General features: G+C 37.1%; 2 protein-coding genes across 4 annotated transcripts; one reads left to right on the top strand and one right to left on the bottom strand.

The window, feature by feature from the left end:
- Positions 1-3,350: 3,350 nt before the first annotated feature.
- sigmar1 (sigma non-opioid intracellular receptor 1) lies at positions 3,351-6,214 on the bottom strand. Its single transcript, XM_066712119.1, has 4 exons — positions 5,783-6,214; positions 4,354-4,554; positions 4,084-4,176; positions 3,351-3,665 (listed from the first exon to the last, which is right to left on the bottom strand). The coding sequence occupies exons 1-4, from the start codon at positions 5,925-5,927 to the stop codon at positions 3,436-3,438; spliced, it is 669 nt and encodes a 222-aa protein (XP_066568216.1). The 5' UTR covers positions 5,928-6,214; the 3' UTR covers positions 3,351-3,435.
- A 269-nt stretch (positions 6,215-6,483) lies between these two features.
- galt (galactose-1-phosphate uridylyltransferase) lies at positions 6,484-93,087 on the top strand. Of its 3 annotated transcripts, XM_066712117.1 has the most exons (12): positions 6,484-6,859; positions 7,693-7,894; positions 8,392-8,561; positions 10,567-10,642; positions 12,674-12,722; positions 14,709-14,838; positions 15,789-15,845; positions 29,477-29,599; positions 52,189-52,321; positions 56,166-56,249; positions 88,317-88,471; positions 92,752-93,087. In XM_066712117.1, the coding sequence occupies exons 3-12, from the start codon at positions 8,454-8,456 to the stop codon at positions 92,842-92,844; spliced, it is 1,008 nt and encodes a 335-aa protein (XP_066568214.1). In that variant the 5' UTR covers positions 6,484-6,859; positions 7,693-7,894; positions 8,392-8,453; the 3' UTR covers positions 92,845-93,087. The 3 variants fall into 3 exon arrangements, with proteins under 3 accessions (XP_066568214.1, XP_066568213.1, XP_066568215.1); XM_066712116.1 differs by lacking the exon at positions 7,693-7,894; XM_066712118.1 differs by lacking the exon at positions 7,693-7,894 and having other exon boundaries at positions 8,453-8,561.
- Positions 93,088-144,179: the final 51,092 nt, after the last annotated feature.

Genomic DNA, 144,179 nt, shown 5'->3' on the forward strand with positions numbered 1-144,179 from the left:
GAAAACAAAAAAACAGAAAACAGACCTTAATCCCATAGAAAATCTGTGGAGGGAGCTGAAGGTTCAAGTTGCCAAACGTCAGCCTCAAAACCTTAATGACTTGGAGAGGATCTGCAAAGAGGAGTGGGACAAAATCCCTCCTGAGATGTGTGCAAACCTGGTGGCCAACTACAAGAAACGTCTGACCTCTGTGATTGCCAACAAGGGTTTTGCCACCAAGTACTAAGTCGAAGGGGTCAAATACCTATTTCCCTCATTAACATGCAAATCAATTTATAACTTTTTTGAAATGCGTTTTTCTGGATTGTTTTGTTGTTATTCTGTCTCTCACTGTTAAAATACACCTACCATTAAAACTATAGACTGATCATTTCTTTGTCAGTGGGCAAACGTACAAAATCAGCAGGAGATCAAATACTTTTCCCCCCTCACTGTATAGATATGTAGGAATGGATGCATTTTATTTTTGATGGGCACCTTGGCCCCCACTTTATACTGCAATATTTTGGACAGAACGGTAAACTAGCACCAGAGATGGAACCTTATTGTGAGTCCTGAAACATCTAACAGAATAGCAGTCTAACAGAGAGGTACAAGGATAATTTTGATCATATTTCACTGCCTGCTCACCTCAATCTCACAATCTCAATCTTTGAACCCTTATCATTACAATGCAGTTTTTGTCTCTTACAATTAAGAGTTTCTCTCTAGATAAACCACATGCACCGATCAACCATAACATTATGACCAGCTGCCTAATATTGTGTAGGTCCCTCTTTTGCTGCCAAAACAGCCCTGACCCGTGGAGGCATGGACTCCACTAGACCTCTGAAGGTGTGCTGTGGTATCTGGCACCAAGACGTTAGCAGCAGATCGTTTAAGTCCTGTAAGTTGCGAGGTGGGGCCTCCATGGATCGGACTTGTATGTCCAGCACATCCCACAGATGCTCGATTGGATTGAGATCTGGGGAATTTGGAGGCCAAGTCAACACCTTGAACTCGTGATTCATCAGACCAGGCCACCTTCTTCCATTGCTCCGTGGTCCAGTTCTGATGCTCACGTGCCCATTGTAGGCGCTTTTGGAGATGCTCTGACCCAGTCGTCTAGCCATCACAATTTGGCCCTTGTCAAAGTCGCTCAGATCCTTACGCTTGCCCATTTTTCCAGCTTCTAACTCATCAACTTTGAGGACAAAATGCTCACTTGCTGCCTAATATATCCCACCCACTGACAGGTGCCATGATAACGAGATTATCAGTGTTATTCACTTCACCTGTCAGTGGTCATAATGTTATGGCTGATCGGTATATACAGCTGAGCTTTCCTTAAAGTGTGTATGTCCAAAGATATTTACAAAAGCAATCTTTACATGTATCCTATTTAAAGTACAATACAGTGTTAGACAGTGCTAGTCAATTAGTGAATGCAAAACATTTTATTAGTGTTATTTCAATAGTAAAGCAAAACAGTATTAATTTACATCATAGGACAAATCTGTTATGTAAAAAATAACATTGAATCATATAAAGCACAGTGCAGGTGAATTTAAAAGTTAGATTGCCTGAAGAAGTCAAAATAACCTCATATACATTCTAGTTAGTTCAGATGTATAACAAAGGTGTGCCATAGTTATGGTGGGTAGTGAACAGATTTGTACAAATATTACCAAGTATCACACAAAATTAGACACTGGAGTAATTTAGTGTGACCGACGAGCTAAACCTTTGGAGAATATGTAAATCCCCTTGACAAAAAAATAGTTAAATGTGAGGCTTTACCTCAAGACAAAGGGCACAGAAATTCTGGAAATATTACGATTAGAGAATACAAAAAGGCCCTTGGATACATCTGAACAAAGAATCAAATAATCTTGTACATTAAATCACAGTATAATTTCCTAGTAATTGGGCACAAAAAAACAAGATCATTAGAGATGGCAATCAACGACTCCCCTTTAGCCCATTATGTGCAAAACAAGTTTAAAATTACAGACATGGATCTACAGTTATCAAGTAGAAGTAGTAGTTTATAAAAACAGTACCCTGGATCAGAAATAGTAAGAATTTTAATTAAATTAAAACAAAGTTAAAGACTGTATATTGTTTATGACTATGGCAAAAACATTTGCAGAATTTGCACATTAAAAAGAATATCAGGTTGAAGCCGAGATGTTGGCTTTTGTGACTGTCAGCTTCTGAAAAAAAAATACACTGGCCAAGTGTTCAAGAGTGGGGAGTCTGACCTTATGTGTGAGGAACTGTACTTCTTTTTGGACAGATTTCAGGAAAAGCAGCAAAAAAGGAGGACTACACTGCGCAAACAAGCAATAACTAGTTCTGGTCCGCAGTTAAGTGTTATCTTCAGTTGAATACCGACTCCGAAAACGAAAGCACAAAGTCCTCACGTTTGTTTGAAGATGACAAAATACTGTTGACATATCACTGTGGAGTTTAGGCAAATATATTCTTACCACCCCTGTTCTTCTTGTCTGCAAAGCTTCTACCGAACTCCAATTCACCCTTATGAGCGACGATTTCATATTCGGAGGGTTGCATCCAGTATTTCAGAGCTCTTAAGAATTAGTTTGAAGTTTCTACATTCAGTTCTTTACCCTTGACTTGAAGACAGGCACGGCTGGCCACTGTGTGTTATTTTGTTGTCTACATGCCAGCCTAACTAAACAGTCTACTATAAAACTGTTCCCTAGTGCAATATATAAGGATTATGTTGGTTATTTGTGATTTTGTAAGAGGAAAGCAGTGCTCTCAACAAGGAAAATAATTCCCAACAACTGCTTCAAAAACACATAGGAATGGCACAATAAAACACCCACCTTTGCTGGTTTAACACAGTGGTACTTAATCACAGGGTCCTCAGAAAAAAAACATATTTTCAGAAAAAATAAATTTGCATAATAATATTACTACATCTGCAACCACACCCCACACATAATTTAAGTTCATAAGTTATTTTTGTTATCTACAGAGTTTACTTAAAATTCTAGAACTTGGTTTCGGACATAGCGTTACCACAAAGATAATTGTATGCTTACATCAAGCAACAGCGATGTCAATTTTCATCTTTCCGTCTCCTTTTGACGGCAAGTGTGGAAATCTGAGAAATATTAAACTGAGTTACAGAGTCAGGAAGCAGTCAACACAATCAACTGCTACTCTCTTTGCATGCTAAAGGACCTCACATTTCAACAGAAGCAATCTGCAGACCAACTCCACAGCTTACTTAGTAAATTAATGAAATGGACCGATTGCCTACACAAAACAAATTTGTGCCCAAATCATTCCCACCCACATTCCCCAGGTACTTCAAATCTGATAGGTCGTGATCACTGTACATTTGAAACTATTTTATTGTCTTCAGTATAACCAACAGTAATCATAAAAACATGGCACCACATTGTTTGCTACACAGGAGATTTAAAAGATCCCGGCCTCTGTGAGGTACGTATTGGCTTCTAAGAGCATGCCTTTCACATACACTCGGACAGTGTAGAAGAGTGTGAGGAAGTCCTGAGTGCTGAACACGGTGTCCGCCAAAGCAAATCCTAGTGTGGAAGGAATGAAACCCCGGCCGTATTCCACCATCCATGTCCCAGCACTCCACTGCACTGAGGTGGCTTCACCTACAGAGTGCACTAACGTGTCACCTAGAAATGGGAAGAAAAGATGTATACGCATTGATATAGATACGAACAGTGTGTAATGGAATGATTCTAGGTTCAAATCAAACATGGTTAAAAGGCTTTAAACAATATCATTTTTATAGAATTAAAAGTAATCAACATTCATGATAAACCAATATATATGGGTATATAACAGGGGCAAAAAACACTAACACATAATATGAATAATTGCATTTGATCACAGTTGTGCAGATGCAACATTTAGTACTTTCATTCATGTTTAACTATGCCTTCCCCTTCAAATACAGACATGTGTTGATCAACCACTCTCTCTCAAACTCAATCAGATCTATATTTAAATGTATTTATTATGGTTTGCCCACAGACAATTCTATAACTATAGTCCGACTATCAACGGGAGAATCACATATAATAGTCTCACCTGGATAAAATACTTCACTCTTGGTCGTCCCCTCTTTCCACTGCCTAAATGTTCCCGATATAATTGTGTCTGATATTTCAGCCCAGTACCGCCCTATGAAAATATTTAAATGTGAAAAAACATGAACAGTGAACAAACAGCAAAATGTTGCTAATGAGAGAAAGAAAACCTAGTGCATTATATATTTGTAAATTAAAAAAAACAAGATGTATTGCAGATAATGAAGAGTTTTCTAAAGAGACATGGAACAATGAGCATCAGAAAGCTCACCTGAATGGCCGCTGGTGTCCACTGCCGTTCCAAAGAGGAGGACGTATTCTGTGAGCGAGGCGTGAAGCAGGCACATGGAGCCCATCCAGCCCCCCGCATTCACAAACACCCACTGCAGGTCTTCATCCTGCAGGATATGACCAGGGTACTTTTTCCTCAGCTCAATTACCACTTTGGAGAAGGCCTGCTCGTGATCCAGTCCTGCTTAAAAAAATAAAAATAAAGAACCCTTCCACTTTAAAACGAGTAACTTCAAACATAATGGCACTGACAAGTCCAGCCTGTGCGCATGGTGTGCCTCCCAAATCCATGTTCTGTATCAGTATGCATCTGGTCACGTTGCATGCAAGATGCACAGAAGCAATACACCAGATTAAGCTGTGTTGATATATGCTCAGTTTCGTTTAACTGAAGCTTCATTTTTACTTCAAAGGTGCCCCCTTTCATTCGTATAAGCAGTCCAAAGACTTGTATGAATGGCAAATACTTCCAAAAGCAAAGAATGCAGAGAAGGATGGAGAATCGGTCACAAATGTGGATGAAGAGTCAGAGTTCAGTTTTTAATTAATCAGAAAGGGCCTGCCTCATTCCCACGCCCTACCCTGAAGCTCTAACTTGACTCTTATTGATTCTTACTGGCTACATGACTCAGATATTAGATAATGGACTCTGCATCTGATGAACTACAATGTCAAGAGAAGCTGTACCATTTAAAAACAACTCAAAATGGCAATCTTGTCCCAAGGCAGGGGACTCCCACCTACATTAGGGCAAGACACAACATGTATTGGTGTCCCTGTCTGATTGTAATCACAACTTTCAATGTAACATATGTTCCTGTCATCCATATAGCCTACTCTTTCCCACTGTTATTGACTTTCAGTTCTACTACACTTATGCAAAAGTGAGGTAACAATCATATTTAATGCAAATGGTCTTTACAATAATATATATTAACAAATATAGATTTATATGTACGGGTGATTAATGTATAACAGTGGTTTTAGGATACAAGAATACAAAGTTGATCACTATTTATCAATATATCACTGTATAAGGTTTATCCCATGTATTTCACCCTAGAGGCTAGATAGAACCAACAAACTAAAACCAGCTGACTCTCTTAAAATAGTCTCGGTCGTGAATCGTCTTCAGCAGGAGCGCTGTACTTGGCCTGCTCGTCTGGTGTAAAATGAGACTGGGTGCGTTCAGTTATCTCCGCAGGTAGCGTTGCAAATGCAAGTCCCAGCCCTGAAGTATGAAAGTGGTTCAAACTGGGGAAAACCACTTTGCGCCATAGCTGTATTGATCCTGCTGTGACGCTCACTCCACGATGACTCCGTCCCGTCCAGCTGACATGTTAACCTAGAGCATCGAAGTCATAATTAAACACATATATCATATACACATTGGAAACAGCAGTACTCGCCTGCGTATTGTTTGGCCAGCTTTGCAACGTCCTCCTTGTTGAACACGTACTGCTTGCTGCCCATCCAGTACTGCAAGTACTGCACCACTAGCGCCACAATGCCCAGCGCCACCACGAGTTTTAATATTTTAGAAGTACAAGACATTTCCGGACACTTAATGCCAACCACATATACAATTACTGAGGCTGAACTGTAAAACACAGAAAGTAAAGAGACGCCACTGTTAAGAAACGAGACACGACGCTTCACTCAAACATTAAACAACATTTTCTAAAGCTTGTTTTTTTGTATCACGCCGGTTAAAACCGATTCATTTGGAACGAAGATGATTGACACCTCATTCCACCAATAGAATGCTCAGAAGGCCGAATTCGCGTCCAATAAGAAAGCGCAAAACCTCTGACGACAAAGAGACTTTTGTCTGGTCTGTTGGACGAACAACCCGTTTTCCGAAGTTTTTAATGTCCAGTGCACTGATTCGCATACATTGCTTGAAGTGTGCACATTGGGTCAACGTGGATGAACCTGTCTTATCTATAAAAAGCTCATACAATTCTGTTATATTATGATGTTATTGTACAACTGAATTATTATTTAAACTTGCATTTGTTACAATGAGAGTTCTTATGTCTTATTGACAATTAACCTGCCAGAACGTACATTAGACAAGTTACATATTTTTCACTGGCAACAAAAGTTCATTCAAATTCCAACCATACGCTCATATGCACAACAAGCGCACATTCTAACTATTAAGTAAGTGTTTCAAATTGTGGTTGTAAGAACATATTTAACTTACAAAGAAGGGACCGTAACGTTAACCTGTTGTTCGGCATGAAATAATCAGACACCAGAACCTAAAGCAAACATCATCCAGCGTTGGCCAATCAGACACATTCCCGGCGGTAGTTTCCTGTATTTCCATTACTGTCAGAGTGTCAGTTCTTGAGAAGAAGCTGCTGCTTTAGCTGGCGCTGATCAATCGTGTGAGTCTCTAGTTCAGTTTCAAACAAGACTGTATGCACATCCGACCAGCATGGAAACGAAGAAAAAGCGCACCGATTTTGATACTGCAGGTATGCTTGTCACTTCTCTGTGTACTTGTGTTGCAAGTCAGTTGTGCATGTGATTCTGTTTGTCTTGAACCGATAGCAGTGCTGAAACCAGACGAGGGACAGATTTATTTTCCAATTGTAATTTTCTACAACTGTTTAAGCTCGTGTATATGAATATCAGGGTGTGTATTCATTGCTGGGGTTTTTCGTCTTAATCTCGTGATAAAACTGTCATTTTATTTTCTATTGAATCTTGGGAAATGAAGTCAGGAAGTAGAACCGGAAGAAACCGATGACGATTCATATTATTAAACTGTTTAAAGCTCACGAACATGGTATCTTTAACTTGCGGATGCAGCCCTAGTTAAAAAAAGAAATACAGTTAAATTCAATGAAAAAAATAAGACTTGAAAGATATCTTCCCTCTTGTAGTGTTTATATGGCAGGACATCAGTGTGTACATGTAAGGAGCAATGCAGAGCAGACAATCACAGTTGTAGAGTTCAGAGAAAGGTATGGCTACTGTCAAACGTGTTTAACAATGTTAACAGAAACTTCATAATCAGTAGAATAGTGCATTGCCATACAGATATCCACTGATGTGGATTGCAAGCTGTGTAATGCCATAAAATCAATACATTAACTAATTAATTAATGTAAAAGAAAAGAGAGACAGAAAGGCCATTGTATTTTTCACATCCCCAACATAGGTGAGCTGAGGATCGGAAATGGATACTTACATTTTCTTTTGGTTGCTGTCAGCTATGCTCCTCTATTATTATTTTGCAACCACGCCTGCAGTACCCTTCAGTCTGGCAGCTTAAAAGCCACTGATCCATCTTCTCTCTATATAGATCAATGTTAATGGAGTGCTTTACCATTGAACAGTTCCTGCTCAGAATCTGCACAGAAGGATCCCTTTGAACACATCCACACTTCTGCATTTGTGATGTGATGACGTTAATGTCATCAGAGTGGGGAAGAACATACCTAGGAAATCAGAACCTGCATGCTGTTCCATTCATTTAAACATAAATGCATTGAAGTAAATTATGTGTACGTACACAATTAGCTTAATTTAGTTTCATTGTAGCTTTTGTTTTATCAGTCTTATAAAAGAAAACAAATGCATGAATGTGTTAATTTAAATATATGAATTATGCTTAATTTCAGTTTATATTTGGCAAGTCTGGAGCTAAAAGAAAAACAAATATTACAGAATTGCGACCTACCCGCTATGAGCAAATCAACAAATCTGAACTTGAGAGTGGTTATCAGTGAGTAGAAGAAAGAAGCATGTGACACAAAATCAAGCTGCCAATGAGTATAGTGGTTGAGTTTTCTATTAGGTCAAAGGTCAAAGGTCAAAGTTGAGTTTTATTGTGGCCTTTAAACGTCTAAATCTAAACTGAAAAGGTTGATCTGCTCCGTCTCACCCCAGATAATAAGTTGGACACAATATATCATCTAGGACTGTCCCAGCATGATGATCATGATGGTCAAACTAAGACTAGCAATGTCAGTGTCTGATTGTATGTTCCCTGTCTGTGTAGAGCACCAGCACCTGCGCTATAACCCTCTGAGAGACTCTTGGGTCCTGGTCTCTGCTCACAGGATGAAGAGACCTTGGAAGGGTCAGGTGGAGAAGCCCCCAGCGGACGAGATCCCACGACAGGACCCCTCCAACCCCCTCTGCCCTGGCAATACAAGGGCAAATGGGGAGGTGAGAGATGTTTGAAAACGCTTCAGTGTGCCTTAGGTCACATGTGATGCAGTGCTCTTTTTTTCTAAGGGCCACTTTATATTAGGCAGTAGGTAATAGTAGTAATTGGGGCCATCTAACGTCCTTCAACTCTCTCTCCCACACTTGAAAAATCTTTCTCAGCTCAGCGTTTTACACTTCTGCCATTTGGCTCCTGGCAATTATTTCTGCCAAGTACTGAAATCAGGCTAGCAAATATAATAGAATTCCCTGTTGATAAATGCTGTCTCCTGGGTCTTTTTTTTTCTAATCTTTAGGCTGCTATGATACACCAAGGTTTGCTGCACTTGAATGAGTTTCCATATCTCATTCAAAAATTGCTTTGCTGCTGGCTGTCTTGTGGTGCTGAAGCATTCCTGTGAAAAATGCAGTTCTGTTAAAAACGTACTTACTTCCATGCTGTTTAGGGCATTCTTTGGCCTGTTTAAAATCTACCTCCTATATTTGCTTTAATTTTGAGTGTGCAGCTTTTTAACCTATGTTTGAGGTGTGCAGACAAAATAAGAGCTGTAAAAATCACACCGCAAATTTACCAATTTAAGAAGGCTGCATTTTCCCTCTTCATGTCTGCTGTTGTTTAATAAACTAAGAACTAACATGGCAGCAGTTTACCTTTTATTTATTTATTATAATAATTTTTATTTTCAATTTTACTATCATAATTTGCACATTAGCATTATTATATAAGCCATATGAGAAGGAAGAATAATCTAATCTAGTATAATCAAGGACAGTGGACATTTCAATTAGTAGGATTAATGGTCAGGCTTCAATTAAAATGACACCGGTGACCGTTTTTATTACAAATATTATCCTGAGAAATCTGCATCTTTTTTTCAAAGCAAAATTAAGTTCTGTTATTCTGTGATCGTGCCCTCTTCAGGTAAGGCATTCAGATACTGTTTGAAATGGCTGCAATATATCTTGATTTTTTTTGTACGTATTTTTAGACAGTTTTGTGTAGAAAGAATGTCCCTTTTAATTCCTCTTGAATTATACTGATTTAAAATGAGGGCTATAATGTCATGTGAAAAAAAAACTAGTTTCAGCTGCCTCCATCAGACTTTTTTTGGGTGCCTTTCCAGGAGAGTATGACATGACTTCATTTGGTGCCCCCTGGTGGTTACAATAGCAAAGCCTGGGGATGGATTAGGCTTGACCTGTTGGCACTCATTTTTACTCATCCATGAATGATGCATTGCCTGTTCACAGGAGTTTCATTTTAAGCACTCACGAGCAAGCAAGTGCATTATGAGTATACTTTTTGATATAGCTGAGTGCATCACAGAAGCACTAAGAATGGCCATTATGCCATTGCATCTGTAAAGCAGATTCTCAGATTTCCTAATGGTATTTTTTCTTTTATTTCTGTACTTCATCTTGCCTTCTCAGTTCATTGTAAAAAAAAAAAGAAAGAAAGTTTGATAATGATATCCCTAAGACCGTACAGAAATTCCTTACCTTGAGAAAATAGTAATAATAAGAGTATAACGAGTAACACAGCATATGGAGTCATTTTTAAGGTACCTTAAGAATTTCCCACAAATATATGAATTTAAAAGAAAAACTCCATAGCTTAGCGCATATTGAAGCAAAAGAAAGTTAAGTCTATAATGCTGAAACTGGTAAAGTTACAGGATGGTAAAAGTGGAATTGCTCTCAGTTATATCTTTATACAGAATATGAGATATAAAAATATATATATAATTTTCCTTCTAAGCCTACATTCTTCAGAAGAAGTGTAGAATATTTCCAACCACTACTTTCCAAAATACAGTAATTTCTCAGATTTTCAGTGATACATTGTCACAGCAATAGTATTGATCATTGGGGCATTCCATACATTACCAATGCATATGTTGTGGTGAAAATACTGATGCTGTTTCTTTTGATGCATATCACTGTTTTGCCCGGTCCCATCCCACCTGTTGACTTGTGTGACCATGTCTTGTTGTGTTTACTCCAGGTTAACCCTGACTATGACAGCACTTTCCTGTTTGATAATGACTTCCCAGCCCTACAGCCTAATGCTCCAGAGCCAGGTCTGTTTAATTTCATCTACAGAAGATGTTTGTGCCATCTCAGTTGATCTATCATTGCTTTTATTACTGGAGATAATTGTATTACACTTTATTTTCTGTTCAATATTGAATTGTTTGGTAGAATGTGTTTAAATCAAATTGTTACTTACCTAAATAACTAGGTTAAATATTCCTGCAGAAATTGTGATCTTAAATCTTATAGTTTGCTTCATCAAGTTCAATATGACAAGCATTCTACCGGCATGTAGTACTTTGCAATTTGTCAAGTAAGACAAGACATGAAACAACTGGAATAAGAAAGTATTGTGGTTGATCTAGACGACCAAAAAAAAAAAAAAAAGAAGGATTAACTAGGTTTGCCACACTATCATTACTGAATGCCTTTGAATTCAGAGAAACAGTATCGTAGGGGATAGAGTGTGAAAAACAGTGATGTGCATAGCCTTACCCCCCACCTGCCTTTGCATGTCCCTGGTGAAAAGCAATGATACACATACACATATAAAAAGCTATTGACTTTTGCAGACCTTAACCTGGTGCGTCTTTTCATTGTTGTGCTGGGAATCCGATTTCAATTAGTGTTTAAGCTAAAGGGAAGCTGTGAAGGGAATATTTTTTATCTCATCTACTTTGCTGTCTTTTTAATATCTCCTGCTCTTGATTTGTTGATTAATTCATCCTCTCTGCAGTTGGAAAACTAAATAGGATAATGACCTTCTCTAAACAAAGTAAGCCCCCTTCGCTACATTACCGTGAGAAGAGGCTCTGCTATAATGCAAAAGAGAGAATACACGGCCAGTTGATTACATTCTATATCAATGTAAAATGCAAGTAATAGATTGTTCTGTTCTTTGTTTCTTAATGAATATGAATTTCAAGAAGAGGGCCATAATGAGTAGCCGATGACTGTCCTTCTATAAAAAAAGTAATCACTGTTTATAATTTCTCACTCGGGAGCAATACATTTCTGTGGGAGAGGCAGAAAAACCCATCTCTTTTTTTGCTTGCCACTTTTATTGCTTTTATATTCCCCCAGCTCATTATGAAAATGAATATTACTGTAATATTCTGCACAGACAGCCTATAGACTATATTACCAAAAGTAATGGGACAAATCTCCCTCTGCTGGTTATGGATCAAAGTAGAGGCCATGTGTTTTTCACCCTTGTTACTCACTCCTGTTTTTTATAACTGCAGGGTCTTGGGGTTTACTTCCCCCTTGTGCTCATAATCAACTTATTTAAGTCCTCAATTAATTTTTCTAAATGTCCACTCTGCATGTATTCAGGCGCTGAAGATGTTAGGATCCATATAAAATCTGCAACACTGTTTCTCCTGAGGACTGGGAGAGAGTTTGGATGCTCTACACTGATTATTCAAGGGATTTCTGTAAATTGTTCTCATTATTATTATTATTATTATTATTATTATTATTATTATTATTATTAGAAAGACTTGAAAGATATACATGTTTAAATAGACATCAACACTCAGATCAAATCCTAGCTTGTTAAATCGCAATAGTGTCTCCTTCAAGCAGGAATCTGGGCTATTTGTGGATGGATTTTAGAAGTAACGCCTGTTGATTTATCTTCTAGTTTTGAAACAGCACTAGTGTGATTCACTGTTTGTTGTTCAGCTTTGAAGTCTTTAAAAGATAGTTTTTGCTAGAATGTTCATTACCATAACAGGTATAAATCTAAGTTGAAAAGACAAACCGCTAGAATATCGCTTACTTTATGAGAACGAGAAGTAAGCATTTGCTTCTTTACATTCATACTCAGGTGAGTTTCGTATTCCCCTAAAAAAAAAAATCAATTTGTTTATGTGACATTCGTAATGAAAACGCTAGTGCCATTCTGACTGTCGTTTACCCTGCAGGAGGTAACATGCTCTCCTTAAGCAAAGCTAATAAATCTGAAAGGATGAAACCGCCTTCTTAATCACCGAACTGTGCACAGGCATCTAATTGTGCTATTAAGTTCCCATTAACTAAAATATGTTTAATCCAAATCAATTTTCCCCTTTCAGGAACCAGTGACCATCCATTGTTTCAGACAAAAGGTGCCAGAGGTGTTTGGTAAGAAGAATTCATTATTTTTACTGAATAAGTTTGCCATTTTTTTGCATGCGTGTGTGATCAATGTTAAAAAGGCTTTCAAGCCAACATTTACTGGGGGAAATTCAGAAAATTAAAAAATAATACTGACACAAATGTTCTTCATCTACCAATTCTTGACCTTGCTTTCTGTTATAAGTGGTACCTGCTAAGCTTAAAGCCTTTTTAAAGAGGAATTTTGGATTGACAAAATTGTCTTCGCACACACCTAAAAGGACACCCACAGCAGTGAGACCTGGTCTAATTTAAAAGCTGGATTCTGTCACTAACAAAGTCATTCTAGATGACTGTAGGATAATGCAATTGTGGATGTGTTAAAGCATTACATAAGGGGGTGATTAAATCAGTCTGTATTGGATTTTAAATCCCTTGGGGAAATTGCACTGGGTTGCGACAAGCGTCCCTGTCAATGCTGTGGGATTAAACCTTTAAAAGATGTTTCAATCAATCCAGGATGATTCTTTGAGGTTGTCTAAAGCACTAGCTGATGCAGTGTAAGTGGTCTGCATTGTACTTTGGCTGTATGTAATGACTGTTGTTATTAATCTCTCATTAATTTGAGATTTTTTTTTATTGAATAGGAAGCATGGCAGTTGCATTTACCTTTGTATATTTCTCTCTCATTTTCTTTTTACAGTAAGATCATATTTAGGTCTAACTGTTATCAACACGAGAGTGTTTTGTGACCTGTGGATTATTAGATAGGTTAACACATTTGACTAAATGTACCCATACTGATCCCTTCAAGGTCTAAGACTGTAGTTGTTTTGAAATAAAAGTCCTATTCTGTAGCAGCAATGATTAAAACCTGTTCAAGGTTTTTATTTTCATTTTAGTATGAGATTTAAAGCGTATTAGTGTCAAAAGCATCTCCTCATATATTTTATAACCATCAGATGGCAGTATAGTGTAAATAATTGCTTAGTGGGGTAATATTCCCTAGTATTTCCCAGTCCTTTGGATCCCAGTTTGTATTCTGGTGTTTGTCCCACCTCCTGATCTCTTTAATTGAACTATTTGCTTGGTTAGAAATGTTTTTTAAACTTTAATTCCAGCTCTTAATAAGACTATTCTGCATTAGAAAGTAGCATCAATCCTGAATTAAGTGCTGGGTTTCAGAACTCCCCTTCCTTTAGGTGAGGTGTTTCAATAACTTTGTGTTGGGAATAGAACTCATAATGCTAGTACAGAATTTAACAATTCTTGGTATGAGAGATTTTGATCGAGTATAATTATCCCAGGTCTGTGCATCATAAACTGATTATTTTTCCAACAGAGCAGCAGTTTATTAAACAAGTTGGCGACAGACTGAATAGACAGACTGATGATAGGTATTTCTGAACTCAAGGACTGAGGGCAGAAAAAAGCTAAGAACTAATAGAGAAAGTAGTTCAATTAAGGGCTCAGTACACAATTAAGAATTTGAATCCAGGTGATCAAGATTGGGTAACACTGATGTACATCAATGGCTCTAAAAGCTTTTCCAATAGAAAACCATAATATAGCCCTCAGAGAAAATGCCCAAAGCAGTTTCCCTAAGGCTCTAAGCCACGTAATGAGTTTATAAGTGGTTTATAAAGCAGAATTAAAATAAAATTACCCCTAAAGACCTGGAATATTTTTGCTCCTCACCAATCAAGCAAGATCAGTTCACATAGTTAACAGATTGTTGTTCTAATTAAAAAAAAATCAAATACATCGGTTTCTGTTCAGATGAGTTAATCTGGTAGAAATAAACCCTAATTGCAAAGGGAAATGTAATGAGTGTCAAACAAACTATAAATGCATAGGATAAGACTGTTGTGTCATGCAGTACCTAATTTAAAGTACTTCAAATGAAAGGAAAACAGAATGGTTTAATTGAGAACACATCTTCATCTTTGCAGTGCAGTTTCTCAAGAGTCTGGCTTTCATTCTCTCCTTGTTTTATTTTTTCATTTCATGTAGTAAAGTGATGTGTTTCCACCCCTGGTCTGATATCACCCTGCCACTGATGAAGATGTGTGAGATCAAGACAGTGATTGATAAATGGGCTGAGTTAATAGAGGACCTGGGGGCCACATACCCCTGGGTGCAGGTAATTACAGTCAAATAAGATCCCTGGACACAAATGGGCGTCTCACTGGCTGAGTGCACTCGCAAATAGGATTATTTATCCTGTAACATGGAGAATTTGGCATGTGTGTTGCCTGCATACATAATGAATGTTGTTTTCTGGCTGATTATATATATATATATATATATATATATATATATATATATATATATATATATATATATATATATAGCCATTGATGATATATATCACCCATAAAAATATTGCTGTTTTTGACACTCAAACAGGGGAAAAGCACTTCAGTAGTTAAACTGGGAAGCTGGTTACAGGCAATTTGGCAGAAAACTGAGAATCCTTTTTTGCTGCCTTTCTACAATATGGGGGGGGGGGATTCATAAAGAAAAAGCAACCTGAATGGTAAATTTTATATCCTAAGACGACTACTTTCAATTAATAGACTGAGACTTTTATTTGTATTTTCTGTTGTCCGAGGCTTGCTGGTTCTTAATTCATTACATTTAATAATCTTCAAGATGGCCTTGCATGAGTTGAAAATGAAGGATAACATTGTGCAGCTGCTAAACTCAGATCATTGGGACAGGAGGATTTTAAACGCACAGTCCCCTCTGAAAGATTTCTTCCTTAAATTGTTAGTTAGTTAATAGTTATGGCCCTTTCAGTTTTCATTATACAAATGGAGTTGTATTCATATGGGTTTAGGGGGGAGGGACACCAAGTAAATTATTTCTTGTGTCTTACTTTTTTTTAGTTTAAAGCACTTGGAATACATTAGGATGTTTTATAAGCTGTGAAAAGCAGTGGTAATGTTAAAACACATGATTAGGTGCTGGCTGGGTCCAACACAGTGGTGCATGTAGCCTGGAGTTCAGAGTCGCTGTAATAGAACACATTGATTTCAGATGAACAATTTCTGACTTCAAAAATCTAAAGATGTACACTATGTCTTCCAGATCTTTGAGAATAAGGGGGATATGATGGGCTGCTCCAATCCACACCCACACTGCCAAGTAAGTGACAGCAACTTGTAATGAGTTCCTGTTTTTTTTTCTATGAATTGCAGGATGCTGTTAGTAAAGTTCTATTTTTCTCCCGATAAACAAAATGCATAAATGCACAGGGTATTCAAAATTAATCAATCAAATCTTATGTAATTTTAGTTGCTTTGATTGTCTGCCTCAACTAATATTTTGAAGGCAGGCAGGGCAGGCAAAATAGGCTGTATCACCCCCTCAAAAATCAATGATCTTCATATATGTACAGTACTGTGCAAAAGTACTGGGTGGGAAAAAATGCTGTAAAGTAAGAATGCTTTCAAAAATAGACATGTTAATAGATTATATTTATCAATTAACTAAATGCAAAGTGAGTGAACAGAAGAAAAATCTACATCAAATCCATATTTGGTGTGACCACCCTTTGTCTTCAAAACACCATCAGTTCTTCTAGGTACACTTACACACAGTCAGGGATTTTGTAGGCATATAGTCAGGTGTATGATTTAACAATTCATCAATTCAATATGGTGGTTGAAACACAATCATTAACAAACAGAAACAGCTGTGTAGGAGCAATAAAACAGGGTGAGGAACAGCCAAACTCAGCTAACAAGGTGTGGTTGCTGAAGACAGTTTACTGTCAAAAGTCAAACACCATGGCAAGACTGAGCACAGCAACAAGACACAAGATAGTTATACTGCATCAGCAAGGTCTCTCCCAGGCAGACATTTCAAGGCATCTGGGTTTCCAGATGTGCTGTCCGCTCTTTTGAAGAAGCACAAAGAAACAAGCAACATTGAGGACCGTAGACTAAGTGGTCAGCCAAGGAAACTTACTGCAGCAGATGAGACACATCATGCTTACTTCCCTTCACAATCGGAAGATGTCCAGCAGTGCCATCAGCTCAGAATTGGCAGAAAACAGTGGGACCCTGGTACACCCATCTACTGTGCGGAGAAGTCTGGTCAGAAGTGGCCTTTATGGAAGACTTGCGGCCAAAAAGCCATACCTCCGACATGGAAACAAAGCCAAGCGACTCAACTATGCACAGAAACACAGGAACTGGGGTGCAGAAAACAGCAACCGGTGCCCTGGACTGATGAGTCAAAATTTGAAATAGTTGGCAGTTTGTTCACCGAAGGGCTGGAGAGTGGTACACGAATGAGTGTCTGCAGGCAACAGTGAAGCATGGTGGAGGTTCCTTGCAAGTTTGGGGCTGCATTTCTGCAAATGGAGTTGGGGATTTGGTCAGAATTAATGGTCTCCTCAATGCTGAGAAGTACAGGAAGATACTTATCCATCATGCAATACCATCAGGGAGGCATCTGATTGGCCCCAAATTTATTCTGCAGCATGACAACGACCCCAAACATACAGCGACAGTCATTAAGAACTATCTTCAGCGTAAAGAAGAACAAGGAGTCCTGGAAGTGATGGTGTGGCCCCCACAGAGCCCTGATCTCAACATCATCGAGTCTGTCTGGGATTACATGAAGAGAGAGAAGCAACTGAGGCGCCTAAATCCACAGAAGAACTGTGGTTAGTTCTCCAAGATGTTTGGGCCAACCTACCTGCCGAGTTCCTTCAAAAACTGTGTGCAAGTGTACCTAGAAGAACTGATGCTGTTTTGAAGGCAAAGGGTGGTCACACCAAATATGGATTTGATGTAGATTTTTCTTCTATTCAATCACTTTGCATTTAGTCAATTGATAAATATAATCTATTAACATGTCTATTTTTGAAAGCATTCTTACTTTACAGCATTTTTTTCACACCTGCCTAAAACTTTTGCACAGTACTGTATGTACTCCATTACTTGGTAGGCACCCATTAGTTTGGGCAATTAGGGCTGTGTCAGTTCTCCACCTGACATGAAACCCCTGCTGTTTGTATCCAGTGATTGCTGTGTGTAATGAAACAGGTGGCTGATCAATGCAAATGTTCCAGAAGGTGCATGAGTATTGTTTTTATCTGTCCCAGGCCGTGCAAGATAATTGCATGAATTAAAAAAAGGAGAACACAAAATGTGTCTGTACAGCAGCTTGCAAACATTTGGAGCATGTTCTGCAGGGTGAAACTACAGGTCTTATTTGGGATCCATTCTATAGCTACTTTATTCCATCCATCCATCTTTGGTTGGTCATTCTTCTTGTAATGTATCCAGCCTTTTGCTTTTCAGCATTTTCACTCTGTCAATGATGTCACATATTTTCATTTACCTTGGACAGTCAGTCAGTCAGTCAGTCATCAGTGCAGATGGAAATATTATGGAATACAATAACAAAAAGGTGAAAATGGGATGGACCACATAAAAGTTGGGAAGATGAAATTAAAAATATTGTAAAGATGTGCAGCATTTTTGTAGTGTGTAAAAAAATTGTTTAGTTTCCCAAAACTGAATTTCTGTAGCACTAGTTCAGCATTCTCCTGCTCTTCTCTCATACAGCGATTGAGCAGCTACACTTATTCATTCTCATGGTTTTGTTCAAGGTTATGCAATATCCCTTAAAAGCCACACAAGGCTGTACATGCACTACAATAAAGATGCAGTGAATCTGCCAGTCTAGAGCAGCCCAAGATAGTTGCACTTGTACTTTATGGTTGTATATTTACATATAGAAGCCATTAGCAGAGACAAGGAAAATCTGGCACCAATGCCAGTTGCACTTAGGTAAACATAACTTTCATGTACTGACTGGACATTTGCCCATGCTCAAAGAATTATTTCACTTCGACAGTTGCACTTCAATGCCTGGGCAAGGATGCCTGTTGAGAGGCAGACACGTTGCACTTGTGCAAAATCTACTCAGAATGTCCCTGCTTCCAGTGGCACGTTTCTATGTCTAGACAGTGAACTTATAGGCCATCTTATGGTTATTGTTTTTTTATTTTATTTCTAATATTTCATAACTCTGAGCCCTTGGGTTAGAGAAAACAAATGACTGTGCATGTAGAAAAAACAAACAACAATAACAATGCCAAAAGAGGAAATGGTGATTTATGTAAAGGCCTGTATGTGATTTTTGTGTGTGTAAAGTCCAATAAAACCTGTTAATGTCCACTGTATTGATGCACTGAATAAACAGATATATAATAATAATAAGTCAATGTTCTGATGATGAAGTTAATGTATGCAGCAGCAGGATACACAGCAGATGCCAATTAGTAGGCTGTGTGTTGTGAGATCCTGGACACAGGTGACATGTTTCGGAAATGCCTCTTATTTGCTGTTTTCTGACACTTGGGGGCAAAACACTTGACCTGTGTCTGTCAGATCTCCACCCAGCTGTACATCTCAAACCACTGACTGGAGCCACTTGGGGATGAGCTGCCTGTGTAAATAATCTCTTAATTTCTTCTAGCAAACAGAGTGATATGTTTGTGTGTATGTGTGTGTGTATTTTTCACAGCTCAGTATTGGCTACCAGCCATTTATTATTACTGCTGGAATGAGCACATCTCCACAGTTGTGAAAAGTCACCCCCCCGCCATAGGACATTAATACCCCTCCACCTCACATTTTTTCTTGGCTGCTGTACTGTCGTAGCCCACCAGGTGGCAGGATGGTCATTCTACACTGAGAGGTTTGAAACTCTAGCTCTGCTTTCCTCACAGACAACAACACCACCTGTACTGATATTCCCATGATTATCTGCCTCTCAAGGAAACAGTGCCAGGATATCTAAAAGGGATGTCTTTGTTTGTCATAGTTGATGCCTAATGTGGAGATCATCCATTGCAATATTTCATTATAACATAATTATCTATTTTCTGATGGTAACTGTTTGGATTACAGTTCATTTCCTGGAGTTTAGACTACACTAAATCCCAGCGCTTTCTATTTCAGACTTGGGGCGATGCCCATTCTTTGCTGATGATGTGAAAACTGTACTTGGTCACACTATGTGGTGACTGACCACAGCAAAGACACTGTTGCACCACAAAGAGAAACCCAGGATTTACAGGGTTTAATACAAAGCAATGTAGGAGAGAGAAGGAAAATAAATCTGCAGCCATCGTGCTTGAAATTGTGTAGTTTTAAGGCACACACATGGTACTTAAATAACCACACTTTTAACACTCAGTTATTTATTTACAGAGGGTTTATTTGTGAGATCACTTGATAGTAAAAAGCAATGCATCATTTATAGACAGTCCATTCCATATTGTATAGATATGCATAAGCTAATTTTAAGTGTTTGGTTAGTTCTTGACTTGGAATGCAAAGGGACACACACCTTTGCTATTCTTTGTGATCTCCTCTGCCATGAGGTGTAAACTGTAGAAAGGGAAACACCATCTTTCTAGACAAAAAAAGGCTCCTAAAACACTTGTAGCTTCATATCTCTCAAAAAAATCACTGCACATGAATGGCAGTACCTTCACCATGTAATGATCTGATAATAACAGCCTTTACTTTTCCTGTTTGGAGAATTAAACGGTGGAGGGTAGTAAGGGCACCTTAATGATCTGACTCCAATTGAGGGTGGCTATAAGTGCCAGTGGCTATAGCAATGTGGGCTCAGCCTCCATACTCAATAAGACCATTTTAGCAGAAAAGTTGAATTTACTTTTGTAGGGGTGTCGAGATAAACATGTAAATGCTTCAGATTAGAGTAGGACTCATTTAGCAAACCAGCAAATACTTATTAGATTGGGAATAAATATCACAGATCTGTTTAATAAACTGCTGTAGCAACATGTAGGGAGTTATAACACTATATTTTTCTGAAGCGATGCAGGTTGCTGTTTTTGTTATCATCTAATTATTTCAGACCATTTGTTTTTCCTTACTCGTCAGCCTGTGGTATTTTAGTATTCTACAAAAGTGGCTGCTTCAGTTTTTATCACACAATTTCCCCAGGGTCTGCTTTTATGTACCACAGTGCTTTACCACAAAAGGTGCAATTTTGTTGATTGCATTTGTTGTTCACATTTGCTGATGTTCACATTAATCTCTGTAATATGAATACAAAGTTCAGAAGGATGATAGCTGCAAAATGTCTAAGACTGCATGGCATTTTACAAGGTTAACGCAATTATTCACATATGAATACTCCTAGCAGCTCACTTTACAGGAATAAACTGCCTCAAAGTAAACATTTAAACAATTTAGATTCTTTAAATACTAACCATAGCCAATCAACCAGTATACCTCTCCCTTTGAGATAATACATCGGAAAACCTTAGGCATTAGCTACGTTGATAATTTATAAATTGATTTTTTTTAAGTATAAACTAGTCGTGGGATGGGTATTTTTCAGAGGCATTTAAATTGTTGCTTCCAGAATGTTAAATCGGGTCACTCTTGAAAATAAGTTAAGATGCAAGTTATGTATTTTATATATTATTTTTACTTTGACTCATTGAAGCAGCAGTCAGAGAGAAGCCAGTGGGGAATCTAGGAGAAGAATTATCCTTAAGAGAGTGAAATTCCTCATCTCTGTCACAGCTATTAATAGGAAACAAGGATTTCTTGTCTTAAAAAATATGAACACTGTTGCACTGAAGATTGTTCCCTTCTCTGGTACCTTATGAAGCAGTATGAAAAGATGAAGGCCTAAGCACTAGCTTCATTAAATGTTGTCACAGTTTCTCGTTACCACTGTTCCTTATGATATGTTAGGTTTATACTTATTTATCTTGCTAAGTATCAGAAACAAATTACATATTGGTATGCATACATAAAAATACAAAAAGAATAACTACTTGCTGGTAATTTTCCATTTGATATAGACTGCACGGAAATTCTCTGGGGAAACAAAGCCATCAATACAGTGTGTGGCCCAAGAGTTCAGATTTTCCAGGAAAGGAGTTGAGTTCAGTTCTGTTTTGGTAGAACATCAAATTCTACATAAGAAACAAAACAAGTAATAGATCAAAATAGCATATTTATATTCTCCTGCAGCTAAGACGTCTCTGGATCCACGATAGAATAAAAACAGTCTTATTCTCTGGTGACTGGGTCTGAGTTTTGTCTGTAGTTTTGGAGTTATGCCTCTGATACACTTTGCTTATAATGCATATCTGCCAGCATTCTGAATAAAAAAGGATGACGAGCAAATTCACCAGATACTGTTGAAGTAGTACAGGCATTTTACCTCCCTGTTTGATTGACGTAGTTGTCATTCAGACGGTTTGGTGTAATACCCTTTCTCTCTCAGCATGGAAATTTCATCCTTATTTATTTATTTATTTATTTATTTATTTATTTATTTATTTATTTATTTATTTCTTCTCCGTGCTGACAACTAAAAGATGGTGCCCCAGGTTTCCTAATGGGTTCTGTCACCAGTGTGTCTGATCATTTGCTATTCTGATAGGGTTGTTACTGTACTGTACTGTTACTGTTGTTACCCATTGAGTGTGTGACATTCGACAGGGCTTTTGGAATATTACGATGTGAGTTATGGGAGTTTGATACAGTGCCTTCAGGCAGCAATTGGTTTCTTAACAGGAGTCAATAAGCAGCACACAGAGCATTGCACGGATCCTGCTGAGGTATAATAACACAGAAAAATCAACTAGGACGGTGCAAGAATGTTATCATCATGATGCATAAAAGTGGAAACATTTGAGTTGGAAACACTTTAGCATTCATTTTCCCTTTATTTTTTAGTAATATTGTAGTTTAAAAAGGGCACCCTGTTGATTTACACCTGAGTTCATATAATCTCCTTTTGCTGTTTCTGCTATTTTGCGTTTACTTCTGTGGTTGCATCGCAGCTCCCTGGACACCGGATTCGCACCATTTCGAGGGGCGGTTATAGTCTCTCAGACTATGCAGACATCAATAACTTTGATTGTTAATTAAATCAACGGGTGTACTATTAAGGAAGTCACTCCATCAGGGTTTGTGCTACTCAGGACTGTGAATTGCAAATGGCCACCTGCCACCAGGGGTGTGATGGAATAATAATCTTGTGCATCTTGGCTGTCTGAGCACCATACTTTGCCAATGCGTTTCAGGTGGTTGTCGGAGCCCAGCACAGTGAGTATTCCTGTATTAAAACCATCATCTCATGTATTCTTGATACCTAGTTATTGTGAATTACTATTTCCCCCCCTCTCTTTAGGGAAATTAGACATATGCTGCTTTCATTTTATACCCTACTGATGGTTTTTAATCAGCCCACACTGCAAATGTTGTGTGCCTACCACTGTATAAACACCTTATTGTGAATGGCAGGGCAGCCTTGTGGTTCCAGATGACCATGCATTTGGTATTATAAACAGTTGTGAACTATATTCATTCTAAACAAATCTAGTTCACATCCTCACTCTCACAACTAATGATTAGTTAAGTTAAGGGTTAGACTAGAAGCTCAATGGGAACAGAAGGCAAGGTGGTTACCGAACATTGAGTTTTGGAGACTTACTTAAAATGACAGGCGTTAAACATTCACATCCTCGTTTTACATGAATATCAGAATACTGACAGTCACCTGACAAATACAAATTATGAACTATGAATCCACGTCCAATGTGTCTCATGCCCACAGAAATTAAACAGCAGCTCATCTTGTTTTCTTACAGCAAGTTGAGGCCAGCTGAAGAAATCCACATTTTAAGCAATCTAACAGATATGATACAAGGCTCCTTTTCTATCAAAGCTGTACAACTCTAGAGGAATTGCAGTTTCTTTCAAAGCATTAATACGTTTTTGTTGTTGTTGTAAATCTGTCAAATATGATAAACTACCCATCAAGGCAGAATCAAAATTGTACCTTTATTTTGCCTTCAAAAGCAATGGCATGACGGCAAACCCTGTCACGAGCAACAATATGTTCACTGTACTACCAAGAGCAGCTTTTGGCAAGAAACTTTGTTTGTGATTAAAAGGGAAATCAAATAGCAAGACCATTTTTGGCACCACTTGAATTTTAGGAAGATTTGTCTTGAAAGAAATGGAAAATGGGAAGCATAACTTTTTCTAAAAAACATTTTATGACAAAGTCAGTTTATTGCGAGTTTGAAACTATGTTAAATTGGAAAACTTACTCTATTGTATTTGGCTTATTACTGTATAGATGTGACAGATGATTATAAGTAGAACAAATGTATAATATTTACAGCTATTTTTATACCAGTGAAAAAGATTTTAATGTGTTCGGGGAACCCAAGTAATGAAAAAAGTCTGGTGTGTGAGCAATATAATCCTCTCTCTTCTAACCAGCTTGAAACTACACAAATGCAAATGGAAAACCTCCCCAAAAGGGCACAAGTTTAAGCATTTATAAGTGTCTTGAACTATTTTATTTAAAATCTAACTGGACAGATTTTTTATGCCAGAACAGAATTTGCTGCTTTTATTTCCACTCCCGCTATAAAAAAGAAAGAAGGAAAAAAATAAACACATTTATTTAATTTATCCCCTTCCTGATTTGCTTCATATGTTTAAAGTTTTTTACCTTTAAAGTTTAATAATTGCGTATTGAGAATTAGGAGCAAATTTACCCCAGGAGAAAAAGCTTTTAAAAATCACCCTGAAAATATGTATTGGACAGATTCAACAACAATAAAAAGAATAATCATAATAATAAGTTATATATTCAGAATTGATGATGACAAATATTCTAAACCTACATGTGTAGCAATAAGGGTGTAATCTGTTAACGTCTATTAATACACTCATGATTGTGGCCCTACCAATCTATTTCTCTAAAGCAGTTTCCTTTCTTATGCACAGTCAGGTATAGTTTGTTACTTTGATGTACTGGGCCGTTTCTTTTAGTGAGATGAATTAATATAATTTCTATACTGTTGTATTTAATTTTTAATTAGAATATTGTCTCTCTGAAGACCCCTGTGGAAAGCACCTTTGGTGAGGGGAAGGGAGGGTGTTTTAAGACTTTCATCTTTATCAATTAAGAGAGATAGTGAAGGAAGATTTCATTTTTAAATTATTTTCATTTTTTTCTTCCCCCCTAAAGATGGATAGTGCACCTCTGGAATTGTATTATTTCTACCAGCTTGGCGTTTGAATGTTACAGATGATTAACTATTTATGATGTTCCGCAATGCGATTATGGTGCTTGATATTGAAATTCATCTTACAAATAGCCATGACCTTCTAGATATGCATTTCAAATAGCCGTCAGCATAGAGCCCTTTTTCTTTATTCCCATTTTTTCCAAGCAAGTAGGTTTTTTCTGAGTGTACTACTGAAGAATAAGGTGATGGGGTCAGCCTTGTCAGAAGATGTAATTGCCTTGTCAGTTGATTGGGGAAATGCCTCCCACTTAGGACCCTCACAAAGGTATACAATAATAATAAAAATACAAATTAAGTCTTTTCTTAATGAGACTAAATTGGCAGCAGCCTTGAACATTTGACTTATTGTGTTAATGCTTCAGATGGTGTTTCAGCAAAGGTGATGCAACACAAAGTATCACATGAGAGCACCACTGTATTGTAACTTTTTATTGCTTGTTACATTTCTGTTTTCTATGTTGTTTAAAACAAGGATAAGAAAGTACTAGTGCCTCAATCAATCAATCAATCAATCAATCAAAACCTTTATTTATATATGTAAGCCCAACTGAGACCAAAACCTCATTAGAAGTGGGGCCCTGCTACAACATCAGGATATAAATTAAACGTAGGTTAGTAAAAGGATATACAACACATAATAGACACATGTACATTAAACAAAAAAACATAAAGTCAAGCATAACAAGAACAACGTTTGTGAGCTGGAAACCTAAAATAGACCTAAAATCACTCAAAGGAACCAGAGCTGTGGATTTTTGAAAATCATTCCAAACCTGAAGAGCATTAAAAATTAAGGCTTTCTTGCTAAAATCAGTAAAAGAAAATGCTATTTCTAAAATAAGGCAATCTTGTGCACAAGTGCTATACTGAGTGGGTCTGGCTGTTAAGAGTGACAAGATGTAATTTCTGCAAAATGGCATTGTAAATGAACAGTAAACTATGGTGCTATAATTGCTAGTGATGACCAGCCAACCTTCGAATACAATTCACAGTGATAAGTGGGGAAGGGGTCACCAGTGATGACCCTCAGAGCACTGTGGTAGATGGTATGAAGAGGTTTCAAAGTTAAGGCTACAGTAACTCATCAACATGTGTTTTAAGTGACAGTCTGTCATCAATCCAGATACCTAGATATTTGTACACAGACACATGTTCCATATAGGGTGCAAATATTAAAATCAGTGCATTTAGGAGATTTAGAAAATACCATATATTTAGTCTTCTCAACATTATCTCTAAAGAAATGTACCTAGAGTTGTCATGAAACAAACATCGAAGTATCTGGCTAACTTGTCTGGAGCAGAACAGATGGAAAGTTTACAATTCATAGTGGCATGTGCAGGTGCATTTCATAAACTTTATACACTTGGCTTTCTTTCCATGTGGCTGATCTTATTGCAGAAATATATTCTAGCATTCTGCCTTTTTTTCTGCTTTCCCAACTCAAAATTTGTTAGTAATCAGATAAAACACCAGTTCCCATCTTTGCTCATTCTGCTTAACCCAGTTTGTTATACATTATGGCTGTGAAAGAAATATATGAGGAGTCCTACAAAAAGTTGACGCTGGGGGATTCCAAACGGGTCTCAAAAAATAAAATGGCTTCCAGCAGGTTAAGTGATTGTCTTTGCAAAACACTGTTGAACATGCCTGGCTATTAGTCACTTGAGTGTGGACCACACATAAAAAACAACAACTGTGCAAGTCCAATAGCTTAGTAGTTCTGGAATGTTGCCTTATATTGGAGAACAAACAGGAAAAAACAAACCCGTGGTTAATTCCAGATGCTCTGAAAGGAAATTGGGCACACTGCTTGAGCCAATAAAAAAGGCCTTGATTTTTAACTTATGATTTTCATTTTTATTTCATATAAACCAGACTGGTAATACACACCAAATGCAGATGGTTAAAAATATGGACAGTCATGTTGGAACCACTTTAAAATTGTATAATGATGTGGCCTGTTTTTATGATCTCTGCAGTATAAAATAAGGCGGTCTTCTGGTTTTAAGACATCCTTCATCCCTGGAATTGATTCTCTTTCAACTCGTTCCTCTTTAAACAAGCTATGATTGTGTATTGAATGGAATTTCTTCTTAAATGTTGGCTCTGAAAATTTGGTAGACATCAGTGTTAAGCTTATATACCGAGCACAGATAAGAATTTGATTTAATTTGGCTGTTCTGTTCAGGGAAAATGTAATTATTTAGTCACACATCACAGCAGCCAAAACAGCAACAGGATTTTTGTTTCTGCTCTGTTATGGTCAGATACAATTAACCTGTTCTGAGTTGAAAGGCTGAGGGGGGAAAGAAGAAAGCAGTTAAATCACATTGAGTTTTCTAGGGAAAGCTTTTCTGTAATTCATTATTTAAACGAAGAGCTTTAAACTATTCATCGGCACAGGGAAGGGAGGCGCTCCTTAAAATGACTGCTTTGTATGACTGATGAGATGTATTGCTCCAACTGTAATTTTTTGCTTGAATGGCCCTGCTGTGGGCCATAAATCATCCCTCGAGAGAAGGGCAGGAAAGCTGTCATCCATTATGAAATGTCAGGGCCATTCGGTGGTTAAACTCTGCTCTCCACCTCAGGATAGACTTGCCAGTTAGGAACCTGCATTATTTACTGAGGAACTAAAGCTAGTGTTGCGTGGCTGTCAGATATCTATTTTGACATTTCTGTATAGTCTGATTTATTTTTTGATAGCTCTACCAAGGCCCATCTCTTAGGTAGATTCTGATACTTAAAATGAAACTCGCAAACCCCAGAGACGTTTATTTTATTATTTTATTTTCTTAATTATGATGAGCTTTTCACGGATGATGAGACACCGAATGAAGATCGGCATCTGATGCTGGTTCGTGCCTAATTCTCAGCCTGAAAACCTGTCACTTCGCAGGAGCCCATTTCCACCAGCCCTCCCTCTCCACACCTCCACCAGCACTGCTCCAATATTTGTACATTTATTTTTGTTGAGTAATAATTTGAGTCTGTAATAAGGCCCACCTGTACATACAGACTCACTACAAGGAAGAAGAAAAAAAAATCTGAATTGTGAAGTTATATGTAGAGCCCTGCCCGCTCCAGCTCATCCAGAACTCTGCGGCTCGTCTGGTGTCTCTCTGCCCCGATTCGCACACGCTGCTCCACTGCTCCGCTCCCTCCACTGACTCCCGATAGCGGCACACATTCAGTTCAAGACATTGAGCTTCACCTACCGCTGTCTCGACCACTCTGCACCAAGCTACCTTCAGTCACTCGTCTCCCCATACATCCCCTCCAGACCACTGCGCTCCAGTGCCAGAAGGCTAACTCTGCCTCCTCGCCACTCTCCTTCCTCCAGAGCCGCTCCTTCTCATCCCTGGACTCTTAGTGGTGGAACGACCTTCCCACTGAAGTCAAAACAGCAGAGTCCTTGACCTCCTTTCAGCGCTTACTCAAAACACATTATTTCAGACAGTACTTGTAATTTAGCCATTTACTCTCCTGTAAGATAGCACTTTACAGCATTTTATCATACTTCTTGCCTTACGTTACTAGTACTCATATTATTTTGATTTCCCCTATGCTCCCTTTCCCTTGGCCCTTGACTGTGACCTAACATCTTGTCTGCGCTTAGCTAATAAAATCCAGGATGTAAGACCACATTTATTGTATTCACTTGTTGTAAATTGGAATGTGTAAAATGTATTATGCTTTGTATTGCACTGTATTATGTAAATTGTGCAGAATTTAAAAATATCAGCCTTCTCCATGAGACTATTTGGTGGACTTTCCCCATGTGTTTTGGTTCAAAATTATACATTTTACTTGATCCAAATGAACAATGTTCCTATACAAAAAGTCTTGAAAAAATGTCTATGTGCAGAGTACAAGTGCACTAAAGAATCTCATCAGGAACTTCATGGTGGTTAGGTGAGATTTTATTTGAGTATGTGAGCATTTCTATTTGAATCACAGTGATTTATTTTACTGCTTGTCGAAATAGTTTTTCAATTGCAGTTAAAGGGGAGGCATGTTGATAGTAGTGAGGTAAGCAATATAAAATACCAGTGGTATGTGCCTTTCCCAGTCTTTTGAGCATCTCCGCAAGACTGAGTTGATATCCATCTCAGATTAAATTGGTGAAGTGTTCAAAACCTTCCCTCGAGTGTTGCGATTCCAGATCACAAAATCGCCACACAGCATTCCACACAATTTGGCGCTTTTGGAGCATGGGGAGAGCCGTCCTCCAGGGGTGAGAACACTCCCGGTCACACATGTTGTAGCTGCAATTGATTAAATAAAATAACTTATGCGGGGTGTTTTGACAAGATGCATGGTGACATAATTGAGGCTTTTGCTCTAAATAATGTCTCCTGGCAGTTTGCATGTGTGAGCAGTCAGCCTACGGCCAGCTCAGTGGCTGAAGATATTTAAACACAAGCACCCTTTCAGGGAGGCGTGCTGGGAAGTGTATAATTATTCATTTGGAAGGAGATTTACATGAATGAAAAATGGCATTAAACTTGTAAGTCTTTATATATATTCTTCCCCCCGCAATGACGTGGGCTCCTGTGCCTGCCAAACCCAAGGCTCGGTATGCACACAATCCTTAATTGAATGAATGAACAAGGCATTACTTAAGTTGCTTTTGGTTTTCTAGGTGTGGGCCAGCAACTTCCTCCCCAATGAGCCAAGTCTATCAGACCGCTGCCAGCGAGAGTACTACAAGAAGCATGGAGTGCCTTTGCTACTGGACTATGCCACACAGGAGGCCCAAAGACAGGTACGAGAATGCATCCTCTTGTACGGTTGTTTGGAACCAGCTGCACTGTAATGTCACCCAACGACTGCAGGCACAACAGCAGTGCTTATGGTATGTGCTGTAAGACTGGACTCACAAAAAGCATTAAGTGCAGGAATGTCATTCAGAACAGATGTACCTAAAGTACAATTCAGTAGAACAAGGCTGTGTAAATGTATTTATTAAAATTGCATAGGCTCTGTTCACTCGGAAAGCGTAATGCCAAGTTTGGCAACTTAATTGATTGCCAGCAGCCAGAATATTTGAAAAGAGCTCAAATGCCTTTTTAACATGTTGATATGCGGGGGGGTAGGGTCATTTTTCTCATTCCTGCTCTGTCTTCTTTTTACTGTGGGAATACAAGTAACATTAAAGAAAGAGTGGTGATGCAAATGAGAAGAGCTTACCGAAGGCGTACACTATCGCTAACATTTGTTTTGCATTTATAGAAGAATTTTTAATGGATTTGGCATCTTGGCTCCTGTCTTTGCTCATTGCCGAACCCATGGGTTGGTGGAGTTCTTCCCTATTATTTATTTACTTCTACCCGCTTCTTTGTGTCCCAACAGACTCATGATTGTCTTGCTTGGCTTTCATTACTATACTTTTTATGTATTTTGATTTCATTACTACACTTAAAAAAAAATCAATGCTTTCCAAAATTCATACCCAAAAGCAATTCTGGATTATATTTACATTATACAAATTACAGGTTGGACAACACAGCTAAGAGCTTTAGAGGCTGCTGGGGTTAAATTGGGTCAAAATTGCCTATGGTTACCTTGGCATTCTGTAAAAAAGTGATCTTTTTAGCATGCGTGCAAGTTCCCTGTGAGAAAGCATACTCTGACATAAACACACACACGCACACATGCACACATGCGCACACACACACACACACACACACACACACACACACACACACACACACACACACAGTATATTTACCAAGTATATATATGGGGAAAGTTTCCAATGTGATCAGTCAGAAAATCTGGTAATGAACTTAAAGGTGGGGGGTTAGCATTATACGGTAATAATATTGTTTTCCCCCTTGTTCTGTAATACAAAATGACCACCTTCATTTCATCCTGTGGAAACACAGACCTATGATTGTACAGTACTTGGCATTTGAAATGACACATACTGCAGGTGCTGAGATACAGACACTGCACTGTGATTATGTATGTATACTGTTTCAGTAGCTGATAAAGGAGTGACTTACATTGGTTGATCTTTGGGTATAATATTACAATGGACACTTATATGTTCTTAGCAACAGGATAGAAACATTTCAAACATATATTTGATTATTTTTGTCTTCGAAGAAAACAAATATAAGCTTACAGTCAAATTGGTAGTGTAGATGTCTTCCATAATGAATAAGTAATTACTGGGAATAATAATATCACATGCATATTCAATTACAATGTGTAATATGTATGAACATGATGAAGAAGCAAATTCATATCAAATTCTAGTTCACTGACAGACAAAATCCCAACTTTGGGCTTGTAGTGACAAAGAAGCAGAAGGCTTGATGTTGCCTGGTGTGTTCTTCATTTCCATAGGGTGTAGTTAGGGAGCTGCAACAACACATTGTGTAAATAACAATTGGTTATTCCACATTGGGCGGTATGAAACCAGGGAAGCAATTGGGGTTTCTTAAAGAGAGTTTTTATCATAAATCAACATGAAATTACCAATCTGCAGTGGGTTCTGTTCCAAGCATCTGGGATTACTGAAAGATGAATGTGCTGGAAAAATGACGCTACTGTACAAGGGAGTAACATTTTTGGTGCCGGGAACAGAAAGGACACATTTATACATTGAAATGCCCATTGTACCTCTGTGTTTGACATTTAATTTCCTGAATCAATAAAAGCTCAGAGGAAATAAAAATGTACTTTTGAAAGCACATTAGGAGTTACATAGAGGGGGGAATTGATTATGTTAGTCGGCACATTTGATGTATAGCCCCAGGATTTACTGTACAATATACTGGAAAGACAGATGAGTTCTCATGTGTGCACATTCAAAGTGCCTTACTATGTCTTCCCATTCAAATAGAGTGTTTAAACCTTAATTAACATTGTAATCCCCAGTACGTATGTAAAAATGTCTCAAGGTAGGCCTTAATGAGATTCTCCTATGTTGTGAACAGGGATCGTGTAATATCGCATTGGCTGCATCAATTTATTGGTTTGACAGAGCTAAAAAGCATCTTTAATAACATGTTTGTCAGCAGGGGCCAAAAAATAAAAAATAAAATAAAATGTATATATAAGGTCTTCGGCCATTTATTTGTAATTCACACTCTTAAATTCAAGCCTGGCAGCATTATTTTGGCTCTGAAGGCAAGTCTGCACTACCTCATCTTGCACCTTTAGATTTTTCAGAAGGTCATCTGTCATTGTGAGCACAGGAAATCACATCTCACTTTTAATCCCACATCTCACTTTTAGTATCAGATTATTCGGTTTTGATTTATTTTTTTCTGGAGGAGAGAAAGTAAATCGGCTTTGACTTTTTTTTCTCACTCTCTCTCAGATTCATAGTTCAATGGTAGATGTGGTTATGTTGTCTAGCCGAGTTGGTATCTGGTAGCCTATAGTGGCTTTACAAATTTAATTTTGAAGTTTCTTAGTGAGGGATCCTGGAGGTGACATTTTCATACCCTAAACCTGATTTATATGAGCACAGCTATCAGTGCTTCAGCCTGATAACACTGTGGCTTAGGGCTTTCGGTGTTTTAGACACTGTTATCCTTCCTGATTACCCCGTGTCCTATTGGGGAAAGCTTCAGAGATTTAAATCCCTAAATCTGCTGCTTCTGGGAGAATTTGAAACCTTTTTTGTTTCCCTCTAAATATACCTACATTTAGTGTGTGCTGTTAATCTTAATTTTCGGAGTTTATTTTTTAAATTGCATTGAATCTGACTTTTTGGTGTATGTGTGTTCAGCCAAGGGGAAGGAGTGAGTAGAACTTCCTTCTCAGACTGCACTGCCAACAATCAAGGAGAAAAAGTCTTTTGAGCACGATTTTGTTTCAGCCCTAACTTTGCGATTTACTCTTGTGCCCCTCAGGCATGATTGATGAATTGTGCTATTCTGTCAGGAATTGTGTGATATGTTTAGATATGACGAAATGTTGTCTATTAATGTTTAAACTGAAATGCTATAAACTGTGGCCAGAGTTGCGTCTGAACACCAGGTATGAGAGCCTTAAATGTAAATTAAATCCTTGATCAACCACATTTTGTATTTTTAATCATCAAACAATTATGTTAGTTTTACAAAGCATGTAGTAAGTATATATATAATATATATGTATGTATATATATATATATATATATATACATTCACCTAAAGGATTATTAGGAACACCTGTTCAATTTCTCATTAATGCAATTATCTAACCAACCAATCACATGGCAGTTGCTTCAATGCATTTAGGGGTGTGGTCCTGGTCAAGACAATCTCCTGAACTCCAAACTGAATGTCTGAATGGGAAAGAAAGGTGATTTAAGCAATTTTGAACGTGGCATGGTTGTTGGTGCCAGACGGGCCGGTCTGAGTATTTCACAATCTGCTCAGTTACTGGGATTTTCACGCACAACCATTTCTAGGGTTTACAAAGAATGGTGTGAAAAGGGAAAAACATCCAGTATGCGGCAGTCCTGTGGGCGAAAATGCCTTGTTGATGCTAGAGGTCAGAGGAGAATGGGCCGACTGATTCAAGCTGATAGAAGAGCAACTTTGACTGAAATAACCACTCGTTACAACCGAGGTATGCAGCAAAGCATTTGTGAAGCCACAACACGTACAACCTTTAGGCGGATGGGCTACAACAGCAGAAGACCCCACCGGGTACCACTCATCTCCACTACAAATAGGAAAAAGAGGCTACAATTTGCACAAGCTCACCAAAATTGGACAGTTGAAGACTGGAAAAATGTTGTCTGGTCTGATGAGTCTCGATTTCTGTTGAGACATTCAGATGGTAGAGTCAGACTTTGGCGTAAACAGAATGAGAACATGGATCCATCATGCCTTGTTACCACTGTGCAGGCTGGTGGTGGTGGTGTAATGGTGTGGGGGATGTTTTCTTGGCACACTTTAGGCCCCTTAGTGCCAATTGGGCATCGTTTAAATGCCACGGCCTACCTGAGCATTGTTTCTGACCATGTCCATCCCTTTATGACCACCATGTACCCATCCTCTGATGGCTACATCCAGCAGGATAATGCACCATGTCACAAAGGTCGAATCATTTCAAATTTGTTTCTTGAACATGACAATGAGTTCACTGTACTAAACTGGCCCCCACAGTCACCAGATCTCAACCCAATAGAGCATCTTTGGGATGTGGTGGAACGGGAGCTTCGTGCCCTGGATGTGCATCCCACAAATCTCCATCAACTGCAAGATGCTATCCTATCAATATGGGCCAACATTTCTAAAGAATGCTTTCAGCACCTTGTTGAATCAATGCCACGTAGAATTAAGGCAGTTCTGAAGGCGAAAGGGGGTCAAACACAGTATTAGTATGGTGTTCCTAATAATCCTTTAGGTGAGTGTGTATATATATATATATATATATATATATATATATATATAATGTCAATTAACATCAAGTTAAAATAATAAATTAATATGCAGAGATATAATGCACTCTAGGGAGAAAGGTTCAAGGTTTGTGAGCAAATCAACAAAACAAGTGGACAACAAAAGTAACCATTAAAAGTTTCTGTGCAATACAAGTGCTTGACTTGTAACATTATGCTGTAAAAATAAAAAAGACAGCTAAAAAGGTGCCAGAGCGTGCAGAATCTTATAAGTAAGGGGAAAGGCTTGAAAGATTGGGGTTTTGTGATATCAACTCTTCAGTTCATGTCAAATGTCTGGATATAGTTGTGACTATAGCAGTCTTTCAAAGTCCAGCTAAAAGACCAACTGGATTCACATGTAAGCATGGATTCGATTTTTAAAGAGTCAATCCAAAGAGCTTCTGAAGAATTCACTTTTGTAATATGTTGCTTCTATTTTTGAGAGAATCTTTGACATTTTATCGCTTGGCTCCATCAGGTCTCAAACCTGTACTCTGTACCAATAATGTACTTTTTTTGCCTACACAGTTTTCTATACATCACATGTTTTAAGCAGTTTACCTCTTGATACATAGTTGAAGACTGTGCCATAGACTTCACATCACTTGGAGCAGTTTGGCAAGTCTTTAATTTAAATGACGCTGATTAGAATAACAGAATTATCAGCATCATTTAATTATGACCTGTTGTTTGACAGGGGCTTACAACAGCCTAATAGCTAATAATCAATTCATAAGTGTGCTCGGTCAGGTGAGACAAATTGCCAGTGGCGCCATATATTAATGAAGTCTGCTTTTCTACATGGCTAATTTTTATTAAGTCAATGCATCAGGAATAAACATTAATTTCCAGAAGTCACTCAACCTACACAGACCATAAAAACATGGACTTCTGTCACAGAACCTTTGCCCGACTGCTGTTACTGGTAGTGCATGGTGTCTGATGTTTGCTGGTGCTGATTCTTTCAGTCATGTCCCTGTAGATCTCAAGTATGTTGTAGTTTTGTTTTTCCTTTATTTTTCAGATATAGGGAGCATTGGGTGGAAGTGACAGGTGATAACCAAGGTTTTCTGCACTTTTTGAGTGAGAGAACCTAATTCCATACGGGTACATTGTTCCAATTTCCGATCTTCAGAATTTTTTATAAATATTTCATGTGGGTTTCTGAAAATAGTGCACCTCTTTTTATTTTTTCTAAATAAAGAAAATATTTAATTTACCATTTTTGTTTTATACATATGACATTATGGCGAGAAAATGTGCACAAACAGATTATCTTATGTTTTCCAGTTATTGCGAAATCCTGCCTTTTCAGATGGGAACATTTCCATTTTATTGGATCTAAGTTTGAATATTTAATTAAGTTCTTTCAATTGATTTTTCCAGACGGCCTTATGAAAATTGAACATTTAATGAATTAAAGCCTTAATGTTGAAAGCAGTATTACAAGGATCCTTTGATCATAATTAGGAGAACTGTCCTGTTTTTTTTTGTTTTTTTTGTTTTGTAATTATTTTTGCAGGGAAGTGTTGTAACATGGCTCAAAAGATATTTGAAAACATCCAAGTCTCATAATGAATCTGAAATCAAGGTGTTCCGTACAGTTGTATGTGCCCATTAATATCCACAGACAACACTGGCACACAAATCAAAGGGTTTTGCCCAATCTGCCAGCTTGGTATTTGTCACAAATGAAACAGCCATATATTGGCAGGACGTTTAAACAGCAAGGTGTTTGTTATCAGCAACTGTTACCAAGGATGAATTTCCTGTTCTTGGCACAGGAGGGAAATAGACTGATAATAAGATTTTATTTTGTTCCTTTTGGACTGTTTTACATATGGTTCAAGAATGTTCTTTGAAGTTAGAGTTTATTTATTAAAAATAAAATCAGCTTTTTCATGGTGCAGTAACAAAAACATCATAAAGTACAGGACATTTGTACCAGAGTTTATGCAAATTACATTTTATACAGCGTTCATACACAGAGACATCCTGCATATATTTTATATATAGGCTATATACATGTTAATTATGAAGACAAAACTAGAAACCGATGCATTTGTTAATTGCTACCCTATGCAGACTTATCACTTATTGAACCCCAAACATTTGGATGGATGATTGTTCATGCTCCTATTGCACAAACAATGTGTAAGCCACCTATTCATATCAGTGCCAGACTGTTTCCGCAGATGAAAACTTTGTGACATGTCTCATGACGATACATGACCACACTGCTAAAAATATATTGGAATGCAGACTTTCTTCGCATTGCTGAGTTTTAATATCCTGTAATTATCCTTCTTCTCCAACTCAGTGATGGAAAATATGCCTTAGTGACAATATCTCTCCCAAGTGTGAGGGACAGTCCCCTGCATTTATACAAGATTTTCTGTAAGACTGTTCTTTATTATTGTCTCAAAATAACATAAGAGAAAATGAAAAAGCACTTCTTCTTAACCAACAAGTACTGTCACTTATTTCTTTTCAGATGTTATGCCTTCACCAGAGGAGGGGGGGTATTAAATTAAGCTGTTTACTGTCATTTAATCTGCTTGTCCTAAAGTAGAAAGGGAACATGCATTGAAGTAAACAATATTTAATTTATTTGCTGTTAGGTATTTGGTTTAATTCTACTTTTGAGGCATTAAATGATAATTGGGAGGAAAATCTGATTCTCTCTTAACTTCAAACAGGGAATCCATAAGTATGTAGAAGAAAAATAATCCATAAAAATAAGTATTGGCTTTAGTTTCCTACAGACAGTAAGAAAAAGGAAAGCTTTACTGTGCTTAAAATACTCCCTCCACTCATGAAGAAACACAGTAGCTGTAAAAGGCACAAAACCGTCTGTCCCTCCGTTATCTGCGTTTCATCTCATTGTACTCCTGCTAGCAAGGATTCATGACCCCTGAGCAGACCTCAATTAACCACACTTGCTGTGGCAAAAGGAAATGAAAAATTTCCATTTAAGAGGCCGCAGCAGTCCTCTGTATTTTTGGTGGCCATCTGCAATCAATATCAGTATCCCACCTTTTTTTTTAATTCAGCCCCTGCGTTTGCTCGTTTATGAAAATCAGCAGAAACCTCCCAAGCAAACAAATCATATCAATAAAAAGAGGATAGGTGCATGTGCATATTTTAAAACAGAATCGTGTAAACAACAATCAAAAAACAAACTTACACTTAATCTGGAAAAGCTGCCATGGCTGCACAAAGACCTCATTGAAAGCTACCAGCTGTTGCCATAGTTCCTTCACTAGTAATTGTTCGCAGGACTGTGAGGACTCATTGCCTCTCTACAGTGCAAAGTGGGCAGGTGTTAACATTCTTGTTTATCACAGTGATGCATTTGCACACCAGATATTGTAAGATCTGTAGCCCCCTGCATTTGCGCTTAATTGCTCTTTAGCTCAATCTCTTTATATATCATTGAGATCCATGAGGTACAAATGCCGAGTATTTAAAAAAAGGTAGGAAGCGTATATCCCTCATTTTCGTTTATAATGTCCCTAGCTATTGAGTTAACACATAATCTGTTCCTGTATAATATAATTGATTCTGTTCGTACAACGGAATGGGTTTGAATGGCTTGTTGAAATACTCTGGAGTGATTCCTAAATAGCTTGTGTGCTAAGACATTGTACTAAAGAACTTATTTTACAAAGGCTTTCCAGGGAAAGGAATCGCTATATCCAGAGGGCAGTTTGAAAGCATTTTGTCCCCCTTTTTAAGTTCCATAAATCTAAACCATACCGTGTTATCGCCTGGGAGAGGGATGAACCAAAATGTGAACCTAATTAAAAATTGGTAGGTGTTCACATCAAGGTGTACAATGTCATAATCCTTTACACTGCAGTTCTTCATCATTACAAAGTAGAATTCCATCTATAGTGGTTGTTTGATGTGCTACAGAAGGGGCTATGAATATATATGAATATCCAGTAGTTTTTTTGTACAGTATGGAATTAATAATCATTAGTTTCAACCATAAATGTATCCATACAGATATTATACTGGAAGGAAAATGATCTGCCAGTATTTAAAGTGACTACTTTTTATTTTACCTATACCTATTTCTGATGACTGTTTATGCAATATTGGCAGCTAAATCTCAATAGGCTATGCTCACTACATTTTGCTGCAACCATTGCTTTGTTAGCAATCTAGCACTGCTCAGCTGTGAAACTGAAGAACAGAAAAGTAATTCTGCACTCAGGGGAATGGTCTTAGCAAAGAAGTGTGTTCATTTATAGAACACGGGATATTCTTGCTACAGCTGACTTGACTGTGCGCCTCTGATCTTCAAACTCTTCAAAAAGTCAAAGAATGTGTTATCCTGCATCATAATTGCTGTACTGACAATACAAGAACTTTGGGATCATACTGTTGTTGATAGTATTTAATGAAAACATATTTTTCTTGTAGAGCACTTACTGACAGTAACAACACAAGACCTAAAACAGAATTAAATTATAATCCATTCTTAACTTTGCATATGAGCCCTTACAAGATAATTCCACCTGTCTCTTCGGGCTTATGAACCATTTTAACTCCAAGTCTCTCATTTCCTGGTATCCTCCAAAGCCAAAGGAGCTGGAATTGTATCTCTACCATCTTCTGCCCACAAAGCCCACCAAAAATCTGTTTTAACCATTTAATCAGGTGTGTTAGCTACACCTATGTGCAATTGAAGTTATCCATGACTATCTAGGCTGTAATTCCTTCATCTATATATGTACATCCATGCAATATAAATGACCCTGAGTTTCCCCCTTATCAATATTACACAGAAAGATATTAATGAGCAGAAGACATGTCTGGAACTTTCTTTGGTGGAAATGTGTGGCCTAACTGTTGTTTGCGAGAGTACAAGCACCCATACCCACAGACCTGTGCAATTGTATGTTCAGTAATCACATTCAAATGAATATGAGGGGGAAAAATGTGAAAATGTAACTTTGTAATACAATTATCTTGCTGCAGCGACATCCACATCCACAAATGAGAATACGTTCAGATTAAAGGAATATAGTTTGTGCCCCAATAGGGATGATCAAATCCATGGGTTTCTCATTGCATTTCATTTGCTTTTGCACTTAATTTCTCATCTCTGTATCTAGATCAAAAGCAGAGGTAGTAGTCTTTTGCTAGAGAGATCAGCATTTGACTTATAGTCAATTACCACAAGACTGTGATGTCTTTGTTGTGAGTGCGCTGTGATGCCTCACACTGTGTTTAACAAGCAACATGCTGAAAGCTGCCCACGGAATCAACAAACAATTGTGTCCCATGTATGGTCTGATTTTGAGGTTATTTGTATGCCTTTTTTTTTCTCTCTCATCTGTGGCTGAACTCAGTCTCTATCTCTATGAGGGTTCTGATCTTGATTGGCTAAGAACAAGCCCGATAGGATTTCAAAGGCCATATACACTCACCTAAAGGATTATTAGGAACACCTGTTCAATTTCTCATTAATGCAATTATCTAATCAACCAATCACATGGCAGTTGCTTCAATGCATTTAGGGGTGTGGTCCTGGTCAAGACAATCTCCTGAACTCCAAACTGAATGTCTGAATGGGAAAGAAAGGTGATTTAAGCAATTTTGAGCGTGGCATGGTTGTTGGTGCCAGACGGGCCGGTCTGAGTATTTCACAATCTGCTCAGTTACTGGGATTTTCACGCACAACCATTTCTAGGGTTTACAAAGAATGGTGTGAAAAGGGAAAAACATCCAGTATGCGGCAGTCCTGTGGGCGAAAATGCCTTGTTGATGCTAGAGGTCAGAGGAGAATGGGCCGACTGATTCAAGCTGATAGAAGAGCAACTTTGACTGAAATAACCACTCGTTACAACCGAGGTATGCAGCAAAGCATTTGTGAAGCCACAACACGTACAACCTTGAGGCGGATGGGCTACAACAGCAGAAGACCCCACCGGGTACCACTCCTCTCCATTACAAATAGGAAAAAGAGGCTACAATTTGCACAAGCTCACCAAAATTGGACAGTTGAAGACTGGAAAAATGTTGCCTGTTCTGATGAGTCTCGATTTCTGTTGAGACATTCAGATGGTAGAGTCAGAATTTGGCGTAAACAGAATGAGAACATGGATCCATCATGCCTTGTTACCACTGTGCAGGCTGGTGGTGGTGGTGTAATGGTGTGGGGGATGTTTTCTTGGCACACTTTAGGCCCCTTAGTGCCAATTGGGCATCGTTTAAATGCCACGGCCTACCTGAGCATTGTTTCTGACCATGTCCATCCCTTTATGACCACCATGTACCCATCCTCTGATGGCTACTTCCAGCAGGATAATGCACCATGTCACAAAGGTCGAATCATTTCAAATTGGTTTGTTGAACATGACAATGAGTTCACTGTACTAAACTGGCCCCCACAGTCACCAGATCTCAACCCAATAGAGCATCTTTGGGATGTGGTGGAACGGGAGCTTCGTGCCCCGGATGTGCATCCCACAAATCTCCATCAACTGCAAGATGCTATCCTATCAATATGGGCCAACATTTCTAAAGAATGCTTTCAGCACCTTGTTGAATCAATGCCACGTAGAATTAAGGCAGTTCTGAAGGCGAAAGGGGGTCAAACACAGTATTAGTATGGTGTTCCTAATAATCCTTTAGGTGAGTGTATGCTTTTGAAATCTAATTTCTTCACCTCCATGAGCTTACAGACATGCATCATGGAGAAAAGACTATACATTTCCTCCACTTAAAAAAAAAAGCAAAAACGTCATTTCTATCATTCAATAAGATCAACAACAACAGCAAAGCTAGGATGAGCAAGACCTATTAGTGGACAAAACCTTGTTTCAGACACTAAACATTTAGGTATTTATACAGTGGGGGAAAAAAGTATTTGATCCCCTGCTGATTTTGTACGTTTGCCCACTGACAAAGAAATGATCAGTCTATAATTTTAATGGTAGGTGTATTTTAACAGTGAGAGACAGAATAACAACAAAAAAATGCAGAAAAACGCATTTCAAAAAAGTTATAAATTGATTTGCATGTTAATGAGGGAAATAAGTATTTGATCCCCTATCAATCAGCAAGATTTCTGGCTCCCAGGCGTCTTTTATACAGGTAACGAGCTGAAATTAGGAGAACTCTCTTAAAGGGAGTGCTCCTAATCTCAGCTCGTTACCTGTGTAAAAGACACCTGTCCACAGAAGCAATCAATCAATCAGATTCCAAACTCTCCACCATGGCCAAGACCAAAGAGCTGTCCAAGGATGTCAGGGACAAGATTGTAGACCTACACAAGGCTGGAATGGGCTACAAGACCATCGCCAAGCAGCTGGGTGAGAAGGTGACAACAGTTGGTGCGATTATTCACAAATGGAAGAAACACAAAATAACTGTCAGTCTCCCTCGGTCTGGGGCTCCATGCAAGATCTCACCTCGTGGAGTTTCAATGATCATGAGAACGGTGTGGAATCAGCCCAGAACTACACGGGAGGATCTTGTTAATGATCTCAAGGCAGCTGGGACCATAGTCACCAAGAAAACAAATGGTAACACACTACGCCGTGAAGGACTGAAATCCTGCAGCGCCCGCAAGGTCCCCCTGCTCAAGAAAGCACATGTACAGGCCCGTCTGAAGTTTGCCTCTGAACATCTGAATGATTCAGAGGAGAACTGGGTGAAAGTGTTGTGGTCAGATGAGACCAAAATCAAGCTCTTTGGCATCAACTCAACTCGCCATGTTTGGAGGAGGAGGAATGACCCCAAGAACACCATCTCCACCATCAAACATGGAGGTGGAAACATTATGCTTTGGGGGTTTTTTCTGCTAAGGGGACAGGACAACTGCACTGCATCAAAGGGACGATGGACGGGGCCATGTATCGTCAAATCTTGGGTGAGAACTTCCTTCCCTCAGCCAGGGCATTGAAAATGGGTCGTGGATGGGTATTCCAGCATGACAATGACCCAAAACACACAGCCAAGGCAACAAAGGAGTGGCTCAAGAAGAAGCACATTAAGGTCCTGGAGTGGCCTAGCCAGTCTCCAGACCTTAATCCCATAGAAAATCTGTGGAGGGAGCTGAAGGTTCGAGTTGCCAAACGTCAGCCTCGAAACCTTAATGACTTGGAGAGGATCTGCAAAGAGGAGTGGGACAAAATCCCTCCTGAGATGTGTGCAAACCTGGTGGCCAACTACAAGAAACGTCTGACCTCTGTGATTGCCAACAAGGGTTTTGCCACCAAGTACTAAGTCGAAGGGGTCAAATACTTATTTCCCTCATTAACATGCAAATCAATTTATAACTTTTTTGAAATGCGTTTTTCTGGATTTTTTTGTTGTTATTCTGTCTCTCACTGTTAAAATACACCTACCATTAAAATTATAGACTGATCATTTCTTTGTCAGTGGGCAAACGTACAAAATCAGCAGGGGATCAAATACTTTTTTCCCCCACTGTACATGAAACGTTAACTTATCACACTGAATTTACTTATTTCCCCCCTCTAGTTTGCACACAGCACAATTGGTGGGTGTTAAATACATCTTTTAGGATGCCGATTTAAGAGTCACTTAAATGCAGTTTAAATGTTAAGTATTTACCGATGTCTGCTGTCAACATTCAATCAACTGATATAACAAATAGTATGATTAAACAGATTTAAAAATAACACAAGAAAGGTTATAAATGACAGTTGCCTCCATTCCGCTAATTTGGTTGCTAGAAACAAATCGATTCCAGAGTCTCACTCGGTTCTTGAAGGATCCCAGCGAGTCGGCTGCATGGGAATGCCAAGGTGTTTTGTTCCGGTCCCCCCGGACTCTTTGTGTTTAGAATTGCCTCTCATTTTCAGTTCTTAATGCACCTGGTATTATTTTCCTTTTTGTGACCCTGGATTCTCATTTCATTGTTGGCCTGACTTTGACAATATCTTTGAGGAATTTTAACACTTGAATCAAATCCCCTTGCAATCTCTTCAGTTCAAGACTCAAGGATGACATTCCTTTGAGACCAGGAATTATTCTGGTCACTTGTCTTTGAAATCCTTCTAGGGAAGCAATATCCTTTTTCTAACGCAGTAACCAGAACTGAGCACAGTATTCTAAACTCGATTTTGCCAGTGCGGATTATAGATGTAACAAAACTTTCCTTGATTAGCAATCTACTCTTTTCACTATCCACATTGTCTAGATTGGGAAAATGACACAACATTCACCAAAATATTGTGTATGGGTTGGTTCTCCATGTTGGGAATCAGAAAAATAAATGTGTTTGCTTGCCAACTGTAACACCTCTCTGTGGTACTCCACTCCACCTAAAGGCAGTTTGAGGTATCTCTGATTATCATTCCTCTGTTTCTTGTGCATAAACCCGTCCTCAATCCACATATAGTATCTTGCATTCCTACAGTTTTTATTTTAGAAATTAATCTCTTAGGTGAAACTTCCAGATGTCTCAATATATCTTGGGTGATAACCAGTAATGACCCTTCCGTACTGCCCCTTTTCTTAAAAGTATTATAGCTGGTTAACAGCAACACTGTCCAGAGAATGCTGCCTGATTTATTGAATACCTGGAGTGCTGTGACAGGTGACCAGTCTTGTAGTTGCAGAACTGACACAACACAGCAGCCTGTGAATGATAATAAGATTCTGCTTACGTAGAGGGTTCATACTTTTCAGGTTTTCTACAGGATGTAGGCTCTTGTGCAAAATGTACAAGGCAAAAGAGCAAATGTATTAAATCCACTTGTCTGTCTATGCACAAGTTGTCACAGTAAGATCTAAAGAAATATCCAGGGCCACATGTCATTGCATTGAAGCTTGTTCAACCTGGAATGGCTCAGACCACCTTGTGATGGAAGTCTGATCTCCATCTCCTTGTAGTGACTAGCTGTCATAATGTTGGAAGGTATCGAGAACTTGACATCTTTGAAGTGACACCACAATCAATTTGAAACCTCTTGAGCACTAAGCCTGTTCATTAACACGTCCGCTGCACATATGAAAAGGTGTTTGGAGAAAGTAAGATATATTTCACCCTGTCCTGTGTCTGGTGGTAGCCCCAGCTTGTTTATGCAACGGTCAATCTGTAATGTTGCCTGTTAAGCCCAGCTATATTTGGTGAAACATTATGCTTAAAATAAATAAATAAATAAAGCTCTGGATACATTATCAGGAAACACTGTCCGGAAATGTTTTCACACTGTACGTGATGATTTATGCCTCGCACTTAATAATGATTGATAGCCTTAGTGCTGGAGGTAGATCCTAAATCATAATGAGAGAGGAGAATGCCCTTTAAATGAACTACTTAAATGATTGCTTAATTTTCTGTAGATTTGTCCATTTGAATGCAGACATGCATAAAGTGTTGATTTTGATACTCCTTTCTTTGCTGTAAAACTATTTGTAACATCTGGATTTTACACTGCCCTATCTTATGTTGACATTGTGGCCATCTTGCAAAACCTAAAGACTAATCACTCCTAATTAGTAAAAGGCAAAATGCTTCCCAAAGTAGGAGCTACTCCAAAACCCATGTTTCATTGCTTCTGGAAATACAGAAACAGCCAACATTCATGAGGAAACATTGCGGTATAGACTGGCAATATCTGATAAGGCTCCTATAATGTTGTTTATGAAAACCATGTGGTGGCAGTACAATCTTATTACAGCTTGATGGGCTGCTGTCCTGTCATTCCCTTTTTAAAATTGAGCGGTTTCTCTGTATTAAAAGCAAGATTTTGTCAAGTCTTATTCCCAAAACTCTGAATTAATTAAAATTAGATGGCAGATAAAATGAATGGAGACAACAGACACTGTGATTTATACAACTAGGGATCAGTCCTTTTTTGTTGTGTGTGTACATGTCTCGTTTATGGTGGTATGCACTTTATCAGAAACTGCATCAACAGCATCAACTGCATCACCTGTTTTCTGTACTTTTCTACTTTTACTTTTTAACACATGGAAAACATGGTGGTGGGATTGCAAGTACTTTAAGTTATATATTAATTATATATTATTTTAAATTATATATTTAATATATTATGTGTATTTACTTTGCCAAAACAATAATTTCATGCTACAAAGTTACATTGTTCCTGAGACCTTTGTTATGTGTTAATTTGTTAATGAAAATTAAGAGATTATGGACTCAAAAAAATACGGTGTATCAGTCTGGAGTATATAATTGCATTTAAAAGGGCACCTATGATACCTTATAATAATGAATAATTATGTCCTGAGTTAATTGGATCCAATCTGCATAAGGTAGAGGACCATTGATTAGGAAATACAAAGAACGTAATTGTGAAGTTCTATAGTTGTAGTTATACAGTAACGTTCCTCAGTTTTGAGAGGGATGGTGTCCACGGTGACCAGAATGTTTCCTTTCAGAAACTTGTTAACTAATTCGCTTGCAAATTGGCTTAATTGTAAATGTAATAACCTGCTATACAGCCATTGTCTTCATAGATGTTGTCACTTTTAAAGCTAGCAAAAAGCTACAGAAGCCTTTGTTCCTCTTTGTTTTGCCCTGACTAGTTTTCAGGCTCCCTGTGTAAGTCTTTTATACTAAGCAAGCCTGCATAGCAACTGTTTGCAGCTCATGTTGGAAATGGTGTGCGAAACGCAGTTGTCTGAAGACTTGCCTAGAAAGGGTCCCACCAAACCAGAAGAAACACTTCTTCATCGGCTATAGAAAAGTTATAATTTTGTAGCCAAGAAATGCAAATTAGTAGCTGCTGTTTTTAAAATAAACGTAGGTGAGCTGTGACCAACAAACTGAGATAGGGTAGGCCTCAGGTGGGATGTGTAACTGAAAGAAATTCTGATAAACATCGGTTAAGAGCTTAATTGAATCTTTCAACAAACTTATTCTAACTCTAGCTCTCCTAATCACTGAGGCAGCTCGTGGGTGTTTATTTTCTCTAATTTAAATAAGAAAAGTACAGGCTGTGATATTGATGTGTTGTTCCTCCCATCCCCATGACTTTCACTCTGTTGATAAAGCAGCGCATCCCATATGAATATGCTCTGGGAGATGATTAAGACACTTAATAGACACTTGTTCTGTAAACGGCTAAGTCTGTGTGACAGAATGCTCAGGGCTGTTTTTACTGTCAAGAAGGTATATTTCTTGAAAGATTTACAGAAAAATTACAGCAATCATGTCACACTGTTGCATTTTCTCTTGAGAAGGATAATAATGGTTCTTCCTTTCTTCAATTTTATTTCATTAGCTTTGCCCACGACCTTGTAATTTGAACTGTAGGTATATATGCAAACAAGAACAACTGTCAATGCCTTAACTTAGTACCAGTTTCACAACGGTTTACTTTTCTGTTTTGTTTGTTGGCTTTATGGGGGGGTTGCCGTCTTCAGAGTGTGGTTTGAAAAATGTTCAGCTTTTAATGTTTCAGTTTTAATTTGGGAAGAAAGAGGATCAAATATCTTTTAATGTATTATTCACATTGAAAACAGTCCTCTCCATTTCAATTTTTCAATGTACTTAATGAAAAATTCAGATCATTCTATACTCTCCATCTCATGTTAGCTCGACAGCATCCCAGAATCACCTTGTCATTATGGTATTCTCTCTTACATTATGCTTAGTCTGTGTATTTCCATCCTCAACCCCAAAGCCAACTTGTGTCTTTGTGTCACAGCAGCCTTGACTCAGTCATAGTCTGGAAAATCTGGTTCAAAATGAAGTTTACTGTTTATTTATCAGGTAAACTCCTACCAAGGTAGTATTCTACACAGTGTGACACTTTAAGCTTGGCCAAACACTTTCTAAATTAACTGCAATAACAAAGCTTTAACATCTAGGACAAGCTTTACCATAGTCCCATTCACTCTCACTTCCACTCAGCTCCTGTTCTGGCAACATTTCTCCCATATAGAGAAGCATTTTAAAACTCTTGCTCTCTGCCTCTTTTGGTTGAACTACCTCAAACTCTTCTCTTAACAGTATAAGGACTATAAACTGCACACTCCTCACTCACTACTACCATCTTAAATAAATAATATTTTAATGTTACAATAAAGTATTTCTCCAATTAAGTAATTACAAAACGTCTGCACACTTTCTTGTGATTTATGTCTCTTTTCTCTGATCATTGCACACACCTATATTATTTAAGTTATACAATATGTATAGGCAGCCTTTAAGTACATTTATTACAATAATAAACATCTGTAATGCCAGAAGGCATGTCATTTTTTAAAGAACAGTAATGGAAATCTATGCGTCTTCACACTGGCTGTTCCAAGGCTTCATAATAAATGTTCATATATATAACTAAGCTGTTTAATTCTGTCACTATCCAAAAGAGTGTCAATGAGGCTATCAATTAGAATGCACAGATAAGTGTGTGTGTTTGTTTGCTGTTTAAGTGCCTATTTGTAACTTTGCTGCTTGACTGCCTTGCTTTAAAAGTAACATACACCCAATTAATTACAGTATTTTGCATTCAAAACATTCTCTTCAGAAGTTTATAATTAGTTTATTTAGTTTTATTTATTTAGCCAGAATGCTTAATTTTTTTTTTTTTGTAGTTATGAAATATTAATGAAAGTCATTCTATCTCATGTAACATAGAGACAGCTTCCTGGGAAAGCAACTGGAGTGCTTGTTTTACAATATCAAACAAAGCAAAAATAATTCTACCTTGGCCTCCTTTCTGCTTCTCACAAACAACCCCATTTGGTCAGACTTCAGTTTATATTGAGTGTTGACAGTAAGTCACTTGACTAGTGATGACGTAAAAAGTGCCAGTGCTTACCATCTGTGTAGCATGCTAGAGAATGTAATGTGTTTGATTTAAATGAATGAGTTAATCTGCTCCTTATTGCATGAGTTTATCTCACACAAAATAATTGCTGCTTAAGCAAACCATCACAGTGATGGGTATTGCATCTCTAATACAGCATCAGGTGCCTGATTGTCAGGTCCTGAAAAGAATAATGAAACCATTGCAATTAACGAGATCTGCTGCAACAAGCTTTTTTTTTTAGCAGTCATTTATCTGTTGTATACTAGGGTAAGTGCTCTGCAAAAACAGAGAGGAGATGAAAAAAAAGATAATTAACAGGGAATCATTTTGTGACAGTCTTGGATCGATGTTTGCATATCATTTGCGAAGCAGGAGGCATAATGATGAAACTTTTTGCTCTTTTTAGAAAACAAACTTGTGTACTGTGCCTTTGAAAGTTTAAATCGCAACTAGTAGAGCTGGGAAAAATACACTGCCACAGGTGTTGCTATGGCTGTTTAGCATTCAGACAACTTTTTGACAGTATCAAAGACTGGAATCGAATGGATTGTGTTTCCACTGCATTGATGCTTTGTGTGTATCGGGATGACAATATGCGCCGGGTATTGCATTTTCTCATTATTTGAAACAGGTGTCCAATTTTCTTCCCGTAACTGGGTTATTCTCTGTAATCATTTTAGTATTTTATCTTTTACTTTGTACACCCCTTCCATGCAGTTTACTCCTACGCTACAAAATCTAAGTTTGTTTGATGTAATATATAATGCTTGATTTTGGAGCCCTAATCAACTTTTTTTTCATTTTTTGTCATTTGATAGTACACAAGAGTGGAATACCACACTGTGCTGCTTAATCTCTTTTGCACACTCGGTGGTTGGCATCTGTCAGCTTCACAAATTTTGTAATTTATCAAGGCCTGTCATGTATCGGGTTGTCCTTCCGAACCTTCTGACTTCATCCTTGGATTGTTCTCCAGCTTTCTAGTGCTATTGCAGGGTCATTTTAATCAGGATTGCCTTGACTTTCAAATATGTTATGGGGTTAAACTTCAAAAATTAACTTCCACTTTATTTTACCTGTACCAAATCAATGTTTTCCAACTGGAAACCTACACAGTAACCTTGAGATGCTATAAGCCATCACAAGTGTATGTTCTGAGAGTCAGCCTGTCTAAATAATTGAAGTGAAGACAAATGCAAACAATACAGTGTAGCTTCAGATGTGCTAGTTGGGGTAGCTACAAACATTACATTTAAACCCTCCACAAACTCTCAGTATAATCTATTATTACATGCGTTTGATTAAATATTGATGATCTTCAGATATAATATTCTCTTGAAAAGCGTTTCTGAAATAATGTCATTTTTTGTCTGTTTTTCTGAAGTTTCTTTTGCCTTGTGATAAGAATACCACATTATGCTAAACCTTGGAGTCCTTGGACAAAATAACCTTGTCCTTCAAATATTTAAAGGGCTTTTCATTAAAATCAACAAGGTGGTTAAATCAGAGACAAGACTGAAATGTGATTTAGTTGAAAAGATCATATTCAGACCTTCCAGTCACCTAATGTATTTACTCTGCAGAAGAACAACACAAACAAACAATCTGCAGTGTTGTTTACTCTGTAGTGCATGGATGGAATCTATAGCAGTGCACATTTAAATTATTTTCTCAAAATGTCTACAAGCCAGTTTTTGACATTAGTCCCCTCAGTGATCTTTACATCATAATTAACCACTAAAACAATTGTCTGTCTCAGGATAATCATTGAAAACAAAACAAAACATTGATGAAACTTTTTTTTTTGTAGTTGCAATATAGGAAAGACATGTTTGGGTTTAAAATCGATGTAAAATGTTCAGATTACTTGTTATGTGGTGGTGGTAAATTCCCTACATCAGCATAAAAGCCATACATTAATGTATTCAACTGTACCAACATAACAATTTTCAAATGTATGTCAAACTCCCAGGGGGTTGTGTTGTCACTTTTCTTGAACATATCTGAATTGAATAATCACATAGTTTCCACTTTAATAAAAAAGAAAGCAGGCAATCATGTCATACATTATAATCCCCAACATAAGTCTGGTACTCAGGACAAGAACTAAAGTGCAAAGTCCTTTCCCAACTAGACTGATGATGGGTTTTTAGCAGATGAGGTGCGGTTAAACAAAAGCCTTCTTCAAGGTTACTGTGCTTTCCATTCTTGTCATCACAGTTTAAAATATCTATCTCTGTGTATATTATTATTATTTATTCAATTTGTTGTCATTTTGACCTCATCTCTTCTTGTGAAAGACATATTTGGAAAAACACCCATATAGTTTATAATTGGTTTCTATGTGTTTCTTTTGTCTTGGTAACTACTTCAACTTAATGGCAAGCATAGCATATTGAAGGCATCTGCAAACTGAAACAATCATTTGGACAATGTTGTGCTGGCAGTGTTGTTGGATTTTCAGCTACAGTGCTTTGATTTCCAGAGCAGAACAAATCCAGAATTACAGATGCCGTGGGCTGTACTAATGTATTTGCACACTATTGCATGAAGCAAAAGCATGCTGAGAGAGACATACATTGTTCCAGTAATTTATATCAAGAAAGGAAGTGTTACTTTTTTGGAAATTTGGAGCAGAGGATATTCAGACTTCTGTTGTTTATTTATTTGTTTATTTGTTCATTTTTTTTACATTGTATGGAGATTTCCACTGGTGGGTAGAGAAAAGAACAGACATTAGCTCATAATCCAACATTAGAAATGCACAGAGTTTATTTGTGGGGAACAAGTCCCAGTTGTTTCTGAGGACATGCTTGGTCTATGCATCAGAGATTTAAAATCCCCAAACCTTGAGGTCCTCACACCCGCAGTTGTACATCTACACTCAGGGAGAAACATATTTTGAAGGTCCTTGTGATGTCCTACAGCTTTCAGTATATTTTATATATAGCAGTGCTCCCTGCTTAATCATAATTATTATAGCCTTTACAGAATATATACATTTTGCGTGTTTTTCATGTAAGCAAGAGGGCATGTTTGTGTAACATGCATATTTTATAAATACACGTAAGCTTGAACAAAACAAGCTCACTTACAACAACAATGCATGCATTATTAAAATCAAAGCACAAACAAGTGTAGTACCTGATATGAAGTCTAGTGATTTTCTTAATGTCACCATTTTACAGTCACAGCTGGAAGCATAAAACTACAAAGACACGCTCTCTGTGCATGTGTATCAAGGTGTCACGCCACAGCTGTAAGGATTATCATGAATGATAACCACTCCTAAATCTATAATATTTATATAATTTTAGATCCTTGCAAAATTTGCATCAGATTTTGCCTCAGGAAATCAATGTGCAACACTTACAACTTAAAATAATTTGCCATAGAAATATAAAGAACCTCGTCTTCTTTGTGGTACCCTTGGCCTTGGAGGGTGAAGGTTCGAAACCACTTCAGTTTCAATGTAACTGGTTTAGATTTTCCTTTATTCACATTTAGAGGTATGAAGTAGGTATTAAGAGCAGGTTGTAATAAAGAGTTGTATTACGCAAGCTGTAATTAAGTTATGTAGATTTTCTCCAGTCACAATAGAACTTTGATTGATACAGTTGCTCATCCCTTCAAACAGTGACTGTGGAAGAATAACATAATAACACATGCATTTATTAATAAAAAACAAAAAAGCTTGGAGGATTGCAAGACTACAGATAATCCTTGTATTTAAAGGTTTTTATTATTCCCACACTTTCACTTCTTAAATATGTCTAGTTGTTGGCAGAATTGTCTGCAAATGCTTCTCAAGTACATTTAAGATTGTACTCAATCCTATTCATCAAGACAAGACCTTCTAATCAACCCAATTAAATTCAATCACCTCCTTCGGATCTTTCTCCACCTTTGAAGGTGACAGTTGGGAAGTGGCTGAAAAGATCATGGGCAGGTGAGCCTGAACAGAGTTGAAGGGAGGGTAATTGGTAGAGCAGTGATTAGAAGGCCTCACCTTGATGAATAGGGGTGACTACCATCCTAATGCATTTGAAGGCAGAGTCCGGCTGTTGCATATTTGAACTGTGACAGATATTTCTTTACAGAGTGTTTTGGCTTCTCTCGAATGGTTAAGGAAAGGACGGGGTTCTTTGTATTCATTCATCTCATGTTTTCATCTCATGTGGGCAGGATCGACTAGTTGTGGAGAATGAAGACTGGCTGGTGGTGGTTCCCTACTGGGCTACATGGCCCTTCCAGACACTGCTTCTGCCCAGGCGGCACGTGTTGCGTTTGAATGACCTCAGCATCAAGGAACGAGAAAGTAAGTGGCAGTCAATTGAAGATAAAGTCCTTCAGGGTGGCTTGAGAAGTCAGCATCTTTGCCTGCTGTTGTGTTTTTCTCTCCTTTTTACCTTCCATATATTTTTGAGCTTGGGTTCGGTCTTCTTAATTACCTTTTACCCAGTGCCTCTACTTTTGCTTTAAACTTTAGAAAGCTGCAGGGACTTTAGTGTCCTTGCATCATAGTGACCGCTTGGCAGGAAGCTTATGAATTTGAAAGCTTTTTCATTCATGGCCTGTATTAATTCAGTGAGAATTTCATGAGGGCACCGTATATGGGGAAAATAACGCAGCAAGAGACAGTAGAGGGGCTTGGTGCTGCTCTAGATGCTTCATAAGCTGGGGAAATGTCAGCATTTAATTATTTTGCATGTTATAAGGCATTTCGTTCTGTCATTAGGTTTGTCTGTTTTGCTTTTAAAATTAGGTTTTATTAATCCACAGCTGAAAATGAACAGGCAAGGAATGCACAAACCATCGATATCTACCAATTATGTTAAATCATTGATTATGTAGTTTACTCACAGTTGAGGTTTATGTCCTCAATGTTAACTATTAGATATATTACTAACTCCCAGGCATCCACATTACTGAAATATGATTGACAAACAGTGCATTTATCATAACGTAATTGGATCCCTTTTACATACTATGCATTATGCTTTGTACATTGAAAAGCATGATAGTTACTGGCAACCATACTGTATGTGCTGTTGTTTAAAGTCCAGCATCTCTGGGGTGAATTCTTGTGGAATGAGCCAATGAGAAATTGCTGTCAATGCTTTTAGATGAAACCCTGGCTGTCTGGTGGAGTATTGTGGCGCAGCTTAGCAGTTTTATCCGGTAAGTGGGAGACAGCATATGTTCTCCAATCCTGGTCCAGAAGGGGAAGAAACAGGGGGGCTCTGTCAGTGGACTCTGACAACGGCATATTCCCCCAGTGGAGAGTATTGGGCCAAATGAGAATCAGCTTGCGGCTAATGAATCTGACTCTGAGCCAACAGTGACTAATACCTGCTGCTAATAGGCCTTTGGAAGGACAAGTAGTGAACGCATTGCATGACTGTGTAGAAATTTTCCAGGTGTAAGTTTGAACTGCAGTAATTGAGATGTCAGTTATATTGATTTTGATTATTTAAATGTTTATTACATTGAAAGTGTCTTTACTCCCATACTTTATAAACTGGCACTTTTATAATGTTTATTATTGAGTGATGCAGTGAAATTATAATATATTATACAGTAAATATATGATATATAGTGTGACCTTTAGTCACATTATCTTTATTTTGTCAAATAAATGGATTAACTCCTTGGTTCAATAAGTTATTACCATGCAATAGAAAGATATATATGGACCAAAATGCAGTCTCTCATTTTTCAGGTTTCTTACAATTCCTTCAAATGTATACGTTCCCCTGCTGAATTCAAACTGTTAATCAACCAAGAGCCTTAGTTTGATTTACACCTGAGCCTATAACAATATTAATTTTCTCCTCGATTTTTTTTAGAACCTTTTTGTATTTTTTTATTGTACTTTCTACTGATCTGGTCCCCTCCAAATCCTCTATGTATTCTAGCTTTGCTGGTAAATTCAAGGTTGAAAGCTCATTGGAAATGCCTGAAAACAAAAATAAATATTCATCTCATGAATTTAGCCCCTTCATCTCGGCAGTCATCAGTGTCTTTCCTGTGACATTTCTAATCCAGAATGTAAATAAATGTCGGAGAAATTACAGACACGGTCATTGTGAAATAGATCCTGTCAATAGAATTTTCAGCAGGCACTGTCTTTAAAGAAAGCAATTATACAGTGTTGTTTTGCCAGTTTGCTGCAAGACTGCAGACTGCATTTGCCAAACGACCTCGTTTCCCTTTTATCGACATATTTAGTTTGTCAGTGCCTTCTGTGGGATGCCAGTACAATAGTGGTCAAATGTCTGTCTTTTTAAAAACATAATTCAAGGTCTTTGTTGCTGTTGTTGTTGTTGTTGCCGAGAATTCTTAAATACCAAGGTCCTTGTCCCACAAGATTTTGACTGATACTTGTGTCTTGTATAAAGAATCCTTTATTTATTTATGTCTTGCACAATGGATGTTTTGTTCTTAAATTGCCCAGTTGATCAGCATAATTCATATTAAACTAAAATTACTCAATTAAACCAAAGTGTTGTTGAATTAGGGTATTCATTAGCAATTGTAAATTGTTCCTCATGTGTTAAATTATTGGACAGTCAAGCTATCTATACAATTTTATAACTAATTAACATTCTGGAGTTGGAAACCAGTGCTTAAGGAGATTATTACTTCAATTAAATGACTGACAGCTCAGTTTGAAAGAAAAGCAGTGGAGGCTGGGACAGTCAAGGACAGAAAGGGGATATGGAATTGAAACCAAAGGTACAATGGATTGAGAAAGACTGGTAAAAATAGCTGTAGATCAGTTATATCAGTTGTTTGGATGTAGACTAGGGAATGCCTGTAGAGAGAGCAATGCTTCTGGTGATGTCACAAAAGGCAGGATAAGAAAGCATTTCTCTCCTATCTTTGGCCTCTGGATATTGTCTCACAGGTTCCTTGAAAGTTTGTTTTCATGGGTTTCCCCTTCATGTGTAAAGCTGCAAATGGCCTCCAATCTGAAGACACTGCATCCCTCTCTTAATCTATTTTCTCAATTACTCAAATTAATCAAAAACTCAATTACATGATTTTGAGCCCTTGCGATGTGGACGTCAGAAGGGAGACTGGATTCAAAGAGACAGACAAAAAATAACTTAATTTCAGTGTTGACATACTTTAAAACAATGGAAAAGGCAATTATATCTCATTACTTAGCATACTTGGTTTCACTTTTACAAGGTTAAGTCGCCTAATAGTGGAATCTGAGAGAGGCAGAATGTGTTAAAATTGTGGCCTGTTCAGGATGCTTTTGCGGGGGTCATTCGAAGGACAGCCTATACGTACTCAGTGGGGTCCATGTCCGTCGTCTTGCCAGGCTGCTAAAGTTGTGATGCCCTGACAGTCTTTACTCTGGCGAGTGAATCGAAGCATAAAATCAGTGGTGTGCAAATGAACTGTAGCGTCTGTCTGATTCATTGGATTGTCCCAGAGGAGAAGTTTCTTGTATTCTTGTAGAGAAGTTTTAGTCCCAACTACACTCAATGAATGCAATGATGGATGGAGTCCGAGCACCACGACTGAATCAGCGCTATCAGGAGACATGAACTCTGCTATTTATGATTCTGTAATAAACTTGTTTTTCAAACTTTGCTGTTTGTTTGCTTCTATAACTGTGTGATGCAATGCCTACAATTGTGAAATTTGTGCTGCATATAAATTTGATTTTAAGGCACTAGTGACAGTCCTTGGGCTTTGGTACTGAATTTTAGATACTGCAGTCCTAATTGTCTTGTCTATAGATTACTAGGCAGCTTGCTGAAACTGGTGTTGCAGAGAATAAAAAGAAAAGAATAACTGCATCTACATCTGTTCTGCTTTTAAATATGTGCTGTCTGTGAAAGTCTTTTTAATATATTGGACATCAGTAGTACATGTATAATTCTAACTTTTGTAGCACACATTTGGCGATGCTTTAACTCTGGGGAATAGATGAGTTTGTATTCAATTTGTGTATCATTTTTTTCATATTATGATTTTTGTAAGATTAGATGGAAAATTATTTGTATATCACCGTGGAAGACCAAAGGCAGAGAAGTGCCTTGCAAAGATAATAAATACCGTCTGGAAACATCAAACCCGATAATGTTAGTCTAAAATTGATGCAATCCTAAAGTAATTTCTTCCTTTTTTTATTTCCATTCTAGGTCTGGCATCTATAATGAAAAGGCTCCTTACTAAATATGACAATCTGTTTGAGATATCCTTTCCATACTCAATGGGATGGCACGGTAAGAGACATATGCAGCATCAAGATTACAAGAAAAGTGGTTGCATGGAACATTAAAGTGGCAGTGATTAAGAGGCCCGTAGTCGGCCTTGGTAAATGCAACACCAGGGAGGATTGCATGCAAAAAGCTCTTTTAATGCTTTTATGAAGAATCCTAAGTTAGCCTATTTGTATAGGATTAGAAGAAACTCTGAAGTCTGGTTCTTTACATGAAATCAAATTGAATACCCATATTTTCTGTGTTATTTAAATGAATAAATGCCCTCAGACCTTGGTAAGTAATCTGATTCTGGTTTGATTTGGTTTCAGCACTGAAGAGCTTGGTAAATGTATTTTGCTACACTTTTTTTTCTTTCTATTATTATTATTCTGTGGCTGAGATTTGGTATGTGACACTGCCTCTGAGATGTGTTTATTTTCCTCTTATTTTCCATTACTGACTTTCTGTAATTAAAGAGCAGTGCTGTCAGTAGTACATCAGAATTACTCACGTCCAGCCTTCCGTGAGTCGGATCCGGCATTGTCATTAGATGATTGTATTCTGTCCAGGACCTCTTTTAACCATCTGAGAAATGAGACTCAATTGAGACTTCTGACATGGTAATTCGGTCTTTTTTGTAACACTTCAGATTGACTGCATCAGCCCAGTTAGTCCATCTGACAGTTGTTTGCATTAAATTGATTGGAGTTCATTTAAATCAGAGTCTGCAGAATATTGGCTCACAGTTAATCAGCTCTCCACATGTCCCCAGGTCTTGTGGATCTTTACAGTGGTTAATCGTGTGGTTTTCTATACATTTTTGAAAATGGAAATAAATAGTGGACTGATTTCCATTGTTTTTCTTTCACATCCCATAATTATTATTATGTATTTATTGGCAGACACGATTATCCAGGGTGACTTACAGGTTACAGGTTTATTTGCTTGCTGCTGTCCTGCAGTTTTTATTGTAATGGTGTTGAGGACATGACATAATTTGTCTGATTGATACAGCTAGCTAAGACTCATCTGCAGCAGTAAACAAGTAAACTGTGTCATAACATATTGAGGAAAGGTAGGGATTTAAAACCCCCTTTATACAACAGGTAATCCCTAACAATCTCTCTGATGTGATTTTAGTCATGATGGGCATGAACCTTGGAAATCAATCTTGTTTGGAACGAGTGTTACTAAATCATAATTTTATGGGCAAAGTGTTTTATGTAAGTAAACATAAAATATATTGGGCTCACTATTTAAATTCACAATTTTACCAAAATGAAAAGCATTCATGTGTAATCCAGTGAGAGAAATTAGATGTAATAGTCCGTGGTGACAGTTAAGTACCTTGAGCTAAAGGTGAATTGTGTCAAGATCAGTTATTAGGCGACAGTCATCTGAGAAGGAATAATGCTTTTATATGAGAAAATGTTTTTTTTTTTTTTTTTTGGTATATTGGTTTTATAGAAATGAAATGACACATTTTCTGCTACAGAATGGATGCCCCTTGATACTGAGTATTCATTGTAGAGATAAAAGAAGGGATAAGAGAAGAATTTTGTGGAATAGTTTCAGAGCTCTTTCACAAGACAGTGTTGATATAATGATTAACCAACCAACCTCTGATTTGTGAAGTGAAGTTTTAAACAAAAGTCTAAGGTACATTTTTGTTTTAAAAAAACTCAGGAATTTCTTGCATATTTGCTTCACTTACAACAAGCAGATGTGTATAAATAGACAGCTCACCTGTTCACAGTGGCGTAGTAATGGTGACAATCCAGGGGGCCCTGTCATGCGGGTGGGGCCCATGCAGCATAGACATGCCTATTTGTTGCGATCAGCCCTCCACCTAACCATGCCGCAATCTGCAACTTGATACTTGGACCACAATCCCCCCCCCCTCCCCAACACACACACACACACACACACGCACACACACACACACACACACAAACACATACACACACTTTTTTCCTTTCAGGTAAACCTGGCTATGCCCCTGCCTGTTCAACTTGACCTCAGTGTGTTCAGTCACTGTCTAGAATAGGGTAGTCAACTTTCTTGCCAGCGTGCCCAAGTCATTGCAGTAAAATGCTCCATTGCACTTATCTCACATCAAGTGGATCTATACTGTATAATGTGCTTAAAATTTCACTGTCTCATTACAGTCTTAAGACAATTAGAGGCGGGAGCATTAAAGAACTTTGTTTTTGTCTACTTGCAGTCTGTCCCAACTATGCCATAGAGTACACTTAATAGAAATTGACATTCCTGATTAAGAGTCATAATGAAACTTTGAGAAAATGTTGGATCACTGAAGGAGGAAATTGGAAAGAGACTCTTGAAGGCTGTTCTACTGGCAGAACAACTTGCTGTTGATATCTTGATATTGAAAATATTGCATATTCTTTATATGCCGTTTCTGTGACTATTTCAAGGTCATATTGCTCTTTAAATTATACCTATGCATTGTATGCTGCATTGAAAATTATTTCAATATCTACCATGATTCTCAGTCTTATGCATTTTTCAGGAGTGTATTTTATAAATAAAATGCTTCGTGACTCTCAACGTTATTCCCCTTTAAATCAAGCTTTAAGCACAATAATTGAAGCATACAACTGCATGATAGAAAATACTCCCACATCCCGTTAAGAGAATCTGACCTGATGTCTGATAAATTGTTTTTTGTATTTGTACTGTGGTGAAGAGACAGATATTGGCATATTTTTTCCTCCATGTATCCACTGAGCTGCATTCAAATGTCATGATTCTTCCAGACATTTTCTCTGTTTGCTTTGCATTGCATAGTATCTGGAAATCTGTCAGAACTGAAAGGGTATTTTAGGTTTACATTTAGTCATTGTTGAGACCTGTTGAATGTTTTCTCATTCTTTTGATTTGAACTAAAAACAAAATGCATCTTGGCAGTATGATTGTGGTCCTATAGCTAAAATAACTTTGTGTTTTTCATTTTTTACAAAGAAACTGTAAATCTGATTGTCTAACTTATATATTGCAAATAACCAATCAGCTGTAGGGAAAAAGGGCTTCATGGTGCATAGAACCATACAGTTGTGTAGTTTTGTGTTGAATTTAAATCAAATTAAACGCCAAAAAATATAAAATGGAGGTTTTAATAAGAAAGCTAGAACTAAAAGTTGAATTTTAAACTTGTAAACCCTATTTGCTCAGGGTGATTTATCTGCATTTGTTATGAAACAGGGAAACATGGCTGACTTTGCTCCTTATAATTTTGCTTCATGTGCACAAACAGCAGTTTCAAGTACTATTAGATCTTTGCCATTCCCACTCTTCGCTTTAATACTGCAAGGGAAATTAAAGCCAAGCATAAAAAGAAGATATAAAGGCAGACTACATAACAGCAGGCATCAAATAAATAACGATAATTGAAAATATGCATTTTATTTAATCTAATTATTTAAAGGATCCACTTTGCACTATTTTGCCTCAAACAATTGCATTGATCTTTAGCAACTCAATCTGTTTTTCCTCTCTGCCAAGTGAAAAAACACACTTGTATTTAAAGACAGATTTACATTTGTCTCCTATTTAATCATGTTTATGTGTCCATCTGTGCTGTTTAACATAGCTGCACAATATGCACTTTTTATGTGGGTTGATATGAAATATACACACTAATAGCAATGAACCTCAGCACTGAAAATAATACTGGAAAGAATATTCTTATTCTTCTCCAGTCTGAGAATGTTTACCCAAATTAAAATTCCTTATTTAGGCTGATGTAAATCAGGAACGCATTGGTTCAACTGAAACCAGTGACTGAAAGGTGAAATCAAAAGTTATTCAACTATTCGATAATTTAGAAAGATGTTTGAAAATAAAATAGATTGAGACATTTCTCTCAATAAATACTTCTAATTAAAAGTAAACTTAAAAGTAAAAATAACATTAAAATGTATTTCACCCAGACCATATACTAATCCAGGACAATGTGTCATGCCTGTGGATGGCATTCGTTTTTCAAAAAATTGTGTATGGAGTATCATTTTTTCCCCCACTGAGCATGCTAAATTACTCTGCTAATGAGCCTGTGCTCTTTACAAAATGAACATACTTTTTTAACGGTTCTGTGGCAGCCATTTGCACGTAAAGCTGTGGAGGTACCTTATTTGCAATGATTTATCAGTGTTTCATCAGCTACTTTTCTTGGCTAGCAGTGAAAAAACTGTTTGCCCTCATATTTTATAATAACTCTTTTTGAAATAAGAACCTGTTCTCAAGCTCCCCCCCGCCCTTTATTTCTGCCTCTTTTTTCCCTTAAAAATTCAAAAGAAGAACGTGACCTGGTCTTCCAGCATGAAAAGAAATCAATGACAGCATAAAATTTTAATCTATCGAGAGCTGCTGTTTCATTGGCTTACTTGCTTGCTGTCTTTTTTTTTCCCTTCATGTTTTATAATGGAACACAATGAAGCTTGACAAGAACATCAGAGGATTTATGAGAAGAATGAAAACCCTTTTCTGCAGAGTCTGTCAAATACCTGCAGACCATTAATTTCTTTCTCCATTTACAATGCTCTTTAATTTTGGGCCCCAACTCTGAGTGGAGTGTCCATCCTAGGACTTTACTGCCATTTGTTATGTACTAAGTACAGTGTTATATATCTTAGTTAATATAACTCCCAAAAATCAGTCAGAGAGACAGAATAAAAAATAAGTAAAACAGTCTTCCAAAATTAAAAGCAAAAAAGCAATTGCCATCAAGAAGCCTAAACTATCTGTCGTGTCATCAACAATTTTGTAATAAATTATTTTGATAAATAAATAAATATAGGATTGTAATGACAATACACAAAAACATCAGAAGTTTATATATATATATATATATATATATATACACTCACCTAAAGGATTATTAGGAACACCTGTTCAATTTCTCATTAATGCAATTATCTAACCAACCAATCACATGGCAGTTGCTTCAATGCATTTAGGGGTGTGGTCCTGGTCAAGACAATCTCCTGAACTGCAAACTGAATGTCTGAATGGGAAAGAAAGGTGATTTAAGCAATTTTGAGCGTGGCATGGTTGTTGGTGCCAGACGGGCCGGTCTGAGTATTTCACAATGTGCTCAGTTACTGGGATTTTGACGCACAACCATTTCTAGGGTTTACAAAGAATGGTGTGAAAAGGGAAAAACATCCAGTATGCGGCAGTCCTGTGGGCGAAAATGCCTTGTTGATGCTAGAGGTCAGAGGAGAATGGGCCGACTGATTCAAGCTGATAGAAGAGCAACTTTGACTGAAATAACCACTCGTTACAACCGAGGTATGCAGCAAAGCATTTGTGAAGCCACAACACGTACAACCTTGAGGCGGATGGGCTACAACAGCAGAAGACCCCACCGGGTACCACTCATCTCCACTACAAATAGGAAAAAGAGGCTACAATTTGCACAAGCTCACCAAAATTGGACAGTTAAAGACTGGAAAAATGTTGCCTGGTCTGATGAGTCTCGATTTCTGTTGAGACATTCAGATGGTAGAGTCAGAATTTGGCGTAAACAGAATGAGAACATGGATCCATCATGCCTTGTTACCACTGTGCAGGCTGGTGGTGGTGGTGTAATGGTGTGGGGGATGTTTTCTTGGCACACTTTAGGCCCCTTAGTGCCAATTGGGCATCGTTTAAATGCCACGGCCTACCTGAGCATTGTTTCTGACCATGTCCATCCCTTTATGACCACCATGTACCCATCCTCTGATGGCTACTTCCAGCAGGATAATGCACCATGTCACAAAGGTCGAATCATTTCAAATTGGTTTCTTGAACATGACAATGAGTTCACTGTACTAAACTGGCCCCCACAGTCACCAGATCTCAACCCAATAGAGCATATTTGGGATGTGGTGGAACGGGAGCTTTGTGCCCTGGATGTGCATCCCACAAATCTCCATCAACTGCAAGATGCTATCCTATCAATATGGGCCAACATTTCTAAAGAATGCTTTCAGCACCTTGTTGAATCAATGCCACGTAGAATTAAGACAGTTCTGAAGGCGAAAGAGGGTCAAACACAGTATTAGTATAGTGTTCCTAATAATCCTTTAGGTGAGTGTATATATATACACTCACCTAAAGGATTATTAGGAACACCATACTAATACTGTGTTTGACCCCCTTTTGCCTTCAGAACTGCCTTAATTCTACGTGGCATTGATTCAACAAGGTGCTGTAAGCATTCTTAAGAAATGTTGGCCCATATTGATAGGATAGCATCTTGCAGTTGATGGAGATTTGTGGGATACACATCCAGGGCACAAAGCTCCCGTTCCACCACATCCCAAAGATGCTCTATTGGGTTGAGATCTGGTGACTGTGGGGGCCAGTTTAGTACAGTGAACTCATTGTCATGTTCAAGAAACCAATTTGAAATGATTCGACCTTTGTGACATGGCGCATTATCCTGCTGGAAGTAGCCATCAGAGGATGGGTACATGGTGGTCATAAAGGGATGGACATGGTCAGAAACAATGCTCAGGTAGGCCGTGGCATTTAAACGATGCCCAATTGGCACTAAGGGGCCTAAAGTGTGCCAAGAAAACATCCCCCACACCATTACACCACCACCACCAGCCTGCACAGTGGTAACAAGGCATGATGGATCCATGTTCTCATTCTGTTTACGCCAAATTCTGACTCTACCATCTGAATGTCTCAACAGAAATCGAGACTCATCAGACCAGGCAACATTTTTCCAGTCTTCAACTGTCCAATTTTGGTGAGCTTGTGCAAATTGTAGCCTCTTTTTCCTATTTGTAGTGGAGATGAGTGGTACCCGGTGGGGTCTTCTGCTGTTGTAGCCCATCCGCCTCAAGGTTGTACGTGTTGTGGCTTCACAAATGCTTTGCTGCATACCTCGGTTGTAACGAGTGGTTATTTCAGTCAAAGTTGCTCTTCTATCAGCTTGAATCAGTCGGCCCATTCTCCTCTGACCTCTAGCATCAACAAGGCATTTTCGCCCACAGGACTGCCGCATACTGGATGTTTTTCCCTTTTCACACCATTCTTTGTAAACCTTAGAAATGGTTGTGCGTGAAAATCCCAGTAACTGAGCAGATTGTGAAATACTCAGACCAGCCCGTCTGGCACCAACAACCATGCCACGCTCAAAATTGCTTAAATCACCTTTCTTTCCCATTCAGACATTCAGTTTGGAGTTCAGGAGATTGTCTTGACCAGGACCACACCCCTAAATGCATTGAAGCAACTGCCATGTGATTGGTTGGTTAGATAATTGCATTAATGAGAAATTGAACAGGTGTTCCTAATAATCCTTTAGGTGAGTGTATATACAGTTCATTGTTTCTAAAAAAAATGTTTGATGTTTGGCAACCTTCATAATTATACTTTACAGTGCCATTCATATAATTTAATATTTATTTATTGATACATACTTTTTCAGAATTTCATATTTTGATAAATGCATAATAGAGTTCCACTAAATAATAGAGTAATTTTGTTGGCTGCATAGTAACAATTTCTTCAGTAAATCAAATGTGATTGCTTTTAACAAACAACAAAGGAAAAACTGTACCTTGATGACAGACCAACAATTCAAATACTTGTATTAAAATATTTTAGAATTAGTAATTGTCAGCTCTGTATAGGGACACAAAATGAATCCAAACGTACTTCAATACTTTATTTTAATTTTTTTGCCATCATCAAACATAATTATATCACAGTATCATATTATCAGCCACCATGTACTAGGCTGAGAGCTGCTTCAAATAATAGCGTCTAAAAGGATGCAAATCCACTAGCTGTCTGAGTGACCCTTTACCAATGAAAATCACCCTTCGCTGTCCCATTCATTTAAACTTCCAAATTATGAAGCTCAGAGTCTTTATTTATTTATTTATTTATTTATTTACTTATACATGAGACTGTTGATTGGTTATTTAAGATAAATGGAAGAATCCATATCGATGTGTGCCAGTTTTTTGTTAATTGCCACTATAATTATGATTGCAGTTTCTTCAGCATAATTGTACCTGTAATTATAATTGCGCAGAATGTCACTTAGCAGTTGTTAGTGCAGGTGAAAATGCTGCTGTGGACTTAATTGAAATTGTATTTTTAATTATGAAGGACACAAAGTCTGGTTTGAATAGACTAGCACTACAATAACACAAGCCACAATTGTGTCTTTGTTTGTATATGTCAGGCTTTCTAATTTGCCGTGGCGCCAATAGGAAATCTGTATTTTTCTTTCTCTAATTTGTAATTTAAGTTGCGTGCCCAAAATAACATAGGGTAAAGTGGGCAGCACAGAAGGACATGTGACGGACTTAAGATTGTCTTTTTTTTTCATTCAGTTGGGCTTTTTTTTAAAGACTAGTTGTGGAGACCTGCAGAAAGTTTTTAGAATACAGTAAAGAGACAATAATACTGTACAACATCATAAGGGTGAATGCTATTTAGGTTTCATGCAGTAGCCATGTACATGACAGCAGACAGGAAGCTGATACTGCTGAGCGTCTGTGTTCTGCTGACATCTCTTGTGTGATGCGATGGCTTGTATGCTCTTCCTCCTCTCTCTTCATGGCACAGTGATTTATTACTCCCTGATCGTTCTTGATTCATCATTTACTGTTGGAGGACTTAATTATCCAGGGAAAAACCTTTATTTATTTATTTATTTTTCTCTGGGGAAATATAGCTATTCATTTTGACTCGTAGCACCATTATTTTTTTTCTTCATTAAAAGTGACTTTAACATTTTACAGCCAAGCTCGATCCATTTTGCATGGCGGGTTTGCAGTAAATGCTGCTTCACCCTGAGTCTAGTATTTGATGCCAAAGTCAGATAATTGCAGAGTGCACTGAGCTGTCAAACGCTTTCATAATCTTTGACATAGAAGTAGTCTGAATGTAGCTTTTCATTTATTTTAATGTTAATAATGGGCTGCACAGAATGGTGTGATAAAATCCATTAAAATGTAATTATTTGGAGAAGGAAAATAAATCTGTTCTGTTAGGCTTTAAATACAATGAGGACAGACTATATTAGCTCTATGTTTTTTTATCCCCCAGATAGTGGCGGATCATAGCAGCTAATATCTTCAGTAGCATCCATGTTCCAGAATATGTGATTTGTGTTAAGCTAATCTTTTTGGGCAATAACAATCACCTTTCAGTTTGGATTGTATGTGTCTCCCCTGCATGATCACAACCTTTTGCTGGTGAAACACAGTGGGAAAGAAATACATTTTCTAGAGATCTTTAAGAGGATGAAGGAAAGATCACATGTGCCCAGTGGGGATCATGCAGATTGAGTGATCATGCCATAGCAGAGTTTTGATAATAAGGTGATCTACTATGTTCCCATGTAATTTATGTTCCCAAATGGATGAGAGTTATATTTGTAATGTATGATTAAATATTGTGACACTGTGTGGAGGCTTGACCAGAGTGTCGGGGGCTAAGGACACACACGGCTGTTTAGGGAGAATTAAGTGCAGGTTTATTTATATACAGTGCTCCTTGACCAAACAAAGACATACACAAACAAACAAAAACTTCTTAACTGAATGTGAAGTGGGGTCCCTCTGACTATAAACACAAACAGCAACCAATCCAAATCCACAATCCATAATCGTAAGCAAAGTCCATTAATCAGTCCGTTATGGTAATCCAATTGGTGATCGTCTTCTGGTCTCTTGCTCACTTACACCGGCACTCATTCCTGCCCCTCTACACCAGGAAGCCAGCCGCCTACCACTTCATCAAGGATGGGAACCAGTAATAGCGAAGCCGTTAATTCACTACCCCCGGGGTCCGGGGTGGTGCCGGGCAATTCATTGCGGTCCCTTACCATGCTTCCCTGCATGGCTTCACAATATATATAGTGTCTTAAAGATTTGACAAATATATTAAAACGTACAGTATACTATTGTAATTGTATGAGTAATATAAAATGTATTCAGTATTATCTGTCATCATATTGTGGGAAAAGGGGAACAGAAAGGATAATTCCAGTCAGAGAAGAGAGGCTATGAACAAAGAGATAGAGATAGAAAATTGGAAAATAAAATAAAAGTTACACAGCACAGATGTTTGTTAGACAAGGACTGAAAGTTGACTACCACAGTCTGAACAAAAATTAATGTTTTGTTTTGTGGTTCGTGGCTTTAAAGGCTCCAAAAGGCAACTGATTTTGCTGAAAAACACTACAGTATGATTTTTTGTTTTTTGTGGGAGATTTAACAGGTGTTTTAACAGCCCTTCTCAGAGAGTTCCCTGGGACCTTCCTGTGCATTGTTACTCACTTTCTGCAAATAGAGGTCATTCTTATACAGAAATTGTCAATAAGCATTTCCAATAGTGTGAGGCTGTACACATTTTATTTGTGTTTGCAGGGATGAACAATAGCCAGAGGGCTGCGACCAACAGTGTATGAGGAGGAGTGGGTAACTTCATTAAAAAGTTTTTTTTTTTTTTTTTTTTTTCATTGTGAGATTGTTATTGACAGTTACCTGGAACTGGGGAGAACAACAGCAACAACAACAACACAAAAAAGTGGCTCTTGGCTTCTTTGGTACTTGAGCTTGGTGTTATCGATGAGCATCAGCAGAGCAAGAATGGGTTGAAGCGTGGTAAGGTTGTGATACACCAGAGCTACAATACCTCAGTCTTTGTAGAGTTTCCCAATTCTTGCTTTTGAGGACCCTGGTGTATTTTAGATTTAATTTCAAGCAAATTCATAATTTAAATGAACTATTTTCTCAGGTCCCATTTTCAGAAATACTGTAGGTATGTTGACACCAAGACATTGAGCAAAACGAATCCTGTTTAGTGCATGTGCAGCTAGTTGAATGACCACTTGCACTTCTACACCAACTCTTAAAAGGGTTAACCACTTATTAATGCACAGGGTTATTATATCATATCAGCATAACCAGTATTATCCATAAATTATGGCCTCATTTAAATTGCTGGCAACCTAGCCAATGAGGAGAGTTCTGATGCACAAATGAATGTGACTTTCTAATGCCAAAATATCTTAAGAGCTGGAATTCGTTTTAATAATGGTCTTATCAAGCTAATTGTTCAGTTAAAGGGTTTGATTAACCTACATGATTGAGAGCTCAAAAACACAGCAGACACCACAGTCCCCCAGAACTAAAATGGATTTTGATTTCCTTTACGTTAAAACCTATGTTGAAAAATAGAAAAGAAATGTGGGAGACATGGTGTATTTGTGTAAGAGGCATGAAAAAGAGGCATCTGAGATTGGTAGCATGAACTGGGCCAGGAGTTCCCAGGTCTGCTATAGCACTGGACCCCCTCTCAAGAGTGAGACGCCAGAAATACCATGCAGTGCCATGGGGCTCTATATTTACACTTGGCTTGGCACACAAGTTTCTTGAACTAACTTTTTAGCAGAAGGCATTGGCACCCAATTTGTCTTAATGTCCTTCCTTTCTTTTGAAAAATCTTTCACCCTGGGTTGTAGTTTTGAATTATGGTAGAGTGCCCTGGTCCAAGCATCAAATAAATAGAATGAAATATTGGGAACTTCAGTCTTCAGCCCACCATAAAAGTTTTCATTGCAATATAGAAACTTTGTTTATTAGGATATGTCATGAGACACAACTGTGTAGAGAGAAATGATTCAAGAGATAGAATGACAGCATTAACAAAGAAGACCAGCAGTTTTGTATGTTTACTTACCTGCAGGACTTATAAGAAATATGAATTGATGAATACTTAATGCTTGGAGATCAGGATCCATGACATAACCAGATCAGTGCTACAGTGCATCTTTGTAGTGAAGCACTTGAGACATTTCTATCTTAATCAATTGTTCTAAGTTGCAACCCAGCATGTGACATTGTGCTAATTTAATTACAGAAATCTGATAATAAAAAGTTGCCTGATTGTGCAACTAGACTACTAAATAATGTTTCTGTTTTGGACTGGATGGTGTGTCAAAAATCATTTTAGAAATAATTTCTTAATAACATACTACAAACAAACATCTACTGGGGCCTTATCTGATATATATTGAATGTGAATTGGAGTGCATGTTAGAACTGCAGCAAGTTGTGTGTGTTTCTTCTTACTCAATCTCCTTCTCTTCCCTTTGGAATAAATGAATAATTTACGTGAAGAAGTCTTAGGCAAACATTATCTAACATAAGTGAGTTTCACAGCCAAACCCATATGTTTGAAGTTTGTGATCAATGTGTTCTGACTGGAGTTTACCCATTGCCACTTTATGGTGATTGAATTGAAAGCAGTAATAGTGTTATACAGATAATCAGTCTTATACTTGTCCTGTTCAAAAAGTTTGCCAAGATCATATGCCATCCCACTCTCACTTCTGTTTAGTAAGCTCTTTCTGTTACAGCTGTATAATCACACGAGGAAATATGGGCAATTTAGAAAATACATTTGTAATCGTCAGGAACTAACCAGCTGAAAAAAATAAGAATTGGACACCCTGTATTTATTCAGGGCAGCATGGTTTAATACTGACGAATGGTTTCATAAACTTGTGTGACGCCAGTTCTCTTTCACTGCTTTCTTTCCAGCTTTGCATTGTGTTTGACCAATAACATGAACCACAGTTAATTCAAAAAGAAATGCACACCGGCTTGTGTATTTCTGCAGCATGCTCTGTCTCAGCTTGACTTTTACTTTTATATCTCTGCTGCATAAAAACAAAACAAAAAAAGACTGTTTGTGACTGCAATAGCACTTATCAGATTTAAGGTACTGTAATTACACTTGCAGGATCAAAAATACATAGTTATTAAAAAATCATAAAATGCTGTTTGATATTGAGCTAGATCCCCCCAGTCTGGATTCGTTTCATAGCAGACAGAACAGCAATTCAATGGGCTGATGCCCTATTGATCGCCTGAATCCATAATCTGAGCAAACGCAATGAAGAATTGGTTGGACTCTTATTAGGTAATGTCCCAACTAAAATCAAAAAGGAGAAAACTGTAATGGGAATGTGGAGTGGCTCAAAAGATAAATGTCACCGAGGATTTTATGAGTAGAATCCATAACAGGATTGATCTTAAGGTAACGTGCAGAAAGGCCAACATGTTCTATGATCTTGTTTTGATACTGATTAAATCTGCAGATTCATATTTTTTATTATTATTATTATTATTATTATTATTATTACAAAATATAAGCGCAATACAAAGTGCAAAAATACAGTGCAGTTTAAGGCAAAAAACATTACAAATTCCAATTTACATAATACAGTGAAATTCAAAGCAAAATACATTTTACAAATTCCAATTTGCACAAGTGAATACAATATATGAGGTCTTACATTCTGGATTGTAAAATCTGAGTGCAGACAAGATGTTAGGTCACAGTCAAGGGCCAAGGGAAAGGGGGCATAGGGGAAATCAAAATAATACGAGTACTAGTAACGCAAGGCAAGAAGTATGATAAAACATTGTGAAGTGCTATCTTACAGGAGAGTAAAGGACTAAATTACAAGTACTGTCTGAAAAGATGTGTTGTTGACAGTGGATTCAAAGAGTGATTGGCAATAAGACTTCTTGGCTGAGGTGAGTGAGGAGGAGAATGTGGACAGTAGAGAGCGGTAGAGTTCAAGGGCAGCTGGGAGTTTGGACCTTTTCCACTTCTGTTCAGCGGCACACAGACTGGATCAGGTTGAACAGAGAACGGAAGAGATCCAAGGTTGAGGAGGGGAGGGACGGACAGGATGAGACGTGAGAGGACAGAGAGAATCAAGAGAGGAGGTAGCACAGTTGACAGACAGATGGGAAAAACAGTCAATGGAAGGTAAAAGAGTGAGAGCAGTGGAAGCAAGGATGGAGGGGGAGACAGAGCGGAGATAATGGCGGAAGGCAGTGGTTGGGGTGGGGAGGGAGGGGACACAAAGGGAGAAGGAGATAAAGTGGTGGTCTGAGATGTCCATGGGTGTCACGAAGAGTGTCAAAAGGGAGCAGCCTCTAGAGAAGATGAGGTCTAGCTGGCGGCCTGTCCTGTGCATAGGGGGAGATGGGGGGAGAGAGAAGTTAAAGGAGTCCAAGAAATCCGGCAGAGTGTGATTGATTGGAGAGGTGGATATTGAAGTCTCCCAGGAGGATGGTAGGTGAGGACAGCGAGGGGAGGGAAGAGAGAAGAAAGTCGAGTTCATCCAGGAAGGAGGCAATTGGTCCGGGAGGACAGTAGAGAACTAGAAGGAAGAGGTGAGAGGGAGAGGTGAGTTCCACTGCGTGGAATTCAAAGCTGTTAGTCGTGATAGACGAGAGAAAGGAGAGGACAGAGAAGAGGAGAGAAAGGGAGAGCAGGAGCCCTGTTCCTCCTCCCCGCCTGGTAAGATGTGGGGAGTGGGACAGGACAAACAAAGAGGATAGGGCAGCATGGGTGGTTGAGTTCTCAGGGGAGATCCATGTTTCGGTGAGAGCAAGGAAATCCAGTTAGTTTGTTTTGTTTATTGACAACAATCTGATTTGCTGTTGTATACTGTTTTACACACATTATTGAGCCAGCAGGCTAAATACAAAATACAGCAATTCAAAATGTTGGTAGGTCCACCCCTGGCCTCAGTGACTGCTGCACTTATGCCCCTTGTCCACTGGCGGACGCGTCCGGATGCTTAAACAGGTGTTTCCACTGGCTTAAGTGTCTGGATGGTTAACTATCTGGTGCCAGATGTGGCCGTAAAGGTCTGTCACGCCCACTAAGGAAATACTTCGCTTTCAGAAGCAGAGATGTGTGCTTGACTTGTAGACAGACAGGGAAGAGATCAGCTAGCTTATGTTGGAAGATATAATCTCAAGTGTCGTGTGGGATCACGAAGAAATTATAGTGTTATTAGCAGCATATACATAAACAATTACTGCTTACAGTTAATATCCGAGTGTATTAAAAACATGCCGAACACAGATTTTACAGGACCCGGTACAATGCCATGACTAGTTAAAAATAAACTGAAGGATAATAATCGGAGCGGTAGCAGCGGATATTATTAATATACTATGAACAGCTGGACGGTGTTTCGGGCTGTTGTCCTGTGAATGGTTTGCAGCCCTGCAGAGACAATCAGTATGAAGCCGAACACAATTTAATTAACGTGTGTCCATTTATAAGTTAAATAAATAAATAAATAAATAAATAAATACAGCAGATCTGGGTTTCCCTCTAAAACATTAAGGACTGGTTTAATAAATGCACCCATGAATCCATAAACGGCATGACTGAAACGTGCACACTTCAGTTCAATTATAACCTGCTATATTGTAGCTGCTGTTACTGTATGATTAATCATGAAATGTGTGTATTTTGTTTCAACTGTAACTTGCCCTGGTTAAAAATAATACGTCGTTTGCAGTTACAAATCTGTAGTAAGAGTAGTAAGTTAAGGGAGTCAAGTTGTGCCGTTTAAAATCTACTAGCACATATCTTGATGATGATTACAATAATAATAATAACAATAATAATAGCAAATATTTATTTGTATTGTTGCACATGGAAACATTTTTTTACGGTAACGTAATGCATGTCTGAATATAATGTTGTCTATACACGTTTAGCTCTTCCTAATATCTCTTAACAGAAAAGTGTATTTATTACACTGTCTCCAATCATGTAAAGCATAAAGAATACAATAGACACAAAAGTCCTTTCCATATCAGGCTCTATCGCTCGTAGTTTGTTTTCTGTCTTTGTTTTTAAAACGAACCACAAACCAAACCCACAATCGCTCTGCTCCTCCCACAACAGGACTTGCTACAATGGCCTGATTTTACAAAAAGCTCTGGGATATGTCCGGCATGGCATAGCATGGCACGGACGCATAAGCCAGTGGAGCCGAGGCATTATATTGATAGATGGCTGTAGGAATGTAGTGTAATGAGACTCTGGTCTTTTCCTCATTTGCCATTGTGGGTGTGAGGCCTTCTATGAGTAAGAGGACTCTGAGCAGGCCACAAAGAGTTACACTTGTTACACAGTGTTACAAACTTCCAGCTTTGTGACATGGTATGTTGCTTGGAAGTTGTAGATGCAAGTTCCATCAAAGCTCCAAGTACAATTGATATTACCTTGGTGCCTCAAACCTCAAATCTCTACACAGGAAATGACCTGATGTTCAATCCATGAAAAAAACTCTTTATTTTGTTTATTTGCTGCATTCCATTTGTTAGTTACATCTCACATTTTCTATTTAACCTTACTTTTTAATTGGAAAAAACTTGAGATAACATTTCTCAGAAAGAACTGAATATTATGTTTCTATAAAATCAGAGCCAAAAATAAGGTGATTTCCTCAGATATTAAGGTTGGCCCCTTTGATTCCTTTGAGAATCTGTTTTCACTGCCAGGCCAAGGGGTTATATCATGATGTATTATTGTTTTAATTATGTGGCATCAATCCAAATAGAAAATATTACTAAATAATTTATGTTTTTGGACAGCGCTTCAGCATTCCCAAATTGAAAAATGTGTACATTATTTATTTATAATACTGTATTTATAAACAAGCCTTTACAAATTGTAATATGTCCTTCAAGCTTTGATTAGAATATATTTCAGTAGAAATATGTTGATTTACTTATTTTCCCTGCCTCACAGTTTTGCTTTCCCTTTTTAAAAACAAGCAACATTTTAAAGGCAGTGAATACAATCAGTAGAAAGTACTGAAAATTTCAACTAATTTGGGTAAAAAGGTTTCTTGAAACAGATACGGTATTCTTATCAAGTAATTATGCCATTAATACAGTAATTCAGTATAAGAGGTTTATTTAAATGTAGAGAAATTCCAAATTATCCCTCCACTGTTATGACCTTGTTCATGTTTGCAAGTGTGGGTTTTTATGGAAAACTGAATACAAACTGCCAGAAGTCTTTGATTAATTCTTTAACTGGATTCAGAATGTTACCAAGAGAGGCTCAGAGATGGAACAAAAGTGGTTATCCATCATACAGCAAAAACCTCATTTGGGGAGACAGCATTTGTCACAAACTGTGGAATTTTACAACAGCAAATGTTCCCAGTTTCAGACATTTTTATTCTTTACAGTGTGTGTGTATATATATATTGTCTGTGTGTGGTTCTGTTTCTATTTGCCACCAAAGGATATTTTTACAAGTAACTAAATAGAAAAACAGAATGGAAACACATGGGCCTGCACTTCCATACAATATTCATTTTATTTTGAACTACCTATTAATGCCCCTTTAATATTACCTTATCAGCTCACTGTACATTTCACAGCAGGCTAGACTGATCAATCAAGATGTCACCCCAGTGATTAAATGTTTGAATGGGAATTCCTCTATGTTGTGTCATTGTCATTTGGAACATTACTTTAATACACTTATCACTATTTCATTTGAAAGCCAAAATTATATACCAAAGTTTGAAAACAAGAGCAATTCTTGTCTTTTTTATTGTTGGCCATGAGAACAAAATGTAACTTTGTAATATCAGAATTTCATTTTGCATGGCTAATTGTGTATATGACTCCTTCTGTTAATCAACCGGAATTTGAGGGATAAATTTAAGCGGTCCCAGAGGCCCAGTATTTTGTGTTAGTGCATAAATGGGGTGAGGGTAATCTGTGTATGTTTTTCGTACTTAATTCCCTTACATTCTGTCTTTTTTAAATAGGTAGTGGTACTAGTAGTGACCCCAAGGCAAATAAAAAAATAACTGAAATAACAGAATTGTGCAAACTACACATAATGGAATATGCCACATGAAGTGAGAGAAAAAAATTAAATCATACAAACTACTATTTAAGTATTCCCCAGTGTGAGCTATATCTCTAGCCAAAGGGGTAGGCATGTTGAGGTGTTAATTGCTTCAAACATGGCCCTGATAAGAGGTGGCAGACAGAGTTACAAAACACAAAACACATTTTCTGAGGGGAGAAAAAGGAAATGAGAACAAAAGCAATTTATAAGAATGCAACTGAAAAATAAAAATGTCTTGCTGCAGGTTATCAATTCCTCCAACCTTCATGAAAAGTTTTAGAAATGTCCATAGGTGAAAACATTCATCTAGGTTATTTTATCTCCTTATTGTCTTGTATTTGTTTCTAATTGAATTTGTATGTTGCAAACAACATTATGGAGACACCTGGAAATATTAATCAAATATGTCATGAAAAAATAGTATACACTTTTGATTTATGTTAACATAATTTCTCAAGCAAAAATGGAACAGAGGGTATGTTAATTTACCCACTCATAACAGCTTCTATATATATATATATATATATATATATATATATAGTGTATATGTATATTTCTTTATCAACAAAACTTGGATGCATGAACTGTCATCCAGTTAGAAAAGTTCATTTTTCAGATACTGTGTAAGACCTACAGTAGTTAAAAAATAGTGTTAAAGTTTCAGCACAAACAGTATGACTAGAATAATAAAAGGGATTTGATCAATCATTTTTTAGAAAAAATTACATCAAGATGTCAGTGATGTCAACAAGAACAAAATATTTGCTTAGAAAACATACAACAATTAGAAGCCTTTTGTTACACTGTGATTTGATAACATGAGTCAGCTGATAGCTTGATAGTTATCTGGCATTAAATATTTATTTGGAAGTAAAATAAACGTACAAGAAATAAGACGTATAATACTGCTGGAGTAATTCTTGTAGGCTCCACCACAAAGAATGCAGTGTGTTTATGGAGAGAGATTATATACATCTAGTGCCACATATGAGCACTCTGCTCTAGTGGAAGTGAGGTGAAACCCCAATGCTTTGCTCCCATTTGCCACTGAGATTTACCTGAATAATACACTTTCATTGTTGCCAGGGTCTATGTTTACTTTCCCTTCAGTTCCATCTAGATTCTTTAAGCAAATTAAACTCAAAACTGCTCACTTCTGTAAAAACGAAGACACATTTCCAAAAATGAAATATATAAAATATTGTCAGAGTACAGAAATATAGCACCTGATGAATATTGTACATTTCTGTCCATAACTTATAGCCTATGTTTTTTCATCTTCCAACTGAAGACAGCTCGAGTATGCCCCTTTTCCTTTGTCCTGAAATCAGAAACAGAATATTAACACTGTTGCGGTTCTTTGTCTGTGGTTCATTGAATCAAATGGTGACAGTTTCTCATTCCTGTTATCACACTTGTACTGACAGGTTGAAACTAAATACATCCTATGAAGATCTGCAACTTTTGGATTAGCTTCTGACCATCAGTAACTCAGTTCACAGAAATCAGTGTTAAATGACACATTTATGGCTAACTATTACTCTTGAAAACAATCCCATTCTAAAATTTCACTAATCCATACTACACTTTCTAAAGTCATCAACTGAGAAATGTAGCTTTCGATGAAAATAAGTGTTTTAACCTAAACTGTCCTTGCTGTTTTTTTTGCAAGCCATCATTGTGAGTTGCTGTGGTAAATTATAGATGTAATAACACAGTCCAGAAGAAAGTTCTTTCAGCTACCATCATCAGCCAAACCTCACAGTATTTGAATTTATACTAAGGTACACGGGGTTCCTCTGATGCACTATGCATTTACAGTGTTGGGTTGGGGTACAGTTGTATGATGGATCAAAGGACACATCATTATTCTGTAAATGTGCTTGAGTGTATTCAATTAAGGTTCAAGATTAAAGATGAAATAACCCTTCTATAGTGGAACATCATTAGCTTTGCCATCCAATTAATACAAATCAGGAAATAAAATTAAAATTTTTCCTTGTAAGTGGTTTAAATTGTGATTTAATACTAAAACAGATTTTCTATCAAGACACAGTAGTCAATTCACTGCATGTGGTTTAAGTATGTATGAATATGCTAGAAAAGAAAACCAAGACCGAAGGAGTTTTTAGTGGAAGTGAGCTCCTTGATTTATATGTATATATGCTCATTTGACTTGTTGTCTTCTCCACTGTCACCTTGAAACCCAATTTCGTGGTCCTATCTCTTTCAGCATCAAAATTTCCTCAAATGTTATGTTTTACTAGGCCTATGTTGAATTTATCTAAAAAGGGTGATTAAGAAATTATATTAAAATGAATGGAAAATAAATTACAGGACCACTGTCCGTCTAATACTCAAAGGATATAATGTTTTTCTCCTAGGATGTCAAATGACTATGTGCATCTCCAAGTTAGATGATCAATAAGTGTTAAGTGTAAAATGTTAGTAATGCTCGTACAATTACCGGGCCACAGAATTCAATATAGCTGCAGCACATAAATAGAAAAGAAACCTCAACTATGTCTGTCAATGTACTCCTTAATGATCAGCTTGTGAAACAGAATTGCATACTTAAAACCCTGGTTTTGTTCTGCATCAATAGATTTTCCTTGTCAATATCAATTAAGTCAGTCCTGAATAAATTGTTAATCAAGCACAACTCTTCTTTCTGAGTTTATAATTTTTTTCTACACTACTTTTTTTTTTTATCTCACTGACCATTACAATCTCTCAGGCCTATCGTCCATTCTCATTTCTGAGGAATGGATTCCACCACATTCTGTTAATCTTTCAGAAACCAAACACATATTTAAAACAAATGTTTTGTTTTTGTTCACTAAGGTGAGGAACAAACCATCTCAGATCAAGGTATCTGTTTGTACAGTGCCCTGTAAGAAAATAAATGCTTGTAAATGTGGAAAGGTATACAGTTCTAATCAATACTTTGTCTTTAAACTGCATATTTTACCTCAATTAGTCTGGGAAAAGCATGCTTTGGGTGCTATAGCTTTGTCCAGATGTAGTGTGGGTGGTGCTGGGCCTCGTGCCTCTTTCCTCCGGGATGGTTGCATTAGTGAGACATATCTGTGATAAATCATTTCCAGTGAAAATATTTCTTATATGTGTTCTGCAGTGTTCTATGTGGTGCCCAGACTAGAGTCCACATGAAAAGTCACCAGAAACCTCTGAAAAATGTACTACTCAAAGAAAAACAAGTAATCACATCATCACTCATTTGATCAGTTTAGGCTCTATTTAAAAGTCCCTTGATTGCTCTGAGGTGCAAATGGCAAATGTTTAATGTCACTTCCAGGAAGATTTTATTTTTAAAGTGTGACCGTTTTCTGTTTACCAAATTGATCAAGAAATGCAAGATGCTGTTCTGGAGAATTTAATCCACCAAAACCCACCACATACAGTGAGGAAAATAAGTATTTGACCCCTTCGACTTAGTACTTGGTGGCAAAACCCTTGTTGGCAATCACAGAGGTCAGACGTTTCTTGTAGTTGGCCACCAGGTTTGCACACATCTCAGGAGGGATTTTGTCCCACTCCTCTTTGCAGATCCTCTCCAAGTCATTAAGTTTGGGAGGCTGACGTTTGGCAACTCGAACCTTCAGCTCCCTCCACAAATTTTCTATGGGATTAAGGTCTGGAGACTGGCTAGGCCACTCCAGGACCTTAATGTGCTTCTTCTTGAGCCACTCCTTTGTTGCCTTGGCTGTGTGTTTTGGGTCATTGTCATGCTGGAATACCCATCCACGACCCATTTTCAATGCCCTGGCTGAGGGAAGGAGGTTCTCACCCAAGTTTTGACAATACATGGCCCCGTCCATCGTCCCTTTGATGCGGTGCAGTTGTCCTGTCCCCTTAGCAGAAAACACCCCCAAAGCATAATGTTTCCACCTCCATGTTTGACGGTGGGGATGGTGTTCTTGCGGTCATTCCTCCTCCTCCAAACACGGCGAGTTGTGTTGATGCCAAAGAGCTCGATTTTGGTCTCATATGACCACAACACTTTCACCCAGTTCTCCTCTGAATCATTCAGATGTTCAGAGGCAAACTTCAGACGGGCCTGTACATGTGCTTTCTTGAGCAGGGGGACCTTGCGGGCGCTGCAGGATTACAGTCCTTCACGGCGTAGTGTGTTACCAATTGTTTTCTTGGTGACTATGGTCCCAGCTGCCTTGAGATCATTAACAAGATCCTCCCGTGTAGTTCTGGGCTGATTCCTCACCGTTCTCATGATCATTGAAACTCCACGAGGTGAGATCTTGCATGGAGCCCCAGACCGAGGGAGACTGACAGTTATTTTGTGTTTCTTCCATTTGCGAATAATCGCACCAACTGTTGTCACCTTCTCACCAAGCTGCTTGGCGATGGTCTTGTAGCCCATTCCAGCCTTGTGTAGGTCTACAATCTTGTCCCTGACATACTTGGACAGCTCTTTGGTCTTGGCCATGGTGGAGAGTTTGGAATCTGATTGATTGATTGCTTCTGTGGACAGGTGTCTTTTATACAGGTAACGAGCTGAGATTAGGGGCACCCTAATCTCAGCTCGTTACCTGAATAAAAGACGCCCGGGAGCCAGAAAACTTGCTGATTGATAGGGGATCAAATACTTATTTCCCTCATTAACATGCAAATCAATTTATAACTTTTTTGAAATGCGTTTTTTCTGGATTTTGTTGTTGTTATTCTGTCTCTCACTGTTAAAATACACCTACCATTAAAATTATAGACTGATCATTTCTTTGTCATTGGGCAAACGTACAAAATCAGCAGGTGATCAAATACCTTTTTCCCTTACTGTATGTATTAACGTAGGAGACAAATTAAAGTAGTTTGCTAAACCTTATCCATGAAGTAAGTACAATATGAATATACTGTACTCAGTGATGCATTGTCTGGAGAAAATAAAAGTATTCAGTTAAGTTTTCCATGGAACACAGTTTGAAAGGTGAAATATGTATTTACCTATAGGCAAGGCCCTTGCCATTACCTTTTAAATGCTGATGTATTGTTCATGTAGAAGAAGACTATTCATACACAGAAAAAGGAAGAGTAAATATTGGACTCATGTTTTGGAAATCATGCAAATATTTAAATCATGTCCAATTTGGTAGAAACAGTTGGGGTTATTTATTGTTATACTCCTATAATGTTGCAATAATTAAAAAGTGTGCTTTCCTTTTGGAAATTTGCATCTTGGATGCTCAAGTGGTTTGTTGTCACAGGTCATCTGATGAAGAGGAGTGTTTGTCAGGCATGAATTAATTGCATTACAGCTTTGTTTGTGCAATTAACTTAGTCAGTAACACCGATGAAAGTTATTTTCTCAATATGTTTCAGTAATTGACCTCCTGTGAATCCCTAATAAGCAGAAACACTGCTTTCCGCTGCCTTGCAGGCATACAATGCGTTTTTTATTTTTTTAAGCATACAAATGCAAAGTTCAGGTCTATGGGGTTTTGAAAGCGGCTTACTATCCATTATGTCCCTGTGCTCTGATTGTTTTTTAATTGTATGCATTTCTTAAGGATGTGAGTGGTGTTTCTTGTTGACACAACACGACAAGGTATGCAATGACAGTCCCAGTTTTTTGCAGAGGATCAGTAGGACCAGTCACAGACAGTCAAATCACACAGAAAAATCTGGGAAAATCCACTATGTGTTCATTAAAAGCTTATATTTTATTTTTCCAATTAAATGCCTTCTTCACAATTTGTTGAGCTTTCCACTAGAAAATACTTTTAACAAATACATTTCACAACTGCCTTCAGACGTGGCATAGATGAAGCCAGGGGAACATTTATGAAAAATATGTTATTTTGAAATAATTACTATTGAGAAACTAATGAGAAATGCTCGTCTTACCCTCACGGTTTTCACACTGATTATCCTCCTTATATGGATAGACATGTCACACAATATACTGGAGATCAAGTTTTAGGTTTTAAAAAAATATAACAAATTATATTTCTCAGCTGTTTATGTAATATACCTATAATATTTTCTTTCCATCTTTGTAGGAATGTTTGATACAGTAAATGTTACAATGGTTGTCCTGTCTCCATCTGTTTGCTATGTATCTACTTTTTTCTCAGTGGGCCATCTGGGAATTCACTGTTAATTCAACTTATATTTGTGACCATACTCTGCAGCGCTTTAATAAGCAGAGCATGTTGGGCTGTTTCATTATCTGTTCTACTGATCCCAGCATTAAGAGGTGAAAAGAAACAGACCTTCATTAGTTACATTTTTTAAAGACCGGCAGGAGCTCTTGATAGGAATGTTTGTTTTATTTTTATACTACTGCACAAGATTGTTGTGCTATATAAATTATATGACTAATTGCAATTGAAGAGCCTGTTTGCAATTGTAAATAAAAAGATTTAGACTTAAAATATATATTGATTTCAATGAGGAACACCTTTTATTTCTGCATGCTTGACGAAGACGGAAATGTTGGGTGTTGTTTGTCTTCTGTTGTCTTTGACATGGTTGTCTATCCACTTGAAGTGATTAAAGCCAGTCATTTTTTCCATTTGAAAGCAAACCTTTCTTCTTGTACTGCTAATGAGTGACACACACGGTATTGATGTCTGAAAACAACCTCCTGTGTTTTCTCAGATTGGGTTATTAGGTTGGTTGCAGGTTATTAATCACTGCTATTTATGATGCATCACCATATTTTCACAACATTCAGAAACACAAGGTGCATTATTACAGCTGGTGTTAAAAGAGCCCTGATGCTGATTTGCTGGTAAAATTCCTTATCTATATAACTATATATGTGGGCGCAATTTAATGTCGCTATGTATGTCGGGAAAAGTTTGAAAACCCAGTCGCTTTTAAAATATCTTCCTGGAGTGTATACCTCTAGATCGGATAGGGATGGTACGCAGGAGCTCAGTCCTGTGTACTATTTGTATAGTCCACTTCCCCTACTTCACTTCAGCCTGTTTAAGTCTCCTACAAAAACACTACTCAGCAGATCGGCATGCGGCTGTATTTGAATGTATGGTTTTGATAATAAAAGCTACAGGATTTTTTAATTTTGAAACCATCTCCCATCCAATATTTTGATAAAAAAATAATAACTCCCAAAACCCAATGAAATGGTGAAGTGCACCGACTCTGGTCTCTGAATAAACCTCATCACATTAAAACCTGTACAAGTCTTAGGCAAGAAAACCAAATTACATTTATTTCTTTGCTGAAGAGATTTTGAAACTATTTTTCCAAGAAAGTTTTTTTTTGTTTTCAGTTAAAACTTTTTCACCCCTTTTTCTGTACTAACTATTCACTGTGCAGTTTTACCTCCCCTATTCCTAGCGATACATTTAAGTGTATATAGCCTGCATGGAACATCTTTATACCAATCACCAACATAAGCACATCACATTCACACAATGTCAACCTTACATTGTTTAGTTTTTTTCTTTTCTCTTTACATCTGTTTTAACCCCTTTTTAACAAACACATTCTCCAAAAAAAATTCAAATAAAATAAATGTCTTGAGCAAAATAAAGTGTCCCAAAAGAATGTGGCAGGTATAATGACATGTCTGTTGCTCCTGGCATGGTTCTGCGATGGAGACGTGTTGATTGGGAAACTCCAGAACAACAAATGATCCATGAATGGCAAACAGTACCAAACAACAATATGTTCTTCTTGTTCTTCGGCCTCACTCACAGAATTCTTCTTAACAAAAATGCAGCGACTGGATCCTGGCATACACCTTCAGTCTCCAGTCCCTTCTCCACCGAATTACAAACAATTCTGTCTTTAAAAAAAAAAAAAACCTGACTATTTGAGCCACAGGCTATATCTGTTTTCTCAAAAACTTATTCTGGAAAATATTTTTTTTAATACCATTTACAAGAGCAGAAAAAAAACTATTACCTCTCTTTACACATCCAAAAAAACATTGTTTATTTTGTCGTAAGAATCACTGTTCCCTCGTCACAACCCACGTTACAAAACTGCGAACCTTCTGGAACTTTCCTGACCCTTGACCTGCACCCAGAATTCCTTGCGAGGTTAATATGCAGATATAGTGATTGAACATTGTCAATAACACTAATTAGAAAATAAATTTCATATGGATTTCATATGGATTTCACTATATTTTAAGTAAGGGGATTATTCTAGCCCCTTACATATAGTAGCTCAACCTGCCACAACCTTTTCAAATCATATTCAGCGTGTATTAATCTGAACTTAATTGGAGAAATAGGTGTTAGCAAGTTTAATCAGTATATTTAATGTAGAGATATATTAATTTCAGTAAAACAAAAATGTGAACCCCCAGTTTATTGAGTTGATACGAAATCTTACTCAAAGTCTTGATAAATACTGATAAATCCTCGACTCTATTTGTTGCCCTAATAATGATATGGAAAGTGTGAGCTCAGGTTTAGATACTCCCTAAAAGATTAATGGCAACTGAAAGAAATATATCAAAGATTATGATTAGAGGTCAATTACATTTTTAAGCTGTTATTTTCCAGCTTGAAAGCACGACCCCTTTCAAAATCCAAGTTCAGTGTATTGCCGATTCACGCTGATAATGTTTCGCTCATGACACGAGTGATAGTACGGCTCTTATGGCCAGCTATCATTTTGTCTATGATGGTCCTTAATGGAGTACTTTAGTGGATTTTGTACCTTGTAGAGAAAATTATCCAGCTTTTATTATATTGAATAGGTGGGTGGAGGGAAAATATTGCCTTATTTTTGCCTTAAGGTGATTCTCCCAATGTATAAATGTAGTGAAAATTACAAAGAATCAAAAAAAAGTTGCACATTAAGTTATGGTCAAGCTAATCTGTTATTATTATTACTAAGCTAACAGCATTTTAAATAATGTTGGTGTTTCAGGGGCCAGCAGTACCCCTGTAGAATCAATGTGTTCTGTTCTATGATAAACCTGCAGAGAGGAAGGAATGTCTAATGGGAGGAAATGGAGGGACACCTAGATGGCCTAATAAGACAAGAGCACAACATACTGGCTTCACAAGGGGGTCTGACCCTTTTGTAAAGGGATAACATGCTTTCTTGAAGGGCTAGGAGTCACAGTTGCTTCATGCTTTGGCAATTTTGCAGACTTAAAACACACCAACCTTAAAACTGTAACCTACAGTGTCACTACAACTCTCATGTTGCTCTTTGAAGTGTTTTTAAAGGGTAATGCAGACATGCCGTAATACTTCCTCGGTGCAGTTTAGTTGAAGACTCACGTACACTCATTTGTTTTTGTTCCAGAAACATGAAAGCTGACTGTTATTGCTTGTGAACAAAGAAAATATTGCTTTAAGAATTAATGTGCAGACATCTCCTATTGAGCATGTTGAACTGCTCCTTTTCGGTTTTTCATAGAACTATAATGCTCATCTTGCCTTATAGACATGAATGTTTTCTGTTAGCAGAGACTAATACTGCACAGGCGTGTTATAATAGATTCAATGGGTTGCAGAGACTTCATAATAAAGTAACCTGTAGGTTATTTCTTGTCAGATGAAGCAAGATCAATTTTATCTCATGCCTGCCCTGTCTCTTTTATCCTCCTCACACCGCATAAGTATGGTGTGATTAACATAAAATGAAACCACAGGACTTCATTGACTGCCCTGGTTTCAAAAGATTGCACATTACTTACTTGCCTTGAATAGGGGCTTTTTTTGTTAACAAATACAGGCTTCTCTGTTGCTAAGTAACATAGATTTGGCATGAGAACCTACCTAAGATAAGTTGGCAGCACCCTGTACATAACCCCGGTGACATTCAAGAGGAAATTGACTGTTTTATTTCTTATGTGGGTGTAATGTGAATGCCCCACTGATGCATCAAAATGCCTTGTTAATATAATCACAAGCTTTTCCACTGAACTCCATTATATTCTGAACTATATTCATGCTAATGATATAATTCAATACAATATGTATGTTATTAAATCATACATACTGCTCCTATATTGCTGTCACTTGTAACCACCCCCATTGATTTTCAGAACAGACAAGTCAGTGGTAGTGAGAGCTAAAAAGTAAGTTTTTGAGCTTGGTAAACTAGAGGTTTTGTACTTACTTGTCTATCAAGCTGCAGGTCTTTCATTTTCAGCTGAGGGGTGACATATAAGAGCAAAATCCTTCTCTCAGTGATTTCACAGATAAGATTTTATTAAATTAAAAAGGAATAAAATAAAACTCAGAGTCTCTCTATGACATTTCTACAAGAGTTGATGACGGTTATATAAACTCAGTAGTTATAGAAGAAATTGTCATTGTGTTATGGTGTACAAGGTGTAAAATGTTCACACAGGTAATGTATGTCAATTACAAGCAATGCAGATTAATGCTGGAGAACAGCCTGTTTCTGTCTTGATTAATAGCATCAGCCAACGTGTAGAATTCTGCCTCCCTGCAGAGCTTCCCCGTTCCGAATATTTCTCGGCACTAATTTGTCTAATATGTTTTGCCTTCTGGAGGCAAGGAAATCTATTCTACTCTGCTTTCTTTGGTGACAACATCCTCCAGCTGGTCTCTCTTTCCTTTCTGCCCTCAAGTGTTGCAAGGGTAGGTTGTTGACCCTCGTTGCTATCCTGAAAACATAAAGTGTGATTGAATGATATTGGGTTACTTTTCACAATGAATTCCCTCAGCGCCAGTGGATGTTTAAACACAGACTCCCAACTGCACATGAAATTCCTAATGTCAGCCGTGTAATTGAATAAGTCGAAATCCTGCTGTACAATATGGAACGGATGAAGATATGAATTTCACTCACGCTGCGCTGTGCTGGATGTTGTAATTGGATCCATACTTTACCTTCAACAATACTGAACTTTTATCACTAAAAGCAACATAGGACAAGAATAGAGAACACTTTTGTTATTGTTGTTACAGTTGATGCTGTTTTCCCCCTTCTGTACATAGGTATAGATTCTATGTGTTATTAAATGTCTGAAGAGCCCAGTAAAGAATTGAAGTCTTAGAAGTCCAGAGAATAATATATTTATTTAATGAGCTCGGAAGAATCACATGCGAGGGGCAACCCCACAGTGAAACTTAGTACAGTTTTAAAGAGAAAATCATGGGAGCAGGTGTTTTCTTGTTATGGCATACAACCTGCCCGATCTCACGGTTTTCTTTAACGGTTTTCTTTAACAATGGACAATGAGGTAACATCTTCAGCTTTGAGAGAAGAACAGGAAATCCACAAATGGACACTAAGCAAACTTGCCGAAACCTGTAGGCTGTGACTCTTATCATAAAAAAACAGAAGTGGAGGCGCAGAGAAACTTATAGAGAATGTACCCTTAACAAATGCTTTGTTGGCTTTTGCTAGCTTGATAAATCCAATTTGCTAGGTCTGTATATATGCTATGATTTCTAATACTAGTATTAATATAAAACATACAGTTAATATAAAACACTCATACCAGTTCTTCATATGTAATGCTTAGTCTTAGCTCTGTGTCAGCGACAATGTAACACAAAATACTTCGTTAAGCCCTCAAATGATTATAAACAAGTTTAGTTACGCTTCAGGGGGCTAATTAGGGCAATGCTATCTATATTCATCAATATTCTGGAAGAGGGAAGTTTTTTGTCAGATTAACTTTATTTGAAGCTGGTCTTTATCCAGCTAAAGGTTTACAGTGGAAAATATTCTACACTTAGTCAAGATGTGCACTGATTTTGTATTGTGTTTGTATTGAGTCTGTACAAAATTCCCAAACTAGTGTCATAGAGTTTACAAGGGTAGTGTTGTAGTTATCTTCATAAACAGAGATTTACTCTTCAGTTACCAGAGTAAATCATATTATCATGATCTAGAACATCAAAGTGAACACGTGAGAAAAATATTAAATGCAATGAAAGCGAGTTAACAGTGTAAATGTACTGTCAGACCATGCTTAATGCGCAAAAAGCCTTGCATATTTCCCGTGATAAACTTTGGAAGGATTAATCCTTGAAACCTTACAAAATCATGGCTGAGGACATGTAATGTGGGAGAAATGCCAATCTGTTTGTATTCAGTGTTAGACTAACACAATAAATGTGTACTTCATGTAAAGCAATGTGGTTTTTTCCTATCTTTCTCTAGTAACAGGAGTGCTATGTAGAAAATATCTACTTATTGTCTACTTAGTGGAGGTGACAGTTACCCAGAAATACTTTCATAATTAAAAAAGTATGGATGCCCAACCGAAATGAAAGAGGCGAAAAACAAAATCATACAAACTCAAAAGAAAGGCAAGAGAGGAACATGTATAGAAGTTGAGAGTAAAAATATAATTTCAAAGTAGTAGAGAATATAAAACAGCAGCAGTTAGGCACATCTTGTGCTGTTTTAACAGAAGCAGACAGGATGAATCAGATTTAACTTGTATGATACGCTTTTCATTCATTACATGGGGATGAGAGGGGAATTTAAGCTGGGACCAAAGCCAAACCTCTGAGGTTTTTATGTTAAGTTCTTACAACCATTTTATAACTCAGCATGCACCGTGAAACCTTTCTCATGGGGTGTCTTCTGCGTGTTCCTCTATGCATGTTTTTCACAGTTTTAACATATTTTGTAATATTTTGTAATGTGTTGATACATCCTGTGTTGTTTCTTATGTCTTCATCTTGTCTTTTTTTTTTTTTTTAACTGAACCAGGCATGTGGGAAGTGGGGGTGTAATTAAGTAATTGTTCAACTTTCAACCAATTAGTATTGCTGTTTGCCTTTTGGAATTTAGTGTTTCAACCAATAAGCATAGCATTGCAATGCAGGGGCGGGCATTTATTCCTTATTCAACCAATCACTGACAGTATCAGCACCATGTACTGTTGTGAGAGGGCGTTACAGTATGAATTGCTCTGTGATAACTGTGCTTTGGCTTTACAAGTAAATAGCTGTAGCTAGTTTACAGAAACACATTTAAAACAGTGGAGAATAAAGGATTAACTGTTAAACTATCAATATATGGTGTCAATAAATCAACCATAAAACCTTCTGTTCATTTCTTTTTACTAGGGCAGTTCTTAACCGAACTTCCCAAACCAACTTTGTCAACACAAATGGACATCACAAACTTTAGTAGTGTAATAGGTATATCACTAGCTTACATACATTTTATTAATGCAGTCCCTGTACAATAGTACATTGATTTTTCATCTACAAGCGTCCTGGTCATCCAGGTAATAAGGAGGTCGAGACCTCCTGAGAGGAGACGCCTTTTCTACCTATAGTCTCGAGGAAGAGAGCTCAAGAACTTAAAATAATGAAGCTGGAACACTTTTTGACAATATAATCAAATGTATTCATTTATTTATTATTATTATTATTGTTATTATGCTCTATGTCTCAGTAATGCAGTGATGTTACTCTGTTTCGCTATGGCCAATCACAATGCAGGATTTAGACCATTCCTACCTTCATCTGTATGGCATATTAAAACTAAACTGATTTTAACTGGTTGGGCAATTTTTATTTAATTTTCAATGTTCACTTTTTTATATTAAATTTGTCTTAAACATCAAAATTCGAGTTGATGCAGATACGGCAATGAATCAGCTAAAGTCCCAATTCATGCCCAGTCGTTATCCTCCATTACAGTGCTTTACAGAGGGGAGACTGTATTACAATAACAGGGTACTGGCCTCATTTTAGGCCCAGATAGCAGCCTGAACCCCAGCTGCCCATTCTAGCCCATACAAATCTACACCCAGTTGAGTTAAACCAGCAGATAAATAGCCCTAACTTTAATGAAAGTCCAAGTTTAATGGGGACTCTAATTCTTGCACACAGCTGTTTTTGTTTTTAAAGGTAATCTGTGTTTGACATCAGTGTGTTTTGGGAATATTGTTTCTATACCTGTTGCAATAATTTAATTTCCCATTTGCGTTGCAGTGTCATTAATGTGTTCGTTTTTTAATCTTACATAAAAAGTGCAGTGATTGGCTCGGGTTTGTGTATTTCTTTATTTCATGCCATGGGGTTTTATTCATTATAAAACTCACTTGGTTTGGTCTGTACATATTTTCATGAAATGAAAAAAAAAAAAAAAATCTCTGTATTTGAAAATATCCCTAATTTTCAGCACCCCCAGTTTGAAATGACTTCCCGTGTCACTGCTGTGAACCCTCTTGAGATATAAACAAGCCTTCTATGAATGGTGACATGCTGGAGACTTCCTGTAATGACTTCCACAATGTGGTCTGATGAAATTGTACTCTGATGCCTTTTGTGAAAAATCAGGATGCCCAGGCTTTTCGTATAGCATTTGAAGGCCCTGCTGTGTTTAGTCTTATCATACTGAACACCACTCCTCTTCATTTCACAGGGGCTCCCACAGGCCAGTACCTGAAGGAGGATATGAGCCACTGGCAGCTTCATGCCCATTACTACCCCCCACTGCTGCGCTCCGCCACTGTGCGTAAGTTCATGGTGGGGTATGAAATGCTGGCTTCGGAGCAGAGGGACCTCACACCAGAGCAGGTAAAGTTCCAACCATTTGCCTACCAGGTAAAGCCTGCGATCCCCATGTTGTTAATGCTATGAGTCTGGGCTTCTCCACTCGAGACCCTTCCAGTCCACTCATCTGCCTACATGTTGTTAAGGTGACATATTTAATTATCTAAATGAATTACTCCGAAGTCGTAAGGGAGTTGTGTATAGAGATGAATAAACATTTTCCTTGTCCTAACATTTGTATTTCATTACTTCCCATAGCAGCATTCATTGCTATTTGAGTGACAGCAGAATATGTACTGGAAAGCACATGGTTCTGTACAGACATAAATGAGAGGAATATCTATGGAGCCAATTATGAAAATGAAAACAAATGCGACTGGAAAAAATATGTTTTTGCCAGCCATGCTTTGCATAGTGACCATGTGCAGTTGTGAATGCTAACAAGAGGGAATATTTTAATGAGAAATGTTTGGAGTTAATCACCAGTCCGTCATGTCCTCCGATTGATATTATTAATTAATTTTCATGCAAATTAGTCTCTGTCCCCGAATGGTAAATGTTTTGTTCCTTTTGTTCAGTAACAATTTGTGTGTATGAACAGGGGTTTAGATTACTACTGGCAATATACCGATTCACAGATATTAATATCCCCTTCTCTTCCCATCTTCATATCTGGTCACCAAAAGGAAATGACCCTTTTAGATGTGAGCCTGACATCTGTTTCTGTGTTTTCCATTTCTTTATTTCACGTCTGTCTCATTGAATGAGTGTTGACAGTCTAATACTTTTCCAGCAAAGGTTAATTGTATTCCTTTTGCAAACAACAATGTAAAAAGTTTTTAAAATAAGGTACAACCAGGAAATAACCCAGTGACAACATTTGGTCCAAACAGAGCAAACAAAACCTAAACGATATCTGGTAGCTTGGTCTTGCACATTCTACAGACAAGTATGATGAGGTTTAACATTTACACAATGGGTGTGTGAGATAATAAAATTATAAATATTGTGGATAGATGTATTTAAATAAGTCAGGGCTTTGTACCCCACTACACAGTTTAGATACTTTTTGCATTCTTGTTTTATAATGCTCTTGCTGTGCTTTATTACTGTACACCCTGACAATATCTTGATACAGCAGAGTACAATCTTGTAAGGACTATGCCATCCTACTCTTATCAACATTTCATATGATAAAACATGGTAGGAGGCAAATACGGAGGGTAATCAAGGCAAAAATTCAAGATAACCATGCAAATCCTTTCCAAATCCAAGCTTTTCAGGCAGCTGAGCAATACATGATACTAAAATGCTACCTTAACTGAGAGTTAGAAAGAGCTAAACTGCATTTATAATTTAAAAGGAAAGGGGCAAATTAAAGCTAGGCAAGGTCCACAGACACCAAAAGCCCCTGTCAGAATAACTAACTATAAAAAGATACTCAGGGCACATCTAAAAGGGATCTAGTCTTCACTTTCTATTCCCTAATCCAACACCAAATCTTTCCACAGTAGGGATTTGTCTTGAGAGTTGAATGGAGAGTTTTCACTTATTGACTGATGGCTTGATCAAATTACACAGCTCTGAGGATATCCCTGGCCGATCTGTCCAATGATGGTTTAATCATGCACAGAGGTGTTCAGGAGCTTCTCAAAAAGTACTGGAGCTGAATATGATTAAAAGCGGTGTAAACAAACCAATTTATTTTTGGCTGTAATCCATATTAAATGACCTGATATAGTGCGCTGGTGTCTACTTTAGTTTGTAAGTTTATTTTCTTTACATACAGTATTACAATAATGCAGAGCACCCTGTGGTGTTGATGGGAAACATACTACTTACCACAGCAGTCTACTGTGCTGTCCAAATCCCCCAAATAATACGTTCAGTGTAATTATGAGTGATTTGACATTTTAGTTCAAATACCCTGGGGCTTAAATCAGCATGGGAATGGCAAAATCAAATCACTGATCAAATCTGCTGAGGCTTGGGAACTGCAAAAACAAACCTGAGGCTTACATCGGGAATGTGTAGCATAGAAACGTCCTCTCGCACCATGTGTGTTTCTGTTCCCACTAACTGCAGTTCGTACATTTGATGTCTCAGGTTTTTTATTATGGTTCTTAAGTCTCCCCAGAAGTTACCGATGATTCAACTTCATCAGCATTCCCCAGCTGACCCAGATATCGAAACATTGTCATTATATTAGCAGTGATATTTGCAGCTTATGTACAAGTGCGGAGCCCAGTGGAGTATAATAAAGTGAAAAACAACAGGGTGTTTTGTTAATGACTGAAGATGCTTACCAAGGTTAGTTAAAATAAATATCTCATCAGTGTTCCTCTGGTTTAATGATTTTAAATCTGGATACACTGTAGGATACAATAGTTCCCAGCATAAAAAACTTCCTAGATTGACTTGGTTCCATTTTTATTGTATTTAAAAAAATTAACACAGTGCTGTTACACATGTCGGCTGTGTGAAAACGGCTTCTCCTTATGTCTACCTGTTAAATGAAGGCGGTGAAAGTGTTCGAATTATTCTAAACGTGCTCTTATCTGTCTGTCTTGTTTGCCACACACAGAACTTCCTAAATCTGGCACCTGTTGATAACATCACCGTTGTGCTCGTGTTAAAGTTTTTAAAAATATGTATCTTCTACAGATGTGTTCAGCTTTCATCTTGTCAGAGAATAATCATTAAAATGGAACCGAAAGTCAACCTGGGAATTTGTGTCCGCTAGGAATGTGTATTTTAATATGTTTAATTCTTAATTTTGAACGTCATCGTTTGGTTAATCATATACTAGAAACCGATCTAGCTTAAATCCAGGAACTCTTGAGAGGTATCCAATTGCTTTGTAGAGAGATGGTGAGATTTATTGAACTGTATAGGGCTGAATGAGATTGGATTAGGGAGTTAGAGACCTAGCTATATGTTCAGCTCATGGTATGAGGAGGAAAGCTTGGCCAGTGAGATTATTATGTTTTGCTTGCTGTTATCGCTGAGTGGAGAGAGAATGCTATTATTTTCATGGCCTGAAGCAGCATCTATGCAAACTTATAAAAATGCATTATGAAAAAAAAAAAAAAAAAAAAAAAGCATAGACAGTTATTGACCTCAGTGGCATTGCAGACAGTATTTTCTCTTGGCGTAGAAACGAATTGGAGTCCAAATATAGCCATATATGAAACTTAATTTAAAATACATTTATCACAGGATACAACTGCTCAATTGCTGGGTGAGCTCAGGTGGAAGTGATACAATTACCATTTCCATTAATCAATGAGTGTTTTTTTTCCTTTTTTTGGAGTTACGTGGTTTTTCATTACATTACCTGCAGTGACATCACTGTGTATTTGGACACCCAGTATACAAATACAGAGCCCTGTCATGTTATTTTTATATTTTGTAGCAGGGTTTCCCGCAGCACTATTCAGCCTGGTCAAACAAATGCGTGAAGGAAAAAAAAACAAAAAACGATTTTTTTCAAAGCATAAGTGCACAAGCTCAGTCTCCCGCTCTTGTTGGCTACGGCTAATCTTCCCTTCCTTCGCGAGGAACCCATACCCACCCACTCGACATTCTGCCAGCACCATCCTGGCTCGACAAATCAGTCACAGACTGCCACGTCTATGCTAATTTCTGTGGGAAACCCTGTATAGCATTGCACTTATCCACATATCTGCTCACCTTGATGTTCCCTACTGTTGATCCTCGTTATATCTGTACTGTATTTGCACTTTACATTGCCTTAATTGTAACTGAAACCCTACTATTAGTAATTAGGCCTTCTTTGACTACACTGTACATACCACTGATGCTAATAGTAATAAAATGGGTAATCTTCACTTCACAATAACATGTATGTGATAGAACACCAGACATAAAACAGAGCAGCCACAAACACAACAGTGTCTGGTAGCCCAGCCTTGCGGACTAGGCCAGGTCTGAGACATTGCAGATGCAATTCTGTTGTGTTTAACTGTTTATTTTCATACGTCATTTGTATAAATGTCAACAATTCTCCTGAGCACCAGCCCAATGAATGGTGATACAGAATCCCAACCCAGGAACTCGTAGAGCAGAAATAAAGTAAAAGATAAATTACAGTCAAAAGTGTTGTGACAGTTAGAATGGAATTAAATCCAAGCACAGTTTCATTTTGATGACTTTGCTCTGAGGGGACTTTGGACTATTGTGAAGAAGACTGCTTTGTTAGGCGGTCATCTTTTTAACTGAAACCAGTCTGGAGAGCAGAGCTTTTAATTGTGCTTCCTCTCATACAATTCAATTCATTGCAGGCAGCTGAACGACTGAGGAACTTGCCGGAGGAGCACTACAGAACAAAAGCAGACAAAAGCAATTTGGGAGCGACTGTTGAGGAAGGTGAATGAACAGCTCACATACGTCTCACCTCGCTGATGATAAACCCAACGGATGGAAGTCCTCAGCAGCTCACACCTGTGTACAGCCGAGTCGTTGCCTTCAAAGCATTAATCAAAACAAAAGTTGCAGACTTCAGACAATGGTGGTGTTGATTGTGTTCTGTTCCAATGATGAATGTAGTACATAAGAAAAGTGCTTGTTGATTCTACTTGAAGCTGAAGTTCACAGACGAAATACACAGTCTAAAAACATTTGGCCTATTTCTAGTCTCATTCTTGTAAGCAAGCAAGTGCACACTAAAGTGGTTAATGAGGAATTTCATAAGCCACTGACTTCTAACGCTTTTCTCCTCTGGAGCCCTGGATCCAAAATGGACTCCGGTCACTCAGCCTGTGAAATTAATTTTGTGAATCACAACCTAGGCCCTGCTGACACATTTCAGAAATCTTGTCAAGTGTTAATTTGTATGATGGATAATTCTTTATTACAGTAAAATAACTGCAGGACCTTTACAATGGAATTCAGTAATAATAATAATAATAATAATAATAATAATAATAATAATAATAATAATAATAAAAAATCAGTTCCTGGTATAACAGTATGTGTTCATCATTTTTCAGATCACTAAGTACACTGGACAAAGTAGCATGAGAAAACCACAAGCTCAGTTAAAATACATGAAATGCCCCAATACCATTTTTTAAGGTGTTTTCCATTTTGCAATCACACAATATATAAAGTACACAACCACACAATACATTCAGAAAACCTAAGACTCCACTCTGTTATCTATGGTACAGTTCCAAAGGTCAACTGTGTGGTAATGGTACTGGATTGAACACAGTAAGATATAAGTTCTACGTTTTCCATAAATGAATCATAACTAAGAGTTATGTTCTAGGCTGCAAGAAAAATAACTATATAACACTCACCTCAAGCAAGAAGTACCATGTTGAACCATTTACACAACTAAGCACTTTAATTTTTATGATATTAAGTGGTGGTTTAATGGGGTTTAATTGTGCAGTTCAACGAAAGTAGGGGATTGTCGTTTATTTCATATCGCACACTTAGATGGTCCTTGTCAATGCCGATCAAAGCCTGATGTGCTTCAGTAGCAAGAGATTCCACTAATAAACAGGCTTCCAAAGACACGTATTTGTTGCATGAATTCATACATTTTTTCTGCTCACTTTCACTTGTCCCCTTAATCCATTACTTTATATTATACTACTTGATATTATATTACTTCTTTATTTTATTCTCCTGATGATTTCCTTCCATTCATGTTTGATTTCTAATTCACAATGCATGACATATCTCCATCTAATGGTGAAAACTAGTTATGAACGCAAGTTTGATCAACACTCCAAACATATGTATGCAAGTTTAACAGAATAGTGTTGCAGTGGTATTTTCAATGGTACTGAAACAGATTTCCACGAACTGTTAAACGAGTCCCAGGGGTAAAAAACAAAAACAAAGAATGCACTCATACTTTGTACAAGGCACTTCCTGTGTGTGTTTGCTCTCCTCGCTGACTGTTTACCTGGGAACAGCTCCTGCACAGTTTTGATTGAGTTTGGTGTATCAGGTAAGATTCATCACAAGATTCATTCATTCGATTTAAGGTAGCACTTGACTACATTTATTTAATGCACACCAAGTTTTCACTTTCAGTCATTTCTCTTGGATATTGGGGACAGTAACTACAATTTTAACTTGTCTTAAGATGGATATGCTGGAGACTGAAGCCAAACATTACATTCTCAGTTTTTTCACTTCTTCCACCAATATACGTTTGAGTATTTGCAATTACAGATAAGCACAGAAATAAGTTAAGAGTAACCTGAAACCCTTGTGTATGTTATAGTTCTTATTATCTTGGATTTGGAGCAGGCTGTTTAATATTTCATGTTTTCATAAGCTGAAAAATGAAACTGAAGGCCTCCTGCTGTGTACAAACAGAATATGTACGAGGAAATCATGTTACTCCTTGTCATTCAAGAGTGAACTGGAAAATCCAATCTTAAATTTACATTTATTGTGAACAGCAATATTGAAAAGGCATTGCTCTGCATGCTCTCATTAGGTTTTTATATTTTTTTTATAAAGGGGTGGGTTTAATTATACTAGAAGCTGAAAAATGTTTAACAGAATTTAAATGAAATGTAGAGAGAGGAGGACCCCCCTTTGCAGATTATGACAAATGTGACAAATACTCGGTTCTGCAGTAAAACCAAATCCTAATCAAGGCCTGAATAAAATGAAAATGTCAAAAAATGTATGCATATGAAACAAAGTCACGTGGGTTTATACAACCAATTTGAATTCTGAACACTGATTCAAAGCTGCTTCAAATGAGCTGTGATGCTTTGGAAGGTTCTGGTGAAACGTGGTTGGACAAAAGGAGCAGTAAACTAGCAATAAAAATAAAAATGCAGTTTGGACATTTTTACAGCATGCCTTTGAAAGCTGGACTTCCTACAGACATTACAGCCAGAAAGCTTACCCACTTCCACCTAGGCTTAAATTGATTTTGAAAATGAACGCAATATTCTCACACAGACACAGATATTCTCTGTTTCAGTCATAAATTTAGCAAAGATAGACCGAAGTTAAGCTGCTCACTAAATCCGAATGCCTGAACCTAGACGGCCCTCGAAGACACTCTTCAGTCACTTCAGAGTAAAACCAGCACTGTGTATTGTGCCACTGACAACTTTATTTTGGTTATAAGCAATAGGGATTCCAGTTGCTTTTATCACCACAAAGATATCTGATTTTGATTATAAAATTTCAAGTTTGACTGCTGAAGAAATGTTTTCTGGTTATTCGTCTTATATTTCTGCAGCAGCTGTCACTGCATACTATACTAAACAGCCTGTGTGTTGCAGAATATAGGACAGGACACTGACATGTTGCAAGCAAGTGTCCGAAATCTATGCCGTCCAAATTAATTAGAAACCGTGACCATGGCAGATACGGTTTACATGACAGTATTGGGTAACTTCTTGGAGAATGGCTCAATGTATCCTGGCGCAGGTCCAAGCTGAGTGCCAGATCTTTTTTGTATTTACTAGTTGGGTTTGATCCAGCTATTACTGTACATGCTTCATAAATACGCATGCTATATAATGAATCCTCCATGTGTAAACGTTGCTTGACAAATATCTATAAACCTAGGGACAGATCTCAACCAGCTGTCAAGGCCAAAATGGTTTGAGTGAAAGAATGTGCACAAGAATATCCGCATGATTTTGGTAAACTCGTAATTTCCTTTGGCAGTCGAGAGGATTTCTATCCTAACAGGGGTACTTATGGTTTTCTGCTTCCTGCATGTGGTTCCAGTGAAACAGCCGCTTGCAAAGGGGAAATTACATTCATGTCGTGTGGCCTTGAATGTTGAGGGTGTTTCAAGGCTGCCCAAATCCCAGGCCTCAAGGTACTCTTTCAGGCAGAGCGGCTATTAAAAGGCTCCTGTGTGAATCTCGCCATTCAGCCAGTGCTTTGCCAGATGAATTACAGGGTTTAACAAATTGGCTTTTTTGTTTTTTTGATTGTTGATAATTATTTCCTCTCTTGATCCCCTTCGCTTTCAGCCCAGTAGCTGATGGTCTGGCTGGCTCTTTGTATCACGCCGGGCTTCTGCTCCACCCTGCAATTGGATACCAACTGGTCAACCAGTGTGACAAGTTGGTCGCAGACTTTCTATTTCAATCTCATTTGAAGTCACTTGGTAGGCCTTGAAAGTCCTGTTGGCAAAGGGTTACTTTATATGGATATATGGCAAAATTGGAGTTCCAAGACTCAGCATTTTGACTGCATGAAAGAATTGGAGGATTCTGGGAAAACAGACTCTTTTGACAACCAAAGAAGCGTTCAGTAATCAGAAATACCCATTGTTGTGGTGTTGGGACTGTACAGTAAATGAGAATTTCTCTTTTTTTGGCTACCAAGGAATGGTATTATCAACACCTACGAAGAGTCAAGGAGAATTAGGCAAAATATTTAGGCGGGAAAACTCTTGGAATGCCTGTATTGGACGGACACAAATAGCCTTATCTATTTTTGTTTGCTTTTACAATGTCATAATGCATTACATGGCCTTTGGTCTTGCTGTTCAAAGTAACCTTCCTTCAAAGTGACTAATTGATGGTGATTGTGTCCTTAGCAGGTCAGTATCTAATCTAATAAGACACAAATATGGTATATAACAGGTTCATAGTGATTCCGATTTCCCTGGCTGGATCATTATTTTGCTTCAATACAGCCCTTTTTAATAAAGCTTTTGTGCAATTTTAAAACGAATCTATTTATTAAACAGCATTTCCGTGAACCTTTTAAAACATATTTCATGTGTCTTCAATTCCATATCATTGTTGAACTTAGTTTCTAAAATCATCTATAGCTTTTGAATCGCATGTGGATTCAAAATTATGTGTAGGCATCAGTAAGTCAAGAAGATCTACAGTATGCATGGTCAAGTGAACCTTTTCACCCTGGAACAGAGGAGACTACGTGGGGACTTGTTCCAAGTCTTCAAAATCATGAAAGGCATCAACCACATCAAACCAGAGGAGCTTTTCCAGATCAGCAGGGACACACGCACCCGGGGACACAAATGGAAATTGGGCTGAAGGCATTCAAGACAGAAAACAAGAGACACTTCTTCACACAGAGAGGAGTCACAATCTGAACAAACTCCCCAGCGATGTGGCTGAAGAGACAATTTGGGAACATTCAGAAACAGACTGGATAGGATCCTTGGATCACTTAGTTATTAATGGACACCAAACGAGCACGATGGGTCGAATGACCTTCTCTCGTTTGTATACTTTCTTATGTTTCATAAGTATGGGCAAGCATCCAACAAGTGTCGTTCCTGTTCTGTTATTTGTAAAGCATCTATCAACAAAGAACAGTTGAAATTGTTTACAAATGGGTTATTTGCAAGCAGCATTTATTAAACTTTAGCAAAGAAACAAGAAACTCCTTCTGCATCTAAATACTGTATTCATGAAGCTATTGTGCCTTTCTGACTTGTTTTTAGCTTTTCCAGCTGCATGTGCAGATATCTCATAGCTCACTGCTTCAAGCTGCTGAAACATGTGACTGTGCATCTCTCCAAAAGCTGAAGCAGACTTCCAGAAAGTAGTAACACTTGTTGACATTCTCCAGTAGCACTGTTTATATGTGGGTTCCCTGCGTTTGTGACTCTTTATAAAAAATGAATATTAAATACAAATATTTATAAATGTGAGGCAATCGGTGATGCACAATCTACAGATGTTCCACAATAAAACCATATATATCCACATCCTCTTAATACATTTAGCCCTCTAAATTACATTGCAGCCTTGGATAGCTCTCTCATTATGTCTCTCACTGCTGAGAGTATCAGACATGCTGAGTTGTTGAGAAGTCTAACATCTGGGATACTACTAATATATTTCACTATAAATACATTTTGGAAGGCTGTATTTTGATTTACATTTCTCAGTATGAGCCACACCGCCCTGCAGAATAACTAATGGGGTCTTTGGCCTTGTTGTATTTGACATTGCTTCTGATTGCATATGTCTGCTGTTTGTTTAATGTAGAACGTCTTGAAAGCGTACCTAAATAATACATCATTCTAGAGCTGTCAAGTAGAGCACCTAACAGGAAGCATTCAGAGTCTGCTTCAAATCTGAGAATCCCTGCTTGTGTGTTTGTCTCTCTCAATTTCTAGGCCTCAGAGTATCCCCATTACAGCTTCTTGACCCCACCCCCCCCAACACACACACATGACAGAATTAAAGGCATTTAGTGAGCTCAGCTGTCTCTTGAAAAGCAACGATGGAATGTTGTACTAAAATGTTGCAATTATTGGGCATTCTTGAATTGCACGGACTGAAATTTCACTCTCACAGACCCCATAACCTTGGCCCCAGTGAGGAATTCAGTGAGATAAGACAACTGGGAACATATGGAACCAAAAGCAGATTTATTGGAGCCTCCGTAATCTCTATTAAAAACAGTGTGCAGTCCTGCAGCCTGTTTCCACTTAATGCAAGTGGACCAAATTGCAAAGAATAAAAAAACAATACAAGTTAGTTAATTACAGTGAAATTCAGGGATACTGCGGTTCTTTACATAGCCTGGAACCATTACTGTATAACTGTAGTACCCATGGAGCATAATACAGCTCTGGAAACAATGAAGAGACCACTTAACATTGATTTCTGAACTTGGAGTGGTCTCTTAATTTTTTCCAGAGCTGTATATTTGACAACTGTACAGGTAGTGTTATGGCAGTCTTTTAATAAGCATTTGTATACACATTTTTCTAGTTTTCAGTATTAAATCAATATACTTTTCTTGTTTTTATAATGATTCTACCCCTCCTTGGCCTTTGTTTCTACTATGGAGCCAGTAGCAACTGGTAAGGTACGCTAGGAATTGATAAGTTGCTTTGAGAATTAATGTTGCGATGGTCAAGGCCAAAGTCCTGGGAAAGATCATTTTAAATGTCTTTAACTGAAAAGCACAAGAGCTCCCCCCCCAACAAAGAGATGTATATATATTTTTAATCTTAATGCAGCTTCAGACCTGGGAGGAGGGCTAAATTAATCCAAATAAGGAAATTAGACCTCAGGTGGAATGAAAAGCAAAAGATTTAATAGCCCTCAGGAACTGGAGAAGTAAAGAGAGTAAAACGTTATTTTTTACCTCATGTAATACAATTAGTGCTAGGCAAACAAGCTAACCCATATTACTATTTAAAATGTATAGCAATCACAGTACAGATGATGAGTATAAGTTGTACACTCGCATAGCTGTCACATGCTATGCCCAGGATGCACACTGATCAAGAAAATCTGCATCCCAGAAAGTGTAGAGCTACAAGTCAGCTCTGAAAGAACACCCCCTGCCAGTGTCTCCCTTATATTTACCTTTACTTCTCCACCACTGAGGATTGTCCCATTCATTATTTACAAGGTGCTGCACACTCCTCTCAGTACCAGTTTCAGCTATACCTTTTTGCAACTGAAATTCTGTCTTTTTTTGTTTGTTTTTTTCATTGTTTTCTTTTCAGTTCTGCTGATCCCAGCTGAGATCACAAACCACTGTCCAGGGGATCTGCTTTGAGCAATAGCCATGAGATCTGCCTCGTAAAGAAGCTGTCCTGTGCTACTAGGATATTGTAGGTCACACGTATCAAGTGAAAATGATTAATCTGGAAAACACAGCCCTGGTTCCTGTCACTTTACTCTGTAACCAGATGTCAATCCCAGAGAGAAGGACTAAAGCCATCGAGTGGAATTCATTATCAGGTACATAGTGCCTTTCTCTTTTTTTTCTCTGCTACCTAAGCTGGCTATGATCTGAAATGTTTCCAACCGCAGAGCTGCTGTGTTATCCATTCAGTCGGAGGGGCAGCGCTCCACCATCGCTCTCGCAGACAGAACTGTGACAGGAGAGTGACAGGGTCAGCCAATCATCAGGTCAAATTAAACTCAGGTGGTCTGTGTCGTGTCTGCCTTGATATCTTTCTTCAGAAGATCTCTGCTGGGAATGAAGACCTACCAGTTACAATCGGAAAGAAACTGGTGTCTGGTTGAAATGCATATAGTCCATCTCAGATCACTGCATCAGTGTCCACAGCATAATAATATTCTTCTCATTTCACGCAGAATGAAGGCTATTCAGATGCAGACAGATTTCCAAAAACAGAAGACAACATTTCTCATTTAATTCCTAAATGGTTTTTATCTGTGCCACTGGATTTCCCTTTTTATTTGGTTGTTGCTAATAAAGGTTCTCGCTGAAATGGAGAAGAAAGTTGTAACTTATGACACTAGGCATTTTATTCGCAGCTGGTGCTTTTATCACGATCCATAATCTACCTGACAGCTTTGGGAGATCAATGCACTAAAATGACATTTCAACAGCCTCTTGAAAACAGGGCAAAGAGAAACCCCACAGGGTAGATCACATACTATCATTGTTGAACTGAGCACGGCGACTGAAACAGTGGAGTAGCAAAACATTTTACATTTTATGCATGTATTAGCAACCAAGTATCAACACTAATTTATTCATTAACAAAGGCCCAGACCAAATGAAATCTGTGAAATTGTATTGCATTTATATATGAGAGGAAGCTGCTATTGCTATTAACAAGCCATTAATCATTGGAAGAGGCACGTTACTACTAGGTTAATATCATTCTACTAATATTTAGTTAACATATTCCAGGCTATAAATAATGTATAAATGTAATTTAAAATTTGAAGTGTTACTATAATATATTAATCCTGATTCAGCACAATCAACAGCCAATGGGGGAATACTTGTTTAATTAGGTGGGGAATACAGGCCCAGTACTTTAAATGTCTAAAAAGTGTAATGTCTCTTTGCAGACTGAACTATTTTATGGAGTTGCCCTCTGCCAATTTCCCCATCTGTTCTCTATGCAGACTGGTACATGGCTTTAATAATGTTTGTTTAGAGCAAGGATAAACTAGCTATTAAAATATAATAAGATATTTCCTAAACCTCCCTTGTAAAAAATAACTGTCATGAGCCTCAATGCTTGTTTATCGGTTAGCTCTTTACAGCAAGGGGAATTCATAAAAGGCAAGTATCATTAATTTTGACTTTTAAGCAAACTGAATCTAATTACATCTCATGCATTACTAATCAGGACATGGTGTCCCGGTTTAGTGTTAAACGTTTTATTAATGCATTGTGTTCTTTCTGGTTTAAATCGCCCTATCTTTTAGATCACTGTCTTGTTTGAGGATAACATACGTATTTTCTTTCCTGTGCCCCTGACTTCAGAGTAACAAAACACGAGATAATGGAGTGATTATAATTGTATTAATGATGTCCTCTGTTTAACCACGTATCAGAACGGAAAAATGGAAGAAGGTCCAAAACATTGATATTTATGAATTTAAGTCTCAGTTCATTGTTAACACACTGCAACAACGATTCAGTGCCAATCTGTGACTGTATCCCGTATGTAGTGTGGGAATGAATTAAAGCACTTCTTCACACTTTTCAGGTCCTCCTTGTCAGAGGGCCTCCTGGGTAGTAATCCTTCTGTGCTCCTCGTTAATTTAATTCAACTAATTACCTACCCTGCTGAACTCATTTAACACCTTTTCAGATCTTAACAAAATGTTATTTAAAAGTACACAATCAAATTACCCTGGAGGATTGTCTTCCAGGCCATACTGTATAATTAAAGGGCTCTTATAATCACATTTTGTGTTTATTCATTTATAATCCTTCTGTGTTTTCATGCAATCTTTATCATTGTTCCAGCAATATCTATCATTATATTTGCTGCCTTGAAATATACCTGTTAATGGCCATTTTATGTGCAGTAGGGGCAGCAGCTAACTGATTCTATTCTAAATTAACAATTCAAGTCAAGTAAACAGGAAAAAGTAATGGCTGTTTTTATTAATCTATCTATCTATCTATCTATCTATATGCAGCCATTGTGACATCACAGACATAACATGATGAAGATTTACCTGCCTGCATTCACATCCTCGGCTCTAAGCTCTACCTATTTTGTTTTGCACTAAAGGGGGAGTGGCTGCAACCATAGGAGTTGGTTTAGAGAACATTAAATTGTCCCCTCCAATAATGTGCCCGGCAAAACTAATTCAGCTTTCCCTCAGTAGTGTCAACAACTGCCAGTGTACTAAAACTATTAAAAAGTGTAGACTACTTAATTTTGATCTTAACAACAGAAGAAGTCTTGAGCAAGAACAGGCTTTTTTTTTTTTTTGTCGCCCATTGGAGCTGTTTCTCAAGTTTGATAACTGAAGTAGCTCAAGCATATGTGTTTAAAGGTCTCTTGAAGGATCAAAGTGTACCGGCTTCAATGACACATCTCGCTAAACTGCTCCAGTCATTACCCACAGAGTAAAGAAAGTGCTTCCTTCCATTAGATGTGCATATGCTTTAAACTTAATTTCCATTTATATTCACAACTTCTCAGGAATCACCAAGTTAGTGTTGCCTGGTCCAGTTTTGAAGATTTATGAACTACTAAACACAGTCATATCTCAGATACTGCCTACTAAGCCTTAGAAGATCATGCCCCCTTAAGGCATTTATCATAACTAATGTCTTTTAGGAGTGATATCAAATGTCAACATTTCCATTTTCATTGGGCCACGTTTTCATACCTTTTGCCTAAATAAATACACACACATGTATAATAGGTAGTAGCTTAAGGATTGTATCAACTATACCATATTGGGACAAATGATTAGCCAAGTTGAAATTAAAAATGGTTTCTCATATCTTTGAAATGTATCTGGTCAGATCCTCGTTGTATTCCCCCAAAGAAGGCACAGATCGCAGAATTAATGTTCAAGTCTGTCTTTTTCTCTTTAAATACACACATCAAGTCAACACCCACATAACAATATTTACAGTAAGAAGAGTAAAAATAAATTATTAGCAACCTAAAAATATCTAATTTGTGACAATATTATAAACAACATCATCATTACAGTCTCTACATTGCCCTGTGTGTGTGCGTGTGCGTGTGCATGTGCACGTATGTGTGTTGCCCAGCGATGGACTGGCGTCCCGTCCTGGGTGTATTCCTGCCTTGCGCCTTGAAAATGGATGGATGGATGGATCATCATTACAAGGGAAAAAACACAAAAAACATGTATACTGTACATGGACCCAAACATGTTGAAAGTGCAGTGGTACAAACGACTTCAAAAGCCTGGTCTGGACAGAGAGAAGTGTTAGAATCACACTCAGTGATAAAATACTTGAAAGAGAATGTATACATAGATCAAAAAGTTAAAAATAAAAGGGAAGACGACACAAGAGATGTTGAGGATGCATTTGGCTGAAATCCAACTCCAATATCTGAAATGTTACTTACAAAGGAGAAAATGATTACAGCAGTGTAGCAATGCATAAACACTTATATAGTACATTTTATCATAAATGGATGACAAAAGGTCAATCAATTTTAATAGGAATGACTTAATAACACATAACTGGCATAATTCCCTGATCAATGAGTTAAGATGACACAATTTTTCCCCCTTCCCTTCTCTTTCTATGGAAGCTGTTTCATACTATTCTGTGCCTTTAAGCAGTTTGAATTACCTTTGGAACATAAATGACCATTAGAGTTCCAGAACCCATGGGAGGCAAAAAACTGAGTGAAAAGCAGGACCGCTCCTGTAATTATGACCGAATACCAACCTGTGAAAACTAGCCAATTTTACCTCACGACATGTGTTACTCAGTGAGTTACTCTGAGTTTTCTTGAGTCAGCGGGGAAACATGGCTACTCATTTTCCACAACATACAACAAGCTCCTCTGTTACAGGTTATCTATTAAAAAAAGGAAATTCATGTCTTTAGAGCTTGAGAAGTCTTGAGTTTGCAGTGGTTTTAAGGTATCTCTGCAACTACAATCCTGACATTTGAAAGGTTTCCAGCTTTTTTAAGTGCTATGATAACCGTTTTGTCATCTGCTACTTATTGACGTCATTGCAGGGTTCTCAAATGTTAGACTTGAACAGTGTTGCCATTGGGAACAAAAATGGTCAACACACATCTACAAAGGACAATTAGGCTTAGATATAAGCCTGTCTGCATTACTTTTGTAAGATAGAATTAGTTTTCATGGAACCTAAGTGGAACATTTAAGTGGAATATAATATTAATATTTGACAGCATTTCCTAAAAAAAAATCAAACAGATGTAGGCTGCCACACCCTTAATTAACTGCAGCTCTGGAGTGCTGTCTCCAAGGCTGGGTCTGATTGGTTGATTGACTGGCATGAGAATTTGGTTGCATGCTATTTTCTCATTGGATGGGCTTTCAGACCTGTTGGTCCTATTAATGGCCAAGCCAAAGCATAGAGGACCTTCTTGTGCCTCTGCCTGCTGCATCCTACAGTTTTTAATGTTGGGTTATTGTGTGTGCAGAAGTCTTGGCTATATAATGAAGGTGATTGGGGATAAGAAGTGATGCATTCAGACTCTGCTAAAGACTAGTAACTTTGCCAGACTGAGTGCCTTTTGAGAAAGGTATCATTAGGAGAGATTCAATATGAAAACTCTTTAAAACCAGAAAACCAAATGTGCAGGGTGGGCACTAAACTATGACAACTAGTGCAGAAGAAACTTGGGAAAAATTTTACAGCCTAATTTAAAATTAGATTGCTGGGGTTATTTTGCTGTCCATTGGGAGAAGGCTTTTAATTTGTGACTCAATGGGAAGTATCAAGAAAGTGTGAAACAATTGTGTAGTAAATATTTTAAGTTTGCGTCTTCATCGCATCTATCAAGTGCACAATGCAATTGCATGGACCACATTTAAGAAACTTTAACTTCCTATGGAAATTACTCAATTTACACCTGTATGAAAGGAATTACATATGTACTGTAAATATAATTAAGTTGTAAAATGTATGTAATTATAGATGCTTGGTTTATAGTAGAAATGCATACACAACTGAGAGGCAAAGTCTGTCTCCTCTGTAAAGAATCTCCGAAATGTAATGGGAGCAATTCCTGAAATAGTGTTGTCGGCTTGTTAGCAGTGCTGTGGGCGGTGTACCAGATTAAGTGTGTGGGCAATTAGAATGCAGTGTGAATTATGTATGACCAGTACCATCGTGTTAAAAGCAATGCCACCAGTGAGAAGGCAGCATTCCTACTTAACCTCTCTGAGTGGGAGTATTAATGACACAGTTTATATGGTTCCCTTTCCTGGGAGTTGACATGGGGAACTGCCTTTGGTGGGGGGGGGGGAGCTGAGGGTGGGCATCTGTGACATCTGTATTCTCAAAACCACAAAACGAGCAGCACCTCCAGATACCACAAGGAGCCCAGACCCCGTCGCTGGTAAATACAGCCCAATCCATTCAGAAGGTCTGTGCATGTGCTGCCTTTCCGGTCAGGTCAGTGTTAAGTGAGGCACACACACACACACACACGTGCTCACAGGATGCCCTGAATGCAGATGGACAAGAAACGCTGCCAACGGTGCCACACAGGCAGCTGAGAAAACAAGTCATTAATTAAGCTGAGGAAGAAATAATGGCAATTATTTACAATCTGTTCCTTCAAAGCACCCTCAAATCTGTCAAGTATGTCGGACCCACCTCTGGGTAGGTATCTGACACCTGCCATTACCCCTGGGGTCTCAACCACTGCGCCCTTCTGGGGGCTAATTTCTAAATGCATTCGCCAATTTAATAACTGTACTACACTGAGTGCCACCCCCCCAAGACTCCATGGCAGCTGGTTTATCTCTCAGAAATGCCCAAGTGAAATTAATTACACTTCTTTGGCATTTCAATCTGACCTGTAAATATAGTTGATTAACATTGTCTATTTTTCAAGTATCCAGCTATATTTTACAACCAGAGTTCATTTCAATTCTTCAGATATTTAATGGCTATCCGCACGCAGTGTATATATATATATATATATATATATATATATATATATATAGTGTTAACTAGGCTTAGCCAAGTCTTTACAGCATAATTGTTTTTTATCATATATATTTATTTCTAAATATCAAACAACAGTAGGAAGCAAACGTCTTGTACAGCAATTTGTATAAACCCCTCTAGGCTGCACTTTTATTTGTAAATTTGGGATAAACCTGATTTCAATATCACTAGTCTTCTGTTAAGGTAATATATAAACAACTATCTATATTTAAAAAAAAATAAAAATCCCTAAAAACAATCAAAATATAATATTCTGGTACATTGTAACCTCTGGTACAATTTCCACTGATACTGATTGTACTGTCTGATAACTTCAGGTATATTTCTGGGGGAAAAGACCATTAATTACAAGTGTGTAAAATGACTATTCAGGTCATTAGTTCTACAACGAGTCAGACAAAGAGAGAGAGCGAGAGTCAGGTCAATAAATATGTGGTTGCTGGGCACTAAATTATGGACTACAAGGCCACTGGAAGGAAAGTGGACACCAGGCAAACATAAAAGAGCATGTTATTTGGTTTAGTGTTCATTCATTTACAGATGATTATAATTGGCACATGCTTTCCACATGTTTTAACTTACTTTGTCTTTCATATGTTGGCATTATTTTTTAAACATGTTCACTTAGCTGGACGTACATTGACAATGCCCCACATAGACATGATTTTCTGTTCAAACCCTCAGAGATGGTTCTCACTATTAAAGGAACTCCATAATATACAATGGAATTGATCGCTTCATTGATTGATTGACTACATGCCGTGCTTTACAACAGTATAGATCATAAAGTGCATATGCTGTGCCAGAAAGTAGTATGCATGAAAAGTAGCATGAAAGGAGTATAATAATAGTTTTATTCAATAGAATGCAGAAGCGTTTTTTAAGAGAGATGACAGAGGAAGACAATTTGAGACAGAGAAGATTAATGACCGAGAAGAATAATACTGTTGTGATGGGAAACAGACTGTTTAAAACTAATCTGAATATTTCCAAAGTATAAAAAAATATAAACGATATTCACTAAATGTGATTCTTCCAAAGATTAATTTATTTTCCCCTTTCCTCAGAAAGGCAGAAAAATAGAAAATGGATTTTCCAGCTATCTTTATTTTTGTATTTATTTACTTGGCAGCCGCATGTGTACACTATACATTGTCAATATCACCATATCTACTACAGGTGTTTTTGTGATGGTACATTTAAAAAAAAAATGGTTAGGGACAATTTAGCAAGCAGAGGGGAATGATAGTCTTCCATCCACAAAGCCATGTGTCAGGTTTAAAAACTCTTCCAGTTGTTGACATTTCTGAAAATGTATTTTCCCCAGTGTATAAGAAACTATGAAGATTAATGTCACTGATTAGAATTTTCTGTGGGTTTGGAAATGCATACAAAAATATATGGTTTTGGCTAGATTAAAATATGGAATCTTGTGTTTGTCACCGCAGTCACAAACGGCTCAGACGATCCCAAATCTGCAGCTGAGATACCAATGTTAACTGCTCGGTTTCCTTGTTAGGATTTGGATTCTGTAGTATTACTATGTTTTATTTCATTTTAGCGCAACACTTTTACAGAATAAGAAACACTGATGTTGTGCCACTGGAAACTATAAGCATCTATAGTTATCAAACTATATATATTTGTGTGTGTGTGTGTATTATTATTATTTATTAGGCACCCTTATCCCTTATAAAACATATAAATAAATTATTAAATTAGGATCTCTTTGGTTCTTAGTTAGTAATATGAAGATTTATTGTAATGTAAGCATATTTAAGAAGGCCACACATTGTGACCTGGAGTAGAAGCTCACTTCACTGTTCTATTTATACCTGCTAAGTACTTGACTTCATCATCCTTACAGCTTTGGTGGCTAAATTAGTTTTTTCATGTGGCGGAGCCTAAACCAGTGGCCTGTCATCCACATGTGTGGTATAAATAGAAATGAAACAGGCCTTTCCTCTCCAGCAGGTAACAAGGGTTAGAAAACTGTGGCAGCATGCGAGAAAGGGCCACAAATCATGATTTTGCTCTTCATTCATGCCGCAAGTTTGAACTGAATAAAGGGTCTTGTGAGGTTTGAATGGGAAGTGGATCATTTATATAAATGGCTTGAGGTGGCTGTGCATATTGTCAACTGTAGATCACTGTGCCTAGGGTTCAGGTTTAAAGGCTTTGACCATTTTGTTACAGTGCAGACTACTGATCCAAGCGTAAACAATGAATGCCTGCTGGAGAAGAAGCTCTATGGGTAGAGCCAAACAGTTGTCCCATATTCTTTTTAAAGGGATATGCTGCTACATGAGAAAGACAAGAGAGGTAACTGTGCATCAGTAATGCTCATATTGAAGAAAGCAAGGTGGGGTAAGAGTGAAATGCACACTGACAGGAATTATTGTTGTAATAATACCTGCAATCTTAAACCTAAAGAATATAAGAGAGGACACACAGTGGGATGGATACAACTGAAATCATAAGCCTGTGGCTTTGAATAACAGGAACTACTTCAGCCATTACACTTGCAGAATGTGTTGAATCTCCTTCTCCTGCTGGTTTTTCTCAGATCAGGAATTTCATAGTACTTTATACTTTTATGGAAAAATCAGGTTTCATCATGATGATCTCCTTTTCTATAAATGTTAAAAAGAAAAATGTGCTTGCAATAATCACACATTCAAACAGCTTATTTTATTTGTTCAATGTATATTGATCCATAAATGAAGCAGAACAACACATGCCAGCTGAAATAGATAACAAATACAAAATTGTAATTTTGCAATGTAGGTTAAGACTCAAAAAAGGCCCTTTTTATAAAGATGCACTGTGCACAAAAATGCCAGTGCAAATTAAATATTAAGTATTTCAGTTAAACTGTTAGCGTGCAGTGATATTTTTTCAATGAACCTTATCTGCTGTTTCAATTACACATTTAAAAAATATATAAATTGAATGAGAGTGAGCATTTTGCTAACAGGATTCAGATAACATTGGTTTCTGAAAAAAAAAACTTCATGTGAAAAAACATTTTTCTTAAAATGAAGGATATTCCAAAATATTCTGTATTCTTTCCAAAAGTCAACTTTTTGGAAATCACTGACTAGAATTTTTCTAATATATTCTGAAAACTGTTTTATATCATGTAAACTCTCTTTTGAGATATGCGGTGCACTGTAGCTGTGTAAATCCGACATGAATTTTCACTTGCCATCCACAAGCACCATCTCAAAGTGTGCTGTGTTTTATGAAAAAGATATGTGGACTTGCGTCTGATCCTGAAATTGTTTGTCAAGCAAAATAAGAGTGTCCTTTTCACAATACTTCGGAGTCGCATCTGACATGGGGGTGCAGTTCAATCACGTATAGTCAAAATTACCCTTGAAAATCCCTTAAATTGCCCATAAAGTACAGTGTACATCAGTGGTACTCAACAGGCGGCAAACGGCCAGCGAATGCTTTCCAAATGGTCTGCCAGTTGATATAAAATAATATTTATTAATAAAAAATATGTGCCTTGCCCTAACTACCTACAAACCAGTCTTCACAAAGCTGGCCAGAGATCAACGATGCCACCTCTCCTATTAGATTGACACAAACATCTATTTTATAGACAATTTAATAAACTTAGTTAAATTACAAACACTAATATATATATATATATATATAGCCTGTTGGCTACGTTTTTAACCAATAGGCTATATGTTTTCAGTTGAATTTCAACCTTGTCAACCTTCTGTGCACAGCCCCTCCCCCATCACTAAAATATTTAACTATTTAAATTGCTATTATTCTCTCTCTCTCTTTTTTTTTTTGAAGAGCGGGTATATAAATTAGATAGTTAGTTAAATGTGCATATGATGCAACTCCACTGTAACAATTTTCTGGATCAGTTTTCAAGATACATTCACATTCTGAAGACTTTGTCATGCAAACTTTCTGATTGTCCCCTAATCTCCCCTAAAGTAAACCCACTGACTGCAGTATCCATTACTTTCTGTGCTCAAGTGCTCCCTTCAAACCATGGGGAAGGTATGCTTCAGCAAATTCCAGTGGCAGATGGGGAAAGCAATAAAAGCCATTCATATATTATATATTACTTGAAAAGATTAATCCCATTTCAGAAACACAGCATATAATACACTTGGTTTCAATTGAGAGCCTTTCCATGTGGTCCCATAAAAGTCCCACAAGCACCCAGATAAATAGAAAACATCCACATGATAGGATATGTTCTAAGAGCTGGATTGTCTTAAGTATTCTCTTTGGAAATAATTTCTAGCAAAACACAATTTCCACTGCTAGCTGTGACATTATTATTATTATTATTATTATTATTATTATTATTATTATTATTATTATTATTAGGGACATTAATTTGCTGTCCTGTTGTTTGATGCCTAGACCACTCAGGGCCATACAAGCTGTTGGTACAGTGCTATGCAGAATAAAGATGTAATGATTGTACACAAGAATAATGAGCTTGCTTAACAAGATTCAAGTGAAATGTGGCCAAAGCTGGAGTATTCTGGCAATAGAAATAACACAGATACTCAGTTGACCAAGGATCAGCTTATTACCTACTGCTTATTGCCTTCACTTTGTAGTTGTAATAGTAGAGGGATATGTTTATGATATTACAATTAAGGTAGAAGAGTTTCCTCACAGTTATTTGATAAAGTATTATGGAAGGTACTGGTTGGTTGGAACTAGGGCTGAGCGATATGACTTAAAAATAATATCTCTATATTTTTAGAAGTTTGGGCGATATACGATATATATCTCGATATCTCTTGGTTTTTATCCAATCAAGCCACAAAATAAGACCAAAGACATTCAAACTACAAGTATTTCGTTAATCCTTCATTAAGCAAAACTAACAAATACTACATGCAGGCTGTCATGGTAAATATATGCAGAATGCAACACATTACAGGGCAAGTGTTGTGTGTTGTTATGGGATATATATACACACACACACACACACACACACACACATAAGTTTAAAAATAGCTGGCATTACAATAGTTTTAATAAATGTTAAATGCGGGGTGCCTTATCCCAGGGATTTTATATAGAACAATTATCCGGTCAAGGAAGGAAGGACAGCAGCTCCCGTATAAAAACAGTCCATATTCACCGATGTCTCAAAAATGATTTTTTAGAGAAAAAGTGAACATCATAATGCTTACGCGTTTCGTCATATATACATACACACAGTATGATTTACTGTCACATAAGCACAATAACACAAGTCATGTGATCACGCAGCACATGCGCAGTAAAGGTTCAGATTCAGGCAGATTGAGCGCAGCCGGGTCTATAGCGGCGCATTAACATCTGCTGGACAGACATTTCTTTCTGACTGTCGCGTCTCGATTCTACTTACAACTACACACGTGTTAATACGAAACAGTTATAATACTACAAATAAAAACTGTTCTACCACTTCACCATCTTAATAAAAACAAAATGATACTTTCTGCATCTGTTTGCATTGCTTTACAATTTATTAAAATGCAAACAAACGTTATTATTATTTTTATAAATTAGCGGGGGTGGAGGTGCCTGCAGATCGAGTTCAGCCCGGCGACGACAGCGGGGCGCAGCGTGTGCGCATGCGCATTAAAGCATCTCTTGGTTGTGCTGGTTATTGTGTGTCGGGTCTCTCTCCTCATGTCTCTGTGTTTCTGACGCTCATTTCTTGCCGCATCCGACACGTGTGGAAGAACCGGGAAGAACGCAAAGCGTCCTAATGACGAGAAATACTGCCGTAAAGATTGCAATTTGCGACACCAAGATATAAACGATATAGCATAATATGAAACGATAGACGTTTTTCTATCGTCATACGATATATATCGTCATATCGCACAGCCCTAGTTGGAAGTGATACTTCATGACTAAAGTTGACATGTAAATGGTATATATATTTTATATATTATTTTAGTCAGACCCAATTACTTTCTCTGTTGGCGTAAGGCACGATACAATACATCATGATACATCTTTTTCACAGACAAGGTTTTTGTTTCTGTTTTTGATTAGGACTTGTTTATGTGCTTCTTAAAATGCTTACACTTCTGTGAAATCTTCAAAATCTAATCTCATATATTTATTTAAGTAAAGAGTCATTATATTGTAGTGACCTTGCCTTTTTCTGGTTGCCATAGAAATAATAGTACTCAAAACAGAGTTTTCCAAAACAAAGCTGTTGTTTATTCATCTTTCTCAGAGGTACTTCCACTTTCCCCCTTTAGATTCTCATACAACACACAGGTCTGTCTCTTCACTTAACTCCAACTCGACTCTCCGGCCCAGTTCCATAGCTCCATAATATACAATGGAATTGATCGCTTCACTGACTGATTGACTGCATGCCGTGCATGGCCGGGCTTGATCGAGCATCACCACTCCCTTATATATCCCTCATCAGGTGACTCCCACCCGCCCAATCACCGCTCTCCAGCTATACCACCCAGAGACGGGGGGAGCCACACTAACATCCTTCACCAACGCACATCCTTCCCTAGCCCAACACAATTACAACCCACATGTAACACACAAACACACACATGCACACCCACAGAGACAAACAGAGTCACCGAACTGACCCACCCACCCACGATACACACTTTTACACCCCCCTTTGTTTGTTCCCTGTGACTGCCCTACTGGCATAGACACACACACACACACACACACACACACACTCACCCTGCAGACACCTGCCAGGATCGCTACAATATTAATATTAATAATGAACTGGAGATTTCTAATATAAGTCACAAGCTCGAGAGCTCAGTGCTGTAAAATTGTTCATTGTAAAGAACTTAGCCGAAAGATTAAAAACCCAAACACTAATTTTAAATACAGTTGCTGAATGCAGAATCAAGGTTATCTCCTGACCAGCGAATCTCTCATTATTAGCATAAGTATGAATGTTAAGCCAATGGTCACCGTGAAGAGTTACAAAAGATTATAATGAGGGAATTAGCCGATCGGGTACAGGTGTATTCATCATTTCAAAAAATATTTAGTAATCACCCTGGATAAGGGCATCTGGTACGGAATAACAATTATCATAATAAATAACAGTTGCTTATCTCAATTAATGTTTTAGTTTTGCAAGTCTTCTGATAATTGATAATATAATTTATTCTACAATTGAGTGCTCATATTATCTCTGATGCTCATTAAAAAAAGAAATATTCAAATAAACGTCAATATTCCACCAGCTTCATGCTTCTCCACGATTTAAGGCCAAACAACATATATTTTGCTTTGTGGTGGTGTGTACACATTATAGTTTGGATATCCTGTGATGTAGGAAATGTCAACATCAAAATCAGTGATGCACATATCTCACAATGCCAGAGATGTTTGAGGTTTCGCTATTTTCTTGCAACATGTACATACACTGATAAATATTGCATCTCTTCAGTAAAATGTTTTCTCTAACCTATTTGCAGGACGTCTATTCCACAATGTGATGGAAATTTGCCTTGTGTGTATCTCTTGAGCACAGCAACATTATGTATGTATGTATGTATGTATGTATGCATGTATTTTTTTCTTATTTCCTAGAACCACATGTTATTTCCTTCATAATATATGGAGGAAATGTTACTTTAAAGGGGTGGATTTAAGAGATGACATTCCTATTTACTTTCTCATATTCTGAACTGCGGGACATGCTTGGTAACAGAATGAAAAACTGATGCCCTCTGATTTTTCATGTTTAATTAAAAACAGGCAATATTAACTGCATGGCTTCTGCTGTCTCCACTGTTGGCAGAGGTTTCTCATATCCTTCTAAAATTAATATTTAGAGGCACAATTTCCTGTTTGTTGCTCATATTCGGAGCTCTTTGGAGCTTTTAATTAGTACTATTATTACTGATTTTAAATGGATGAATGTGCCCATTCCGAATGGTGAACGAATAGCCTGGACGCTTTAAGCATTCAACAGCAATAAAAGGTGAACTGAGCAAAACAAGAAACCAAAACTAAACAAAAATTTGATCTTTTTATCACGGCTGATTGGATTGTCTAACAGACAATGCAGCATTTAAACAAAAAGAGTGAGAAAAAGGCTACACGGTCTTGAAAATACACTGTATGATTTGTGTCAGTGGCAACAGGTTATGAATGACTTCATGTTAGATGCTTACTAGAGGGATATTTTTATTTTATTATATTATATTTTAAAAAATGGTCATCACTTAGGAACCTAAACTTTATATATTAATTTAGAAAAAACAGAGGCAGCACATTTATTTCTAATTGTAGTGTTTTTGCCTGAATGTCTGAAAGTCATTGATGCTGGTATTCTTTATATATTTTTTTACAAACAATTACTTCTGAAATGTCCTTCCTTTTTACTCAAGTAATATCCGTACCTACAAGTAATACCCGTGCCTAATAAAGGCTTATTTAGAGTAAATTATCATTATGGTATGGTCACTGCGTTCCATGGCTGTGGACATCTGAAGGAAGCTGAGGCTTTGGGAGATATTGTACTCTGGAGCCAAAGCTTAAGCTTTACTGAAAACCGAATACTACGTGGGATGTAAAAGAAACATCCTCTAAAGGTTTTGTTGCATTATATAAAAGGGCTCAGTTGATCACCGCAGATAGTGTGGGAAACTCTAACCCAGCTAAACCTAAAACAATAGTTTCACCAAGGATTTAGGGATGTTCTTAAAGACACAGGGGATCAAAGTCACTTTGCAAAGAAACTTATACATTGATCCATCAGGTGCTGCAGTAAACCAAAAAAGGGAAAGTCAAAAATATGTGTCCAAAGTTGAAGGGGGAAAAAGTGATGAATTGTGAAGATCACAATGATTGAATCATCTTTCTATTCAACCAGAGGCAAGAATTTGTTTGGACTTCATATGAAGAGACTTTGGTGTCATAAGCCGCACACTCAATTCCTGGATTCAAACTTTTGGCAAGATCATATAAAAGTTATGCTACAAATTACTCCTCTTAATTTAATATTTTCTTTACAGTTCACAGTAAACTTAGTGTGTGCATACTTTGATATGTGCATTGCTTATCTTTACTTTATTGTTTATCTGAATTATATAAAAAATATACTGGATGATAGAACTGTGTGCTAGCATTTATAGCCCTTTCCCAGGGCACAATAAAACACAGCATAGGGACACAGAGCGCAAATCTTATTCTCTTCAAAAGTGACAGTGAAAAATAACATAACTTAAAAAAAAAAAATCCATTAATGTGTACAGTGACAAGTGTACAGTGCGAAAGAAAATATGTGGTATTATATTTCACATTTAAAACATTTTTTCCTGCCTGGCTTTTAAAAATGAACTATCCTTGCGGGTATCTAGTTTGAACCCTTTTATTTGTGGGACACTGCTGAAAATGAATTATATTGCCTGATGATTCCCAGCTTCCACAGGAAAAAAAAAAAGAGTAAAAAACCCAACAACGATGAAATAGAAGGAAGCCTGCAGCCATGAAGATGGGTCGAAGCAAAGCTTCATCCTGTGACAGCGATGCATCAATGTCACAGCAGCCTGCACTGTTTAATTGACTTCATTAGCCACAAAAATGAATTGAATTTCACATGAATGAAGAAGTGTTAACTAGGCTTAGCCAAGTCTTTACCACATAATTTCTTTTATCATATATATATATATATATATATATAATTTTTTTATTCCTTTGACACTGTCTTAAACTATACATTTCAGACACTGGCCCCATAATTAAACACACTCAGGGGAACATCCTGCAGATTATTATAAGTGACATTTTTATGTAGGCCGTTTACTCTGATTTATTTCCCTCCTGTTGACATTGACAAGATGCTATTCTATAAATGATGGTTCGGGTTTGACCTTTAAGGCAGGTATTATTAATCAGCAACTACAAGACAAGCAATTCCTTATGCATTTGAAAACACTGAACTAATAAGTTAAGATTTATTGAGTTTCATAGTGGGTGATTTTTATTGAAAGGGAAAAACAATGGTGAAAATCCTACATTCTAGCAATGAGGAAAACCTCTTGAAATGGTCCTTAGTTGCATTTTAATTTCCTCTTATTAAATGGTGCTAATGTGCTTTCTGTCTTATTGCATTAGTTAGTAATACTACTAGAGTTTAAAATAAATCAGATGTATAACAGAACACACACTTTCTTATTCTGTTATGAAAGCAACATTCATTTATTTGATTTTACATTCAACGCCACATAACCTAAAACAATTATGAAAATAAAGCAGAAGAAAATGACAGCTTTGTTATATAGTGTACATAATTCTGATTACCCCCTTGAAACAGTTTATGATAAGCAAACAAATCGTTTATGAAATGTCTCAATAGAACCTCAAACATATCCCAACTAATACTGGCTTGGCTTTTGAGTAATGTTTTATTTTGTGACATTCTGTATAAGTAGAAATGTAGATACCACACTGGAAGACACATGTCTTCCCTCATTGTTGTTTAAATGCAAGGTATATTTTACAGGCAAGGACATTTCCAGTGATTGTTTAAGGGACAGCTAAAAGCCTTTTACACAGATTTTGGCCAATGGTAATACAGTGAGGGAAAAAAGTATTTGATCCCCTGCTGATTTTGTACATTTGCCCACTGACAAAGAAATGATCAGTCTATAATTTTAATGGTAGGTGTATTTTAACAGTGAGAGACAGAATGACAACAAAAAAATCCAGAAAAACGCATTTCAAAAAAGTTATACATTGATTTGCATGTTAATGAGGGAAATAAGTATTTGACCCCTTCGACTTAGTACTTGGTGGCAAAACCCTTGTTGGCAATCACAGAGGTCAGACGTTTCTTGTAGTTGGCCACCAGGTTTGCACACATCTCAGGAGGGATTTTGTCCCACTCCTCTTTGCAGATCCTCTCCAAGTCATTAAGGTTTCGAGGCTGACGTTTGGCAACTCGAACCTACAGCTCCCTCCACAGATTTTCTATGGGATTAAGGTCTGGAGACTGGCTAGGCCACTCCAGGACCTTAATGTGCTTCTTCTTGAGCCACTCCTTTGTTGCCTTGGCTGTGTGTTTTGGGTCATTGTCAGACGGGCCTGTACATGTGCTTTCTTGAGCAGGGGGACCTTGCGGGCGCTGCAGGATTTCAGTCCTTCACGGCGTAGTGTGTTACTAATTGTTTTCTTGGTGACTATGGTCCCAGCTGCCTTGAGATCATTAACAAGATCCTCCCGTGTAGTTCTGGGCTGATTCCTCACCGTTCTCATGATCATTGAAACTCCACGAGGTGAGATCTTGCATGGAGCCCCAGACTGAGGGAGACTGACAGTTATTTTGTGTTTATTCCATTTGCGATTAATCGCACCAACTGTTGTCACCTTCTCACCAAGCTGCTTGGCGATGGTCTTGTAGCCCATTCCAGCCTTGTGTAGGTCTACAATCTTGTCCCTGACATCCTTGGACAGCTCTTTGGTCTTGGCCATGGTGGAGAGTTTGGAATGTGATTGATTGATTGCTTTTGTGGACAGGTGTCTTTTATACAGGTAACGAGCTGAGATTAGGAGCACTCCCTTTAAGAGAGTGCTCCTAATCTCAGCTCGTTACCTGTATAAAAGACACCTGGGAGCCAGAAATCTTGCTGATTGATAGGGGATCAAATACTTATTTCCCTCATTAACATGCAAATCAATTTATAACTTTTTTGAAATGCGTTTTTCTGCATTTTTTGTTGTTATTCTGTCTCTCACTGTTAAAATACACCTACCATTAAAATTATAGACTGATCATTTCTTTGTCATTGGGCAAACGTACAAAATCAGCAGGGGATCAAATACTTTTTTCCCTCACTGTACATCACACACTCAATGTAATAAACAATGTTCAAGATTAGGGACTACATATGGAAATGTTTGGGCATAAAATTGTCTTTCTGATGTTTACAATGTTGGACTAATCATCATTTAATATACAGCCGAGTAAATGTGATATTTGAGTCATAAAATAAATCTAACTACCTTGTTGAACAATTTGTATAGCTTTCAATTTATCTATTAATTATTTGTAATTTAGGAGTAACTGTGAAAACATTTCCTACCATCAAATGTATTGGTATTATGGAGTAAGGTGACAGCGCTACAACCAATAGATTTCTTTAATCCTGGATCATGTCATTTGTGTGCGAATGTAAGGTTAAGATTGAAGGTCTAAAAGTGGCTTAGAGGACTATAGCTTATCCTGCTTTCTGTAGTGTTAAGAGGTCAGAGTGAGCAAGATCCCATCTTGATTTGGGATGCTGCTCCATTGTAGGCTAATCCACAGGAATTGCGGGCATTGCTCATGAAGTTAGGAAAACTGGAACAATCAGAGTAAAGCACCTTGCACTGGAAACATGATACCACAAATGTCTGGTTATGCGCTCCTAGCCTTAATCGCCACTCTGCCACGCTCCCGACATAAGCACATTGCTTATGAAAAATGTTTTTCGGCTTAAATCAATCACCCAAGTGAATGAGCTCAATAGCCTAACGGTGGACTTAAATTGAATCCTTAAGAATAGGATACAGAAGTTTATAGCTGCTCTACCAGAACAAATCTGTGGAGGCTGACACCTGCAGACTACCTGTCAGTTGGAAATAATGAGCATTATGACTATGGGGTAAGCAAAAGAAACCAGTCAAACGACTACTGTAGTCATCTGTATTCCAAATGGATACACACATCAAGCAAATGACAATGTGCACAGTACACACAGTGCACAGGGAGGGGCTATCACAAGCAAAATTACCCCTTCAAGAAATAACATGATGGCAGGACATCAACAGTACAACCTATGCGTAGAATTCATAATGACAAAGTCAGTCCTGATAAATTGTTTAGTTTCCCCATTATTTCGGTGCTTCTTTCATATTCATAGAAGTGGTTCACTTTCTGCTGGGACTCTTTATTGCTGATAAGGTACCAGTTGCTCTGTGCTCTTACTTCTGATAGTCAAGCATACTCTAGGGACTTCAGTCTGTATTGAATGTGTCTACATTTAATGTAGTTTACCTCAATACCTCAAGTCCAATTTAACCATTTAAAGCCACTAACTTCTAAATTGTATTATTTTCTCACTACCTGACCTCAGCTCACATCCTATGGCTGAGCAGAAATGGCATATGATTTTATTCAAATTAATCACTGTTTGGTATAAAACATTTTAGATAGTATGTATCATATATGACATGATACATATTACATAATATAGCTATTTATCTACACAAATAAATCAGCTAATACAAATGTAGGCCATTAGGCCCACTTATGCTTATCCACTTCATCCACGAGCAATAATAATAAGAAAAACTATATTTAAGAATTCATACAAGATACTCACACAAACCACTGTGAGACAGATTACCCTTCATTGTTGAATGGTAGTTAAAGGTCTTTTAATGGTCATATAAAGGGTATTATGTTCATGAACCACACATACAGACATAGACAATTGTAGAGGTGATTAACTAGCCATCAGCAAAGGCAAAATGAAAGCATGCTTGCTATAGTGAAAGTTTTACTTCTCAATGGAGAAAAATAACTACTTTCATTTATTTAGTTTTTTTTTTCTCCAAATGAGCATCTATATGAATGTTTAGTTCTTTGGTTTGCTTGTTTTTCTCATTACATCGGGATGCTTTCATTATTATTTTACCACCTCAATGCATCCTGCATGTTAGCGATATTGATGTTACCTTAATGCTTTTTCCCACTGTCTCTCTCAGCTGGGGTTGTGGTGGCAATGCCTTAACTTGTCTGGAACAGAAAAACACAAAAACAATTCCCATTTGAGCCAATGGGGTCTTAAAGAGATGCAATCCACACTCTTCGCCGAATACCTCAGTTGCCTCATAAAATTGTGAGTGATCATAAAATAACCAGCCTTTTCTATGAGATGATAAAACAAAGCACTCCCTTAATGAGCTTCAAAGACCAGGTGGCCAAAGGTTTTCCCAGGTTGTATGTAACGTAGGAATGTAAGGATGCTTGACTGTAACACAATGCCCACAAAACAGTCAGCAGGAAAATACCTGTGTTTTCAGTTGACAAACATAAGTTGTCTAAAGTGAAAGCAGTAAATCCAACTTCCTGAAAGATTAATTAGGACAAAAAAAAGTATATCATGGTAAATCAGAGAAATATACTAAAAGTCTAACAAACATACTGAAGATGTCCATGCAGCTGAATGGTTTTCTGTTAAATCATTAAGATTTTGTATTACATTCCTGGATGGGGGAAGCTTTAAATTTAAAAACAGGGCATCCTCTGTCTTCAAATTCCGACCCTTCAAGTGTGATGTAACAAAGCTGCAGCATCGTGTGTGGGAGAGATGCAATAGACATTACATAGTCTGCTTCCGCCTATAATAACATTCCCTACACTCAGTGCTAAGATGCACATATGGAAAAAATAATCACTTCATGTGAAAAGGCAAACAAAGAGGAAATCACTCTCAGCTTCCTAATAATGCAACTCCCCAAAACTCTGATAATTTCACACTATGTAGAAAAATGCAGGCCATTTGCATCTGGATGCTGTTGCTCTCCTGTTATGCCCTTTTATATTTGCAATGATCTGATTTGAAGGAATTACATCAACACTCATTGTTGTTGCATGCGTTCCATAGGCGGCTTTCCAAGAAGGCCTGTGATATTTGCCTTGGCATTAACAATTCTTACAGGAGGTAAAGGAATGTTCTGGAATCACACATATGGAGCCTGTTTCCTAATTTCTGCTCCCGCCCCATCCCTTTTTTATGGTGTTTGTGAATTTATATTTTTAGAATTAGCAGATGTACCAAGCTGGATAAGCCCATATTGTATCATCTACCTCAATCTGCCGGTTCAATAAACTGTTTTGTGTTTTAGTGTTGTGTATATTTCAACAAACTGAACCAATGATTTAATCATATGACATATTGGGGAGGGGAACAAATGCATATATGATGTTCTTGTTAAAATTATAATAATCCCCGGCCTTAGTAACAAAAATATTTAATGTTTGTTTTGTGAACTCAATCTGACTGGAAGAGTGCCAGATAATTGTCTTCAGAGTGTCTTAGAGCATTGACGTTTTCTTCAGCAGCTCCCAGAATGCACTGCAAGGAAAGCAATGTAGCTGAACTCCTGTTTCATATTAATGCACTGTTAACACTTTACAATTAGTCTTCCTAGTTACAGTGTATTAACATAGTAGGTACTCAGTAAGTTAGTTAGTTAGTTACTCATAATAACAGTATAATAACATTTGTTAAAATGTACTTAATGTGTAAAAAATATTACAGGTATATGTAAATACACATTTGTCTGGTAAGGATACCTTTGGAGCTATACATAGGCGTAGGTTTAGGGGGTATTGGGGGTCATGTCCCACCCATCATTGTATGCCTAGCTTCATAGGTGTAGGGGACACATCTCCCCAATATTGACAGCGTCCACCCCGTTCTGAAACGAAACCTCCGCCCCTGCCGGGCATGGCCCACTTTTTACACATTAAATACATGTTAACAAATGCTTAATTACACTGCTCTTATGAGAAACTAACATGTAGTTAATGAGTACCTACTATGTTATTACACTGTAATTAGGGAGACCTATTGTGTCACCAATGCACTTAATAATAAGAATGAAAACAAAATATATATGGTTTATGTCAATGTTCAATGTGTTATGGTAATAGATCATTCTTAAACTGATTTAAGTATTAATGTTGCCTACAGTAACATGTTTTCTTTGGATATTGTTATTCATGCCTTTTCAAAATGGGCAAGATGATGGTTGGAAACAAACAGATTTATGAAATACAATAATAGTTTATATATTTAAAATTAGAGAAAGTGGATATATAATACATTTGTTTTGTACTTGGCAATCAATGTCCTATTTTGCCCCTTCAGAAAATCACACTGTGGATATAGGTGCCACTTTGTGTTATATCACATTTTGCAGAGGCCATAAGAGGTGCAGTTTGTGTATAGATTCACTTCACTCATTGCATAATGTTGATGGTAGAGATTTCTGTAAAAAAAAAAAAAAACATTAAGAGGGCATATTATCCTTCTTTTGTAAGTTGTAATGAATGGTGCTGTGTTCGTATTTCAATACATGTACACATCCCAAAAGAGCTGTCAAGATATTTTAGTAATCTCTCATAGATTTACAGTGAAACTAGAGGCCACTCCCAGAGGCCTGAGGCCATAATGCAAGTATTTTTGACAATGACTGGATTTATCAGTGTGCTATGTACCATATATTTGAAAGTACTTTAAATGACCCTGAGAGTTTTTGAATTAAATTAAGTGAAATTTCCAGACTGCAAAAAACTAAAACAGACCTCTGCTGCTGAGGCTGGTTGAAGTTGTTGACCTTCAGAATGATGCAAGATGCTGGATTTCTTAAAGTGCATTAAAAAAACAACAACAACAACAACAACAAAAAACCTAATTTGTGTCATGCCAGCTGTTCTAAAACATAGAATTGATTCGCTTTGGGACACAGAATACCGAAAAGCATGTTGGCTTTCAACATGCTGAATCATTACCCCCAGATTTAAAGCTGATGTGGTAAAATTTATATCGAAGTGAAAAATCAAACCTTTGGACATTGGACTGTTAGAGTAGAGAGAGGAATTTGCTCGTGCAGAAGTATCATTATTACTGTGGTACTACTTTCTCATTACAGTCTGCTCCTACTTGTGTCAAGGTTATGGTTGTCTTCAGGGACTCGGGGTGCTGAGTTTCATGGTAGGGGCACAAGCTATCTAACAGAAGGCAAGGAGGGGCAAATGTAAATCACTGCCAAGTGGAATAACATCATGGCTCTGTTTCAGGATGTCTTACTTTTAATTCAAGATTGATGCTACCACAGAAAGATCTTTTATCACACATAATTTCTCTTTAAATACATTTAGATCAAACCAATCGCAAGATAAACAGGCAAGCAAACAATCTTAAGCTGTCTCTTTATAAAGTGTAGGATTGCCTGTACAAAAGTATATCTAATTCTCATATAAACCCAGACATCCTTGTTTGCAATGGTTAAGACTGTGCTTTCACCTCTTTTATGTGGATTTGATTACTGGTAAATGTTTGTTATTTTTGTATTTTTAAAATTGAACATTTTTAAAACATAAGTCTACCATTCAAGATGGAAACTGCCTCCCATTTTAAAATACATAGGTTTCTGATAGGGGAAGAAAAAGCACAAAGTGGCTGTAGAATTTTTATTGGGACTGATAAAAATTCAGACATTAGTTCACAGTATGTGTCCACAGTTCATTTGCGCATTAGGAAACATTAAACAGTAGGTGAATAGGTTAATTTTATTTTAATATGAACAACTTTAGATATTTCTTAAAGTGAGTTACAGTTGTTAATGTGAATTTAATATAATTTATTGAAAACTATTGCTTTGGGAAGCAGGGATAAAAATTGGTTTTAATGGAATAATACACGGTCTATAGCTTGCAGCATCACCTACATTTTTTAACAGATTTTAACCAAAACCAAACTGAATATAAATAGTCATATTAAATAATGGAAATATTCTGGGGCTGAAATGTAAATTACATTTAGATGGACACATGTAATTTAGCAATTGTGAAAAATGAATAATTAGGGTTTCTGTTTTTATTCTTTATTTAAACTCCATTGCAAAATCTGTTATTAAAAAAATGAAGGCTTGACTAATTAAAAATCTATTCTTTTGAAAACAAAATTAAATTAAATCTGTTTTTCTGTGAGTGTATTTTTCAGTTGTGATTTAGACAGGTAATGTAATATCTAACATGTAAACCTATGAAACCAAAAATATCTTGTTACTTATCCTCAACATTACCAGAACCCAATCTTTAATGGAAACGCAAGAACCTTAAACCAACCTTACTATGCACTGCAGTCAAAATAAATCTGTAAAAAAAGGAATCAAGTGGCTTTTAATAATACATTTGAACCAACAGTATAAAGGAATCGATTGAATGAGAAGTCTATCTGCTCCCTGTTGATTGACCAGGCGCTATTAGTGTGCCACTAAAAGGGCACCATTTTGTTCAGATTGATCAGAATCGCACTGATCAATCTCCCCACAGGCCCCTCACATTGGAATTGTGTCTGCAGTTTATCAGAAGAGATTTTGTTTTCATTACTTTCTTTTAAATGTAATTTGAAGGCAATCTTATTTTCAATGACAAACTGAAGCTGTCCATGGACAATAACACAGTATTATAAAATAGTATTAATAACTTAAATTTATCCCTTCAAGCCTAAGAAATTCAACTGGATTGCACTGGCAGCAACACAAGGCTTCCCCTTTGATTCAGGCCTACAAAGGATCTGCACCCCAGCTACATTAGAGCAGATGAGCACAGTAAGAACTCCTTTCCAGCCACACACAACATCACCAGATGGCGACTGGTAGAAAGACTGGATACTTCACAGACAAGGCAACAACAGATGCAAGTGTTTTGAGCATAGATGACCAAATCCAGTCCTCAAAGGCTTTGGGTCCTGTTGGTTTTGTTCCATTTTCAGTTCCTAATCACCTAAATAATTAACTTAATCATAAAACATTAACATCATCCCCAGGTTATTATCTAGGGTTTAAAGAGAACTACTGCCAGATTGAGGCTAGGGTTGCCACCTGGCTCCATAACTCCAGGAACATTTGAGACATGGTTATTGTTATTTGAGACAAGTGAATGACTTTGCCTTTAAATGGAAAATGTATGGTAGAATGTTATTAAAGTTTAAAAATGAAAAGTATTTTGACATTTTTTTTAAATCTGTCTCTGTCTCTGTCTCTGTCTCTGCCTCTCTCTCTCTCTCTCTCTCTCTCTCTCTCTATATATATATATATATATATATATATATATATATATATATATATATATATATATATATATATATAGTACTGTGCAAATGTTTTAGGCAGGTGTGAAAAAATGCTGTAAAGTAAGAATGTTAAATCATACACCTGACTATATGCCTACAAAATCCCTGACTTTGTGCAAGTGTACCTAGAAGAATTGATGCTGTTTTGAAGACAAAGTGTGGTCACACCAAATACTGATTTAATGTAGATTTTTCTTCTGTTCACTCACTTTGCATTTTGTTAATTGATAAATATAATCTATTAACATGTCTATTTTTGAAAGCATTCTTACTTTACAGCATTTTTTCACACCTGCCTAAAACTTTTGCACAGTACTGTGTATATATATAGTGACACCGTGTGGGCTTGGATCAGGTGGGGATTGTGGAAACAGTGACATATGAAGGCATGGAATTATAATGCAAGGAGGTGAGCAAAACAAAGAGACATTAAAAACAAAACAAAACCCAAGAATAGTTAAGTTCAAAAGTCAAAGTTCGTTACTGGTAGCATTCTGTTCTGTTTGTTCTCCTTTTCTTTTCTTATGCTGTAAACCTTCTGTTTTCAATATTTTTGTAAACAGTGACTAATTACATTATTGACACAAAACATAATAGAATAAAAAACAAAATACACATATATATTTATTTGTTAAATGAGGTTTAAAGCAGTACTGAATGCATTGTTTCTGTTTATCATTAGCAGCCCCCCCCCCCCCCACACCTAAAAAGAAAACAAACAAACAAAAAAAACAGGACTGGGCAAGGTGCCATTTATTGACATACTTTGGGCACAAGATAAGACACTTTTACGGACTTGCTTTTCTGTTTTTATTCTTTTTGCCTCATTACATAATTATTGCAATTTTTTAGGATTGACCTCACAGTGAGCTTAAATGAGAACTATGTTTTATTGAGGTATTTTATAAACCTTCACATTTTTTTTTTAAGACATGAGTATTGTTTAATTGGAGTTGGTACTTAAAACTGGATTTTAAACGAGCTGTTTTGCGGGCCAATTGATTAAGGGTAAACTCAAAACCCTGTTCAAAATGCCAGTTTGACTTAACTATTACATTTTATTCTCCTTATTTTTTTTGTTTTCAGGACTTTACCTTGTGTAACACATGTATTTCGGGCACAGTGGTGATGGCATTACAGTTTCATTTAGGAGAGTGTGTGCTGTATACTTTAGCACATCGTCAGCTACATATAAACATATTGATGCCCCATGCAGTGAAACATTTTCACAGATAAACTAGAGTTGTTGCCAGCCGGCCCAGAATTTAGAAACAGTCACAGGACTTCGGCACCCAGATGGCAACCTTTGGTCTTAAAAATATTGATTTTTATCCTCATAAAAGACATACATAGCTACCAAATGGGCTGCTGAATTAAAAGACCCTTTCCCCCCACTTCCCTTTTCAAGATGCTATCATAAGTGCAATCTCTGGTCACATGTCACACAGTTCTTGCTGGTCTGATGTTTTTCCTGCAGTGCTTTTCTTTCATTCCAAAGATTCAAACATCCATTAAATCTATGTTTTTATGAGGTTACGTTGTAATAAAGCCAAGAGAGGACTTCAAATCTCCGGGTTACATGTTTTTATTTAGGAAGCGCTATATGTGCCCAGAATTCAAACCACAGAAACAAAATAGGAAGTAATTTCATCCAGGACTTGTCAACTTCTTTCTAGCCACAGCTGTAGGGAATTAAGGATGCTGTAGTTTCTTTCTTTTTCTCCCTGTACTGGAGTGCGTGTTTGAAAAACAGAAGCCAAACACGTTCAACATGAAAAAGCTCATCTCTGTTTATCACATATAGAATGGGCAGGTGGAAAACTGAAAGCCAACTGGCATTTAGCTGGATGCCCTGCCAGGTTGCGGATTGAATTCCCAGCCTCTGAATTCTTTGCAGCTGCTTTTATGGGTCAGCCTATGTAAAATTAAACAAAATAAATGTTTTTTAACTAGTCTTTTTCTTCAAATTTAACTGTGAACACATGATTTATTTTACAAGTTTGGCACAGATCATTGTAGTGCAACTTAAATAATCGTTAAATATATTGTTCCAGATGTTATTTACAGGAGCATATTAAATACTGAGAAGTCTAAATTAAATGTTATATCCTAATGTGCTGGTTTATGGACAATGTTAGCATTCTTTGTGTGTTTTTCTACAGAGAAGATGTGATATTTGGGTGGGAAAAGTCACTGTAATTTATAAACAGGGATAACCCATAATGCTCTCCAAAAACCTAAATATAACTGTAAGGACATTCCCACTGTCACATGTATCCCTAATTTGAGCATTTGGTGAAATTTTGTTTTTTATTCTGAAAATGTTCTTGAACATACACATCTGTTAATTCAGAATTGGCAATGAATTAGCCAAACTCTTAAATTAAATTTCAGAGGCAGGTAGTTGTCAAGTACATGTAAAGCGCTAAATGTACAATGTCTGAAAAGAAACAGAAACAGGGCTGGGCCATTAACAGCAGTTATTGACAGCTCCTGTCTTCTCTGACATTGACATATAATAAGGGGAACACAGATTTTATTGGATTTATTGGATCTGCTCTTTTGTTTTGTCATTGAAAATGTAAGATAGCTTGTTATAAACTGAAACAACGTATCTGTTGATGCACTTATCTTGCATAGGTTTTTACTAGGGCTGTCAATCGATTAAAATATTTAATCGCGATTAATCACATGATTTTCATGAGTTAATTTAATTTAATCGCACATTTTTATCTGTTTAAATTAATACTTTTCAAGTTTTTAATACTCTAATCAACATGGGCATGGACAAATATTGATGCTTTATGCAAATCTATTTTATTATTAGTGAAACTATACTCAACATAGAGCATGAAGACTAGACATGTTTCAAAGGTCATAGATGTTTTTCAAAGAACTTGTTCCTGTCTATTAGACACATGAAAAAAATAACAGAAATACCAGGTTCCCATTACTTCTCTTTCTTTGCACTGAGCAATTTACTTACAAAAGCCTGTTAACATTTAGTTATTTAGCCACCCATTTAGTTATCGCTGTGGTGAGTCTATTGCTTGTGGAGTTGTCCATCCGTCTCCGCTGCAAATGATCTAGTGTGCTCTGCCTTTGGCAAGGGGGAGGAGAGCTCTCTGCATCAGTTGTATGCTTCGCCATCAAGTGATATTTTAAACTCGATGTGCTGCGGTGATAACTTAATTCACATCGACAATCAATGCAGAAAACTTTTGTCTTGTCGACAGTACCATCAGACATCGTTTTGTATATGAATTTTCCGTTCAGAAGACCTTTTTCTTTCTCCATTTATTTTTGCTGCTGCATCCTTTCCTGTATTATGGCTCGCTATGGCTGCATCTCCATTTCTCCAACTACGGGCTAGGCTACGGGTCAAAATGCGTGCTGCATTAATCTCACGTTAATAAAATTAGTGTCATTAAAATGAATTTGTGTTAATGCGTTATTAACGCGTTAATTTTGACAGCCCTAGTTTTTACATAACGTGAAATAAATGGATACAAATAACTTTGTATAACTAAATGTTTAGTTTGCAAAGTTAAATTAAGATTCACTAACCATTTCAGCTGTTTTGGACTATAGCCACAATAAAATGTTTTGCTCCCTCGATAGTTAACAGATGAGTACTTTTCTTTTAGTTTGATCTTTCTTTTTGGTTTCCTCAGGCCAACCTCCCAACATGTACCATTGCAAATATCTGTGTGTCATCAAAGCTGGTAGCTGGGGCCTGCTGAGCTACTAGCCTACCGACCCCGAAGTCTCAGTATTTGCTTTTTGAATGAGCATTTCACACAGTCTGGGGGGAGTCTAGTATCAATATGTTTAAAGGCTCATAGCACTATATGTTATGGAATTATTAAAACTGTATCCATGTTTACAACATGTTTAGTTCTGTTCCCTCCTTCAGAGGAATACTTTTCTCTCTGTGTGGTGCTGTGCTGGAGGATGTATACACTGTAGATAATAAGTAAATGATAGTGGTATGTTATCTTTGGTATATGTTATCTTTCTCAAGCGATCAAGATGGCATTAGGCATTTTTCAAGTTTGTGTAAAAGATAATGTTCAGTGAAAATCTGCTTAGTAAGGTCTCAGTTATTCAATCATGAAAACATTTCTTTTTTTTTACTATATATAGATATTTTTATTTATGTTTTGCTGGCATAAAAAATAATTAACGTCTCATTTATTATACATATGAAATGAACAAAAGGAATCATGAATTATGAATTTTCCCCTTAATGTGTTTTTATTTGATTGTAAGTGTGGTGCATGCACAGAAAGAAATTGATTTTAATGCACATTCCTTGCCAAATGCTCTACGGCAGTATCTCAAATTGTAGTATAGCAGAACAAGTCAAACATAAAAAATGAATGAGGTAGCTTCCAAAAAGCTTAACTGGAAAAACTGCTTGAAGCACAAGGATGTCTGAATCTAGAATCTGAACTCTGTCATAAGTCGACTGTGTCCCATTTCCCCAAGCGACAGGGCACACAAACCTGAGCACTTCTGGGGTACGTTGAACCCTAACTGACCCTTGGTTTCTGTGGCTACTCGGGTACCTGTGAAGTGCCATCTGTGCTTTGGGATTACAGTTCTACAAGATGTGAATAGTTGACAGTGCAAGTCTTAGAGGACAGGTTTACACTGCCTCCATCTCTTCTATGCTGGTGTGAGGCTTGTGGCGCTGAGCCAAGTGAATTAACAGCTGGTGATTTTTTTTTTTAAAGCAATAATTTCCATATTTTTAAATTGTTTGATGCATTAGCATCCATCTAATCGCCTGCTGGAGCCCAGATCGCACTGTGCCATTGTCGTGCGATGGAGCACATCCAACTCATTCACTGTGCTCGGCTGTCATGGCAGCTCCATCCAGTCCATCCAGTGATCCAGTCCATGCTGCCTCAGTATATTGACTCAGCTCTAATATTCAAAGCGAATAACATATTTCCCTTCCACTGTTATATAAACACATTACCATAACAAACCTCATAATGAGAAAAAAGGTTGAATCTATCATTAATTATGTTACATATCCCATGTTGAAACAATACACCCAGTATAATTAGAGTGATCGCATTAGCCTTTATCTATTTATTATTTTACTTTTCTTCTTTCTATGTGGGGTTGAGTTCTTAGTTTCACTAAATCACAGCCCTTAAGGAGCACTTTCCTCTCATATTAATATGAAGGCCTCAACATTGACACCTCTGGGGAAGGCTTCTGCTTGAAGTGTGAAATCCTGGAGAGCCTGGAGAGCCCTCTGTGCCAACAGCCACTGCCCAGAGTCCACAACATTTCCATTTCCAAAGGAGCTGAAGTACTCTGGAGTAGAGGGATCCTTGACTGGTCGACTGAGTGTCTGTGTAACTTGCCAGTGGAGGCCATTTCAAGAGATTTTAATTTTCATAAAGCTGAAAATGTGGTTGATATTGAAAAAAGTAAAAACACATGACCAATTGAAACTGGCAAGTGGGGTTTCCATGCTTAGACCAGTCTCAGTCTTCTCTCTTTGGATCAGTTATCACCCTGTTGGAGTGACGTATTCAGGCATGCCCAGCTCATGTGTCAGTCATCAGGATTCTCCTTAGCCTGTGCCAGCCCTTGCCCTTACTTGGGCCAATTGTGAACTTATTAAAATTGGGAGATTTCTACTTTTTCACCCAATCAAGCAACAAAAGAAACATGTGAAGGTGTATTGTACTGTATGAGGATGTTCCACTGTAATCATCATACTTGCCAGTTTGAATAGACGATGTTGTTGCTTTCCAAGTTCAATATCAACAGCAAAATCCTATTTAATAACCTTCTTAAATATACAGTGAATATACTTACTTAAGGATTTGGGTACTATTAAGACTATTTTTATAAAATAGACCTGTATTAGGATTGTCTCAATTAAATTATATGCTCACTAAACATTTTTAACGAACAGATTGTATAATTCAGTATAACAATAACACAGAGTCAGAAACATAACAGTTTTTAAACAGAAAAGCAAACAGAATGCACTCTGGATGGAACTGGAAAATGTAATGTCCTAAATTAATTAGTTGAATTTCTCCTTGGCAAAAACCAGAGCATGGAAACAAAATGGAATCAAGATCAATTTATGTATGAATTTAATGTATATGTTTTCATCTAGAGATAAAAATGTAAGGGTCACATAGGATGTTAAAAGCATGACCTAGTATGTATGAATATGTGCGGAAAGGTGAGGGAAATGTTTGTTTCAAACCATTTCTGTTTAAATTAAGGCTATATGTTAACTTAATAAGAGTATATCTTTTTCTGTTTAGAATTGATTCAGTTTTGATTACTTATGGCATGTTTGTATATCTTGGACCTGAATACAATTTCATTTCCTTAGTCTCTAAGTAATAGACTGCAATATTATAACACACAATAGAGGCAACTGACAAGAAATATGTTTTCAATTTTTAAATATTGAAACAGGCCTTATTGTTTTGGGGTTTTCTGTTTTCATAAAGATACCTTATTTTGTATACACCAAAAATGTAATTTATTTTTATTTGCAGAATAGATGTTTGTGACATACAAAGTAAAAAAAAAAAAAAAAAAAAAAAAAATATATATATATATATATATATATATATATATATATATATATATTGATATATGTCTGAACTAAAAGTCCTACTCTTGAAACATAATTACTACTTCAACACTCACTGGTTCAAAGCATATTAAAAGTCAAAGTTGTGTCATCAGACCTTTAATATACTTTAATATCCATCCATCTCAATAAAGTGCTATAACTTTTGGTTGTATCTTACTGGATTTTTTTTTTCAGTATTACATATGAGTGCATCATTTACACAATTACAAACATTTGAACTCTGTTGTCATTTGATTCTCGGTGGTTTGGGAGGGTTAACTGCAATGTCCAATCCTCCATTTAAAAACTCCAGGAGTACCAAGGCTCCTTTCACTTCAAATCACTTCCATTTATTCATGAATAGACGTCTAAGGCTGACATTTCCAGCTCCAAAGACTAAAAAAAACATTAAAACCCATGTGATTTTGGAGTAGATATATTATTATTTGGGCAGAGCTTCCTAAAATAACTTATTAAGATCATACACTCTCCAGCCGCAGATGTGCAAGTTAAAAAACGTGATCTGAGATTAGTTCAGTTCCATGATCTGATGATGATTTATTTTATGCTGTGTATGGGTTTGGAAAGGTATTGACTTTTTCGTTTTTGTTGTTGTTATCAAGGCTGCTGTCAGCCTTGTGAGTTGACCAGTTCACACCAAAAAAGCTCTTCTGTGGTGGACTTTCTGGACAAAGGTTTTAGGTGCACATCACATTTAGATTCTTAATTAGCTTAAAACTAATAAAATAAAGTAAAAAATATATATATATTAGAATCTGTATTTTATTGAAGATGCAAAAAAGTACTGGTACAGCAAAATTGCTGACAAAGTTTCAACTACACCACAGCTGCAGCTAAAAAACATAATGATGAAAAGAGCAAAAAATTGCTGACTTCATGTTTTAGCCATATCACAGCTGCTGTATGGAGAACATAAATAATATGAAACAAGAAAACACTTTAATTATTGACAGAGGGAATTGCATTAAAATTCTAAACAGCATTTTTAAATGTAGAAATGGAGCAATAATAAAACAGTGTAATCTTTTATCAGACGAAACAAACAAACAGAAACTCCTGGGCATTCTCATCCTTTCTCTCAACGCAGTATAATTCCCCCTGTGCTTCAATCTGCTTCACCAAAAGCATTTATCATGATTACCGAAGACAAATAACAGTTAAACCAGGCTATGACTGCTGGTAAGAACAATACCATCCATCAGCCATTTTGTCCTTACCACAATTTCTTAGGCTTGACGAATAGTAGTTCAGAGTTTCATTGTTCTGTATTCAAAACTCTGTCAGTAAATCTGGCCTCTCATGTCCAAGCTTTAGCATGTAAATTACAAACAGAAAATCACAATGCTGATATATGTACTGCATCATAATATTGCTTTCTATGATATGTCTTTGGGTCTCCCACTTCGGTTGTTGCAGGGCATTTATCCATGCAGTCTTTTACCTTCCAATATTGCAGTGTTTCTACTGCACCTCACATATTCTACACACAATATCTACTGATCTGGAACTGTCCTAACGTCCAGGTTTGTCAGGAATGCTTTTGGATTACTCTGCATTACAGTTTTCAGATGCCAACAAAAAGCACTCTTGCAAAACAAATTTTATGTACACAAATTTATTTAAAATAAAATACCAGTGTAGTTTGTGTCATATTGCTGTAATACTAAGACACTAGGGAAACTTCAGTTGTCAAACCTATGAAATGACTGAAAATCAGTGAGTTCTGTCTCTGTGGATGTTTCACATTATCTCAAGAAAAACATTGAGCCACCTCTGAACCTCACAAAAGCCAAATCCAACCCAATGTGATACAACTTTAATATTTAATTAAACTAATTAATATTGGGGACCGCATGCTTAATTCATGCAAAATGATTATTGGCAGCCACACAGATTTCTGCAAATTGCTCTTGCATAAATACCAGAACTATAAATTTTTTGATCAGTTTTGAAGTGCAGTTTTTAGGCCCAGATGATTTCCAGACACTGCCCTGTTCATATGAACCAAGGTATATGACTGGCATTCATTTGCTGATGAACAGTTGCTTCTAATTTGGCAGTCTGAATAAGACAACATTTTTTTTAAAACATGTTACTGTTTTAATATAAATTGACAATGTTTCCTTGTAGGCCATAATCCATTTAAAGATGTCAGTGTGCTTTATAGTTGTGTTACCTTCAAAGGATCTTAACTCATTTTAACTCAACAATAAATGGGAATGAAATGTGACACAGACATTATTATGCAATTCATTAAGTGGTTTGCTAGTTCAACTCAAACAACTGGCAAATAATTATTTTCTTTGTAGAGACAATTACTTCCTCTGTTTTAATTCTATTGTTGAGCATTTTTTGTCCCGTAAATGTGGGCTAAAATGGATTATAGATTGAAGCCAAGAAAGTGAACAGGATTTAAATTGTATTTGCTGCTTTTCTTCCCCACAAAGAAGAAAATACTGAGCTGCATCACCAGCAACATTTTATGCATTTCGGTGTGGACAAAACACTTTAAATATAGATAGGTTCATTCCGAATGGATGTTTAACTAATGCTTCATTGTAAGAAGTGATGTAAAGACAATAAGAAATCAACATTTATTTCATAGTTTAACCAAGGGACTATTAAAAGTCATGCAGGTTATATGAAACATTTCTAATACATTGCTATATCAAATGCTTCTCACATGAAATCAGGGAGGTAGGATAAGATACTCAATCACAAAATTGGTTGTTCAGCATGCTGAGATAGCCCATTATTTAAATGCAATCAGTAGAGTAAGCAAATTTTGCACAGATTAATCGCCAAGGAAAGGCAGAATATACACACACACACAAGAGGTAGTAAGAATCCTCATGAGTTGTAAGCAAGGAAAGAAACAAAAGAGTCATAAAAATCAATGATCACAAAGGAAGAAGGGGGATATGGCTGCATATCTGTATAGCACGATAGATTACTGATCAGTGTTGCAAGTTTATGTCAATGAATTAAAGCAATCCAGAAAGTATGCAGTTGGTTAACTAGTAGGTCATATAGATCCTTCAGAAAGCATCAACCTCCTTTAGGAAAATAACAGTTCCAAAAAAAAGCCTCTTACACTATACTTTTTTTTTCCAATTAATTATCAAGCATAAATGGTGCTATGAAAAAACCCATTATAAAGTGACTTGTATGCTCTAAATTATTAAGTAATGAAAGGACAAGAATAATGTTTTTTTTCTGGGTCATAATACACTCAGTTCAGAGAGTTCCTTAAACTTTTATTATTATGAACACTGTTATTATTCAAATTATCCACACATTGCCAAATTACATCTAATATTTTTTTCAAAATTCATCTCACGGAGGGCTCTTCATTATAATGTATTTTACAAACTTGAACTTGTGAAATCATTACTCATTGGATTAATTAAGTTCAACCAAACTGAAAACAATATGTAATTGTATACTCATATTTATAAACATGAAAATAAATGTTTTCAAGTGATTAATTTCTAAGAGAGAAAAAAAAGTCACCTCTTTTCTCTGAGTGGTACAACGAAGTACAAAAACAACTTATATTCACAACTGGAGTATTAATGGATGCCGGAAAAGTCTGCTTAATGTCAAAGAAAAAATGAAAGGAAAAAAAAGCAATGGGAGTGCCTTAAATGAAAACACATGTCCAGTTCATACTGGAGGCCCCAACCACATAAATAACAAGACAGTACATTAATGTGAACCCACAGAAATGCTATAATTTGCACACCATAAACAAATTATCCACTAGTTTTACAAATGATTTTTTATGCTTTCTTGCAGTTGGATTGTGTACATTGTATTACTGGTTCAATAAGAGAGAATGAGAACCCAGAATAGAAAAATAATAATAAAAGTAGAAAAAAAAGAAAAAAGAAAAATATATTTTCCCATCATTGCCTTAAGCTATAACATGGAAACTACAAACTAAACATATGGGACATAAAGAATGAGGGACTCAGCTAGAATATTTCTAGCAATATTCAAAGACTCATTTTCTAAGATCTAGACCAATGTCCTGTGTTTAGTTAATTTAGTTAAACACAGTTAATTTGCTTTACATTTTATTTTGGTGCTTTTATTTCTTTTACAGAATAAAAATGTGTTGAGGTCAAATGTAATACAGTATCATTTATATATGACAATAGGGTAGATTAAGATTGTTGGCTTTTTCCACAAGAGAATATCTTGTTTTGCATGTTAAATGAGCAGCTTTACATGCACGGTTTAATTACATCTCAAAGAAATAGCCAATTGAAAGTCATTTCAACTCTTAGATATAAATGGCATGTGGCAGGAATTGTCGTCCATGGTAATCTAGATCTTTTTGCAATGTGTGGCACTTTCTCAATGAAGTAGTTGACATATGACCCTATCAAAACTGATAGCAGACAGGGATGGACTTTCTTGCTGCTTAATTCTACCAGCTACTAAACAAGAGACCATACACTTGATTATTGCATCTCAAGGGATAATTCAACTTGAAATCATGATGAAATCCAACTTTAAGTACCTATTATAAGTAGGGTTTTTTTTTTTTTGTTCGTTTCAGATTTTAATTTCGGAGAAATCTTTCTGCTTGTAAAAGTGAAATTCCCATTTGTACACCTTGAATTTCCTAGGTCACACATAATTGTTTACAAAGAAACCAGCTCAATTATTTTTCTTGAAACATCCCCACAATATGCCTTGATTATCACAATCATGTCTTGAGTCTTGAGAGGATGTAGCTTCCTACACGACATGTATCATAAAACATAAGAATATAATGAAAGGTGACAAATGGGAAAAGGCCATTCACATTTCATTTGAACGTTCATCCACAAACTCAACTCAAGATATTCTGGGGTTTGGCTTGATTAACTTATAATAACAATTGACCACAAAAATGTATAATAATAAGATGTTAAGTGGAGTTCAGCACATGGATAAAAGGTTGCTGTAAGTCCTGGAGCATGCACGACAGTGATTGTTTTAGTTACTGAACTCATTCCATATTTCATAGACCAAACTTAAACAAAAGGAGAGACAACAAACACATTTACACTCATTTACAGAGAGGGTTATTAAAAAAAAAAAAATGCCAGCTAAGCAAATGATTTGAGTAATTCAAATTAATAAGGAATAACTCCTCAAACCTTATCTAGAAGGAACAGTGGCATCAGTAGGATATAACCTAAAAGCCTGGCCATTGGGCATGGACCAGGATTGTAAAAGCACAGAACATGTGGAGAATGGGTGATTATCAGTGTTCATTATATTTTAATTCCTTCTTGTTCACCTTGGTCTTTTCCCTGTTGTATGTGTGTTGTGTACATGCATATTCCTGTTACCCTGCGTTTTAGTGCCGTATATTGGTCTGCGTTGGGATTCCCTCAGTACTGGTTCCATTCAGTCTTTAACTCTCATCACTCTTATGTAAGCTTTTGGGTGTTTGTGTGAAAAGAGGCCATAAATTCTGAAAGCTGCCACAGTTTTTTTGTATGAAAGCACAACTCCAGATGCTGGGCTATTACAATTTCATTTGTGTTTAGCTATTATTTAATTACTCTGTCATCCTCTCTCTCTCTCTTTTGCCATGGCTACTTTTCATGTATATGTAGTTAATTTATATAACGAGTAGTTATTTCCTAGATATATTTCAACTTCATGAGCTATGTCAAAAAGGGGATACGCTTGTCACCTATAAATTATGCCACTTTCCTTTGTTCTACATGAGGCGTGTAAGAGTCCCAGGGCTCCCCTATGGAGGACTGTGTCCTCATCTAAGGTTAGCTTCCTTTTCACATTCTTTTGCCAAGCATCCCGAGGTGTTGATGGATGTGATGTCACCACCTGCAGGCTCTCTGGGAGATTCATTTCAGAGAGCCAGTGAGGGGATTTCCTTTCTGAAGAACTGCTCTTCAGATCCAATACCATCAGCCCTTAAACAGATGTTTCTAAATAGCACTGCTTTGCTGCTATTAGTCTTTTGGTGTGGTTAAAGTCACATGGGACAGAACAGACATGTGCGTGTATGTGTATGTGTACATATTTGGTCAATGCATACTACCAGTGCTCATTTATGGCTTAGAAACCTGGTCACTTAACATAAATATGTTACAGAAACTGTGGACAACACAAAGAAGCATTGAAAGAAGTCTGCTTGGAACAACTCGAAGAAATAGAAAAATAAATCAATGGATCAAAATTAAAAATGTTAAAACGGCAAGCAGAACAGATCAAAGATAGACAAAGAAGCTATCAAATGGATCAAGAGATGAAAAGACTTAGAAAAAGAGTACATAAAAGATGTGAAGATGAAATAAAAAATATTGCAGGTATCACATGGAAACATCTATATATACACAAACACATACACACATATGATATATATGTTCATGTGTGCCTGCATCTTTCATATACTAGACATTCGGACAAGAGTTGATAGATTACAGTACACTTACAATAAAATACATACAATTGTGTCTTTGGATTTGTCCTTTGGTCCCAGTTTCTATGATGATTTAGGCCTGCTTTCATCCGTGGCTGACAGAGTTAGTCCTAGATTCTTTACACATAATTTAGTTAAATGGGATAATTTCAGACTTTGCTCAGTAATAATGTCAATACTATTAAGTAATTGTATGAAATAGTAGTGTGAAATCAACAGTAACGTTTGACACTGCATTGGCCATTAAGAATGGCCCACACAAATGCACTTAACCATTGACTCAAGTCCTCTTTGTCACTGGTCAATGGGAGGGCACTGTTGTGTGACACATCGAGGACCCCAATCTCTGGACCGAGAGGTCCATCCCTTGGCTCCATTTGAACTATTTACTGGATTATTAGAAGTAAGCCAAGCCATCACAAGCCAATTTGATGATGATGTCTTTACAACATGCATATGCTTCTAGTCACCAAATAATTATGTCTAAACATGGGTGAATTACAGCTTAATTCCTTCAATAACAGACAAACAAGCAAGACAATTCTGTCAATATTTAAAGTTTTTAATTCTGTAGGGAAACAGGATGTGAAATTACTATTTCCAGAAATGGTAAAACATTCAAACTTATTTGTAATGATCACAGTAATGCAGTTGTTTTTAAGTTGATCTTGAATGTGTACAGCTAAACTGAATGTTTTTATATGAAAATAAATGTTAACATTATTTCCCTGCTTTTGAGAGTAAACAACCTCCTTGGTATTCATACTAACTTTTATGTAGAATCCTCTTTTTACTGAGAAAGTAATTTTAGGATAGCCCATGTAGTGTTATTTCTTTCAAGACATCAAGCATTGAAGAGAATAAAGAATGCTGGCAGTTTCGTCTCAGAAAGACCTAGATTTTGCTTCTGGGCCTTCATGTTCAATTTGAAGAGGCTTCTTTTACTTTTCAGATCGACGGGTGTTCAGTTCCACTGGCACTACATTTAAAAAGCTTCCTTTTTATTTTGGTGGGTGAATTAACTTTTAATAGGCTTATAAAAAATTATGCCACCTTTGAATAACCATCATATATCTCCCCGTTTCTCAGGAACACTTTTTAAATAGTTGTTGAGGTTTTTTTTCTAACTATCAACTGAATTAATAATAATGATAATTATAAATAAATAAATCAGCATGGCCTAAATGCTTTTTTTTTTAGTATTGTTTTTTTTTTAATTTCCATTCGTGAAACCTAGTCAGAACTTTACTTTTCAAATCTTTTGTTTGGTAATTCATCCCAACATCCTTTTTCTCAACTTCCCTGTTGACTCTGAAGCATGCACCTCTTGTCTATAAATGCCCTTCTGTCTATTAGCCAGTATTCTTTGCTGGCTGTATCCATTATCCATTATTCCTGGTTTTCTGTGCATAGCTGTGAAGAATGTGCAGTTTATTTGGACAATTTTACCAAAGAACATCAGATGAAAAACACTCTAAGTTTTAGATATCCAGTTATCACAAGCTGTAGCTGTTATGAGTGTAACATTCACAGTAATGGGGAGTCGTCCCTTTTATCTGGAACATCACGTATTGATCTCAGTGATGTTTACCTGTTGTCGGCTTGTCTGATTTCAGCCTCAAAGAGACAGCATCTTACTGCACCGCCTCAACAAAGGTATTTTTTTGGTTTTATATATGTTAAAATTACTTGATTATTTAGCAAATCACTGGCTCTTCAACAACCTCTTTTCTCGTGTGATTTCGTATGACAGACAGAAAAATATGTGATGCTCAGATATCAAAATCGACCAAACTGGCTATAAGGTATTAAAGCAAGCTGAGAAACGGCTGTCGTTTTTCTCTCGATAGGCTAGATCCCGTGTGATTAGGTAGTATATGTATTGCATCTGTCAGTCTTTTCTATTTCTCTCAACTTTCTCAGACCTTTTAATAATGGAGGTTCCTTTCTTGCAATTTAGGTCTAACTCTAACTGCACATTTTCTAATCGTGAGGTAAGAAAACATTAAAGAAACAACTAGTTGTACACTACATCATAAATCTGTGTCTAAATAACGTTGAGAAACAATATTTGAAAATATTATGTGAGATGAAAAACAGGGAAGTTGTATAATATAATAGGTTTGGGATTACACCTAAATATACAAAGAGATGAGCAGAATATTTCTTAATGGTACAATATTATTCAATTCATGAACACTTTCTAATAAGGTGCTGCTTATTAATGTGTTATTGATTATTTATAAATGCTTACTATATTAGTAATATATACTTTACAAATCATTAGGAATGCATTATACATTAGTTGTAACTCAGTTTTAGAAATAAATGGAATAGCCACAAAGTCGAACAGGTAGCTAAAAAGTGTCCCTCTTATAAATCATTCTACAATAAAAAAGTGTAAAATAATGCATTAGGACTGTGTCAAAGCTGTACTGAAGTTTGCTTTATAACCTATTCATAAATTATTTGAAAGAGGCGCATGTTTTAGCTACCTATTCGACTTTGTGACCATTCCATGTATTGCTATAACAGTTTTATATCTAATTTATAATGCATTATGAATGCTTTAGAATGTATCTGTTAATTATATATTTATTAATGTATAAACCATTAATAACATATTAATAAATATCACCTTATTATAAAGTGTTACCTTTAATTCTTAATAAGGAGTTCCCTCATGACAATTACACAGAGCCAAAACTTTGACCCAATCTCAGAATGGAAGCTTGAATACTTTATGTCTGACATTTGGATACTTCCTTCTCATTGCCATCAAGTACTGTGTTTTGATTTAGTCTGGGTCTATGTCAACCAAAGAACAAATGGAAATATACATAATTCTTTCTTTGCAGTTTCTCCAATTGTTCAGCCTTTATCCTATTGGAATGTCAAAGTCTATTATGGGATGAAGTAAAATGGCAGCAAAGATGGTATTTGAAAGTTAAGACTTTAACTGAAAGTTAGTAGTTTTTTGTATTTCAGGTGACCCCATACTTTTTACTTTAAGTGTGTGCATACTTCAAACCTTTTTTCATGGTACATATATATATATATATATATATATATATATATATATATATATATATATATATATCTCAAAGGAATGCTGTCTTCTGGAATTTGATCCCACTCACTTTTCTTCTTCTTTGGTGCAATGATTAATATGGAAGATGGTTAACACACGCTCCCAAAAGTGATATTCTTTCTTTTGATGTAGTTTCAATCCACATGGTGCATATGAAGTGTAAGATGCCAAAATGGAACCTGTTGATTCTATATTATGTCAGAAAAGGATTAGCTGCTCTCCACAGCATGGTTTCATGTAAATGCCTTAGGTCCACACTGTATTACAATATGCTATTTTTTCCCCAAGAGGCCCCACTACAAATGCTGCGCAGTGCAACAAAATTAATTGAAAATTGATTTATATACTGTCCAAGGGAAAAAATATTTAACCCAGAGCAGGAATGTGCATTAAAGTATTTCTCATTTTCGACATATTCAAATGGTTTTGTTCAAAAAGTTCAATGAGAGGCATAGCGTGAGAAGACCATGTGTAGTGCAAAAATAAATAAATAAATAAAAACAGTTCAAACCTCACATTTTTCTTCCAATAAATAGTACAGTGCTTTGCTGTCCCATGGCTATTTGTCTTTATAGAAAGAGACAGGTTTTCCTTTGTGCAGATAATTATTCACTCTAGCACTCAGAACCGGTAACAACTGAACCACCACAGTGTTTGAAATGTGTTCTACAGATCCAGCCTCTACTTTTTCTTATATTTGAATTTCGAGCAGAATTTTTTTTTATTTTGCTTACGAACATGGCTACGCAGAGGTTATACATTTATCCTGTATCTCCTAAATATTCTATCTCAACGCATGTTACAGAAACAAAGTGCAGCTCCCATTCCATAAAACTAGTTCACAACAGAGCAGACAAGCTGGGTAAATTACTAATCCATCAATTTTTCACGTAATTTTTCACATAAGTGAATCCCATTCAGGACTGACCCTTTCTCTGCTTCTGATATCTGATGAGCTTAGGCGCATGATTTTTAACATACTGATATGTCCTTTTGACATACAATATAATTATTTAAAACAGCACAAATTGTTGACTTTTCAATGCAGTGTTTCACCCAAAGGAAGTGAGGGGTTAAATTATCTCTAGAATAGGACATGATACGTGCATAGGTAACCGTCACCATATCTTCTAAGGGTAGCACAACCCAATCGTTAAGCAATGATACACAAGTGTGAATCTAATTATAGGATATGGGATGGTTTGGGTGTATTCTGAAGCATGAGAACAAGTAGTTCTGCAGTAAGTGGCAAGTTTGAATAGCTGTTAAAAATTGCTTGCTTCTCTATAACTGATTCATTTTTTGTTGCTCCCGTCTTTATTTATTTTTTTAGATTTGTACACAGATGAGCCATATGTTGCCCCACAAACTTTATGTTGCCACAGCAAATATGATGGAGAAAACATGTACAGTGTATTGATTTCAATTTTCCTCTGTTGCCATAGTAATGCAGTGGAGTGATGTTTGTTTTCAGAACTGTTAGTATGATAGATATAGAAAAAAGAATACAGCTAAGCTCTTTCTTTACTGTGGAAAATGTCAATGGACACCCTCCTTTTGTGGTATTGTAAACTTTACTCATTCCAGTCTTTCATGTAGACATCTGGTAATTTGGTCTTCAAGGGACAAAAGAGAAAACAAAATAGTCCCTGGGCTATTCCAGGGGGCACGAAGATTTTGCAATACAGGACAAAAATGGCTGTTGTGTTCAGGGTACACTGGAGAACTTGGTTTGTTGTTTTCAGATCAGAGCTTTCGGATGGATTTTCATTAAGGGCACCACAAAACCAATACTTTGGCCTCTGTGGGCAGTGTAAGAAATCCTTATCTCTAGCAGCACCATTAGATGTTTTTCACCAGGTAAAGAATGGATTAATAGCCTGCACTGCAATTTATCTCAGTTGTCAATTGAAAATGGCTGTAAGCAACTGAAACACACTTCATTAAAAGTTCCCGTTTATTGGTATTCTATGGGTATACCCAGTCTTCCAATTTCTTTTGTTTCAGGAAAGAGATCTCCTGTGGGATTTTGAATATGCATTCCTGTAGAACAGAGCAGAATATTCATGTGACTCATTAGCAACATTTATATGCCTTTGCACACACGCACCTTAGATACCCACCTAAAATTATATGCACATAATCTTTAAGTGCTTAATTGTATGTGCATAAATGCATTACCTCATGTAGTATGCAAATCTCTATTCAAAGAAATCTATCATTCCAACCATTCTGAGAACACAAAGTCGAATTTGTTCTGTGAAGAAATGTCTTAAAATATATTGATTCCTTATAATTAGTTATTTTGAGGCACAAATCATAGAAAAGACAAGGATATCCTGAACTGTGGAGATTTCCTTAAAACATACATGAATGTAGATTGTGTACATAGTCAATCAATTTAAGGAAAAATTAAAAGGACTTTACATTTCTAAACTAAATAAATCCACATATTGTTTTTTTTCTTTTATTACTATTGTGTGGTCAAGAAGTATAATTTTCCTGGGCACATATTGCAATTGAAAAGAATGCAGTGCATCATTTTGGTAAGATTTCCTTCTGTCTGCTCTTTTGGAGAAGACAAAAATCAATAAAAAGTTAGACTTTAATATTATTTTTCTAAAACTGTAATATTGCTGCTGGGCATTTGCCATAATGAGAAAGCTGATCTTGTAAGTTTTGAACTTCCCTCAAAAAGGTACATCTCAGTAAGACACCATGTTGCCA

This window comes from Amia ocellicauda, chromosome 8 (assembly GCF_036373705.1).
Source record: "Amia ocellicauda isolate fAmiCal2 chromosome 8, fAmiCal2.hap1, whole genome shotgun sequence".
In the NCBI taxonomy this organism is placed as follows: Eukaryota; Metazoa; Chordata; class Actinopteri; order Amiiformes; family Amiidae; genus Amia; species Amia ocellicauda.

Bases quoted from the DNA above. Each gene is read 5' to 3' on its own strand.
- galt (XM_066712116.1), top strand. From the start codon at position 6,820: ATGGAAACGAAGAAAAAGCGCACCGATTTTGATACTGCAG. The intron at 8,562-10,566 runs GTGAGAGATGTT...TGTTTACTCCAG, and splicing joins ATACAAGGGCAAATGGGGAG to GTTAACCCTGACTATGACAG. The intron at 56,250-88,316 runs GTAAGAGACATA...TTCATTTCACAG, and splicing joins ATACTCAATGGGATGGCACG to GGGCTCCCACAGGCCAGTAC.
- sigmar1 (XM_066712119.1), bottom strand. From the start codon at position 5,927: ATGTCTTGTACTTCTAAAATATTAAAACTCGTGGTGGCGCTGGGCATT. The intron at 4,177-4,353 runs GTGAGCTTTCTG...ATATTTTCATAG, and splicing joins GGACACCAGCGGCCATTCAG to GGCGGTACTGGGCTGAAATA. The intron at 3,666-4,083 runs GTGAGACTATTA...TCCCATTTCTAG, and splicing joins GAGTGAAGTATTTTATCCAG to GTGACACGTTAGTGCACTCT.